The sequence below is a fragment of the Rattus norvegicus genome, chromosome 3 (assembly GCF_036323735.1).
Source record: "Rattus norvegicus strain BN/NHsdMcwi chromosome 3, GRCr8, whole genome shotgun sequence".
Classification (NCBI taxonomy): Eukaryota; Metazoa; Chordata; class Mammalia; order Rodentia; family Muridae; genus Rattus; species Rattus norvegicus.
Window position 1 is genome coordinate 188,421,479 of NC_086021.1, and position 138,528 is coordinate 188,560,006.

At 51.3% G+C, this 138,528-nt stretch overlaps 5 protein-coding genes across 42 annotated transcripts; 3 read left to right on the plus strand and 2 right to left on the minus strand.

Annotated features, from left to right (window-relative positions):
• The first annotated feature begins 3,913 nt into the window (after nucleotides 1-3,913).
• On the plus strand, nucleotides 3,914-8,696 carry Birc7 (baculoviral IAP repeat-containing 7). The gene is made up of 7 exons (NM_001305210.1): nucleotides 3,914-4,404; nucleotides 5,728-5,827; nucleotides 6,207-6,285; nucleotides 6,369-6,414; nucleotides 7,617-7,688; nucleotides 7,841-8,039; nucleotides 8,504-8,696. The coding sequence occupies exons 1-6, from the start codon at nucleotides 4,038-4,040 to the stop codon at nucleotides 8,032-8,034; spliced, it is 858 nt and encodes a 285-aa protein (NP_001292139.1). The 5' UTR covers nucleotides 3,914-4,037; the 3' UTR covers nucleotides 8,035-8,039; nucleotides 8,504-8,696.
• A 687-nt stretch (nucleotides 8,697-9,383) lies between these two features.
• Nkain4 (Sodium/potassium transporting ATPase interacting 4) lies at nucleotides 9,384-30,083 on the minus strand. 8 transcript variants are annotated; one of them, XM_008762498.4, is made up of 8 exons: nucleotides 29,878-30,027; nucleotides 24,733-24,969; nucleotides 19,923-20,060; nucleotides 19,584-19,664; nucleotides 18,495-18,692; nucleotides 11,757-11,817; nucleotides 10,536-10,620; nucleotides 9,387-9,649 (listed from the first exon to the last, which is right to left on the minus strand). In XM_008762498.4, the coding sequence occupies exons 2-8, from the start codon at nucleotides 24,742-24,744 to the stop codon at nucleotides 9,640-9,642; spliced, it is 585 nt and encodes a 194-aa protein (XP_008760720.1). In that variant the 5' UTR covers nucleotides 24,745-24,969; nucleotides 29,878-30,027; the 3' UTR covers nucleotides 9,387-9,639. The 8 variants fall into 8 exon arrangements, with proteins under 8 accessions (NP_001386230.1, NP_001100020.1, XP_008760720.1 ...); XM_063283441.1 differs by lacking the exon at nucleotides 29,878-30,027 and adding an exon at nucleotides 28,770-29,022; XM_063283440.1 differs by lacking the exon at nucleotides 29,878-30,027 and adding an exon at nucleotides 28,770-28,996 and having other exon boundaries at nucleotides 24,733-25,166.
• A 10,563-nt stretch (nucleotides 30,084-40,646) lies between these two features.
• Nucleotides 40,647-56,037, plus strand: Arfgap1 (ADP-ribosylation factor GTPase activating protein 1). Of its 18 annotated transcripts, XR_010064557.1 has the most exons (16): nucleotides 40,647-40,794; nucleotides 41,072-41,282; nucleotides 44,170-44,233; nucleotides 44,668-44,777; nucleotides 45,058-45,229; nucleotides 45,650-45,750; nucleotides 46,471-46,557; nucleotides 47,026-47,122; nucleotides 49,272-49,328; nucleotides 50,289-50,321; nucleotides 51,358-51,387; nucleotides 52,213-52,269; nucleotides 52,730-52,789; nucleotides 53,458-53,534; nucleotides 53,717-53,803; nucleotides 54,097-54,309. XR_010064557.1 is itself a non-coding variant. In XM_006235732.4 (15 exons), exons 3-15 carry the CDS (start codon nucleotides 44,174-44,176, stop codon nucleotides 54,431-54,433), a joined length of 1,278 nt encoding a protein of 425 aa, XP_006235794.1. In that variant the 5' UTR covers nucleotides 40,647-40,794; nucleotides 41,072-41,282; nucleotides 44,170-44,173; the 3' UTR covers nucleotides 54,434-56,037. The 18 variants fall into 18 exon arrangements, 12 of the variants coding, with proteins under 12 accessions (XP_006235794.1, XP_063139154.1, XP_063139155.1 ...); XR_010064559.1 differs by lacking the exon at nucleotides 52,730-52,789; XR_010064560.1 differs by lacking the exon at nucleotides 52,730-52,789 and having other exon boundaries at nucleotides 53,464-53,534.
• A 147-nt stretch (nucleotides 56,038-56,184) lies between these two features.
• Col20a1 (collagen type XX alpha 1 chain) lies at nucleotides 56,185-90,848 on the plus strand. Of its 12 annotated transcripts, none has more exons than XM_039106764.2 (37): nucleotides 56,185-59,694; nucleotides 62,117-62,227; nucleotides 64,770-64,913; nucleotides 65,154-65,309; nucleotides 65,539-65,664; nucleotides 66,470-66,628; nucleotides 67,099-67,218; nucleotides 67,544-67,708; nucleotides 68,441-68,596; nucleotides 68,814-68,983; nucleotides 69,390-69,519; nucleotides 70,508-70,653; nucleotides 70,739-70,862; nucleotides 71,283-71,419; nucleotides 72,250-72,379; nucleotides 72,593-72,735; nucleotides 72,891-73,023; nucleotides 73,424-73,572; nucleotides 73,729-73,858; nucleotides 74,855-74,893; nucleotides 76,075-76,213; nucleotides 79,341-79,483; nucleotides 79,771-79,880; nucleotides 80,146-80,304; nucleotides 80,375-80,452; nucleotides 81,116-81,202; nucleotides 82,499-82,552; nucleotides 86,272-86,367; nucleotides 86,439-86,492; nucleotides 86,591-86,644; nucleotides 87,060-87,113; nucleotides 88,015-88,086; nucleotides 88,716-88,751; nucleotides 88,832-88,898; nucleotides 88,973-89,140; nucleotides 89,523-89,600; nucleotides 90,628-90,848. In XM_039106764.2, the coding sequence occupies exons 1-36, from the start codon at nucleotides 59,616-59,618 to the stop codon at nucleotides 89,594-89,596; spliced, it is 4,092 nt and encodes a 1,363-aa protein (XP_038962692.1). In that variant the 5' UTR covers nucleotides 56,185-59,615; the 3' UTR covers nucleotides 89,597-89,600; nucleotides 90,628-90,848. The 12 variants fall into 12 exon arrangements, 9 of the variants coding, with proteins under 9 accessions (XP_038962692.1, XP_008760825.2, XP_038962690.1 ...); XM_008762603.4 differs by having other exon boundaries at nucleotides 68,444-68,596; XM_039106762.2 differs by having other exon boundaries at nucleotides 56,185-62,227.
• Chrna4 (cholinergic receptor nicotinic alpha 4 subunit) lies at nucleotides 85,324-114,080 on the minus strand. 3 transcript variants are annotated; one of them, XM_039104383.2, is made up of 8 exons: nucleotides 112,867-114,080; nucleotides 111,299-111,450; nucleotides 107,869-107,913; nucleotides 107,683-107,792; nucleotides 101,835-103,212; nucleotides 98,412-98,526; nucleotides 86,245-92,618; nucleotides 85,324-86,029 (listed from the first exon to the last, which is right to left on the minus strand). In XM_039104383.2, exons 1-7 carry the CDS (start codon nucleotides 113,426-113,428, stop codon nucleotides 92,572-92,574), a joined length of 2,409 nt encoding a protein of 802 aa, XP_038960311.1. In that variant the 5' UTR covers nucleotides 113,429-114,080; the 3' UTR covers nucleotides 85,324-86,029; nucleotides 86,245-92,571. The 3 variants fall into 3 exon arrangements, with proteins under 3 accessions (XP_038960311.1, XP_038960312.1, NP_077330.2); XM_039104384.2 differs by lacking the exons at nucleotides 85,324-86,029; nucleotides 112,867-114,080 and adding an exon at nucleotides 112,226-112,568 and having other exon boundaries at nucleotides 92,335-92,618; NM_024354.2 differs by lacking the exons at nucleotides 85,324-86,029; nucleotides 86,245-92,618 and having other exon boundaries at nucleotides 95,988-98,526; nucleotides 112,867-113,048.
• Between the last annotated feature and the right edge of the window lie 24,448 nt (nucleotides 114,081-138,528).

The following is a 138,528-nucleotide window of genomic DNA, read 5'->3' on the forward strand; positions in this document are numbered from 1 at the left end:
TAGCTAGTCTCTGGGTTTCCATACTCCCTGGTGTTCTCGTGGTTCCCAGACACTGGCCACATGTCCCTCCTGCCTTGACAGCACCCCCGAGTCCCTCTGCTATCTTCCTGGCATTTGGCCACTTGTTCTCCTTGTATCCTCAGAACCAGATGACACCGGTGACCCATCCATCTCACAACATTTCGGAAGGGTTTGGTCCACTTTTGTGTGACTAATTCCAGGACCTGGTCTTTGACCCTGTGCTGTCATTCCCCTGGTGTCCATCAGGGTGTGCTCTGGATCAGGTGTTGGACCTTGGGCTCACTCACCTCCCAACTCCTGGAGACTGACGTTCATTCATCCCATGGGCAGTGGCTGTTCTGCCCCACAGCATAACCACTGACCTTGTGTAGCTATGGGGTATTTGAAACTGAAGGACTGTATTTTTTCATTTTATTTCATCTTATCAAGATTCAACTGGCCACATTTAGCTAGGGTCCAGAGTGTGGGACACTCAAAGTCCAAGTCCCTGAGAAAAGTTGGAGACCTGTGTGTGTAGTAGGCTCAGAGATAGATGATCCTGAAAGTTCCATCGAGCCAGGTATACCACTCACACCACCCCCATACCCTAGCAACTCTGACTGAATTGAATTGGAGGAAGTAGTGTCAAGCTTGTTCCTTGCAGGCTACAGTTCCCACTTCCTTCCCTGCAGCCCATCCTGAGGCCCTGGAGCTCCTTGATCCAGCCCTTTCTGAAGCCGAACCTAACTTTACCCTGGATTCCTCATTGGTAGAGTCTGGGCCCAGAAGCACACAGTCTGAAGGGTCAACCTGTAAGACATTTGGGTTCCTCTGGTCTTTGGGAACAGAAAACTGTTGCCATCTCAGCTAGCCCATGATGCCTAGGTACTCTTCCTTGACTGTACACCTCAGGGTCTCTGGGCTCTGAGGAAATCCCTTGGAGTACCCAGGGGAGTGGCCTTCAGGAGAAAGTTCAATATCGACACATTTACTCTTTGCCAACATGATACTTGGCACAGACACTCAAGCTTCAACCTGCTTAGGGTCTGCTCTATAGAGCTCAGGGTAGGACACACCATCTCTAGAACCATATAGAAAGGGAATTTCGTTGGTCTATAGAGAGGGGTGGTCCACTGGACTTTCTCTGTCTTCCTGCCTTCCCTTTCATCCCTTCCTCCAACACAACCAGGAACCCTTAGGCCTCCCCTAGTCTTCAACCACACGAAAGACAGTCCAAGTAGCCCCCACACTTCCACACTGGGCCTTGCCTGACCCAGAGTGACATCATGGCTGTGCTATGAGCACCGTCGACCATAACTGGTCACCACCTAGGTACTGTGTTAGCAAGGGACCCAGCTTGTAGTGTGAGCTCTTGGCAGGGACAGAGGCATCAGGCAAGACGCTGTAGAGACGGCTGCTGTGTCTATGAAGTCCCAGCATGGATGCAGCTGGAACAGCCACCCAGGTGCTTCATTCTCAGTTCTTTTGGCACACGCTATGTTGACGCTCTCACGGGCCTTGTGCACTGCCAAGAGCCCTGAGGACCCCATTCTGTCTGTTTTCACAGGTATAGGATGTTTCCCTCTTCCAGGAGGGCTTTCAAACCTCCAAACAAGAGAAAGGGACTGACTCAGCTGCTTCAGACAAGGACAACAGGAATGCTCATAGGTGGAAGAGACTGTCCCTTGTCGCAGACTCCAAGGCCAAGGCAGCAGGCCCAGAGTCCAGTGCTCAGACACCTAGGGACCCAGGCCTGGGTTTGCATGGAAAAGGAATTTGGTGCAGCTGTCCCTGTTGCCCTCTATTAGCCCCTGTGGCCTCAATCCAAGGGAACCAAGTCCATCAAGGGGCCTGGAAAGGCAGGGCTCCAGGTTCAAGTGCTCAGCTGTGATTCTTCCCTTTTGCTGGCAAGCAAAGAGAAAGAAAAAGGTTGTGATGTCCTGTGGGATACCGCAGGAGGTCTACTGCTACAGGATATAGTTAGCATGTGGGCCTAGAAGGGAATGAGACAGGGTCCTAAGTGCCTGTAGTGCCCTGTGGCATTACATGGGCTGAGCTGGCGATGGTGGATACCCCAGGGACTCCAGCCCTGTGGAGCTTGACCTGGTATGGAACAGGAGTAGGACAGGCCACCATCTCCTGGGCTGACCTCTCATACCTCAGCTCTCAGTGAACCTGCTAACTTTGCCTCAGTTTCCACATCTCTGAAATGGTGGCAAGCCCGTGCCTATCCCAAAGGACAAGGGGTTCTGTGAAGCATGATCATCTCAGGGCATTCTAAAGCCAGTAGTAACATTGGAAAAGCTGCCTGTGGGCACTGTGTGTACTGGACCTCTGCTGAGGTAAGTGTCAAGGGTAAGATGCATAGACAGGCTGGGACCCAGATTTCCTCTCCAAGCCAGGTGCCTTCTTAGGCCCCAGGAAGCAGAATCCTAGAATGGTCTCCCTACAGCTGAGAAGGTAGGAGTCCTGCCCTATCTGCTCTGCTCTCTCTATTCCTTACAAACTATTATTTCTTAATTTTATTTTTTTGAGACAGGGGCTCTCTCTAGCACAGGCTAGCACAGAACCTACTATCTAGCCCAGGTTGGATTTGAACTAACAAAAAATCTTCCTGATTTATCCCCCATGAGTGCTGGGACTGCACGCACGAACCACCATCCTACCTCACAATGTCTCACAAGACCCAACCTCTAACTAAAGGACTATTGACAGTTGGAAGCTTCTGGAAGAGGGGGGGGTCAGTTTTCTTTAAGGTTGTGGCCCCTGGTAGGTTGACCATGCTCCCGTGGATGTCCCCACACCCATATGTGTACGGACACCACAAATTGGACTCAATTAATTATACATTTAAAAAGAAAAAAGAAAAAGGGCATGAAGTTGGAGTGGAATTCTTTTTTTTTTTTGAGACAGGATATCCCCTTTGTATTCTGGAACTAGCTCTGGAAAAGCTGGACTCAAACTCAGAGCTCTGCCTGCCTCTGCCTTGGAGTGCTGGGAAGCACCGTGCCCAGTTTTGCCTGAAATTTTCAAGGAATTAATAAAGATATTATTAAAAACTCACAATACTAAAAGCTTCACAATCCATGCAGAGCTACTTAAGGGTAAAGGTTTGTGCGAAAACCTGGTTACAGTGCAAGCCAGGGCAGAGCTGGCCCCTGGGTCTTCTCTGCCTCTTCCAGGGGTCCCAACCTGTAGCTATGGCGTCTCTGGGGTAATGACCCTCCTCTCTGTTCCCTGTTTTTCTGCATCAATGGAATCCCTCACCTGGGGCTGGTTAGTGAAGAGAAGATCTGGTTCTGGGGCAGAGCTCATTTAGGGATGCGATTTTCCATGTCACAATGCAAGTGGAAATGTCTGGCCCAGAACAAACACAATCCAAACCTTGAGCTCCTCCAGACAAAGGCCAGGGCATACCCCACCTTTGATTTGACTGTAGACTGTCTAGACAGAAAAAGAGCAACCTGTGACCAGATAGGTGGACTAACTCTGACTCAGGGCTGAGCCAAGCAGGAATCTCCTAAGTGCTAGGGACAAGATAAGCCAGTGATGAGGTCATCCCTGAACATCAGCACAGGCTTGGTATGGAAGGAATGGTGGGGTTGCATTCTGTTCTGGACAACCTAGCTTCCTACCTTGCAGGTCCTCGTCTGGGTCTCTCTCTACTCACTCTGGACCCTGAGTGGCTAGAGTCCCTCTCCTCCACTTTGTCCGTGTTCACGACCTGCTTCCTGAGGCTTAGGGGATTCCATTGGAGAGGTCCCAAGCTTGGTCCCTCCCCCTATTGAGAGATGCTTTTTGCCTGGTAGAGTACTGCCTTTGTTATGTGCCTGCCAGGAGGCCCCATGACATGCTGCAGACAGCACGTGGCTGCCACTCTGGCCTCTTTCAGAAACTGGCACATCCCTGAACACCACTGCATCTGAACATCTAGCAGCATATGCTTACAGTTAGAAGCAGGAGCCTCCACAGCTTCTAGAAAGGACTAGAGGCAGGAGCTGGAGAGGTAAGTCACCAGGCACATTCCAGGGCTGGTGATGTTCTCGCCTGCAGGCTTGCTCCGAGCTGCTGTCCTACCCATGGGGCCTGAGAGTAAGGACAGGGACTCCTTCTGTGGCCCAGAACTAAGCCACAGGGAAGAGAGCAATGGCCCCACACAGGAACAGCATAGACCCCACTGTCCTTGTAACCGTGTCCTGGGCCAGGACTGCCTAGATGGGCAGATCTTAGGCCAGTTGCGCCCCCTGTCAGAAGAGGAAGAATCCTCTGGGGCTACCTTCGTCGGGGAGCCTGCCTTCCCAGAGATGGACTCAGAGGATCTCCGCTTAGCCTCCTTCTACGACTGGCCATCTACTGCAGGGATTCAGCCTGAGCCATTGGCTGCTGCCGGCTTCTTCCACACAGGTAAATGTTGGGGTCTTTTTTGCTGTGGTCTGGATGCTACTTAGCGCTCTTCCAGGCAAATGGTTTTGTCCATTCCTGCCCTGAGGGAGGACTAATGAAAGGTACTTCTGTCACCCTTGCCCGGCCAGGGCTTGGGGTCTACCCCACTCAAGGCTGCTATGAAATCCTGGGCTTATGCTGGCCTTGTTCTGAGGGCCCTTACGCATGCGGAGTCTACTGACCTGGTGGTTTTGCCTGGCTTACATGGTTCTGAGGATTTCCCACACTCCTCGGGGATCCCCACAGTCATCAGTGCCTTTCAGGCTTGGTTATAGAGCTGATTAATCCCTTTCATCCCTTGACCCAAAGCCACAGAGCCAGAATCTATTCTACGGGGCAGGGGTCAGCTTGTACCATCCAGTGCTCATCTTGTAGGTAATCCTCCAGGCTTCCCAAGTACCAGGCTAGTGCAGGGACCAACTCCAGATAAATCCTTTGAGTACCTCTTCTAGTTATAAATTTAGAGCATTCCTTGAGCTTGGTCTGCCCTTCACTCACAGTAGGATTTCAGGCTGTCTTCCTGGCTGAGGGGAAGTGAGTCAGTGAGACCCGCTGAGGGGCTTTGTAGGTATGAGCATAACCAGAGAAATTGTTCACCTGTGGCAGCAGCAGGGGAGGAAACAGCTGTTTTCCTTGCACTGGCCAGTCAAGAGTCCATACTGATTTAGGAGAATCAGACACTGGTTAGGAAAGGTCAATGTCTGGAATGGTGGGAGCCCCCTTTAAAACGGAGCATCCTTGGGGCCAAAAGATGTCAGGGGGATTTTGTGGACCATGGATGCCTTCTGTGGGACATTGCCTGTAAGCAATCCTATTTGGAACTTCTGCTCAAGGTCACGAAGGGCACATTTTCCTATGACTGGGGGAGGGGCACAGAGCAGAGATGATTGAGGCCTGAGCCACTAAAACCAAAATCTGTCTGCAAACTGGTAGGGAAGGGGTCACCTCCTTATCCTGTAACTAGGAGTCCTCCTCGGAGGCCCTGGCACTCCCAGGCTGCAGATGCTCCAAGCCTTTGGCTCAACCCTACCCACACGCTCTGAGAACAACACAAATGCTAGCTCGACCTTTCCGGAATATTCTCAGGCCATCCCGACACATGCCCCAGGGCCATTGTCTTTATTCACCTTTGAGACAAGAGAGGTGTCCATGTGCCTTGTTCCCTTCTTGTTAACCTACTGGCAGATTCCAGTCCCGCATGCCCAAGCTCTGATGGTCATGGAGGGACACCCTGGAACTGTCAGCTAGGTGGGGCTACCAGCTGTGTGTCTCTGCCATACCCAGGCCAGCAGGACAAGGTGAGATGTTTCTTCTGCTACGGGGGTCTACAGAGCTGGGAACGTGGAGACGACCCCTGGACAGAGCATGCACGATGGTTCCCCAGGTAAGGGCCCTGTGGGCTGCTGTGGGTCTGGCTAATGAGAAGGGCCCCCAAAGAACTCTGTACAGCCTCCCCATCTCCCATGGTCCTGAGATATCTCTTCACACCTCACTCTTCACAGAGCCCTCTCTAGGTGGGCTGCTAGGGTAGGTACTTCCCTGTCGCTATCCTTTTCTAGGTGCTCACCTAGGTATTCAGAGCCCATCTCCAGGATAGCCTTGCTAGCAGGTGCCATGGGGGATACAGCCCTGACTACCTGTCACAGGAAGTAGTGGGTTCCATGGGAACAGAAGGCATGACCTAATCCCAAAGGCTTTCAGGGCTCGAATGTGACAGTGGGGCTCTGAGAGACCAGTCCTGCCTTCTGAGCTCTCTTCTCCAGGTGCCAGTTCCTGCTACGGTCAAAAGGAAGGGACTTTGTGGAAAGAATCCAGGCCTACACCCCCTTGCTTGGATCCTGGGTAAGTCCATCTGTCCTCAGGGCTCAGGCGGGTTGGCAGTCTCTCTGCTTTGTTTACTTAAGGCATTGGTGGCTCCCTAACAGGAACAACGGGAAGAACAGGAAGATACGGTCTCTGCCACTCCCTCAGGTGAGAGCCTGATGCACAGCCCTTGCAGTTTAGCCGGTGTTTGCAGCCTGCACGTGTGTAAGACGGGCGAGTGTCTCCACCTGCCAGTCAGCAGGGAGGGTGGGGACTGTGTCCTCGTGCTGTGTCCAAGGCACTGCATCCCCTTGATCCTAGTGAGAAGCCTGCTAAATACACTAGGGCAAACCTGGGGGCATGGCTGTATGCTAGGCTGGTTCTCATGGGCACGAGCCATAGCTTCTTAAAGCCAAGTGGGCTGCAACAAGAAGCCAGTTGAACAGAGATACAGAGGACATGGCTTTCCAAGTCCCTCCCTTCCGACCTATGGATCAGGGGTTTGAGGTTCTTCAGAAGCCCTTCTGAGGGGGACTTCTGACTTCGGGGACCACAAGGTACGCTTGCCAAACTTGTGGTTACTGGCTTTTCTCCCCAGTCTCATTGCTGTGAGATGTGATACAACAGTAACCATTTCAAAATCACGTGAGTCTGTACTTGGCGCCTGGCAGTGTTTTGCCTACTGTCCTTTCCAGTGGTGGTAGCACCTCTAGACAGAAGCTCTGATAATGCAGCATCCTCAGCGTAAGAGAGTTGGACCTGGCGCCTTCTGGGAACACAGATCCATGTGAATATAGACAGAGCATGCCACAGACCACTAGCCTTTCTCCACAACCCTGGGTTCTCTGTCCCCTGTCTGTCTCTGTCTGTCTCTATCTGTCTCTGTCTCTCTCTGTCTGTCTCTGTCTCTCCCCTCCCCCAGAGGCAACTGGGAATGCTTAGCATGGACCCAAAGCTCAGGTGTGCCCAGTATGTCCCCTTCACAAATGGTGGCTGCCTTGCTCCAAGAGGAGGGCCAGATGGCAAAAGCCAGAGGTACATCCACCCCCTCTAAGCATTGTCTGTCTTCCCCTGTCTCAGTCCTCTGGGCATCCATCACCATCTGTTTCCTGTTCCTCCCAAAGTGCCAAGTATATACAATATTTGACCACCTAATCTAAGGGGCCAGGTGGTGGAGTACCCTAGTGGAAGTTGTCCTTGGTGTCCTCAAGGAGGCTTCTGGCCTTGAGCTCATGAGTAGCTGAGTGCCCCACAAATCCTTCTGGTCTCTAGGTCAGAACTAAAAACTTGGTGGCTGCTAGACTTTCTTTGGGCCAGGCCTCCCTTCCCCCACAGAAGCGAGGCCTTTAATCCTTTCCTACTGTCTACAGCTCCCACCCATGGAAGCCCTGAGTTACTCAGATCCAGAAGAGAGACTCAGTCTGAAGATGCCAGTGAGCCAGGTATAGCCGGGATCCACATAAGTCAAATGGGCCACCCTCTTTCATGGGGGGGGGGTGCAGGGGATAGGTGGGTGGGTGTGGCAAGCTCACTCCCTCCCTGAGGAGTCAGTCTCCTAGTCCCTGAGGATGCTGGCGAATCCTTGAGTCCCCAGGAGCTGAGGATGTGCAGGAACAGCTGCGACAGCTGCAGGAAGAGAGGAGATGCAAGGTGTGCCTGGACCGAGCCGTCTCTGTAGTCTTCGTGCCCTGCGGCCACTTCGTCTGTACTGAGTGTGCCCCCAACCTGAGGCTGTGCCCGATCTGCAGGGTGCCTATCTGTAACTGTGTACGCACGTTCCTGTCCTAAACCAGGTGAGGCCCAGGGTATCCCCAGCATCCTTCCTGCAGCCTACATGTAACCCGAGTGTCTTGCTTCTAGCAACTCTAGAGATGGCTAGGCTACAATTCCTACCCCCTCCACTCAACTCCACCTACTAAGTGGAGTCGGAGGGAAAGAGGGCTGGGGGACACCTCTTGTTTAGCTGATCATTAAGGGCTTGGAAAGGCCGACTTCAGAGGCACGTGGGCTAGATTTGGGCTTTGGGAGGGACACATGAACCTCAATTGCTACATAAATGTGTCACACCCCTGTCCTTGCTGAGGGATGGGAGCCATGGCCCTTCTTGGGTGCTCAGAGGTCAGTATGTTCCCCAAGATGTGCCTGAGAAGTTTCTAAACAGAGTGGTAGGTCAAGGGAGTCCCCGAAGCCAATGGCCCCTGGCTCAGACAAGTCTGATGAGAACAGAACTCATATGTGCTTCCTCTTCTCCCTCCAGGCGCTGTACTGCGGAGTGGGCACCCTGCCTGCCCCAACCTGTCCCAGACCACGCAGTGCGTCTGCCGAGGACACTCAGTGTCCACCACAAGTGGTGCAGCCTGGAGGAAGAGTTCCTGGTTTGTGTGAGAGAGTGGTTCTGCTGTAGCTTTTTGGATCTCCTTGAAGATAATAAAGCAGGAGGCCTCACCTCAGTGCTCAGTTAGGCTCTATGACATCCATGTCCCTTAGTTCACACTAGACGGGTCTCCGCTGTTTCTCACGGGCAGAGCAGCACCTGTCGGACGTCCAGCCACCTCTAGTCACTTTTCAAACTCCTTCCCACTTTTCCATCCCGGCGACCTTACGCTGGATTTTACACCTCTGGGATAGACTGGCCTCCTCGGGGGACTCTCAAGGACCCCACTTCTAGTTACTCAGAAGCCTTGTGTATTTCCTCATATGCAGGTGTTCTCAGGGTGCTCGCCCAGGGTCTGTCTTTCTGAATGATGCTATCTGTGTTCTCCAAAGAGGAATCCACGTGCTAGCCCCAGGCTCCACGTTTCACCCATGGGACTCTCCTAGCTTGGGAGTGGCAGGGCTCCTGGACCAGCTCCAGGGATTCCACTGGTCTCGGTGGGGCCAGGGCCTCTGCCTGAATAAGACCTTCAGCTCGGGTACTTCAGGATTTATTTAAGGCCTTAGTCACTCTTGGATCTTGGTAGCTCATAACAGGGACCTGCTACTGGGGCTGAACCTTCTTACTGTCCTCTGATAAGCCCTTCCCCTGGAAGCAGTATATAGTCTGCAAGTCTTATGACCCCAGAACAGAGCACCCAGAGGACTCCTGGGGAAACTGCCCAGGTTTGCTACCGGCTGTCCAAGAAGACCAGGGATGCGAATTGTCTGTTTCTGCAGTCTCTTGTGCCTTTTCTTTTTCTTATTTTTTTTCTTAGAAAAAAAAAAGGGAAATTACAAACTCACAGTAGCCACCCTGGCCTGCAGTGTCCCCCGCCCCTTACTCGTATCCAAGGTGAACTTGAAAAAAATGCTAGGCAGGCAGGGAAGCAGAGCTGCAACTCCAGGCCCGGGTGGGGTCTCCTCATTGTTTCCGCGGCTGAGGCTGGGTTGCAGGAGCGGGGTCGACCATTCCCTCACTTATGCAGGCCTGTGGAGAAGGCAGAGGTCAGGGGAACCTGAGAGAGACAGGACCGTGCCCTTTCTCTTGGAGAACTTCAAAAGCAAAACACACAAAACCAAGAAAGGGATAGTTGCTCAGAGCATAGCAAAAACATGCCAGGGACTAGGCTTCTCCATGCACAGGGCAGGTACTGGTTTTATACTCTGATGGCCAGGGCCAGGGATTGGAAGTGGAGTAAGGGTTTCACCCTGGTCAGATTCCCCATTGAAAGGAAATCTCACAGAGGCTGCTGCCTCTACCATGGAGACCTATTGAGCCCAGGCTTGGCTTAGCAGCATGTTTGTCAAGACTTTGAAGACTATGCGTCTGGCAGCCTGCAGGGGCTCCTCCCCTTCTCTGCTCTGTATTTCCTGTTATTCATCCTGGGAGCTGAAGTCCTGCTACTTCTGATACCCATTATCCATGATAGCCGAGGACACTCTGAGGTCGGGTGTTAGGACTCTCTGGGATCAGGTCACCAAGGGAACCCCTAGATGCCCCTTCTGACTGCAATTCCGGGACCACCAGGAAGCCTGGGCATAGCCCATGGGATCTATAAGGCCCTGGTGCCACTTTGGAGGAGGAAATATAATCAGCCAAATATAGGAAACAGACACCCACACCCTCTACACTTCCTGAAACAGTGAAACCCCTGGGGTATCTCCCCCGTTCCTGAGTCTCTGGGACCTGGTTATTACAGAATCTACCCCCGCCGAGCTTTGAGCCACTCAACCCCCGACACCTAACCAGAGCATGATCTTAAGGGTAGATCTAGATGGGTAGATGGATTGACAGACAGATGCCTGGCAAAGTCCCCAAAAGAAGAGCCTTGTGCTGTGAGCACTCTAACGCAGGCTGAGTGGGCCATACTTACAAATATGCCTGCTTGGACAAGAGGCCGGACGGCTTCTCATTGACATGGTACAGGGGGAATGGGTCAAATCCACCAATGAAATCAACTGAAAGAAATCAAGCCCAAATAAAATAAAACCCAAATGATGGAAAAGATGGCAGAATGGAAAACTTTCCCCCGTGGCAGATTCCTAACTAGAGGGATGTCGCCAGAGCCTGTGAAGGGTGCGTGTGTAAACCCTCATCAGTCCCCGTTGTATCTCGAATCTTGCTGGGATCTCTCTGGGGGCACCGTGCACAGTTTTCTGGCTCTGCGATCACAATGGACTTTTCTAGAAGAGTGTCATGTGCGGGGAGGTCAACAAGAGCCCTCCAGCATGGATGGAGCTGCACCCCACCCCACCAGACTCTCCAAATCACTAATTCCCCAGATACTAATCCTGTAGCCTTCAGTAGCATCAAGCACCTGCCCCGTGAAGCCACCCACACACTTGCTGGGCAAAACGATATTTCTGAAGCTCAGAGGCGGGTGCAGTTCTGAACTCAAAGAGCAGGTGGAGCTCCTGATTCATCGTCAGCAGCCAGCTGCGTGCGGTCGGTAATCAGGCAGCACCCGGGGCCTTGATCCCCAGACTCAAGAGACCATCCCTCACCAGACTCTAGAATCAAGCCCAAGCCTCTTAAATATGGAGACAGCTGACTCCATGGTCTAACTCTCTGGGGCAGATGGCTTTGAGTTTCAATTCTGACTCTGGGGAAGGTTCTATCCACAAGACGCCTGACTGCCCACCCACACACTGTCAATCCTTCCTCTGTGGGGACGTCCCATGAGACTATGTTAAGATTGGGAGTCCCCAAAGGGATGCCTTGATTCATTACCGTGTTATAGTGCAAATCAAAGTTAAGTTGAAAGGGGTCTGGGTCCCACCTAATACTAAGTGTCAATCAATATGGATGCCAGGCAGGCAGAATGGACCTTGCTACCGAAGACTCAGACCTTCCCTGGGACCACCATTGTAGGGATCATGGAGATAAGTGTCCTTAGACCTGAGGGCTGCTGGGCCCCTCTTCATAGACAGCCCTTCCCCCAATCCTCAGATCTTTGTACTATCACGACTATGGTCAGGCCTGTGGCAGGAAATGAAGACCCAATAGGCAGGGGGCACCACTAAGGGGCACCTTCAAGCCCTACGCAAGATAACATAGCACTCAAGGTTGTCTCTCCTGTTAGCTATACACTTACAGCTGTCGTCTTCTTCTGTAAGCACGCTGACCACGTAGCAGCCATAGACGAAACCCAGGAGCTGAAAGACACCGAGAGGCCAGACATGTCAAGCCTATTTTACGAGGACTGTGCGGAGGACTCCATGTGTACCTGACAAAATCCCTGCGTCTTGCAAGCCTCTGTTTCCTCCCCTACAGAATGGAATGGTGGACACTGACCTGCACTGCTTCCCAAGCTCCCACATTCCAGATATCTCACTTCTCCCTTGGTACACTCCTCAGTGGGCACCACACGGGTGAGGAGGGCGGTCACAGCAGTCTGAAGGGTAGTAGCCATTTCCCATTTCAGGGCTTGGAAGATGAAACATGGGAAACCAGAGTTGAACTTTCCCATGGAACATGGACACCTGAGAAGTAGTTCGGAGGGGGCAAGGTCATGCCCTGTGCCCTCTGAGCCTATATGTTCAGGTCTGTATTCGTCATGTCACCCCGAAATGTCCTGTGAGCCCCTTCCACACAGTTCCAGCAGAATTCCAGGGCACAGGCACTCCTTCCACATTTAGCCTCTGTCCCTGGCATGCAAGGCTGGCTATGTGGACAGGTTGGTGTTTTGATTAAGATGTCTAGTGGGGAACCTAGCAGAACTCCCTGCAAGACTGCCTCCCTGCCCTGGTGCTGGCCACTCACTCTGTGTATAATTTCAGGACCCAAGACATGAATCTCAGGAGAGTGCACTTCCCCTGTGTGTCACAACATAACATTTATACCATATATATCCCAGCCCCTAACAACAGCTTGGTCTGGGGGAAAGCCTGTGTCCTGCTGGGACCCTGGATGATTGGTGCACCTGAATATTTCAAAAGCTAAGCAGATGCTATAACAGCTTCTCTGGATGCCAGAGTGGATGGATGTCTCAGGACACCACAGCTGGGAGTGGCCTGACCAGTGAAAGTACTGCGAGTTACAGTAGAGGTGACAGTTCAGTGTCCAGTTTGTGTGATTGGAAGGAAGCAGGACTTTCTGGATATGCAGCAGGTCCCTTTGCAAAAGCGACAAGCAGCCTCAAGGGATTCACTTACCCTCTAGGCCATGGTTTCACACTGGCCTGACCCAGCAGCCTCCCAAGAGGCCACACACCATACCCTCCTGTCAAAGGAGACAGACAGCACTTTATCAGACTAAAGCTGGAAATGCATGAGCTCAATGCCCGTGAGACCTTACCCAGCTCAGGTGCAGGCAGTGGTCCCTCTAGAGGACTCCAGCACCCTAGGAATGAGTCCAGAACCGAGCCTGGAAGTCATCCTCCTCACTGAGAAGAAAGCCTGAGATGTCTCTCATATGGCCTTTTGTCTGAGGTGAAGGGTCACACCCCAGGGTTGCCCCCACCCCCTGAAGAGCTGACCACGGTGCTGAAACATGGACATGTTCTCCTCGGGAAGAGGCCATCCAAGCTGGCATCTATCTCAAGATACCCCTCTGGTTCATGACATCCTACTTGCACATTCTTGCCTTGTCTTCCCACTATGTCTGTCCACCCTGTTCACCCAGATCTTCCCTGAACATCTTTCTACTCTCCCTCTTCCGGAAGCTTCCCCTCTCCTTGGCCCTTCCTTGCCGGTGGTCTTTTAAGAGCTAAGTCTGATACTTTCTCTCCTACCATCCAGAGTGGACAACAGAGATGTCACTTCTCTACAGGAAAAACAAGTACAAAAGCAGACCAGACGTGTGAACTGGCATTCCCACTTGAGAAGGTACGGCTGCAGGCTGTCTCCCCACTGGCATGCAGAATTTTGCTCCTCCAGCACCAGTTCCACCAAAATCATTCTGCACCCTGCAAAGATGACTTTCATTTGCCCTTCTAGTTTGCCTTCTAGTTTCCAGTCACTGTATTTTCAGAGTCTTCAATTTTAGAACTCTTGACAGAGACCCTTGACTAATCAGCTCTTTTTTCTATGAGGGCCATGTTTGTACTCCTTCATGTTTAGGGTTCAACTGGGATCCTCTCTTGCCTCTCTGCATGAGTTATATTAGAGTGAAACATAACTTCAGCTTCCCTCTGTGAAGGCAGAGCTTAAGCAAGATGCCTAGGGGAGTAGTGGAGGTGTAGTGTGGACCGCAAAGCTACCTGCACTGTCTGCCGCATGCTTTCTTATATCTTGGATGCCCTCAGATATAGAATTCAATTTCTTCCATGAGCTGCTGATTGTCCTGTGAACTTGACCTTTACCAAGCACTGTGTACACTGGGAAGGTTGGAAGCCTCAAGATGTGACCAGGCTTCTCCACGGTCGAACCTGGTTGTGCCCAAGGTATGGACAATCCTATGGGCTGTGCCACTGTGGCTGCTGCTCCAGAGTTTCCTAAACCTCTCTTTCCCACCCCTTTGAGTCCATCCATCAAGATGGCATTGACTTTAAGAAATGATAAGTGAGAAGGGAGAGGTCAAATGGTTCTCTAGAGCCACAAAGGTGCCACCGCCTGGGCCTAGGAGCTGTCTCTCTCCCCACTGTTCTTCACTAATTTGAGCAGTGCTAGAGAGGTCTATGGAATCAATTTCACGTTCACCAGCTATAGCCGTTCTTTAGTTTCGTGTAATACCAGTGAATCCATGGTTGGATGGGACACAGTTAGGAGATGGTATCCTCACCGGGATCACGATGAGGTTTTGGGAAAAGCCACCTATTGGTTTCTGTGATCATCACAGACTTGGAGACAGTGAAAGAAGTGAGCAGGATTGGCATGGATGGGACCCACTGGACTACTTCTCAGAAGGGCATGTACTCCTAGTTCATGATGAACTACCAAGAACAAGGTGCATCTCTAAGCCACGATGTTCCTCCTCTCTGCAGGCAGGACCCAGCTTTGGAAAGGGTCTGAGGAAGTTCTCTCGGGTCATGGCTTGCCACATCCAGTCCTCGGGGGCCAGAGCCCAAAGTGAGAAGTGTTTAGTGGTGTGTTAAACCATGGCTACACATACCTCAAAGCCCAACTCTGGTGCCTTGGAATTTGGTCATTTTTTTAAAATAGGGTCCACAAACTGTCAGCATGTGGTTAGATAAGGTGAAGTGACCCTAAACCAAAGTCTGGTGCTCTTACCAGAGAGAGGGTGCTGAGACGGCCATGTAGGGAAAAGGCTGTGTGACAGGTGGAGATGCTGATGCTTCCTTAGGCCAGAGAATGCTGTGGTCCATGATTAGAGAACACATGGACTGCCCTCCTCAGTGTCCCAGAGAGAACCAGCCCCACTAATTCCTTAGTTTTGGACTCTGATCTTGGAGCTGTGACGGAGCAAGTTTCTGTTCTAAGCCCTTTTGGCCAATTTATTTTACATTAATGTATGTGCATGTTAGTGTGCGTGTGTGTGTGTGTGTGTGTGTGTGTGTGTGTGTGTGCACGTGCGTGCGCGCGTGCATCTTTATGGGTACCTGTGTGTGAGGGTGCATGTATACTTGAAAGCAAATGAACAACCTTTGATGTCATTCCTTAGGCATCATCCACCTTCATTTTTTTTAAAGACATCTCTCACTGACCTGATATTCACCACAGGCAAGACTGGCTTGGCCAGTGAGCCTCACAAACCACTTGTTTTCACCTTGCAAACACTGATATTACAAGTACACACTACCATTACTCTTTTAAAATACAATTTATTATATGTAATGAACCAGGTGTGGTGGTGATTTAACCCCAGCACTTGGGAGAGGAAGGTAGAGGCAGACAGATCCCTACAAGTTTGAGGCTAGCCTGATCTACAGAGTTCTGGGATAGCCAGGGCTATGCTATAATTATTTCTTTTATGTGTGTACGTATGATGGACAGACATGTGTGCTCAGCAATGTGAGTGAATGTGGAGGCCAAAAGAGAACTTCAAGTGACCTGCCCTAGAACCCTCCACCTTATTGCCTTGAGACATGGTGATGGTACCAGGTCAACACGCACTCTTGCCCACTGAGCCATCTGTCCAGGTGCCCAGCATCTTTCACATGGGTTCCGGGGGACTAAACTCAGGTTCATGCTTGCAAAGCAAGCATCTTACTAACTGATCTGTCATCACAGCTCAGTTCTATTTTATTTTCCAGAGATGGTTTGGCTCTGTACCCAGCCTGACTTTGAGTAGATGATCCTCCTTTGAGTAGCTGGTCCTTCTTGTACTAGGTGGTCCTCCCTTGAGTAGGTGATCCTCCTTTGAGTCCTCCTCTCTTTGTTTCTCACATGCTGGGATGGTAAGCTGTGTCGCTATGCCAGCTTCCTCCTATCTGGTTGGTTGTTATTATAGACTTTTATAGAAATAAAGCCAGAATTCAGCCTCTCTGATAGTCCGAATGTGTGGGGCCCTACTCTGATCCATGCTACGGTAGCAGGCCATCTTGCCTGGTGGAACCAAGCATAGGGATCCAGGCTCACTGGGCTTCAATGCATTTATAGCAGCTCCTGTAGCCTCTTACCCTGCAGGCTGAGGTACTCTGGAGTGGCTGGATGGGGCCCTGACTGGCCTTTGGAAAGGCTCCTGATGACATCATTCTCCATGAACATCCAGGCAGAGTTCATGCGTCATTATCTGCTTGGTCTTCTCAGGACTCCAGTCCCTGCACCAACCCAAAACCAAACTCAGAGCTAAAGCACCCAGGTCTAGACTGACCGGGATGTGACACTCTGCTGCACCAGGCGCTGTCCTGGAATGACAGAGCTTAGGATACAGTAAGAGGTCCAATGACTGACAGGGAGGGAGCCCAGACTTGGCACTGTACCCAGAGTGTTCCCTGAGGCTGAGTGTTCTACACCTGGACCGCCTGAGCAGTGTGTGAGAGGCCTTGAGAGCAAGAGAGGGCTGCGGACTACAGTGGGAGTTTGTATGCCCCTGCTGCCCACTCTGGATATGAAGGGCTCTTCAGAAAGGCTCATGTGTCTTTGGCTTGGTCTTTAACAGCTGGTGCTGTTGATAGGTAGTCTGAGGACACATAGTCTCCTTGCCATCTGCCACTCCTGAAAGGGGGTTTGTCTCAGTACTTCCTTTAGATAGCTAGCTGAGGAAGATTGCAGCCTGGGTTCAGTCCTTGCATTCCCTATGAGGTCTCAGAACAAACACACGGGCCACGTATCTCTCATCTCCACAGATGCCACAACTTCCCGTGCTTGGTAGACCACATCAAGTCTTGCAAGGAGGCTGAAGCTTGGGCCACCTGTGTTGCCATGGCAGCAAGACAGTGCAGCAGGAACCCAGCCTCAGCACCAGTCTCTCAAATGCCTCCTTGGGCCTCTCCCCATACTGCTTTTTCTGCACTTTTTCTGCACTGTTCAGCTCCCTAAATGCAATCTAAATGGGCTAAGGCTCTGGGGAAAGGCCTTTGGGGTTCAGAACCTCAGGTTCCCTGATACCCCAAAGCCCTGCGCCCCTGAATTCAACCTCCTACTCTGCTCCATCACAGCTGTAGAGTGCCATCAGGCTACCTTGATCTTTTCTCTGTGATCAGGTTCCTGAACAGACATGGAAAATAGTGGAGTCTCAGCTTCTTGGAACTCAAGGAAACGTGTGTCTCCCTCAAGGCTCAATGTAGAAAACCTGAGTCCAGGGGGATGTCCCCATCGACAGGATAAAGGCACCTGTCACTTGCTGGTGACAGAATTTTCTATATGTCTACTAGGGTGGTGAGAAAGTTACCTAGAAGCCTTCAGCTCCACATCTGATATAGGAGCTACTTGGTTACAGAACCGTTCTGCTGCTCACAGAGCAGGACTCCTGGAGAGCAGTGGTATCTCACGGTGCTGGGAAATTTGCCAGATCCCCACATGGTTCCCCGTCTCACGGCATCTGTTCTGTGGCAGATTTCTCAGAGCTGTGGGCTCACGGCCAACCCAGTCAGCCCACTGTGTGCCAGGGCGTGTGTCCCCTCCCCTGCCTTCTCTCCTGGGAGATGAGAGCTTGTGAACTATTCCCAAGGGCCCTGAGACTCATGGAAAAGCATCGAAGTGTTATCCTAATGACCATACCTGTTGGGATTAAATAGTGGCATCAGTAGGGCCCATCTGCAGCCTTATTGGCTGGTCTGGGGTTTCTAGCTCCCTTTCACAGTCCTGTTGAGGTCAGCCTCCACCCTTGCCTGTTCTATTCCTCTGCTAGGGAGATAGAGGAGCACCCATTTTCACCTTTGCCGTTGCTGTTTCTGGTTGCTACACTGCAGCAGCGTCAGAGACTGAAGTTTGATTCTGCCTCCGAGCCTGTCTCACACGAACAGTGATGCTGTGTGGTGGTTTGAATAGGAATGGCCCCCACAGGCTCACATGTTTTGAATGCTTAGTCAACGGGAAGAGGTACTGTTTCAAAGGTCTGGGAGGTGGGACATTGTCAGAGGAAGTGTGTCACCGGGGTTAGGTTCTAAAAGCCCATGGCAAGCGCAGTCTCTTTCTCTCTGTCTTTGGATCAGGGTGTAGCTCTCAGCTACTTCTCCAGCTCCCTGCCTTCCTGTCTGCGGCCACACTCCCCACCATGAGGATAATGGACCAAACCTCTGAAGCTGTCAGCAAATCCCCAATCCAATGCTTTCTTTCATAAGAGTCGCATTGGTCATGGTGCCCCTTCACAGCAACAGAAACAGTGACTACGGAGGTTAAAAGTCCACCCCGACTCCTGCACTTCTTGCAAGATATGGGGGCAGTGCCACCTAACGAGGGGGAAAGCTAGTTCCTCTGTGTGAAGGAAAGGTCCTGACTCTGCCCCAGGTAAAACAAAACCCAGCCTGGGTGCCTGACCCCACACTCACCGCTAGCAGGATCTGCAGGCCACTGTGCAGGGCTTCCACATAGCTGTGCACCATGCCACAGCCAGGACCCACCACCACGGACTGTCCGTGCAGTGCACCCAGGCCAGCTGTGGCCGCCTTCTCGTGAAGACAGTCTGGCCCATACTCTTCCCACCAGGAACGATGCCGGGAGAGACTGAAGGTCAAAAGTTCACTGTCCTGGGAACAAAGAGGAAAAGTTAGTATCAGGAGGCAGCCTGTCTCTACCAACCACAGGCTGAAGTGGGGATGATGATGTGTCCTGTCTCTCTCCACCCTTTCCTTTTGGGTTCCCGCTGTGAGAGGCAGGAACAAGTGTCCCCAAAACTATTCCTAAAGGGGGAAAGCCTGATTTTGTTGGCACTCAACCCTCATACCCCTTCCTCCAGGAAGGCCTTCTGCCTGAGGAAGACCTCAGGACTCATTATTACAGTATCCAGTTTCCTCAAAACCTTTATGTCCCTGGCCAAAGCTGCCACAGTGGGTTTTGGGCCTCATGTAAGCTACTTCCTAACTGTAACTGGCATAAGCCCAGTCAGGGCTAGCTCAGTCCACCACACCACCACATGTCTCTTTAGCGTAGGAGAACACAGCTGTACCAGCCCAGGGCTTCCTTGGGTGGCACTTAGCAGTTGGCCAGGGCAGAAGACTAAGTGTGGCCACAAGAGGAAAGTCTCTGCTTGTTCCCGAATCCCACCATCCCTGAGAAGGCGCTACCTACACACCTCTGCCAGTTGTCTGCTCAGTCCCAACTCCTCCCTGGTACTGCCTGGTTCCAAGGCCCTTTTCCAGAATTCCTGCCCTCTTCCAGAACTCCCACCCTCTGTGCTACCCAGCCCGAGGTCCTGGCACACTGACACCCACAGTGTCTTACCAGCAGCCCTTACCACCCGAGAAACAGTCCTCCCAAACTACTGAGGCATTGATCACAGCCAAAATTGTCCTGGTGCTGTGGCCAGCACTGTGTATCAAGTGCCCATTAGCATTAGGAGCATGCAGTGAACTGGACCAAGTGTCAAATGGTGATCTGGCCAAGACCCAGTAGATGAGCCCCTTCCCACATTTACTCACCTTTGAGAGGCCCCCCACTTCCAGGTAGAAGCAGATAATGAAGATATTCCAGGTAACCCAGACAGCTGCCCATACCACATACTAGGGAGACCAAGAAGAACAGGGTAGAAGTTGAACCCAGCAGCTTCACAGAGTGGATATCTGATTTTCTCCAACCCCTTGGAAGAAAGCCCTTGAACTTGTGGCAATGTCGGGGCTCCCTGAGTCTGACCTTCCCAACGCTAAGCTTGGAAATGCTTCCTTAAGCCCACCCTGGACAGATAGCCACCCTGGACAGATATCCTGCCTAAGCTGCTACCAATACTACTTGCATAGAGGCTGCCAAACACAGCGACTCACCACCACAATGTAGCGTGGCCGGTATTGAATGGTGCCGAAGAGCCCCAAGATGACCACGACGATGTGGGCGAAGTTGGCCAGGATGGGTGCCCACTGGTAACCCAGGAAGTCAAACACTTGCCGTTCCAGAACTGTGACCTAAGAACAGGTGGCCTATGAGGGACAGTGGACACTAATGGACCACCTCAGGTTTTCCCTCCCTCCTAAGCATCCTTCACACCTATTTTATACCAGGTGGGCCACAAACTCCTTCTCGGCCATGACCCTGAGCAGTATCACGTGCCTATGATGTGGCCTTTCCAGCAAAAATCAAGTTTGACCAGCCCAAATGTCACCACTGGAGGAACCAGGCTCCTTCCTTGTCCCCAGACCCAAAGCACAGAGGTTTATTGTTTTGTTTTTGCTTTTGTTATTTGTTGTTGTTGTGTGGGGGGTTTTTGTTGGTTTTGTTTTTTTGTTTTTGATTTTTGTTTGTTTGAGACAAGGTCTCTCTACGCAGTCCTGGCTATCCAGGGACTTGTTAGGTCTCAAACCCTGACTAACAGTTTAAGTGCCTATTTAACATACCAAAGTGAACCCCAGATTCTCCCAGAATTCCTTGGTCCCTACCTGGCATTCTCTACCCCCCAACCTGAACTCCCCAACCCAGGAGCTGGGCTGCCTTCCCCCAGCTACTTTGGTTACCTGGCCCTTTTGTCTGCTCTTTACCCTCCTGGCCTCTTGGGCTGGCTCTCCCCTCTCCCTTCCCTACTCTCCTCACATGGATCAGGGTCACGTCCACTCTGAATGTTCCCAGATGTCCCTGCCTCTGGCTGTGCTCTCCTTTTTATTTACAATAAACCTTCTCTTCCACCGTGCCTAGGACCAGTCATGTACTTTCCTTTTCATTTTGTGTTTTTTCATTTAGAACTCATTATGTAGACCAGAACAGCCTCACACTCACGGATATCTATCTACCTGCCTCTGCCTCCCATGTGCTATGATTAAAGTCATGCACCATCACGACTGCCTCATACCCAAGGCTGTTCTACCTGGGGGTTGGTGGTGACATAAACAAGAAGTACAGATCCTAAAGTACTGCCCAACCGTTTTGGTAGCAGATGAGATCCGAGCCTACACGGGGTGCTAAGCACGAAGCCCAGAGAATCCATGTCTCCTGGTAACTAATCTCTCTATGGTTGTCCTGGAGACCGTTGTGGATAAGACGGCTCTTATCCTGATGGGCTGGCTACACTTCTATTCTGGGGACACTCACGAGATGCTGTAGCTCTGAAGATAATACCCTCTACCCAAGTAGACAGAGAGATCAATGGGAAAGAATGGATTATATACAAGGAACATGTTTTATAGTTGAGGAAAACAAACTTATGCCCAGTAGAATCGAGACTCTAAGGCATCCATCCACCTAACCGTTTGCACATCCATTATCCATCCATTCACCTACCATCCATTCATCTACCCATTCCTTTATCTACCTACACATTCCTTCCTGTTTCCATTCATGTTTCCATCCTTCATTCACCACTCACCCACCCATCCTTCACTGGGCTCCATTCCTTGAGCAGGCTTAGGTGAAGGAAGAGAAAGCATGGCTAATTACACTGTGTTCTAACATCTTCTCTGGAACCACTGCGCTTGGGATGACACAAGTTTGTCCAGGAAGGACTAAAAAGGATGGACTACCTCTGGAAGAGAAGCAATGTTAAAGAGGCAACACATTGGCTGAGCCTGTGACGTTCACTGGACTTCTGTGTAGCAGCAATCAGATCTGTGTAGCTGGAAAAGCTAAGACATTCCCCGACTGATACTGGCTTCTGTGCCTGGTGGTGGCGGCTTATGCCTTTAATCTGAGCACCAGATGCAGGCAGGTCTCTGAGTTCGAGGTCTTATAGCTAGTTTTCTGTCAACTTGACACAAGCCAGAGTCTATTGAGAAGAAAGAATTTCAACCGCAGAAACGTCCCCAACAAATTGACCTGAGGGAAAGCCTGTGGTGCATTTTCTCAATTGATGATTGATGTGGAAGGGCCTAGCTCATTGTAGGTGGTCACCTTGGGCGGGTAGCCCTGGGAGCTGTAAGAAAGTCCAATTAGCAAGCTGTAGGGAGCAGGTCAGTAAGTAGCACCCCTCCATGGCCTCTGCCTCTGCGTTGACCTCCTTCCCTGTTTGTCCTCTGACCTCCCTCAGTGATGGAGTATGACCTGGGAATTTTAAACTGAAACAAACTCTTTTCTCCCCAAGTTGTTTATGGTCATAGTGTTTTATTACAGCAATAGGAACCCTAAGGCAGGTCTGCTTACAATGTTGAAGCCCCTTCCAAGGCTGGAAAAGTTGAGATCAAGAGAAAGCCAAGGCTTCCATGGGGGCACAGACTCCCTTCATCTCCACATGACCTTTTATGCCTTGTGTCAAGTTTGAGTTGAGTAATCTGGTTACTAGGTTGGATAGCCATAGACACTAACATCAGTCCAGTTTCTCCCTGCTGCTTGGGGTCTGTGTGATGGGACTGACCCCTAAAGTGTGCTGACAGCACCCTTTATCTGCAATATATCTGCAATTGGGCATGCTTTGGCGTCGCCATGACAACTGTGGATGGACCAGAAGTGTGGGTTATGTCCAAAGAAGTCTCAAAAGAGGACTGTCAATAAGCATGTTCTGCAGGAGTCTAGGTTTCTCTGGGTGACTTGGTCTGCCAAGTGGAGAGGTAAGGGCAGACCTCCTATGAACACCAAGAATGGTCCAGCAGAATCAGTTTAAGAACGGCCCCACAAAAACCACAAAGTGTTCACACTTACTGCCCTCTGGCTAATCACAGAGTTCTCAGACCCATCCACTCCTCCTGTACAGAGAACTCACCCCCTCTGCCCCATCTCCCATCAGGGTGCTCACACCAGTTGTCCCCAACTCCTGTCAGAGTTCCCTCTGCGCCCCTTATTCCTGTCACAGAACATTCACGCTCGAGTGTCCCTCTTCTGTCCAAGTGTTAACGTATCCTGTCTTCTCTCGGGTCACAAAGCACTCACGCCTGCTGGCTCCTAATGGGTCTGTGGCATGTCTCATGATCCCAACTGTTGGTGGAGGAAGCCAAGTTCTCACCTCTAAAGAGCCCTTCTATTGCTAGCCCTTGGAGATGCTAACCTCCTGGAGGCGGGTAAACCCCTTAAAGATGCACGTGGAGACTGGAGCAGTCCCCAGTGGAAAAAAAATTCCCAACTGGCAGTTCTCAAGGATCAGTTCTCAGTTCTGTCCTTTCCCAGGATCGACAGAGAGCTGACTGGCCAAACTTTTGGCTCCTGTTAGTCCTGACAGACTATTTACGCTGATGGGTCATCAGTAACCCTGCATGGGCAGACACCATTGGTCTAGCCGATGGCTCTCACCTCTTTATTCACATGCCTTTCGCATGGTAGCCATGCACATAGGGGGTCACTGGGGAGCTCTGCAAGATCTTTGCTTATTTTTACAAGGAATCATTTGTCTGCCTTGCAGCTACATCATCTCTAAGGAATTGGGAGTTGGTGTGTCAGCCAGGATACTTTTCTCATTGGAATATGCCAAGAATCCTCCCAGGGTTGGTTAAGAGTCTGCTCTGCCTGCGGGCATTGAGCATGGGCTGGGGTTGGGGTGACACAAACATAGCTGGTCCCAGGGTCTCCCTGAGCCTCTTGCTTGAGATGAGCACTATCTTCCCTGACTAGTCCTTTCTGGACCATGAATATGAGGTAGGGATTTTCCACTCCTACAGGGGTGCCAGACCATGCTTGGCCTATACAGTATATAGAGCAGTTGCTTATAGGTACTGGCCCCACATAGGCATGTCAGATGTTGTAGCTACCAACACTGTGCACAGCAGAAGCTGCAGCAAGTCTTAGAGGCCAAAGACAAGAAGGACAGCTCAGGAGCAGCCACCTCAACAGAGCCCTGTGGTAATGCATCAGGTAGAGTCTTAACGTTGAAACAGTGCTGGGACTACACAGGGAGATACACATCATACCAGAGTGTGGAAGAAACCCAACTGTGTGACTTTCAACAGTCTCAGGAAAACAGCGTAGATGGAGACAGTCGGCGACCCAGGTGTTAGCGGTGAATCTGAAAGTTCCCTACAGGCTCATGTTTAAATGTTTGTTCTCCCGTTGGTACACTGGTTTAGGAGGCAGTGTCCTTAAGATTCTCAGGAAGTCAGACCTGACTGGTACAAGCGAGTCACAAAGGGCAGGCCTTTGAAGGTTGTGCTCAACTTCAGTTCCCAGGTTCCTGGTTAGAGCCACATGAACAGCCATTGTGACATGCTCCCAGTACAAAAAGGGAGCCATTGCTGTGCCAGCTATGAGCTGAACTCAAAGCCATGAACCAGAATAAAACCTTTCTTCCCCGAGATTGTTCATGTCAAGCATTTTGTCACAGCGATGAGGAAAGAAAGTATGAGGTCTGGATCCCCCAACCCCCGCATCAAGCTATCTACACCCTTCCTGAAACCTTCACCAAGACAAGGGGATGGAGCAGCAGGCAGAAGTCCTCCGCCCCCCCCCCCCCAAAAAAAAACCCTTTTACAAACATAAACTAATACCACTTGAGTAGAAGGACTAAAGACTTTAGGAGGTCACACTGCCTAAGACACTTTCCCAAGAGACTTTGTGCCACCAGAGCCAGTGTACATCCCATGGTCACCAGAGAAGCATCAGAGAAGGATGACTAACCCAGAAGCCTTTGTGTGGGAGAATCAGCTACAGGTGCGTCCCAACAAGAAGACAGTCTTGCTGACTTCCCTAGAGGGCGCTGGAGCTCAAGGGTCAACCAATGCCAATACTCACCCAGCACAGCATTTGAAGTGAGGATTATAACCATGGTGACGGCATCCCTGGCCAGGCCTTGACTACCCCACTACAGTTGTTGCACAGCCACAGGGGTCTTGAGTGTGGGTTATTGTGCTCTCTGTACCCCCTTCTAGGGATGGTCTGGGCCTCTTCTGTTCACAGCTTGAGTCTAGGAGAATCTCTGTGGCTGCTCACAGGGTCCCTGGCCTCTTTTCCTCCCACAGAAGGTATGCTCTGTTGGACAAGTAAATGGTCAGGTCCAGGGCTGTACACAGCAGATAGGAGGGATAAGGCCTCATCTCCTCAGACTGTCTGGACTTCCAACACATGGCAGAAACAGTCCCTCAGCATCCATTCCAATGGCTCTCCGGATTCTGAGTCCAGACTATTTGTTGAGAGACGCTGTGACCCCAGAAGTAACCAGAGAATGCCTGAAATGCCAGCAAGTGGAGCCATACATGAGCCGCATGTCTGCATGAAATACAGCGCCCAGCGTACACATGTCCGCATGCGGGTGTGTGAGTACACCTGCACGTGCCTGTGTGAGCACATGTGTATTATGCAGCAGAAGTCAGGGAGAAGCCTAATGACAGACCCAGTCAGTGCGACTGAAAGTCCATAGTGCTTCCTGTCTTGCTGTTCCCAGACTTGCTGTCCTGTGGGGGTGATTTTAATAACTTCTCTGGGGAGGGAGATTCTTTCTGTGATCTGCCAAATTCCTTCAGAACCTGCCCCTCCCTCAGCTCAGACACACCCTGGTGGCTCTAGGCCTGGAATGTGGGGGTCACAGAGACTCAGTGAGCTTGACTCAGGCGCTCAGCAACCCTGGGACTGTCAGTCATGGCCTGTTCCCTGAGCAGGGAATGAGGAGGGGTATTCAAGAAGGGAGTTACCCCGCATGCCATTCTCCTGTCCCCAGGAGGAGAATATGCACTGGAGACCCTTCCTGAGGAGTAGCACAAACCTCCAAGGTAGGGTGTCAGCCTTGCCTTGCTTCTGCCAAGAGCCCTTGCAAGATGGAATCTCAATGGTCAGACTGAGTTTAAGGCCTCAGAGCCCATGGTTGAAGTATATCTGTACCCCATATCACTGCAACCTGTATGCCCAGCACCCTTTTATTAGCGCTGACCTGGTATCTCAGACACACTTAACCCTTTACCAGCTTTCTCCCTCTGTTATACAAAACTTGCACTTACTCTCCCAGCTGTCACAAGCTGCCCTGGCCCAATGGGCCCAGTGTTCTGCTGGAAAGGCCTTGACCCTGGCTGCCTGATTCTCCAGTCCTTCAACCAGAGTTTGCCTGGCAGGCAAGGTCCCTTCTCTCCTGTTGATCTGAGAATCTACTCATATCCTCCTCTCTCTCCGTGGCCATCTACATCACAGCCAACTCCTTTCTATTGCATGCCCAGCATTTGCTGACCCTCCCTACAATGTTCCTGACATGGAGTACAAGCCAAGCACAGCAGCCAAGCATAGCACATTGAGGCCACAATAAACTTGCAGAATGACTGGTGCCCACCAGCACAACCTTCTAAAGAGGACTGACATACTACCCCTCCCATATGCTGTCTGTCTTCTGCCTACCTAGTACCTTGCACCACAAGGGAGTCTACATAGCTGCCATGACCCTATGAAATCAACAGCTCCAATAATCTTACAGGGACCTCTGGTGTCTGACTTTCTGGCACCTTGGAAATGCCTGCCCCTCCCCAGCTTCTCTGTCAGAGTTTCCCAGAACTGTTGGGTTCTGGATCCGTGTCCCAAGGCATGTCCAGATTCTAAACTTCAGTTGAGGCTTTTGTCAAAATGATGGAGATGCCACCCTGGGGCATTCATAGGGGTAAGAAAGGGCCTTGAGAATTACAGGTCCTCCCTTTTCATGCCCTTTCTGCCCTCAGCTTCCCAGAAGGCAACAGAAAGCAGCGTACATTTGTGACAGAGCTCAGAAGACAGTCTCAGAGTGTCAGTAGGGGCCAGGAAACATAAGGAACGCAATGTTTCCAACTCTTCCAAGCTGAGGTGTGTGTGTGTGTGTGTGTGTGTGTGTGTGAGAGAGAGAGAGAGAGAGAGAGAGAGAGAGAGAGAGAGAGAGAGAGATGCTGGAATCATGGAATCAAACCCAGGACCTTGCACTTGCTAGCCAATCACTGGTCCACTAGCTGTACCCCTAGCTCACTGCTGAATTCCTAGTGTTACTGGACACATAGCTGTTGGGAAGGCACTCAGGACCCTCCCCCCCCCTCCATCATCAGATTTGTCAGGACAAGCCCTGGATGGGTATTTCCTCTGCTCTCATTTCATCAGAAGAGCATTCTATGGAACATCCACAAACAGTGAGAATCTCCCTTAAGGAGGCTCTAGATGACTGTCTACACCAACTCTATAAAATGGAGGACAGCGGAGGCCTGCTTGAATGTTCGAGACAGAGACTGTTGATGGAACCACGGCCACAGGCTGCTCTTGACCTATAGAGGGAGGCTCTAAGAGCCCCAGCCTTTGAGCACCAAGCCCCTCACTCAAGTTATCCATCTACCTTCACCCCTCCTGCCTCCACCACCATCTCAGAGCCCTGTGCGCCCTCTCAGCTTCTGGAACAGAGACATCCCTCCTTTAGGCAGCGCTCGGGGTCTCCACCCCTGCACGCTCCTGCCCCGGGCCCAGGCAGATAGTGATGGCCTTTCCCCTTCCCCACGATGGACTTGTCCTGAGAAGTCACACAGTGGGCTGTGTGACTTGCTTGTTCCTTTCTACTGTTAGAGGCACTAATTACAGGCACACAATCTGAAAATGCGTGATCTAGAATGGATCTCAAGCATTGGAGCCAGCTGTCTCCATCTCAGAAAGCCTCTCTAGTTAGTTCCTGGAGGAGCCCTGCACATAAAATTACAAATGGGAGGGGGGCAGCACCGGGGGACAGAAACCAGGCCAGCCTCTTTATGAATGATTGAATCTGACTGGTCTTCATCCCACTGGGGGAGAAAAAGAAAGGGGAGATGAAGATACCCACTTTGGTCCACTAAGAAACCCAAGGCACCATCCTGTGAGGCCCCAACTGGATGCTGGGTCAGATGCACATATCTGCTGCAGGACCTCAGTCTGAAGAGTTGCCAGCCCCTTGGCTGCCTCAGCAATGGCAAACCTTGAAAGAGAGGAGAGTACTGACGCATCCTCTCACTTCTGAGCTAACATGCCCAGAAGCTCTACAGTCATGTGTGAGTCTCCCATCGCATGGAGATTTAGAGCTAGTAGCCCTGAAGAATCTAGTTGCAGACCCTTTCATGGGCCCCGAATCTTCTGTCTTGTCATCACAGCAAAGTGAGGGCTGGGAATGGTCTCAGCATAGTGCTGGCTCATAGCCCACAAAATTCCTGCTGTTCTTCAAGGGAGAGTTGTTTGGGTCCTTTGTCCAGTAACTTGGTAACAAGAAAACTCTCACGCTTGTCAAAAAAAAAGGGAAGGCCTCAGGACCCCCATGCTACTCCCAGCTTCCTCTGCTCCCCACTGGAAAGCAGAGACCAGAGCAGTGGGTGGTATTGGGCCTGTTCTGCCCAGAGGCTGAGGAGGGTGGCCCGCCCCCAACTGCCAGCCAGTGCAAGACAAAAGACCCTTGACAGTTTCCTGGGGCAGTTCAGCTGTGGCCCTACTGGACAAAGCAAGGGTACAGGGCTCAGTACAGCTCAACAAAGTCCTTGGGGCTTGTCTTGGCTAAGACTGTGTTTGAGAAGCCCTGTCCAGGGGAAAGCCCTACAACCCAAGCACTGAAATGACCCCTCTCCTCTTACTTGCAGACAGAGGTCAAACAGAAGTAACAGGCCCTCATCTTACCCTCGCTCACCCCAAGGCCACATCTCTGAACTAGAGGTGGCAGAAGTACCTGCTTCTCTCAGCTACAGGTCAGAGAACACTCACGTCAAACCCAGGGCAAGGAAACCAAAGTCTTCCCCCCTCACAAAGCAACTTTGTTTCTTGACTCCCACATGGGGCAGGCTCTAAGCCTGAGCCAGTGAATTGAACTTATTATCCCTGTCCTTTACCTGGTCATCCTGCAGAACTTTTCTCCATCTTCCCCTTGAGGGATCCCTTCACAGAAAGACAGCTCTCAACACTGCTCCAAGACTGGAGGCAGACCTCTTAAGTCTGACTTGCGCGGTAGAAACCAGCAGACCAGTAAAGACTTGGATCGTGGACCTCCCTGGAATCCTATATTATGCCTGGCTGTCCCTGGAGGTACAAGACACTGCCTGTGTTGCTGGGAGGACAAAACACCAAATGCCTTAAAGTGTCTTAAAAACAACTTCTTCCTCAGGGGCCTTCCAACTTCAACCAGGGAGGAGGCACCTAGTTCAGCTGGGCCCAGGCCCGCACCCAACCCAGAAACAACAAAGCTACATTTCCTTTTTAAGACCAGATACTCAGGACTCATTAGCATTTAGCAAAGGAGTTTCCCCAGCGACCTTTGTTTTAGCCCCGTCTTCCATCAGCCTCAGATTCCAGGCTCCAAGCTCAGGGAGAGCTGCAAAGTTGTTCAGCTTCATCCAAGTTCTCTGACAAGGCTTTCCAACTAGTGGAGCTGGGCTCAACCATAAGCATCTGGGCCTCAGAGCCCCTTCCCTTTACAGGCCCAGGGAGGTTGGGAGACTCCAAGGTAGTCTGTGCCTGCGCACAAGCTGGGCGCATCAAATGATCACACTCTGCAGCACATCCGACTCTAAAGTCCACACTCAAGACACTGAACTTTGCTGCTGGCTCGCCAGCCCCTTGTGCCGCAGTAGTAAGACACCCGCGCTTGCATTTCCCGGCCGCAGGCGCCTTTGTGGCATGTAGGCATCAAAAGCAATATCGTCCCCAATCAGGCACTCTGGACCTGAGCACAGCTCCTGGGGCAGCCCTCCCGAAGGCTTTTGTTCCTAGCGGTCGGGGCCCCCTGACACTACCCAGCACCTGTCCCCGCCAGCAGGGGGGACAGCAGCTACTCCCCAAGAAAACACAGCAGGGCACAGCCAGGATCCCGCACCGTGACAGCTCCCCTCGCACGCCTGGCAGCCAGAAAATCGGCCGCAGCAGCTAAGTCCAAGCCGTCATCCCATGAGCCACCCGAGGCTGGTGCAGGTCCGGAGAGCCACGCAGGACACCCGGACTCACCAGCTGCAGAGCGCAGAGCGCAAGAAGTGTGCAGCGGCCGGAGCAAGAGCCCATGGTATTCACTTCGCCCGCTGGAGCCTTTGCTGCCAGAGGGGGCCGGAGTCCTCCGCGTGAGAAATCTTCTGTCCACCCTCCCCACCCCCCACCCCCATTCCTCTGCCTGCCCCTGAAAACGCCGCCTCCTTCCAGCTTGCAGATCCCGCCCCAACGGGATCTTGTCTCGGGTAAGCTTAGTAGACCCCAGCCCTGTCCGCCCCTCCTTTTAGGTCCCGCCTCTGCCCACCCGCTCTATGGACCCCGCCCACCCACCCCCTCTCTCCAGCTCTGGGTAACAGCTGCGCTGTGTCTGTCTCCACGCTCAGATACCCCTGGTCCTTGCAGCCCTTAGGGGCTTCAAGCGGTCCGGAGAGGAGGCGCGAGACCCCTTCTTAAAGCGGCGATGACAGGGCTTTCCGGCAGCATAGAGCAGCTCAGGGCTGAACAGTGGCCACAAGACAGACTTGATCTGTCAACGAGTCTGTCCCAGAATGCTCATAAAAGAATAATCAGCAACTGTGTCTACCCCAGATAGCTTTTGGCCTGGCTTCTGTCTCTGCTCCGAATCCTCTGATGGGACTTACACCTCTGCACTGTTGACATCAAACTCCGTTCTTGTGGAGGTTCAGAGATACCCTGTGAATGAAGTGTTTTCAGTGTGAAAGTCTCCAAGACTCCTCATCTTCTAGAAGCCCCGACCTGGTACAGAACTCTATGTCTGTATTGAGAGGGGGCACTCAGGAGCAGGAGAAATGATGGGCTCACCAGTACCTCACCTCTCTGGAAGGTGTAGGTCCAGGTCTGCTCAGGGACAGCATTAGGCACCCTAATGGGGTGTCCTGTCCACAACAGTGAACAAAAAAACCCTGCTTCACAGAGGCTTGAAAATGGGATTGAGTTAGGTTGTAGAGGAACAACAACCAGGCAGGAATGGGACATCATGGTCAGAGGGAAGCATTGGGCTGTAGTGCAGGTCCTGGTGATAAAAAGCCTGTCCCTGGGGCAGGAATCCTGTGCTAGCAACAGAAGGAGGTTCCAATATGGCAGCAGGATAGTTCACTGTGGGAAGAAGGGGAGGTAGATAGGAGAAGCAGTTCTCACCAGGTAGTTTGGCCACAGGCTTCTGGGGAAACTGAGTCTAGATAGCTTTGCCCTTGACGAGCAGCTCAGCGATAGAGAACCGAAGCCAGCGTGACCCAGCTTCAGGGGGACGCTCCGAGTATCTATGGATAGCTTTCCTCTGTGTGATAACTGTTGTGCACTGAGAACACCTTCACCACTGGCTTCCCGTGGAGAAGTAATCTGTGACTTCCTGTGACTACTTGACCCTTGAATCACTCGTACTATGATGAATTTTATGGATTACCAAATTTCCCTTATCCCATTTCGGTGGACACTCACGAACAGCACTGGCAGGGTCCAATCGTGCCAGCCCGTTGAATAGAAAAGCAGCCTTGGGGAAGAAGCCAGCCAAGATCCTTAATCCGAGCTTGTGTAAGTGCGGGTCTCGGAACCCAGTAAATAAAGCTCAGAGAGGAGAAGTGTGTGTAGGGTCCGGCTGATGAGAAGGGAGAAATCAAGTAGACAAGAAGGTGGGGCTCCCAACCACTCCCTGCCCACTCAGAGCAGCCTTGGTGGGAACTGGGCCCCAGGAAAGGGCTTCTAACCACCCATCAAGGATAGAGACTAAACGGATGCTACCTGAACAGGGCAGCGGTATTGCCGCATGTGGTGTTTAGAAGTCCTAACCATCAGAGCAAGCTGTTTGACGGTGGCAGAACTTCTTGGGCAGGTATTCATGGAAGGTCACTCCGTAAAAAGACCAATGGTGTACGTTATATGGAAGAGAGTTCTTGACATGTGGGGCTCGATAATCTCCTCAGGTGGGGCTCTCCTGGGCAGATTGGGATAAACGTTAGTGGTACCTTAACTTCGACAGAGAAACGGCACTTTTCTGTAGTCATGGCAGCTACACGCACGGTGCGTACAGACGCACGGCACCGGCCACCACACGACCCTGTGCTCACCCCTGAGTACGTTCTCACCACGGCCACGTGTGTGGGCCACAGCCTCCACGGCATGATTTGCATACAGGCGTACATTTTGCAGCCTACTGTCTGTCTCCAGCTGCCATGGTAGCCATATTATAGCCAACACCAGAGTGCAGTACTGAATCTAACATACTACCTGAGCGCCCTTGGTCCAAGCCTGCACCCTCCATACCTTCACCCAGCCGGGTTCCCAGCCTGTGTTCTTCCCAGTTTTCTTGGTAGACGGCAGGCATTTTGTTTCTGGTGCCTGCAAGTCCTTGAGTCTTGACGATAGCCTGTCTTAGAGCTCACTCTCTGAGACAAGAGGAGTATTTCTAGTCATAGGAGAGCAGACATGCGCAGTGGACTCTTCCTGACACACGCTACGGGTCGGGGGTGGCTAGGACCCCAGGGCTTCCCTCGGCTGTTAGTCTACCTATGGGAACCTGCCTTTCTGCATCCAGAGTCACACCAAGTTTCTGGGTCACCCCAACTTCCTGTCCTGGAGCTCAGCTGGTCTTAGTACATGGAAGGGCAAGTAGAGCATGGACATGACATATCCGCTCATCGCCTCCACTTCACAGTGTGGCTCTGTGCTCAGCCCAGGCACAAGCTCAGTCTCATCTCCCTCCAGTTCCCCGCCTGCTCCCTGTGCCAAGCTCCATCCTTACAGACCAGCGTCTATTGTTGCCTTCATGGGGACTGCCTTTCTTAGGAATAGTAGCTCAAGGAGCAGTGCCACCTATTCTAAAACCGTTAATGCATTTGCAGTTGCACCCCAGAGAGTTACATCAAGTTAGATGTGATTATGACCTGGTTAAATGTATAATGTGTTTATAATTGTTCGTGGAATAGTCGTATAACATTAGGGGCACTTATAAACTGGTTATTGTTTCATTTGGAAATTAAGCGTGGTCTAAGGAGATAGGATTGTGTGTCAAGTTGACAAGGAGTGAGTGGACTTTTGATGGCTGTTCTTGGTGTCAACTTGACTACATCTGGAATTAACTAAAACCCAAGCAGCCAGGCTCACATGCTAAAGATTTTTTTCCCTTAATTAAACCATTTGAAGTGGGAAGACCCATTTTTTTAACCAGGATCTTTCGAGGTGAGGGGATCCATGATTTATGTGGGTCATACCTTCTGCTGGCAGTCTATGTAAAAGACCCTGAAGAAGAAATTCCTCTCTCTCTCTCTCTCTCTCTCTCTCTCTCTCTCTCTCCCCCCCCCACCTTGGTTGTCCTCATTCTCACTGATTACTGTGCCCAGAGATCGGTTTTCAGTCCAGATGTTGGCACTGTCATTATTACTAAAGCATCGCCTGACTCGATGTTGTGTAAGAAGTGTTTTCCATCATTCTGGTTGGTTAATAAAGAATCCACTAGCCGATAGCTGGGGAGGAGAGTTGAAGCAGGACTTTTGACCCCAGTGAGAGGGTCCCAGGTGGAGAAAGGAGGGAGAGGGGAGAGTCGTGATGAGAGGGTGGGCATGAGGACATGGATGGAGAAGGAACAGATAGGGTGAGATTAATATGGCAGCTAACAGGCACATGGCTGGGTAGTAGGCTGTGGGTCACATGGCTGGGTAGTAGGTAATATGGCACATGGCTGGGTAGTAGGCTGTGGGTCACATGGCTGGGTAGTAGGTAATATGGCACATGGTTGGGTAGTAGGCAGTGGGACATGTGGCTGGGTAGTAGGTAGCATAATGGAATGGATGAATATCCAGCTATAGTTCTTGAAGCATATTAATAGATAAAATATTATAGTTATAATAAATGTCTCCATGTCATTATTTGGGTACATAAGAGGGGGTAGAAAAACCCTGTACTTTTACACAAGCCCATTTCTTTACTGGCATTTAGAGTCTACATCTTTGGGATTCTGGTTTGTCCTGAAGAGCAGCTGAGGCATCCAGCCTCCTGTACCGAACAACTACAGGATTCTTGAACTTTCCATCAGTATGCAGCCATTGGACTAGCCTACCAATCCTGTAAGTCACTCCAATTAACACAAACATACACACACACACACACACACACACACACACACACACACGTCAGTTCTGATCCCCCAGACAGTGGTTCTCAACCTGCAGGTTGAGACATTCTGCATATCAGATATTTACATTATAATTCATAGCCAGCAGCAAAATTATAGATTTTTTTTTAAGATTTATTTATGTATGTGAGTACACTGTAGCTGTTTTCAGACACACCAGAAGAGGGGTCTTAACCACTGAGCCATCTCTCCAGCCCAAATTATAGTTGTAAGTAGCAACAAACTAATTTTATGGTCGGGGCTCACCGTGATATGGGGAACTGTATTAAAGGGTTGCGGCATTAGGAAGATTGAGAACCACCACTCCAGAGTTTAGGGAATCCTGACTAATACAGCTGGAGTAAGATGGGCTGGTCTTGCCGGTAGACTGTCTTCTTATCAGGTGTTCTTACTCCTCTGAGCTGGTAGCCTGATTCTCATTTCAGACTTGGAAGCTGTGTGATGGCGATCACACAGCTAAGAGGAGAAGGAGAAGAGAAGTCGGCTATAGCTAAGCCTGATAGGCTGAGTGCACATTTGCTTTCACAGAATCCCGCACGTTGCTGAGTGGCCAGCAACAGGCCTGGGCCTCCCTGGGTCCCACGGCAGAGAGAGACTCTCAAGCCCAAGTATTGAGACCACCACCAGTTCAGTGTAGAATGGAGCCCATACCAGCCAGTGATGGTGATCTCACGATTACGGACACTAGACCAGAGCAGGGTGAGCGAAGTGAGGCCAGTCGCTTCTGATAAGTTCACTAGGGTGTCAGACACCGTGATCAGCTACAGAAGAGACATTAAGCCTGGCACCCAGTTCCCCAGGAGTTGAAACACTCTCTCCTGGAATGAAGGGAGAGGCACATGCAACTTTTCAGACCCAGGAAGCTAAGAATATTTACAGGTTCACAAGGCACTCCCCAGAGTTATATGAGCAATACCGATGGTTGGCTTGAGGAGACTCTCCCATGGATCTATCTGCAGGCCGTGCAGTGAGCTCTCTGGATGCAGCACTCAGGAGTCATCACGCTGAAGTGGGCTTTTCGGTGATGTAGCTGCATTTGAATCACCCTTGTCCTGTAAGCAACCCCTTATTTATGCTTCTGTAAGCAATCCTGATAAACTCACTTTTTTATTAAGCTAGACTCGGATGGAATAGTTTCTTTGGCCTATAGTTGATGCTTTATCAGGGGTTAATAGATGCTTGCCTACGTATCCTTAGGAAAATTCCATCTCTCTGGTCTCAAGGAGACCAGAAGGCCCTGTAGCAGAAGGGCCCATGCCTGGAATCTAACAGTATGAGGGAGGAGACTCTTTCCTGTGGCTATATACCCAGGTTTCTCAGACCCTCTCCATGGGAGCCCAAGGCCATGGATCAGACCAGGATGTCTTGGGACCTCATCTTTAGCATCAGGAACTCCTGGGTCAGAGTCCAGCCAAGCAGAGGCAGGCGGGGCTGATGTTTTTCTCACAAGCTTTCAAGCATTAGTTTCATTAAACAAACTGGAAAAACTCAAAGAGATCAAAAGCCAGCTGCAAGCCCCATTGGCTCTCTCTGCCCTCTCCTGGGGATAGCAGCTGCTCTCTTTCAGTGTATCCTATGTATACTCCCTGGGCCTCTCCCTCAACTTTCTGTTTCTCCCTGTTACCCTCTCTCTCATGATGGAGTCCCATAACATGATTCTTAAATGTCAACAAGAAACCAATGTTTGAGACGAACCACTTGAGCTAGAGTAGTTTATAAAGAACAGAAACTTACTCTTCGCAGCTCAGAAACCTGGAACTCCAAGATTTAGCTTCACTGGATTTGGTGTCTGGTGTAGCCACCATGCTTCCAAGCTGGCTCTTTGTTGAAACCTTTCTGAGGCAGGTAGAAAGAGAGAGAAGGAGGGGGAAGGGGGAGGGGAGGGGAGGGGGAGAGGGAGAAGAAGAGGGAGAGGGAGGAACCTTTCAACCTGGAGCCCTTTTATAGCAATGCTATTCCACTTCTCAGGTCAAAGCCTTCTTATTCATCCATCTCTCTACAACCACACCTGAAAAGCTCTTGCCTTGAAGTTTTAGGCCTGGCATGAATTCTAGAAAGGACCCCGTCGTTAAATCACAGCAGAGTACCCAGGGAGATGTAGAAATGATCCCTTCAGCAAACTCAGCTTCACAGTCACAGAGCAGGCATTTCTCACTGTGGGGCATACTTTACTTTTGCTGGACAGTATACAGGGCACTCTTCCCAGGTCCTCTGTTTTACCTCTCTGTAAGAACCCTATAGAGAATAAAAAAGACCAACAAAGTCCCACTATTCTGTTGTCAGCGTTTCCCTCAGGAGGGCTGTTAGCTTCGCTGGAGCTGAGGGCACAAAGAGTTAAAAACGCCCTTACAATGCAGAGAAAGTGTGCCTGATATCCAAGGAGCACAGAGGCAGCTAGCTCTCTACTGCAGGCTGTGAACTGTCTGCTCTCCAATGTCCGGCTTTCAGCAGATTTAATACATTCTCCTTGTTGTGTCTGCCATTTAACATTGGGTTTCTGCCTCTAGCAACTGGAATCAAGAAAGACTCCCACCTAAGACAGGAATGGGAGGAGCTAAGGCACAGGGAGTATTGGGGTTCTAACCATCACAGGGGAGATCTGAGCCACAGAGCCTGCAATCTGAGGAGCTGGCCAGTCCTGGCACGTTCTTAGCGACTGTGACCAAATGTGACTCAACATGGCTGCAAGATCCTTGGGGGATCCAAGACTCCTCTCCAAGGACAGTTGCTCTTCTGAAGCCTGTGTGGCTTCTTGACCTTGCAGTGTCGCCCGCTCTGACATTCCTCTAGTCCCCCCACACACCCCATCCCAATTCCTCCAGTCCCTCCTGAACACTGCAAGACTGCAGCAGGGAGCTGACAGACTGGACTCTTCCAGGCCCTTCTCAACATCAAGGCCCCTCCCACCACCCAAAGGGGCAGAGGCCGCACTGAAGCCGCCTTCCTTATCTGGGTGGACCTGAGCCAGCTTACATTCTTCTCTCCTGATTCAGGAAGGATCTGGAGGTAGGAGGCAGAAGAAACAAAACAGGAAAGCAAAACCTTTGGTGAGGTGGACAAAGGCTAATGCCTGCTACCTAGCCTCGGCTTCATTAAAAGAACAAAAAGCAAAATCTTCACTGGGAGGTACACAGCTCTGCTCAGCACACAGCAAAGAGAAAGGGAGGCGTGACAAGAGGTGACGCTGCACCAGGCACTGGGAACAGTCTGGATTTCTAGGGGATATAGGGAGTTCCTAGGAGAAAGGAGAGGGTGATGCAGTTGGTACGGTGTCAGCTGGAGGTCAGCCTCAACTGACTCAACCCTGCTCACCAGTGGAGGAGTGGATGCTTGTGCTGTTGGCTAAGGTCTGGTGTGTGCGCTCCTCTCCCACCAGAGGCCTGCTCTCTGGAGAGAGGTGCTATATGCCATGGGTACCCAGAAGGCCCATGGTGAGTACACTATAGAGGACAGAGGGTGAGCACTGGGTTTCCAACTGGTCACAAGGACTAATGGTGACCCACAAAGGCCTTGTGTTTTCTGTCTTGTCTATTTCAGGGTGTTGGCTGTATGGTCGCTGGCAACTGGGGCTAGTAAATAACAGCTTTCGTAGTGAGGACTCAGGATCACCCACTGTTTTGTTTTTGTGAACTCTGAATTATTCAGTAGGCCTCACACCAGAGGGCTTAGCACTGCCCTCTGACTGGAAGGGCCCCAGCTCAGGCCAAGCAGGCTGCTTAACTAAGGCCTCTTGTCACCAGGAACTTCTTTATCACCTTTTACTCCAATTGTTACACAAGGCAAAAGTGTTCCTTCCAGGTCTGAAATCCAGGTTACTTGTACCTGGCCAGCCTTCCTTGCATCAGCTCTTTGCATCCCAACCCTGGGTGGCCTGCCAGAACTATCTAGCCCTTTCAAGGCAGTATTTTCCTCCACAGACTTTCAGGAGATTGGAATAAAAGACGGTTTCCGATGAAACCCCAAGTGGGGTGGCCTGCCCCCTGGAGGCCAGTCCAGGAAGCACGCTTACTGAACCCTGGTGAGAAACCCAGGTCAGGGAGCTGAGGAGAATGTTTTCAGGGTGAGCTTAAAAGGTTTTCGCATTTGAGCGGTGGGGCTTCCTGGAGCAGTGTGTTGGTCAGGGTTACTACTGCTGTGGTCACTAGAGTGACCAAAAACAACTTGGGGAGAAGGAGTTTATTTAGCTTATGCTTCCGCATCACTGTTTATCATAGAAGAAAATCAGGACAAGAACTGAAACAGGGTAGCTCCTGGAGGCAGGAACTGATGCAGAAGCCATGGAGGAGGGATGCTTACTAGCCTGCTCCTAGCAGTTTGCTCAGCCTGGTTCTCAATCTGTGGATTAAGACTCCTTTTGTGGTTGCCTATCAGATATTTACATTAGGATTCATAACAGCAGCGAAATTAGTTATGAAGTAGCAAAAAATAAATTTATGGTTAGGGGTCACCACAACATGAGGAACTGTATTAAAGTGTCACAGCATTAGGAAGGTGGAGAGCCGGGTTGGGGATTTAGCTCAGTGGTAGAGCGCTTGCCTAGCAAACGCAAGGCCCTGGGTTCGGTCCCCAGCTCCGAAAAAAAGAAAAAGAAAAAAAAAAAAAAGGAAGGTGGAGAGCCGCTGTTCTAGAGGCACTTTCACAATTGAGGTTCCCTTCTTTTAGGTGACTATAGCTTATGTCAAGTTGATACAAAATGCGCAAACGCACACAGAAAAAGATGTCTTGATTAAGGTGAGAACCACAACCAGGTCAGGTCCACTTGCTCTTACCTGCCAAGCAGCATTTCAACCAGCCTGACCTACCTGAAAGCCATGGGTGGGAGAAGCCCAGATCTGCATGTGCACTTCTGTCTGCCACAGAACCCTGACATGTTAGTCTCATGCCCTCCTAGGTTGTGTCTTTGGTAGCTATGCAGTGTATACATGTGCCGGTTTTAGGGAGTGGTCCTGAAGAGACACTTGCCCTCAGCACAAGCCATAACTAATATCTCTATGCAGATGACGTGTGGTGAACCAGAGATCTATGAGATCCTAGACATACAGCACCTGCACACCACACAAGTCATGCTGACTTACACACCAAGTACACACACACAAGCATACATATACATAGGTATGAACAAGTACATACCTTCACAAGCTTACATGTACTATATGTACTTCCAACACACCTAGCTTGTGTAGCTGTTTCCTCCCTGCTACCCTCCCTGGGAGCCACGGGACCCTCTGGATCATGCTGGGCCACATCGAGGGCCTGAGCTCAAGGCCTTGACTACTTTTCTGTTATTTATGCTGTGGAGTCATCTGAGCATGACATGATCATCACCACTGAGAAGCACAGCCACCATGGTTGCCTTAGCCAGAGCAACAAAATAAGTAAAGCAGCCCAGTGATGGCTAGGTCTGTGGTAATGGTGGTGAGGCCATTAACATATCCTCACAATAAAAGTGGAATCACAAGACCCTTACCTGAGGTTCCAGTCACCATTTTCCTATGCCCTGGGCTGCACATAATTGTGTGTGTGTGTGTAAGTACATAGAGTACATAGGAGGTGGAAGGTTAAGCTTTCATGTCTGGCTTAGATTTTGCTCTTTTGTTTGTTGAGGCAGGGTTTCTCTGTACAGCCCAGGTTGTCCTGGAACTCACTCTGTAGACCAGCCTGGCCTGGAAGTCAGAAATCTGTTTGCCTTCCCAGTGCTGAGATTAAGGCATTTACCCTGAGCTTCCAGTATTTGGTCACTACATTAGCCTGCAGAGGGCAGATAGGAGTTCTGGAACATCCAGTGCCTTTCTTACTAAAACAGAAATACCATGCTATGAAGCTAGGTGTGGTGTCTATAATTCCAGAACCCAGGAGGCTGAAGCGAGTTCCAGGCTAAATTAGGCTACAGTGTGAACGTCTACCTTACACATCAAAACAGGCTGTGTATAAGTGATTTAAGTCTACATTTTTTTTGTTTGTTTGTTTCTCTATTCATACAAAGCTCTAAACCTGTGGCAGAAACAGTGGATGGAGAAAGGGGCCCATTGTCCCTGAGGTGACGCTGTTCCTAACTATGAATTTGACAAAATGCTTCACAGTATGTTTTAATGCTGTGGTAGTTTTGATTTGACCTCAATAAAACGTTGACTTTTGGCCAATTTGAAAGTCAAACGAGCCGGGCGGAGATGGCGCACGTCTTTCGACCCATTCAAGAGGCAGAAGCAGGAGGATCCAGAGTTCGAGGCCAGCCTGAAGCACGACAGCCAGGATTACATAGAGAAACTGGATCTCGAGAAAAAAAGGTCAATGAGGAAGGAATTAGTGGTACAGAGAGGTCCAAAGTGAATATAAAACTAAAAACCGCCGGCAACGAACTCCATGGATTTGCCCAGAACTGCTGGCCCAAGTCTATTTTAAACCACGGGTCGGAGTTGAGAGAAGCTACAAAAAGTCCCTTACTCCGGTCTGGGCTTGGTCGGGACCATGGATTCCCTAGAATCCCGGCTGGCGCCAACGCAGCCCGGATGCAGTATCAGATCCGCGGGTGCCGGGATCCATCTGCACTGCCCTGCTGCATCGCCCACGCAGAGGTAACCCTGCAAAACTGGCGCGTAGCCAAAGGCCCAGACAAACCGGAAAAGAAGCCGCGCCTCGGGCTCGCTCACAGAGGCGGAAGTACGGCCTCGGAGGCCTCCCATGAGCCCTTGCAAAGAGCGACGTAGCCGGAAGCTGCTGGCGGCTGGTGGGGGGATCTGAGTGCCTAGTCCAGCTTGGCACCTGGGCCGGACCCGACCCCCTCGGGGCAGCAGGTGAGCTCGCTGTCAGGACACCGGGCACCCGCGGACCCTCAGTTCCAGGACCTTCCGGTTCTCAGATTACCCGGTTCCTCCCCCTGTAATCCTCGATTCTGCGGCCTTAGGCCCCAGGTCCCCCAATACCGCGACTGTCCGACGCCCCCGGTCTTCAGCCCTGACTGACTCCCCGGTTCCTCCCGCGTCCCCTGCCTCCCATTCCCCAGCTTCCTGGCCCTGGGTTCTCCAGTCCTTCGACCCGTGACGTTCCTGTTCCTTGGACCCCAAACTCCAGGATCCCAGTGTGCGGCGGTCCAGACCCCCCCGCCCCGCCCCCGGCCTGTGAGCCTTGCCGCCCTTCAGCATAGCGGTTGCGCGGATCTACGTGGCCTTTCAGCGCTCAGGTCCCGAGCACTCTCAGACGCAGACTGGTTTTGCAGAGCCCATTTGGCCGGGAAAGGGCCCCTGCCCTTCACTTCGAAAGAAGATTCTGTCCAGAGGTGCCGGTAAGCCAGGCTTTTTCACCTCAGCTTGTTTGATCTTTCGCTTCTTGGCCTTTGAAGTGAGTCTTCTGAAGGAGGAAAAACAAAACAATCCAACAACAGACCCCACAGGACCAAGCTTCTAAACTTTTCTTCACTTATACCTGCAAACAGAAGAATATGCTGTGTTTGCCCTCTTAAGGCACCCACAAGTCAGGCGTAATATACTCTGTTTCAGACTTCATTTTTCCGCTGTGTTATATTTACACCGTTGGGGCCCTCACTATGGTCCTGGACAAGGTGATGATCTGTTCTTCAGAGTGAGGAAGCGTAACTTAGACATGGGTTCTTTGTGTTCTCTGTCATCCATACTGTAGCCTTAGGGCCAAGCCGTGTCCCTAGATGTCCCCTTTGACTCATATTGTTCATCATGTCCTAGTTTTAAGAACCAAATTTTTATAGCGTGACATGTAGCTTAGTATAGTAATTTACTAGGTATGTCTGCTTGGAGGAAGAGTATTTTGCCGTTTTTTATTTCAGCTATCAAGAATTCTTAAGGGTGGGTGAGATGGATTGCTAGGTAAGGGTGCTTGCCACAAAGCCTGACTACCTGAGTTTGATCCTGGAACTCACTTGGTAGAAGGAGATACCTAGGTCCCACCTTCTAGGTATGTACTTGTATGCTCACCCAAGAAAGATTTTTTTTTTTTTAAAAAGACTTCTTGAGGCCTTTTTTGAGCCATATTTAGGCTGGTGAAATTGAGGAGATACTTATTTTCATATTATTAAGCAACATTTAAGATAACTGATTTCTCTCCAGTACCCAAAGTTTGCCACACAGGACGAGTTTCTTAAATCCAAACCAAGTCAGGCATGGTGGCACCACCTTTAATCCCAGCACTTGGGAGGCAGAGGCAGACAGACCTCTGTGAGTTCAGAGCCAGCCTGATCTGCATAGTGAGTTCCAGGACAGCCAAAGCTATGTGGAGAGATGGCTGTCTCAAGCCAGATGACCTCCTTTGCACATTTAGTCCTGTAGCTGAGACTGTCCCTCTGCTTGATTTCACTCAGAGTAGACTTAGATGCCGCCTTCTCACCTTTGTTGCCTCCATTTTGTAGTTCTGAGGGTGGCCACCATGGTGCTTTGGACACTGGGATTGGGAAAAAAAAACATGCAGTGGTGACAGTGTTCAGCTAGAGAAGAACGCAGAGAGCTTTGAACTCAGCTCTATCCTTGTCTCCCCAAATGCTCTGAGCTGTCTGGGGGTGTGTATGAGTAGATGGGGTGCTAACGTCTGCCTGAATGAGTCATGCCAGTACAGGAGTCCTACATGCAGAAATCTGCATTTGTGTGCTCACAGTTGTAGGGTGCCATTAACACATGGTTACTGCAGTAAAAGGGAGGTGGAATGAACTAGGATTTACTTTCAAACAGCTACAGAAAACAAATATTTCCTAGCATCAGACGGAAGGAGGAGTCACACTAAAACAGAGAGAGTTTAAGATGTAGAAGGATTGGTGGGTTGAGATTCAAGATCCTTTACTGAATGCCATATTTCTGCAGACTTAAGTGTAAAATGAAATACAGGATATAGGACAGGTGTTTTGTTTTGACTTTTATGTGAACCTCATATTAATGATCCGCCTACCTCATGAACAAAGAATGGTCACTTTCAGTCTAACAGCAAGTTAAGTCGGGAGGCGGTAACACTGAAAACCTGCTTCTGTCATACAGAGTACAAATCTGTTGTTTGTGTGTTGCCCTGTGAATTAGAGGAAGCAGCATGGATCTACTGGGATGGATGAGTTCAGGTGGGGTAGAGGCCCAGGTCCTGTGCCCAGTCCCCTCACACCCATTGCCAGTGTGTGCAATACCACTGGCATTCGTTTATGTCCAGCCTTGTGGTTGGCACACTCCATTACTTTGGGTTTATTTTCCCACTCCTGAATTAAATGGACCACCAGTTAAAAGTCAAACATTGCTGAAACTGGCAGATATGAAGAAATGAACAGGGTCTAGGGAGACAGTTCTGTAGGTGAATGCAGGAAGATCTGAGTTCAAATCTTTAGTGCCTACATAAAAGCCAGGCATGGCTACACAGGTCTGTAACCTCACCTTTGGAAGATAGAGATAGGAAGATTCTTGTTCCCAGCCTCAGTATCCCAAGGGAACAGGCTGGAAATCTATAGAAGACGACCTTCGTCCTCCTCTGGCCTCCACACGTGTGTACACGGGCACACATGTGGGTGGATGGTACACATGCAAAGAAGGAAGGAGGTTTTCAATTTAGCTGAGCCTTACTGCCGTCCTCGCCAACAGCCCTGGGCAGGTTGTCTGCGTTTATTATTATGTCCCGTGTCCACATTATCTCACTTTTATCTGTTTGATGTCCTCGTAGAAGACCAGTTTACGGACTGTCTTAACACCATTGCCAGGGATATCTCCTTGCCCCTTGCTCAGGCAGCCCGAGGGCTTCCCACGTCCTACCCCAACTTGGAGAGCTGGGAGGGAGGTAGTAAGTGCAGAGTGCCCTCTTCATCAGGGCACTGCTCTTTTGGGGAGAACGGATTGAGCCGCCAGTCTTCATGGGTTTTAAAGGCTGTTCCTTGTGAGTCTTAGTCCAGATGACAGCTTTTTTTATCATTTATTCTGCCTGGTAGCACATAGTGGCTGAACTTGTACTCCATGGCATTCCTGAGAACATAACATGGTTGTGCCCTATGGTGTCCCTCCTTACCCAGAAGAGCCTCCTTGGTAAATGGCTCCTGTACTGTGCATGGCTACCCCGTCAGGCCAGAGCAGCTATGTGGCAGATCTTAGGAAGTCAACATTACATAATGTTATTGCATGCTAGTTCATTTTCCTTCTTGCATAGTAGCCCACTGTAGAGGTTTGTTTTCCTCCTTGCAGCACCATGGCCAGCCCAAGAACCAGAAAAGTTCTTAAGGAAGTCCGGGCACAGGACGAGAATAATGTGAGTATGAACCTTTGGGCTGGTGAGTGTCTTGGTGTCACATGCAGCTGTGGCTGTGTGTCCCTCCTTGGAGAGACTGGTGATGGCATAGGGGAAGTAGTTGCTGGTGCTCACTAGTGTGGCTCCCCCTGTCACACCGCTCAGGTTGTGCTGAGGATGCTGGGGCTCCTTTCTGATTTATTTCTCATCAGAAGTTCCTTATCTTCATGCCAGTTCCTGGCAGCTATTGCCACCTCCAGTATTGTCCAAATCCACGTCCTTTGACCAACCTGAGCAGCCTTATTAAGCTTATGGGTGCCAGCCCATTTGTTAGTCTGTACACATGTGACCTGCTCCTCTTCTGCATCCTTTTGGGGCATCTATTGGGTCTTTGGGGTGCTAACCCTGTCGTGAGCTGCCTGGTGAGTTGCGTGTGCTCCCCACCCCCTTTGCAGGTTTGCTTTGAGTGTGGTGCGTTCAATCCTCAGTGGGTCAGCGTGACCTATGGCATCTGGATCTGCCTGGAATGCTCTGGGAGACACCGTGGGCTTGGGGTGCATCTCAGGTCAGTGTCCTGCCACTTGGCCCCTACACATCCTGCATCTATCCTACTTGCCACGTTGTGGGGCCTGCTGCCCAGACTGCGGTCTGACAGGGTGTTAGGGGGATGTTCTCCACCGTTAGGTGGTCCTCACTCCACTAACACTGGCCGTGATTGCCAGCTGCCGTCCATCTTGCCCCCATGAAGCTTCTGGCTTTTGTCTCGATACAGGATGTGGTCTTGGGTTGGGAGGCTAGTTGGGTCCCCTCGTGCTTGGTAATCAGACCAGACATCTGGTTTCTAGCTTCGTGCGCTCTGTGACAATGGACAAGTGGAAGGACATTGAACTGGAGAAGATGAAAGCTGGTGGGAATGCTAAGTTCCGAGAGTTCCTGGAGGCACAGGACGACTATGAGCCTAGCTGGTCACTGCAGGACAAGTATAGCAGCAGAGCTGCAGCGCTCTTCAGGGATAAGGTAGGACCGGCCTGGCTGGCTTTAGCACACCTTGCTGGTGGCCAGATATAACTTCAGTGGCTTTGGGAGGCAGGTTTCTCTTCCCACTTTCAATATCTATGGAGGCCACACACTGTCCAAGACAGGCCAAGACAAATGGCCCCTACTGACCTTGCAGCAGGCAGGCTTTTCCCGCCCAGAGGGAATGCAAATGGCCTACAATCCAAGGAGAGGAACAGTGACCATGGGGCCTTAGCATGGCTCAGCTGCAGACCCTCTGAGGATCTGCCTGTCTTTAGATTGGGGGTCAGATAAATGAGTCCTTGTGCTCACTGACACTTACTCTCATCATCATGGCAGCCCTGGTTCATGGCTTGGTGGTGTTGGCTTAGAGGATTGAGCTAATAGTGTATCTCCTCACGTCCTGTCTCGTCTTGTTAGGTGGCTACTTTGGCAGAAGGTAAAGAATGGTCTCTGGAGTCATCGCCTGCCCAGAACTGGACCCCACCTCAGCCCAAGACGCTGCAGTTCACTGCCCACCGGTAGCTCCTCTGGCCTGCTGGTCAGACCTCAACTTCACCCTCACGTTAGTGGTAGTTTAGGAACCCCATAGAAACCTCATTTCCTCCACTTGTGGGAACAGCTCCAGTCGTGAGCTGTTCCCAGAAGTCAGAGAGAAAGGGAGCTTTTTACATTTTTGAAACAGTGTAAACTGGTAGTGAAAATTTACCCCAGTGAGAAGCAGGTACCGCTTTGCCCTGTTCTGCAGAAGGGCTTCTTCCTCTCTTGCAGGTCCCACAACCCTGCAGACAGCCTGTGGGGTGTGGGTTGTGCTTTTGCCTCATGTGATCATTCTTCTGTGGGCTGTTGGTCACACCATGGTATAGGCCCCGAGATGGCACAGGTTTCCCCTGTGCAGACTGTCCCCTTTGGAGGGTGGCATACGTGGGTGAGGCACAGGAGATGACAGCGCATCTTCCACCTCCAGGTCCTGTGGACATAACCAGGTCATAGCACCACTGATGACATAGCACCAGTATATTTCCCAGTTCTGAATCCTGACTGCCGTTGCTGGCAGGACCAGAATTCACTGTTGGCTGTTAGATTGATACAGAGAGGCCTGGATGTTAGCTGTGCCTCAGCTTCTTATGGGTCAAGGCTGGTGCCTATTTGACCCAAATATGATATGAAAGGTCCTTTTCACAGACTGTGGTTTCGTTTGGTGTGTTGAACCCTTACTGACCTTTAACCTTCTACTTTAGACCCGCTGGCCAGCCACAGAATGTAACTACCTCTGGGGACAAGGCCTTTGAGGATTGGCTGAATGATGACCTGGGTTCCTATCAGGGGTAAGGCCTCTCAAGCCAGGGATAGCAGAAGCAGTTGGGAGCATCTTTGACAGGCCACCTTGCGGGGCTTTTCTCCATTGGGTTGGGGTTTTCCTTTAGGGTAATACGCTGGGCCCACTCCTTTGTATGTATTCACGGCATGTGTAATCTGGGGTCCACTTGTGGCAAGCCCCAAGATTGCCTAGGCTCGAGTGGAGGTTTTGAAGGTAGAAAAAAATTTAGTATTAAAGATGATGTATTTTCTTCTGGAATCTACCTGTCCTGTAAGTGATGCATGATGTTTTCAGTAACCCCACTTACGAGGGGTAACAGGTCTTCTGTGGAACCTCAGGTCCTGTGGTAGAAAGTATCTGTATGCTCCTGTGCCCGTTGTCCAGAATGCAACTCCTAACCAAGGTCTTACTGTTGAAGAGTGGCAAGGTTCGCGCTGTGGCTCTGTCTCTGGCTGATGTCTATGTTTATCTTCAGTGCTCAGGAGAATCGCTATGTGGGGTTTGGGAACACAGTGCCACCTCAGAAGAGAGAAGATGACTTCCTCAACAGCGCCATGTCATCTCTGTACTCGGTAAGAAGGCCTAGGACCTGCAGAATGCCTGCTGCCACAGACATAGCCAAGGGGGTTGTGCAATGCCTAGATGTGGGCAGTGTGGGTAGTCTGGGGGCACATGCCTTTTGATCTGATTAAAGGCCTCTTCTTGTGTACCTTCTTTTAAAAAAATGGCCTTTTATTCATATCCCAAAGGTATTCAGCCACTTGCTTACTCTGGCCATGAAAACACACATCAGATTTACCAAGGTAGATTTCCTCAAAGAAGAACTAAAGGTTTTCTATGGAGCCTGTCTTCCTCTTATCTCCAGGTTTATCCTGAGTCCAGCAGAAGGCTGACCCAGCCTCCTGGCCTGTGTTGGGTAGACTGACTCAGAAAGCGAGGCCCTGAGCAGAGGCTGCCCAAGGTTTTTGGCTTTCTCCTTGGGTGTGGTGCGTCTGCTTGGGGTTTGGGGGATCTGCTTTCACGGCAACCTGGAGCTCCAGCTCTGAAGTTCAGGGTATGACGTCCTAGGCTTGCTTTTCCAGGGAAACTAATGTTCAAGTGCCTTTTGTTCGTTGCAGTGTTGTCTTTTGTCATAATCATAAGTGCAAACACCGTGGAGGACTGGCAGAGGCTGCTGTTAAGTGTGCTGAATGCTGAAAGGGAAAAGAGAAAAAGATTGTGGGGTGCACCATTAGTCCCAGCACTCAGGAGGCAGGGCAGGGGCAGCTCTGAAGTTCAAACCTAACCTGGTCTGCAGAGCCAGTCCTGGGATAGCTGGAGCTGCACAGAGAAACTCTATCTCTAGAAACAAAAACAAACCTAATAAAAACGAGGAAAGGCTTTTTATACTGACGATACCAGATCTTCAAAATAAGTACAACTGGGTGGGGTGCATAAGAGGAATAGGTGCTGTGAAACAGGAGGAATGCAAGCGTCTGCTGTGCTGCTGCCCATGTGTATTGCAGTGTAGACTGACAAGCACGGACGCAGGACTGACACCACCCTTGTATCATGAATGTTTTATTCCTTAGTGAGTGAATTTTTTTACCTTTTTCTTTCTTTCTTTCCTTTTTTTTTTTTTTTTTTTTTTTGGAGACAGTCTTGTTTGTAGCTCTGTGAATGCATGTGTAGACCAGGCTGGTCTCAGATTTGCAGTGTGATTCTCTTGCTTCATCTTCCTACGTATTGGGATTACAAGCATGAGCCGTCATGCCTGGGTCAAAACTGTTTTAAAACTGAGACTGAATATTGTAGTGCATACCTGCAGCCCTGGCTCTGGCCCTGGCTCTGGGGAAGCTGAAGCAAGTCGGAAGATTGCAGTGAGCCTGAAGGCAGCCTGGGTTACCTAGTGAGAACCTGTCTGAAAAACCAAAGATTTGCTTAAACCTGTCTTCTTTGTCCTGGAGGAATGTCCCTGTGGTGCATGGCAGCCACAGTCGCTCTCCTGTGGGTCCCACGTGGGTTATCTTTAGGGCAGAAAAGCAGAACTTTATTATAAAGCTTGTTGCAGTTATACAGGTTTTTTGGTTTTTTGTTTTTGTTTATTTTGACAACTCATTTTATAGACCAGACTGTCCTCATTAAACTCAGAGATCAGTCTGCCTCCCAAGTGCTGGGATTAAAGGCCTGCTCCACACCTGGCCCTGTAGAGTTTTATTTAAAGCCCTGCCTCATCAGTTGGTATCTGTATTCCCTGTCTTCTGCTGATAACCTTTTTTAAGGAAGACCCCTGAATATAGATGTCTCCTGAAGTGTAGTGGTTCCTCTGAACTATCTTGAGGGCTGGGGAGGAGGCCAGCTTTGGTTTAAATGGGATGTATGTACGTGGGAAGAAATTGGTGAGGAGACAGCTGAACCTAGAGGAAACCCTGTAACCTCTACCCACCATGGTCTGCTCCTCTGGGAGCAGGAAGGAGGAAGCAAAGATGTGGGCATTAGCTAACTCCCTTTAGGCCTGGTAGCCATCCTGTGCTGTGGTTGGTGTTTGAGTTCCTCCTCTTGGGAAGGACTGTGCTGTGTGCTGCAGCTGGCAAGGGACTGTGGATACTGTAGCACTTGGTTGCTTTTTGCGGGTGACAAGCACAGTGGCGGTAACTGGAGGTGCCCTCCTGTGCTAAAGTATGGAGACTGTGGCCTTCACAGGGTCTAGAAAAGCCTCATCATTTCCTGTTGTTTCCTCAGGGCTGGAGCAGTTTTACCACTGGGGCGAGCAAGTTTGCGTCTGCAGCAAAGGAGGGTGTAAGTAACCGTGGGATGCATGCTGTCCACTATGGGCCTGAGGCTCTGGGAGAAGGGTCCTGGGGTCCTCCAGGCAGACAAACATGGGCCTTGTCCACTATAGGATGGCCCAGGAACCCTTACTATAGCAGAAGGCATTTCTTTTTGTGTCAGGGACAAACTGCTTGCAGAGGTTGACTTGAGTTCATGAGGGTGAATGGCTGAGTACCCAGGCCTGGGTTTCTGCCTTTGGGTCTTCAGAGTAGTTTCGACATAGTCGAGCTCCTCTCACTCACCTTTACTTAAAATGAGAGAACTTGAGGATTCTAGTTGGGATAGGCCATGCTGTATGGGGAGCATGTCTGGCTCTGGCTCTGGCACTGGCACTGGCACTGGCACTGGCACTGGCACTGAATGCCCTGGCAAGCACTGATAGAAGAAGCCAGGTGTGTAGACTTGGGGTCTGGGGGTGGGCTGTGTGGCCATGGTACAAAGAGGAACGGGTAGAGGTAAGTTGGTCCACTGGTCCAGAGGACTCAGACCAACAGTGCCTGTAGCCATCCAGACAAGCTGGAAGCCTTGTATCTACCCCTCCCATTTGCTGTGCAGCAGTTACTGGCTGTTTTTCCCCATCTCTAGAAAGGGGAGATCTAGATATCTTCCCACTTGGGCATCTGTAGACAGGCCTACCTTTTCATAAGCTAGATACTATGATTCCCACATGTTGGACCAGTAGGGGCAAGAGTGGCTGCTGGGCTCAAACATGTCCTATCCCTACCAGTTTGTGGGCTTGTTACAATATCTGTTAAGCCAGACCTACCCCCAGCAACCTGGTCCCTTAGACCTGCTGTCAGGTTGGTGCTGACTTCCTGGGTGCTTGCCAGGAGTTCTGGAACTAATGCCACCTGGGCCCCATGTAGATAAAGCCTATGTCAGGGTCAAGACATTTGACTTCAAAGTGTTGCTTTGTTTTCCTTGTAGGCTACAAAATTTGGATCTCAAGCAAGTCAAAAGGTAAAGAGGAGAAGCTTTTACTCTCTTAGTCTTGCCAGGTGGTGGTGGTGTACACTTTTGATCCCAGCACCCGGGAGGCAGAAGCAGGCAGATCTCTGAGTTCAAGGCTAGATTTGTCTACAGAGCTAGTTCCAGGACAGCCAGGGTTACACAGAGAAACCCTGCCTCAAAAAAACAAAAACAAAAAAAAAGCTAAAAGAAAGAAGGGAAAAACAGAAAGCAAACCCCGGCAACCTGAGTCTTACATGCAGCGTCTGGAAGCGCCCTTGACTGCGCCCTCGGGGTCTAAGGTCGGAGTCCTGAAAAAGGTCCTTTTCTGTTATGTTCACTTCAGGGCTTCCTCAGCCCTTCTACCATAACTGCTGATAGACATGAAGCCACAGTACCATAGCTGCCTCATGGGAGGGATTGTTTAGCCATGGCGGCCTCGGGCTCTTCACCTGGACAGGCGTCACCACATCTCCACTTGGCGGCGTGGCTTGTGTGGCCGGCGCTTTCAGTCTCGGGCTTGGCAGTTTATTTTCCTCCAAGCTGAGTATAATAGTTGCCATGCTTAGAGCTCTGGTCTCCATGGTGAGGTGGGCAGGATTTTAGGCCCTTGTGGCCTGCAGCACTCTGTTCATGTACATTTCTGCCTCTCCGGGCCTCTTCCAGCCCCACACCCCCAATGACCCACCTTGGAGCCATCTTCCTGGATTTGCCTCAAAGCTTCTAGGTTTGGGTCAGGCTCTTCAGGCATATATCATGGAGTCTGGACCGTGATGAGTTTGGAGCAGGGAAATAGTGATGCCAGGACTCAGAGCAAACTGGCGTGGGTCTGCTGCAGGTAATGAACGTAGTCCAGGCCAGGTGTGGTAACACCTGTAATCCCAGTGACCAAGTGACTGAGGATTGTTCAAGGAGACCCTTTTTATTTAAAAAAGAAAAAGAAAAGGCTAAAGGTGAAGGGTGTGTTCTCTGCCGATTCTGGGCATTGCTAATGCGACTCCCACACCTGCTCTTTCTCTGTAACTGCCTTCGTGCCTACTGGGTCAAGTTTTGGGGTTACAAGCAGCAGTCAGAGCCGGTAAAACTCTGTTTGTTCTGGTGCATGCTGCCCTGTGTCTGTTGAGCATGTGCGTTGCTCCTGGCTGTATCCCCTTTCTGCCTGGGTCACCTGTGTGCTGCACTCTCACCTTCTTGGCCTGTTGGTGCTGGAAGCTCATCTTCCCCAGATCCACAGCCAGGTGTTTGCTGGGCCAGGTCGTCTGGGCCCAGTGAGCTCTGGAGAGAAAGACTACTTAATTCAGTTTTCATATCATGGCTTACGTATCCCAAACCAAATAGCAGCTAGAATTACACCCTGCTGGAAAAGAGCCTTCCTGTGTTAATGAATTCTCTCTCTTCAAACCTTTTATTTGGCCTTGCCTTGAGGTGACGGTCCAGGCGAGTCGCATTCCTAGGTTTGCTCAGAGCTTCTCCGCCCTTAGCATAATGGAACCAGGAGAGCTGTACCCCTTCTGCTATTTCTCTTCCCCAACCTTTTCTCCATCCCTCCACCCAGCCTCCTGTACACGCTTTTCTCCCATGTAAGATTCGGTGCCTACTTCAGGAGTTGGTGAAGAGCTGCCTGCAGTTAGATCTGTGTCCATCCTCCTGACCTGTGGACAAGCCAGAGCTGTGTCAGCCAGAGCTGCTGTCAGCCAGAGCTGTGTCAGCATCATGAGGAGCCCCTTCCATATCTTGACTCCTCCATTCTGGTGTCCCTTCCGTGACACTGCTTCCCACATGGATCCACATCCCACTGCCTCCCTTCCTGTTGGCAAAGCTTGTGCTGTCCTGTGCTTACTGTGCCTACTGACCAGCACTAATGTTGCTGTGTGCAGAGCTCACACAGCATCTCTTCCCACAGGCTTCGGAGTTGGGCCACAGCCTGAATGAGAATGTTCTCAAGCCTGCACAGGAGAAGGTATGGGTGGCACCAAAATCAAGGTGCTTGTGTGTTCCACTGAGACTCTTTACTGACCTGGGAAATGGGTATGTTGGGGATCTGCAAAATCTTGCCTCTAATCTTCTCCAGTCCAGGTGGCCTTGGGCTTCTTTTTCTTAGTCTTCCTAGTCAATTCCAAGGACATCCCAAGGGTACTTCTCTTCCTTCTGTTTTACTTCAGTGACCAGACCACAGGCAGTGGTGCTGATTATCTACAAAGGGTATCAGTCTTGTGAGGAGTCAGTAGTCCCAACCTTCCTTGCAGCAGGAGTCTGGGCAGCATTGGCCTCTACAGAGGGCACAGAGTCTTTTGGTTTAATGTGGTTTTATGGAGGTGAAGCCAGATGGACTCTTGGTAGAACTTGGGGAGTTTAATGTGACAGGTCCTTGTGCACGCTGGACTTTTAATCTTCCTAACGATGCCCTTTAAATCGCACAGGTGAAAGAGGGAAGGATTTTTGATGATGTGTCCAGTGGGGTCTCTCAGTTGGCATCCAAGGTAGGGCTACCCTGCTGATTGCACAGCCAAAGCCAGTCTCCATATTCCAGGCACGGAGGCCCACAGGGTCTTGGGCCAGTTGAGGCAGTGGCCTCTGCCCTCTGGTTTCTGAGGGCTTGAGGAATATGGAAACAGCTTGGTTGTTGGGGATTTACCAGCCACTAACCTGTGTTTCTTCTTGGTTTTGCTGCCGTTGGCCTGTCCCTTGGTAAGTGCCATTGTCAGCTATTGCTGGTCCTGTGACCTCAGGGCCTAGTGTGATGGGGGCGGGTTCATCAGACTTCACAACACGATGGCAATAGAAGATGTCTCCTGAAGTCTTCCATTGCATTGTAGTAAAGACAAGGCCTACAGTGGCTCACAGCTCTGAACAGGTCCCAAGTGTTGTGGCATTGGGAAGGCCATGCCTTTCACTATGTATGTGGCATTGTCCCAGCCATTACAGAAACTACTTCTGCAGAGATGGCAGAGAGATGCTCACAGCAAACTAAGCAGCCAAGAGCTAACTGTAACTTCACCACTGCTGCTGTGTTACTGTGCATAAGTGTGTGTGTATCTATATGTGACACTCCTCCAAGTTTTGTCTTAGCAGGGCAGCATCCATTTTTGTTGTTTTAGAGCCAGAGGTGCGATGTAGTATGTGGACTTGGTTTCCTGTCTCCTTCCAGGTCCAGGGAGTTGGCAGTAAGGGATGGCGTGATGTCACGACCTTTTTTTCTGGGAAAGCTGAAGACACTTCAGACAGGTAGTCCATGTCCTCACCCCAGGCCCTGGGTCCCTTGGGCTCCCTGAGGTGGCCTGGCCCCTCATCCTATGCCCAGTGCTGCACACGGTTCTTTACTAGAGGCACAGTGACTGCCCTCTCACCCCACCCCAGGACCCCTATCATGGACAAAAGCTTGTATCTTTTTTCCCAACACCCTACAGTTTGAGTGATGAATGGGAATGAGGTAGCAAGAGACAATCCCTTCCGAAAGTTCTGTGTCCTCAACACCAGGTTGGAGCCTTATCAAGGCAAGTCAGCTCTCAAAGGAAAAGGTCCCTCACCTGTAGGGTGCTCTGACTCTACGGGGTGGCTAGGAAGCACTTGGAAAGGCATGGGCCTCTTCCTAGCCAGGAAGAAAGCATAGAGCTGTTGCAGGCCTTGGCCACACCTTGGTCAAATGTAGGCTGGGCTTGTAAAGCAATGAATGGGTCTTGTTCTAGAGAGCCGTTGGGACCTGAGCAGATTGGGCAGCGTGGGGATACAGGAAGCACAAAGTATCTTTCTGTGACAACTCGTGAGATTTTGTCCCTCTCTGTAATAGACCCTTAGAGGGCCACAGCTACCAGAACAGCAGTGGAGACAACTCTCAGAACAGCACCATAGACCAGAGCTTCTGGGAGACCTTCGGGAGTGCTGAGCCCCCCAAGGCCAAGTCCCCAAGCAGTGACAGCTGGACCTGCGCAGATGCCTCAACGGGAAGGAGGAGCTCGGACAGCTGGGACATTTGGGGCTCAGGTTCTGCATCCAACAACAAGAACAGCAATAGCGATGGCTGGGAGAGCTGGGAGGGAGCCAGTGGGGAGGGAAGGGCAAAGGCTACCAAGAAGGCAGCTCCATCTACAGCCGCCGACGAGGGCTGGGACAACCAGAACTGGTAGGAGCCTTGCTGCACCCTAACCCAGCCCTGCTGGGAGACCGCTGTGTTTGCACTTTACCCTTGTTCCTCCTTCATTTGACCTCAGTGTGAAGACAGTGGCTCAGGCAGGACTTGAGTTGGTGCTGCCTGCCTGGTGTGGGGTGGCTTTCTCTTAGACCTCAGGGGACATGTCATCCACCTGCCTCTTGGGTCCTCTGAGCAGCCTTCCTGGATTCTGGGTTCTTGGGACCCAGGCACTGTCTCTGCAGCCCTAGCATAGCCTGGGACTGCAGCCCTGTGCAATGTCAGCTAAGCCAGACATCTGCTTTCGTTGAAATGTCTTTTTAAACTTGAAAGGTCTGCTAGTTCTTTCTTCTTGAAGAAAGTGCCTGGAGCCTTAAAGCTGGAAATGAAACGACAAAAGCAATACTGGAGCTCACACTGCCACCGACACCCTCACCTAAGTCCACAACCTGTGGCTTGTGCTGTGAAACTCACTTTGTGACCCTCTGCCTTTCCTGCATCAGCCTGTCCAGCCCTCAGTTAAATGGGACAAACTCTCCACAATGGCCACACAAAGCAGACTGGGCTCTGGTCTTTCTCGGACACCCAATTTGAACTTGGCCAGCCCTGGACAGCTCAGTAATGAGGAAAGGAGAGTAAGGGGTCTGGGACCGTTTTCAGTGTATCCGCCACCCCCACACGGTCCAAGGGAGCCTGAGCATGGAGGGTGGACTGAGGGGCCACCTGCCACTGCCAGGGTCAGGCATTTTAATGGGCACCTGTTAGCATTTGCCATGTATTGTGTCTGTGACAGCCCAGGCCTTCTCCCAGCCTGCTCAGGCTGCTCAGAGCACACTCAGTCATGTCCCCCTCAGCATGCAGCTGTCCTTCAGATGACCCCACTTCCCACCCTGTGGACTTTGTAGAACACTGCAGTTGAGACCCATGTGCTATCAGTGGTTGGTGTGACCGCATTCCCTCCCAGGATTCCATGACTGCTGTGTGCTGTGGCTGGAGAGACCAGCTGGGGTCTCTGTCTCCTTAAACCCACTCCTGTCTGACCCTCAGTTTGACCAGCAGTGCATGACCTGAAGTTCTGTGGTTTGTGTGTCTGTCATGTTTGCTCCTACTTTCTGGTGTTGAGCTGTCTGGGCCCTAAGGTTCCAGTGCTTGCCCCACCATGGGGGTTCACGGTTCTTTGCAGAACTGATAGACCTTAGGTTTGGGGAGCCCTCCTGGGTTGCTTTGTCCTCAAGTGGACATGAAAACTACTTGGTAGTTAGGTAACAGGACATCTCGGAGCTAGGGAAGCAAGGGAGATAGCCGGGTCTTGTGCCTGATAGAGCAGCCACAGGTAGATGAGGTCAGAGACTTGGGGTGAGGCCATGGGGTTGTTGAGCACACAAAAAGTCAAAAGTCAGGAAGTCTGAACATGGAGGAAGAACCCTCACCGAAAGTGGCACATCCCCAGAATGAAGGAGTCCTTGATTTGGTGGACATAGGGTGATATGAGGGGAATGGAATTGGTTGGGTCTGGTGTGGGAAGCTGCCTGCCTCACATCATTTGGGAGTAGCAAATCACCCAAGCTACATAAAGTTAATTCTGGTACTGTGTTGAGTGAATACAGGGAGTGCTTTGTTTTGAGACTGTTTTAGCCCTGGACACCACTGCTCCAGTCCCTCAAAGGACGGGGTGATTAGAGCCCAGGGCCCGGTACTATATAGAACCTTTGGCTGCTTCTTGGAGCCTGCATATAGGGAACTTGTCAGACTATATTCTATAAACACAAACCCTGGAGGGCCCTTCCCTTGGGTATATGTAAACAAACACGGCAGGTACTGCTTAGGCTTCATTCAGGGAGGCCTGGTTAGACTTAAGTCAGACAGCCTGGGCCTGCTGAGCAGTCCTGGCTGCCAATGCTTGGTCAGGTTATTAGGGAGGTGGGAAAGGAGAAGGTAATACTATCTTGGACTGGCTCTTATCTTGTGGCTTGGGTGGACAACCTTTCCTGGACCATGTTGGTGGCCTGGGTGGCGGGGTTGTCCCTAGAGATTCCGCATCCTTGGGACAAGTGGTGGCTTTGGCCCAGAGATGTCCAGTGGGAAAGTATGGCCTGCAGAAGGGTTTGTCTATGGGTGGCACTAAAGGGTCAAGGAGTTCTTCTGACACTTAATGCTGCCTGGAAGTGCCCTGGGAGCCCTTGGTCCTGTTTCCCCTGTACCTAGCAATGGCAGGGTTTACTGGGAGCAGGCCCATGTCAGCACTACTCTCACCTGGGGTAACCTGCACCGCCTACCTTCCTGAGCCACTCCAGCCTGCATGGATTAGGCAAGCTCTGTCTCCCACCAAGTGTCATGGGTGGTGGAGTTAATGCTTGTTTGGCTGAAATCAATCTGTGACTTTGGCCAGCTGTTGGGAGCATAGGTTTTAGCATCAAGGGATGCTGGGCCACCAAGGATATCAGTCTCTCCATTCATGCTTCGCTCCAGACTTCCTGCCCCAAACAGCCAGACCAGGGGGAACTTTGGGTCAGTCTTGTACCTTTGAAACCATTAAGGCAATAGTCAGATTCTGTGTAATCACACCTGCTCACTTGTATTGTTACTCCCGTGTTAGCATCCCCTACTGTCAGACTGGTCCAGGAGGAAGGTAAGCAGGTTCCAGGGCACTCCGACCTGGTTTAGTTTGCAGGGGTTATGGTATGGATCTCAGAGCATGGGGATGGGTGTACACATGCCATTGCTAGGTACAGGAGAAGCAGGACTGCCAGGCTGGTAAAAGGGCTAACGGGATTTCTAGGCAGCATGAGGTAGAAAATACAGGGGAATCTACCCAAGGATCATAGTGCAGAGAGGAATGCTGAGCTGTGTGTGAATGCACGTAGCTATTTCAAGGTTCCTGTGAGCTACAGCTCACAATCTTTATCTGACTATGGGAGGGTCTGTAGACACTTAGGACCCTAGGTCCCATATCGTGGGTTGAAGCCCATGTGTAGTTGAAAATCAGACTGAGGCTGCACTGGACCCATGGGAACTCTGGAGTGGCTAGGTCATGAGTCATTCCTGAAGGCAAGAGAAAAGGGCCTTTTATCCCTGGCCCAGCCTACTGGGCCACCTCACCAAGTTACAGGGTGAAACCATGGGGGTTTCAAGATGGATCAAGAGAGCTTCATTGAGAGTAGAGCTTTCCCAACCTGTACTGGCTGGAATGGCCTCAGAAGGTGTGAGTAGTGTGGGCATGGGCCTGCTCCTAGTTCAAGGGCAAACAGGAAGAAAGGGAATAGATGTCACAGACCCCATCCTCAACCCCTAGTGACTGGTTGTCTAATGGTCCTTCCCCCAAATAGTCTGGTCAGAGGCTCCCTATGCCCAGTACCCAGAACTGCACACACTGGCCTTTATTCTCAAGAAGCCTCTGGGACCTCCTCTGCGGGACAAACCTACAGTCTCCCACTACCCCTGGTAGGATTCCCAGTACAGTGTGAAATGGGTCCTTTGTGCTGGGACCACCATCTCATTCTTGCAAACAAGTTCCAAGCAGCAGCTGATTGGAGGGGGAAAGCCTTAAGGGCGGGCCTAGTGGTGACATCAGGATAGGGAGCCTTTTCTAAGCTCCAGCCTTGTCACAGTGAGACCAAGAGGCATTGAAGAGTGAGGAACACTATCCTTGGAGCAGGAGGTCAGTGACTCAATTATGGTCCTTGGGCCGGGTGCATGATGGGGCTTACCAGGGAATCAACGGGAAGATTGGGAAATGTGCTAAGGCCCCACAACATGGTACCAATTGCAGCCTGGAGACCTGAGCATCTTCTCTGGGTTCTGTGAGGGTTATGTTCGTCAGCTGTGACCACCCTGACCATGAAGTAGGGAGGGGTCTGGCTTCAGAATGAGTCCAGAAGCCCGGGCCATTTCTGTGCACTTGGTAGGCAGATAGGCAGTGGTCCATAGCACTGATCCTTAAATTCCCTGGACAGATGCATATATACACTCAATTTTCCTAATGCTGTGGCCCTTTAAAAAGCTCCTCATGGGGGCTGGGGATTTAGCTCAGTGGTAGAGCGCTTACCTAGGAAGCGCAAGGCCCTGGGTTCGGTCCCCAGCTCCGAAAAAAAAAAAAAAAAAAAAAAAGAACCAAAAAAAAAAAAAAGAAAAAAGCTCCTCATGTCATGGTGACCCTCAATCATGAAGTTATTTTTGTTACTATAACTATCACATCTATACTTTTGATCACAACTATAATTTTGATACTATTATGAGTCATAATGTAAATATCTGTTTTCCAATAATCGTTGATAATTCCTGTGAAAGGGTCATTAGATGCCCCCCAACACACACATACACACACACACACAAAGGGGTCACAACTCACAGGTTAACTGCTATTCTTGGGTGTATTACCCTGCAGCCTTCCTACTGGTCTGGGCTCTGCTCACAGAGCTGGCTTCCCTGCAGAGGGTAACCTTGAGTATATAGGAAATGCAGGTGCTTTGTTCAGTGGGGTGGGGATCTGGGATCCTCAGGATTCTTCTCAGGCTCACAAATTTCAGGCTGGGTCATGCTTGTGTCCCCTTCTCCAAAATGCCACCCCTAGGTGGTGGACTCCCTACCCCATTGACCTCTCAAGTGTTATCTCCCAACTTCTGAGAGGTCTCAAGGGTTCCCCAGTACTTTTCATACCTACTGCGCCTGCTTCTGCTCTAACCAGAAATTGGTCTCACGTGCTTGAGGGCAAGTCACTCAATGTGATGACCTTGATGGTAGGAATCTATCTAAACCAATCCTAGACACCATGTGGGGCTGCTGGGTCCTCAAGGTCTTGTTACTCTGGTGATTCCTGCTGTGACTATGGGTTGTGGCTGTGAACACTGGAAGGGGCATGGGCAGATGTGTTGGACTGGACCCTTTCAGGGAGAATTGGCTCCCTGCAGAAGGAACATGGAGTTCACAAGGAGGTTGTGCAGCTAAGGGTCCATTGTTCAGCGGGACGCCTCAGCATGGCTTCAGTGCTGGTCTTCGATCCTCAGTCTTCATCGACATCTCCATAATGACAAGCCACAGGCCTCTGGGCATCACACATGTCTGTAGGGACATCCTGCTGGTCCATAGGAGTGGACGGAGAACTAGCTTTCTGGTCAGGGCAAGGGCAGATGGTTCCTTAAGTGCTGAAGGGCCTTGACCTCTCCTCCCACAGGCTGCTCAGTATGAGCCTCCAAGGCTCCTACCTCCGCTTCTGCCTCTGGATGTTCTTGGGCACCACCTTGGCACTGGGGCAGGGACAAGGTAAGGAGGCAACGCCCCCACTGCCTGCAGAGGAACTCTGCTGCAAGCCTTTGACTTGCCAGAAGAGGCATTGCCCTGTAGAGTAAATGCCAACTTAGCCGAGCTGTTGCAGCAACAGGCAAGCTGGTAAAACAGAGGAGAGAATCCCCACTCTCAGCTTTTGCCTTGACCTTTGATCTTGTGGTCTTTCAGCCTTGCTTAGGGAGGCTTTTCTGTCTGAGTTATTTCAAGATTACTGGCATACTCCACATCTGATCCAGAATCTATGTTTGCTTGGTTATTCTGTCAACTTTTCAGTGTGGTTTCAGACACTGCATGCATGGCTTAGTGGAGATCAACACTCCTGCTTCCTGCCTCCCAGGAAGAAAAAGCCTTCCTACACTGTCTTAGACGGGTGGTGCATCTCTCTTCTCCGTACATGTATTAGGACAAGCGTTTCCATCTAATCCCTTCCTATTTGGCCATTCCAGGCTCCCCCTGGGAAAGTCTCCCCTAGTATTTTCTATGACCCCCAAGGGATATGCACAGGACTTGCAGAGTCTGTGTTGCAGACTCCTTCTTGTGGAGCTGCTGGCTCAGGTGGGTCCCTGGAACGAATGTTTCTGTGTCCCCAGAGCCTTCACACTCATGGGTACATCTAGCTTCCAGGAGCAACATGTATGTTCCTCATGACACCTGACTGATTTGAATCTGTTTCTGGAATTACACCAAGGTCTAGCCTCATCCAAGTTAAAAACTTCTCCTACCACTGCTATCCACAGCACTGCCTGTGGTTCCAACTCAGGGTTGCCTGAAGCCTAACAGACCTCACTTCCCAGCAATTCCCCTTATCCAGGGAGGTGACTACCCCATGGCCAAGTCCCTCAGCTCCCTTTGTTCAGACGGAGGAACCCCAAGGTGGGGCCTGTAGGTTGAGGTTTCAATTAGGAGGAAGGCTTTGCTGTATGAACAACTTAGAGTGATTCTGTAAGGCCCACAAATACTGTTTCCCAAGCTCAGGTCTCAGCATGACAGGCTACCCATGCATGACTGGGGTGGGCTGGGGCCTCAGAGACCAGCTGGGAGGTGCAGCTGAGGTTAGGGAGGGGATCGTTACTGTACTGTTTCTGAGACGGAAGTTCTAAAATCCCCTAACACACTGAGGGAAGAAAACAGAAGGCTCTTTATGGGCAAGAGTGGGGATCCATGCTCACAGCTGGCCTGTCAGAACCCCCACCTCATCCTGACACATTCCTGCCTTTCAATAGGTCATGGTCAGAGCAGTCAAGCCCATCCAGAAAGAGTTCATTCTGAATGGGTTATTGTGTCTACCCCAGGCACCCCCTAGTCTTTGCCTATCTCTTTGTGCCCCAGCACATGGTGAGGAGACTAGAAGAGGTCTCTGTCCCCATTTTCCAAAAATATCTGTCTGCAGCACAGAGTCCGGAAGCTTCCTGGGAGGTCAGCACAGGCCCTACGGTCCTCCTCCTCCCCATTGACCATGGCTTCCCCCTCCTTCATGACAGGATTACCCTGTCTTTGCTTCTTTTCCTTTTGCTGTGGCAAAATGCTAACAAAAGCAACTTATGGGGTAAAGGTTTATTTTAGTTCATCATGGCAGGGAAGCCAAGGTGCAGCCAGTCACACTGCATCTACCATCAGAAAGCAAAAAAGGAGTGAATGCTAGTGCTCAACCCATTACCTCAGTTTCTTATAGCTCCTGCCAAGGGAATAGCCCCATCTGCAATTAAAACGTGTGTCTCCACATTGTTAATGTCAATTAACGAAATCAAGCTGCTTCCCTCTCTCTAATCCCCCCACAGGAATCCTTGGAGTCTGATATCCCAGGTGACTTTAATTCTCTAAAGCTGACGGTACTAGACATCACACTGCCATTCCTAGTTTGGGAGCTGAAGCTTGGTACACATCCCACACATGTCTACATGTAGGCACACCATGTGCACATAAGCAGACAGCCATCACCATAGTTCCAGCTGAGGTCCTACATCCAATCTGCTCACAAGGGATACATCCACCTAGCATATGCATGCGTGCGTGCGTGCATGTGCCTGCACACACACACACAGCTGCTTCTATATCCCTCGAGAGTGGGAGACCCAAGGCAGCTGCCAAGGCCCTGGGCTTTATCTCTGCATCTCCAGTCATCATAAGGCGTACACACACACACCGCCTTCCCCTGGGTGCTGGTGTGATCCTCCTTTGCAGTGGTGGAATTAGACCCCCTCCTCCTGAATCTACCAGTGTGGCCTTGTCATCAAAGATCACAAGGATGTGGGAGCTTCATGAGGCCACAAACTCTATAAAGACACCTAGGTGGGGCCGTATCCCTCCATGCCTCTTAGGGAAAACCTCCTTCTGGAGGTGGTCAGTTGGTCACTGGTAAGTCTGCTTCACACCCCAACTTCCAATCCTGTTGTTACAGTAAGTAGCCGTCTGAGGCTGGCAGTACTGCCCGAGGATCGACTGCAGATGAAGTGGAGGGAAGCAGAGGGAAGTGGCCTTGGCTATTTGGTGCAAGTGACACCTATGGCAGGTATGGAGAGCTCATGTCTCCCTACTAGGTTTTCTCTCCTCTTCCTTCTGTTAGGGCTGTTAGAAATGGGCCTGGGGTCTCAAGAGAATGAGCACACAGTGCAGAGTTTGTTATTCTGGATTTTGGCTAGGCACAAGGTTTTACTTCTGCAGAATGGAGTGTGGCTAAGCTTAAGTAAGTAACTGGGCACACCCAGCCAGAGATCCTAGTGTGGTTTTGTTCCTAATTAAAGAAGTCTTGTACTTCACTCTGAGTGATCAGAGCTAGGTCTCACATCCTTACATATTGGCTGACTTCAAACAGCATAGTTGATGAGCCAAGTGCAGGTTCTGAGGGCAGGTTGTAACCTGGTGCACAAACTTAGATCTCAGAAAAATGCTGAAGGTATACACAGGGACTCCCCATGCCCACCCTCGTAAGCCTTTAAAAAAGAAAGCAAATTTCTTTAAAGACGGAATCTCCTTTGTCTCATTAACACTTTGATATAAAAGACAGTGCACTCCATTTCCATTTCTTTTAGGCCCAAGGTTTTCCACTTGAATAAAGTTGTGGGAGTGAGTTCACACCGTCAGTAGAATTCACTGAGCCCGCTCTAGCCAGCTGCTCCCCTCAACGTCTCTGGCAGAGCTATTTCTATCATTTCTGTGCTCCTTTCCTCAATCACATGGAGCAGATGCAGCCAGAGGGGCCCCTGTATTCTCCTGTACCCAGCACCAATACACCCAGAAGGTGCCAAGAATGGCCTGGATCCTCCAGGCAGTAAATGTGAGATGGGAGAGTGCCTGAACCTCAGTTAGCCCTCCAGTTAAACAGGGAAAGGGCCATGATGACAAACTGGGTGTGGCAACGTTACACCTATATTCTAATACTCCAGAGACTGAGGCAAGAGGATCCCCTGTTCAAGGCCAACCTGAGTTACATAGATGCTGTATTTTTTCTGTTACGTAGAGGAAGATGAATAGCTTTAGCTCCATAAGTTAAAAAGCAAGCAAACAATGGTAGTAGGGTTGAGGATGTATCTCAGTAGTAGCATTCGTCCAGCATGTGTGAGGCCTGGAGTGAGTGAACCCCAGTATTGAAAAAGAAAAAAAACCTTAAACCTAAGAATTTAAGCACCCATATTAAGTTATATAAAACAGAAAAGCAAATTCAGATAAACTAGAAGAAAAGGGTAGAAAAAAAGGATAAATTATAAGAATAAAAAGAACAAAGCAAAGGGAATGTATAAAGCTAAAAGTTATAAAATACTAATATAGTAGAAAAGCTTCTAGAGGGATACTGACCAGAGCATTCTTTTTAGTCAGCGTGACAATCTGTCTCAGTAAAACATAGTCTTTTCTTACTTCTTCCTTTTAATTGAGTCTCACTGCATAGCTCAAGCTTGACCTGAACTCAGGAATTCTCCTGCCTCAGCCCGCTGCATGCTTGAGTTTCAGGCCTGTGCCACCACACCTGGCTTGAGTCTATCTTCTGCTACTATAACAGAAGCACCCTGGTCTGTGGCTCCCTGCCTAGACATTGCCTACTCTTGGACTGGGTGCAGGTCTGGGGACTGCCCACTGTGCAAAAACAGTGCTCTGTTCCTCCCAGGTGTGAATCATTTTTTATTCCCTATTGTTCGAGACACACAGGCTCTGTGAGCACATCCATAAGTCTAGGTATCTCTCCCAGATCCACTACAAGGTCACTTCTTCTGACACCACCCCACCCGCCCCCAAATAGAACAGGGATCCTTTGGAATCACCTGGTTTCGTTCTGTTCGATTCTGAGACAGGGTTTCACTATATATCCCTGGCCAGCCTGGAGGTTGCTTTGTTGACAAGACTAGCCTTGAACTCACAGAAACCTGCCTGTCTCTGCCTCTAGAGTAATAGAATTAAAGGATTGTATTGCCAGGCCTGGCTGTGATTTTTTTTTTTTAATGCTGGAATCTGTCCCTATCTTAGATGACAGTGTTCCAAAGAAGGAAAGGTGGGCGTTCTCCTACAAGACAGGTTCTCTGGCAGAGACCTCTTTTGGCTGCCAGAGATTCCCTTTCCCGTATCTTGCGCTCCCATCTGACATTCGTCCTGTTCTCTTCCCTGACCTCAACAGGGATTGGTTTGGATGATTTCTTATACTGTTACATAATCCATGTGTAATTCACATATCCATATGCACACACATATGCACTTCATGTACATGTATGCCTATATAGCATACATGCATGAAGGACATATAACTCACATATACACTCGTGCATTTTGTGTATGTGCACGCAAAGCATACATGCACTGCACATATACCTATCCGCATGCACACACATACATGAATACTACCTGAGTATACATATGCTCCGTGTATACGTATGTATGCAGACTTGCACAACACACACAAACATCCACTCACATCCACATATGCATACTCCACATAGTACATATGCAGTGGTACATGCACAAACATGTACAGCACACACACGTTAACATGGATACACACCAACCCACATGTATGCACTCACATGTACAGTAAATTTGGCAGCCTCAACAACTCTACCCCCACCCAGGGGACTTGGAGCAGGAGCTGGTACTGACCACCAAGACCCCCAAAGCCACTGTGGGTGGCCTGAGCCCTTCCAAGAGCTACACCTTACAGATCTTCGAGCTCACTGACTCTGGGCCTGTCCTGCTAGCACGAAGGGAGTTTGTAAGTAAGTCCTCCTGCAGCCAGATGGGTGGATTTGGTTGGAAGGCTTCTGGCTTGTGCCCTGAAGCATTTTGCCTGTGAAGTGCTTGGGTCTTTTTTCCTGTTCCCGGCATTGCTGCTCATCTCCCATGAGGCAGACAGCAAGTCTGTCGATTTGCCTTCCAGGAAGTGCACAAACCCCTAAGCTCTAAGCCCCTGCTCCTACACTGGGCTGGTGTCCTGACAGTCTCTCCTCTGTCTGCAGTTGAGGATCTAAAGAGCCAATCTTTGGGCAGAGGAAGCCGGAGGCTGGCAGGAGCCACCCTGGAGCCTCCCTCCTTCCCTCTGAGGGACCCAGACTCTGAGAAAACATCTGAGCCCAGCATTGCCTTCACCTCAAGCAGGGACCTTCCCATTCTCGGTGGGTCAGAGTGGGGTGAGAGTAAATCCTGGGGTAGGGGAAGTCCCGTGAAGCTTCCTGTGTCTCTTGTCATATAGCCAGAAGTTCTTGTTTGTATCTGACCACATGTTCTAGCTTTAATTTAGGATTACCTGATGTGTTCCTGGACTCACTAATCTCATGTACAGAGCCCTAGCTTTGGTCTGGGATGTACACAGTAGCAAGCAGTGACTCCTCCCCCTGCCTCCAGGAGTGGCCAGTAAGGATCAGAGGAAACTCAAGCAGGGCCTTGGAGTACAAGACTCTGCCCAGCCAACCCCAGACCTGGAGAGGCAGAGCCACACCGCAGTCTCTGTGGGAAAGCGAGGGAAGCTAGGTAAGCTCTGTCCTGTGGAGCCAGGTGGATTGAGGCTATGTCCTCATCTGTCTCCCATCACATCAGGATACTCCCTGCTCCAGCAGCACAGAGCCGTGGGAAGGCTGCTCTCCTCAGACTTGGGTATTACCCCCTCACATCCAGGCCCTGTACCCTGTTCTATTGTTATGGATAAGGTCTTCTGGTACACTGTTAGCCCTCCTCTGAGAGTCTTCCAGGCAGGCCTGGGCCTCCCCTTTAGAGTGAGGATAAGAAGCCACAGAGGAATCAGCTGGCTGTGTTCAGAAATTCCTTGAGGCCTGTCAGGTGCCGTCTTTGTCAAAGTATCAGGAGCCCCAGGTAGGAGCAGTTTATCTACAAAGAACTCTAGGGAGATGGAATGTCCCGAGGCCACAGAAGTTTCTGATTGCTACCCTCCCTGTCTGATCTTCCTGTCAATTTGCCCAGGTTGGGCTGTCTATGGTGCTGACAATCCCAGCCACACCAAGTAACACTACCTATGGGCATCTGGGCCTGGAAATGTGGGTACTGAAGCCTGCTCAACCCAGGGGCTAAATTGTCAGGTCCAGACAGTGCTGCCAGGGGCTTTAGATGGCAGAAGTGAACCCTAGAACTGAGGCTGTAATCAGCCTTCTGTGAAGGGATTTAGAGGAACTGAAACTCCAAACTCAGATACATGAGGGTTCTTCTAAGCCTGGTAAGGCACAAAGTCCCCCCCCACCAAGATCCCACAGAAAGGTATTTTGAGGGCTGCAGTCAGTTCTCCAATACTTGAGGTGTTCTCACTCCTTACTACCTGCCTCAGATGACCCCCAGTTCCAGTGCACACCCCCAACACCTGCTGACATAATCTTCCTGGTGGATGGGTCCTGGAGCATCGGCCACAACAACTTTCAGCAGGTGAAAGACTTCCTGGCTAGCATCATCACACACTTTGCAATAGGACCAGATAAAGTCCAAGTAGGTGGGTACCATCTCCTTTGCCCTGCCCTTGTGTGTGGGGGGTGGGGAGGATTGGACTTCTTGAGTTCTTGCCAGCAGAAGGGTGCTGCTCTCAGGAAAGGATAGTGACTGCCTCAGCCTCTCAAGATTAAGAAACCTGGCTGAAACCTGCTTGGCTGGGTCAGGTCCATAACTCACTTTGTGAGTCAGGGCTGTTGTTATGGTCTGCAGGAATGGCTAGCTTCCGATTAGTCCCTCTGATGATATCTCTGTGCAAGCCTTGGGCCCTGAAAATGTGTCATTTCCTGGGAGTGGGACTCCCAGAGGCCGTACTCAGAGCAGGGGATTCTGTGGATCTGGTTTTCAAAGCTGAGCCTTGGCATTGAGGATACAGTAGCACAGCACTTGCCTAGCATGCTTGCCCCCAGCGATGCAAAAAAGAAAGACCCCTTCCCCTAAAACCTCAACCTAGCAACCAAAGTCCACCCCTAGGTCTGACTCAGTACAGTGGAGACCCCCAGACCGAGTGGGACCTGAACTCCTTCCACACCAAGGAGCAAGTGCTAGCAGCAGTACACCACCTCCACTACAAAGGAGGAAACACGTTCACAGGTATGTCCTGGGCCTTGAGGTTTAGCTGTTCTAAAGCCTCTTGCCAACCCTTTTCTACCCTGTCCGTCCATGAACATTTGTGTGATGGGTGGGTGCTGAGCCCACTGCACACTTTACAGGTCAAAATCAACCACCACCACCCACCCCAACCTTTGGCAAACACGTGGAACTTTGGGCACCTTGTTGAGAGCAAGGGTCTGCATTGTTCAGAGGCGGCTTCTTTCTCGGTCCTACTTAGCAAGTGCCAGGATCAGCTGTGGTTGAGAGGGCGTCTGAGGTGGAGGTCCTAGTGGCCGTCCATCACTTTGTCCCTCATATTTCCAAGGCCTTGCCCTAACCCATGTGCTGGGGCAGAACCTGAAGCCAGCAGCAGGTGTCCGTCCAGAGGCAGCCAAAGTGTTGATTCTGGTGACAGACGGCAAGTCTCAGGATGATGTGCGCACAGCTGCCAGAGTCCTTAAGGACCAGGACATTGATGTCTTCACTGTGGGTGAGCCCACACAGTGCCTGGGCCCCGGGTTGGGATGGCTGTGGCTGGGGTGGGCTCTGGGTCACAGACACATCTTTACTCTGGCTTTACCATCTCTGCTAAAAAGCTTGGGTCCATTATAACTGCTGCCCTGCAACTTCCACACCCATAGGGCCCAGAGGTTGAGTGCTGCTCCATAGAGGTTCATGGCTACCCCTTGTAACAGCATCTGCAAAATCTATCCCTGCCTCCTCCCCTGCTGTGACACTCCCCAACTTCCTGCCCCCCTCCGACTCACAATGCAAGTGACCCTCATACTGGTCCCCTGCCTGGCACCTGCTGTCATACCTGACAGCTCTTCCCCTGCCCCATTTGCTCCTCAAGCAAGGACTGTTCCGAGTGGTCTCTGGGACGTCGACCACATTGGTTGCACTGTTTGATGGGAAGGAAACTCTAAGTGTAGGGAGTGTTCTAGGATCTCCTCTCTCCCAGGAGCCCCCTCTCTTATGGGTGGGTATCTGACACCAGCATCCACATAGCCTGGCCCACTTCTCAGAGCTCCCAGGGCTAAGCACACTGGCCTCCCCTGCCCCATTCCTATGCTCCACCGAGACCCCGTGGAATCTAGGACATATGTCTTCAGTGTGTGCCCTCCCCCACGCTGGGAACTCTGTTAGGTCCCTCCCCTGTGGTCTTGTCTGTAAATAGAATGAGAGTTCTCAGAGTGGCTTGTTGGTGCACACTTCCCCAAAGCAGGTGTGAAGAATGTCGACGAGGCCGAGCTGAAGCTCCTGGCATCCCAGCCGCTGGACATCACTGTCCACAACGTGCTGGACTTCCCTCAGCTGACCACCTTAGCCCCTCTGCTCAGCCGTCTTATTTGCCAAAAAATTCAGGGCAGAGGCCCAGGTAGGGATACAGCACCACAGTGACGGTGGAACAGGAAGATTGAGGCTATACTGGGGCAGTTTCATGGCCCAGAAGGGAGTGTAGCCTAAACCAGAGGGATTCCTCCTTGGATATGTTAAGGGTTGGGGTAGGGGGAGTTTCCTGTCCCTCCTGTATATGGCCACCAGGGGGAGTATGCGGACGTGCTTGCTTGGTTCCTGATTACCTTTCCTCACAGTCAAACCAGCGGCGGGTACTCGGATCCTGGACCCTCTCCCCACGCCCACCAGACTGACCCTGACCCACGTCACCTCATCCAGTATCCACCTGTCTTGGACTCCGGCCTTATACCCACCCCTCAAGTATCTAATTGTATGGCAGCCTTCTAGGGGTGGTGCCCCCAAGGAGGTAAGAGGAGGGGATCCCCTGATTCAGCTTCTGCTAAGACCATCCTTGGGAGTTGGGGCAGCTGGCAGGACTCAACCAGCATGGTTCAGGTGGGTTCCGCTGAGCTGTGCAGAAGGAGGGCCTATAGATGAGTAAGTCTGCATGAGAGAAGAGATCCAGGGTGGTGCTGGGAATGGGTAGCTACACATGGATGTACCCATCAGACTGGGTCAGAGTGTGGAGTGCCGGGCCATGACTGCAGACACCAGACTGGTTTTGATGACATGTTGCTAGATAAGTGGATGGTTTTACAGTCTCACCTGCCTCCATGGTGCCTGGTGTTGCTCCACGTGGGGACCTAACCTCCCAGGATGGTAGTACCATGTCTCCCAAGTCTACACCCTGTTGATGGGGTTTTCCTGCTCAGGTGGTGGTGGAGGGGCCTGTCTCATCCATGGAGCTTGGAAACCTGACCTCCAACACAGAATACTCGGTCTCTGTGCTTCCTGTCTACGAGAGTGGGGTTGGCAAGAGTCTGCAAGGACGGGCAACCACAGGTAAAAAGGTGACCTTCGTGTAGTCCTGCCCTTTGGGGATATAGTACCAGCATATGTGACTACAGACAGCTCTGGGTCTGAAGGATTCCCACGAGCCACAAGAGGCTTGGGATCAAGCCTCTCTGACCCATGTCCTCTTTTGAACACAGTGGCATCACACCAGGGCTCAATACTGCTGATGCTATGATGTCCTAAGGCACCCTTCCTGTCTGGTGACAGGACATGGTCGAGGCCACTGGCTCTCAGCCTGCTGCTGGACCTACAATGATTTCTGGTTAATAGCCCCACTGAGATAGGGCTCATGCACCCACACTCACCCACTTACAGAGGAGATCTGTTAGCGTATTCAAGGCTTTGCCGGTTGTGGTAGCACACACCTTTAATCCCAGCATTAGAGGGGCAGGTGAATCTCCGTGAGTTCAGGGCCAGCTTTGTCTACACAGCCAGTTCCAGGACAACCAGGGTTAGAAAGAGGGAACCATTTCTCAAAAGATAGAAACCTGAACAAACAAACAAGTAGGAAGAACAATATATAAAGAGAAGTTTACACCAAGATCATATTCATTCCCCAAAGGAAACTGCACATTTCACTGACAGCTTCACCCAGCCCTTACAACCTCGGCTCTGCTCTTTGCCTCTGATCTGCCTCTTCTGGTCATTCATAGAGACACCTCCGTGAAGTATGTGAGGGTTTGTGTGTGTGAACCTGGATACTACATCCCTTACCACGTCTGTAGCAAATTGCCTTAGGCCAGCGGGGTGACCTGGCTCCCCCAGAATTGTTAGCCGAAAATACAGCCCGCTGACATTTGAGACACATGTGACCTAGAATCCTGTACTCTGATTGGTGGTCGCTTACCTGGCTGTCTTTACAACCCTACCTACTCAAAGCCTCGTCACTGGAAAAGGGGCTCTGTTGCTCACGTATATGAGTTCTGCATGTGCCACAATCCCCCTGAGATTCTCCCGATGATCACCCCCTCCTCAGCACCCCTGCCTCCACCTGGGCCACTGACCCTAGCTGCGGTGACACCCAGAACTCTCCACCTTACCTGGCAGCCCTCTGCTGGGGCCACTCAATACTTGGTACAGTACTTGCTGGCTGCCTCCACTGGGGAGGAACAAAAGAGAGAGGTGAGAGGCAGGGAGGGAGAGGCGGGGTGGGGCAGATGGCGAGGCTCAGTGTAGAGAGACTACTGTGTCACCGTGTCCCTGCCAGGTACATGTAGGACGGCCTGAGGTAGTGCTGGACGATCTGGAGCCTGGCCAGGACTATGAGGTTTCAGTGCAGAGCCTTCGTGGACCAGAGGCCAGTGAGGCCCGGAACATCCATGCCAGGACCCGTGAGTATTGGTTCAGACGGTCCAGTGTTCTCAACCGTACTAATGCTGTGACCCTTTAATACAGTTCTCATATTGTGGTGACCCCCCCCAACCACGAAATTATTCTCATCACTAATCCATAACTGTGATTTTGCTACTGTTAGGAATTGTAATGAGTATCTATGATTTGGGATGATTTTAGGTGACCCCTATGAAAGGATCATTTGATTCCCAAAGGGTTTGGGACCCACATGTTGAGAATCTCTGACACAGCAGTTACCCTGTTCTGTTCTGTTCTGTTCTGTTCTCTAGCTTGCTCTAGGGTAGGAGATCACAGATAACTCTAGATGACCCATATGCCCTCAGGCTCAGTGCTTCCTACCCTTTCCTCAGTCGCAAGGGTAGGGGTGGCAGCTCCTGAGGCCTTGTTGTGTCTTGCAGCTGTCCCGGGGCCCCCAAGACACCTGAGTTTCTCAGATGTGCGCTACAACTCAACCTGTGTGTCCTGGGAAGCCCAGAGGCCTGTGCGCCTGGTCAAGGTCAGCTACGTCTCTAGCGATGGCAGCCACTCTGGGCAGGTAAGAGTGGGAGCCCAAAGTTTCAAGGGCTTCCTGGAGGATCCAGAATCCTAGGTAGATCAGCATCCACACAGGCATGGGGAGCCTAGCATCCTTAGGTTCTCACCCACATATTCTTCTTCCTGCTTGCTTATGCCTTAGTCCTTATCTGTTTAAGCTCCTTATCCATAGCCTTTGGGATGGTGCGAGGCAGTGTCAGTGGCATCCTAGCTCTCCAAGGGCTCTGTCTGGCAGGAATTGGGGGAAGACCTGAAGCAAAGACACAGACACATACTGTGCACGAGCACACATACATGTGCATGTGCTCATATACATGTGCATGAGCACACATACATGTGCACGTGCACACATGCATGCACACACACATGTACACGTGCACACATGCATGCATGTGCACACACATGTACATGGGCACACATACATGTACTTGTGCACACATGCATGCACATGTGCACACACATGTACATGGGCACACATACATGTACTTGTGCACACATGCATGCTCATGTGCACACACACATGTACATGGGCACACACATGTATATGGGTACACATACATACACATGTGCACACATACATGTGCATGAGCACACACACATGCATAGTGATTTCATACTGAGGCTTTGGTCACACCTGATTTATAGGCAGAATGTTTTGTGGGATTAAAAGGTGAGACAGGAGTCTCTACTCCTGGACCAGGCTGGGGATCCATGGCTGATTGCAATTTTCCCATTTTGGGAGTCACAGGCTAGCCCTGGCTATAGGTCCAGAGCTTGGGTTCCCACTCTGAGCTCAGGTTCCTGATAGGTCTGCCTACATCCCTCCCACAGATTCAGGTTCCTGGGAACGTTACCTCAGCTACTCTGGGCCCACTTTCTTCCTCTACCGTGTACACCATCCGAGTCACCTGTTTTTACCTCAGGGGTGGTTCCTCCGTGCTGACTGGCCATGTGACCACACGTGAGTCTATGAAGTCAAGGCTGGGGTACAGCCGGACTGTGTCCTTATGTCCTGCTAAAGGGCCTATGTTGGGTGTCTGTTCTGGCTGTACTAGGTCAGGTGGGGACAAGTGTCTGACAAGGGTCAGGGACATTCCTGCATGTAGCTGACCCTTGTCTAAAAGCAACAGCTAAGGTCAATATCTATACTCCATTTATACACCTTGTCTTCCAGAGAAAGCGCCTAGCCCTAGCCAGTTGTCGGTGACGGAGCTCCCGGGAGATACAGTAAAGCTGTCATGGTTGGCCACTGCCTTGTCTGGTGTACTTGTTTATCAGATCAAGTGGATGCCCTTGGGAGAGGGGAAGGCCCATGAGGTAAGGACTCGGGGTCAGGTGACCTTTCAGAGAAATTACTATGGCCCTAGATCCCAAGGGCAAGTGAGGCTTAGGCTCTGTGCCCATCCCAGTCTTGTATCCTGAGTCTATTTGTCTGTTAATAGCCTGTGACCCCTGTACTCTCCTTTCTCCAGATCTCTGTCCCAGGGACCCTTGGCACAGCCATCTTGCCTGGTCTGATGAAGCATGTGGAATATGAGATCACCATCCTTGCCTACTATAGGGACGGCACTCGCAGCGACCCCGTGTCCCTCCGCTACACCCCCTGTAGGTGGTCTATCACCTACATTCAGACAGTCTTGGGACAGGAGCAGGACAGAGGGGACTCAGGCCTTCCTTGGTCCACATATACTCTCAGGACATCATATTCTCAGACTCAAGTCAAGCAGGCTACCTGAGTCCCTGAGACTCTGGGCTGGACCATTGTATCTGAGCCCACAAGGGGAACAGATCTTGGGGTGGCTAAGTCCAAATTCCCCAGCTGGGTGACACAGCTTCTATGCAAGACCTCCTAGGAGTATTGGGGAACTCAGCAGGGGCATTGTGTAGAGTCAGGCAGGTCAGGGGCCTAAGACATGGTGCAAGGCCACCTGGCTAGCTGGCCTTCTGGCTGTGGGTACCTCCAGTCTGGAAAGCATTGAATTCCATATTGCCTGTGCCTGGATAGCTGCAGCAAACAGGAGCCCCCCATCCAGCCTGGCCTTGTCCTCGGAGACCCCCAACAGCCTGCAGGTCAGCTGGGCACCACCAAGTGGCCATGTCCTCCATTACCGGCTCAACTACACACTGGCCTCAGGCTCTGGACCAGAGAAATCGGTGAGCCACCCAGGGATTTAGGTGCTGGTTTTTATCTATCTACCGAGGGTAGCAGCTTCTTTGTGGAGGGAAAGATAGGCAGAGGGAATACAGCTTCGAAAGGAGAAGGAGGTCTAAGAGGAGAGGCTCAGAGGCCTCCTCCTCCTCCTCCCACAGATCTCTGTACCAGGCACCAGGAGCCATGTTGTACTTCGTGATCTGATGTCTGCCGCCAAGTACAGGGTCCTGGTCTCAGCTGTCTATGGAGCAGGGGAGAGCATGGCAGTGTCTGCCACATACCGCACAGGTTAGTGGACACCAATGCCGTAGCTCTTTCTAAATACCAAGCCCAAGCCAGACTCGGTCCAGCTAGATGCTAGACCTAGTCAGAGTTCAAAACTGGTCAGACCCCAGAGTAGGCTAGATACTAGATTCAGTGAGACCTCATAGCCAGTGAGGCCCCAGAAACAGTGGCACCCCAGAGCTGGTGAGACCTCAGAAGCCACTGAGACCTCATAGCCAGTGAGGCACCAGAGCCAGTGAGGTCCCAGGCACAACATAGAAGGTAGAGGCTGTGGACAGCGGGGTACCCAAAGCAAATAGAAAAAGCTGGATTAGAGTAACTGTGGGATGCCTAGAAAATATGGAGAGTTCTGCCAAGAAGAGACCTGCCCTTGATGCCACAGGACATGAGCAGGTAGGTCTCTGGTGGCCTGGTGTCCTCCAACCCACAAGGCCAAGCTCAGCTGGGAGACACAGCTGCTCAGAGCATAGGACCTTCAGAGGCTGTGAAGCCCACTACCTCAGCCGTAGTGCCCCCTTCGGGGTCATCCACTTATAATCCAAACGCTTATCACAGTTAGTCCCTCACTGCTCAGTGGATGCCACCATGCCTGGAGCCCTGACTGTGACGTCATCTGCCTTGTACTGGCCACAGGATCAGCCTGTACCGCCACCTCAAGGCCTATGCTGTTTCCAGTCATCTCCCTGACCCTACCATCTGGTGCCTGGGAGTCATTTGGAGCCCATAATGTCTTTAGGCAGAGTCCCCAGTGGAACCTTGGGTTTTGGCCTGAGGTGTGCAGGGTAAGCAGTGGCATCCGCTTGCTCAGTGTGACCCAGGATGACAGTGAGGAATGGAGACAACAGGGTTGGTGTAACGAAGGGGGGCAGGTAGAGCAGACGCCTACTTGAGCCTAGGTCCACCTGTGCTCACCAGAGGCCCGACATTGCCCATGAAGTGGTCCTTCTGGTAGTCGGGCTAGCTTTGCTGTGACTCACCGGACCTTCCATATCCTCTCAGCAGCCTGCCCAGCCCTGCACCCGGACAGTTCCCTCTCAGGTAGGTCTGAGACCAGCTGTGCTCTGTTGTTTGCTTGCTCTGAATTTCTTGACTCTTCCGAGGTTGGGGCAGGGTCATAGGGCATCCAGGATCCAGGATCAACTACAGGGTGCCGGTCAAGGCCCGCACCTTCTCAGATGACCCACAAGGCTGACGGGGAAGCTTTATTCCTGCTTCACCGTGGGGGAACGGAGGGTTCCAAAGTTAGCAAAGTTAGCATCCGCACATGCAGGGCAGAGGCAGAGCTGTCTAGGCACATTCAGGCCCTGGTGCCAGGCACCCGGGGTAAGGAATGCAAAGCCTGAAGTCCTCATGAGTGCTATGCAAGAGGGTGGAGAGTGCTTAGCATGAGGCACAACAGGGAATTCTGCCCAGCAGTGGAGTGCCTCAAGAATACAGGGTAGGTAGATAGGCTTTGCAGTATGAAAGCTATACGTCACCTGCGTCCAGTGAGAGAGCCTGCCTGGGGCTGCCATTGCCCTGAAGCTGGCAGGGATGGGTAGACGTGGCTACTTCCTTGAAATAGGCCTCAGAAGGGCTGAGCCCCTACACCTGATGGTACACAGTTAAGCACCAGATACATATGTGATTTCACTCTCTCACTTGTGCCAATTAATGCTGTATAAGGAGCTGGCACTTAGAGGAACCCACCATGACACTGATCACCCCCATGGCTCATAAGCCAGCCTCAGCCTATAGCTGGGGTCCTCAGGCTACAGAGAGCAAAGGGGGTTGCCTGAGGCTTCTGTGCTGGTCAGAGGGGGAACTCAGCAAGGTCTGTCTTAAAGAGAACAGACTTGGAGCTGGGTTGGGGCAGAGTGTGGCAGGTGTGTGGCAGGGTCTCCACTGTGCCCGTATCTGCCTTTCCAAGTTGGAATATTTGGGTGAGCAATTTCCCTGGTGTCAGAACTGGGATTGAGGAAGGGGAACGGTTTGGCCTGGGGTAGATGTCAGCTTGGCTAGAAAGGGGCTAGATCTTCTTTGGAGAGCAAGGCAGTGCTGGTCCCATGGCCACCTTCAGGACCCTGCTCCAGCCTCTTACTGTCCTGGTGCCCCCAACTCAGGTCGTCTTCTCAGGCCCTTTCTTCTAATAGCCTGCCACCCCTCTCCAAGTGGAATCTTTGGCCCCACTTCCTCCCTCTCCCCTGATTGTTCCTAGTCACCATTCTCTGTTCCACCAGGGTATGACCTGATGATGGCCTTTGGCCTTGTGGCAAAGGAGTATGCCTCTATTCGAGGGGTGGCTATGGAGCCCTCAGCCTTCGGTGTGGCCCCAACCTTCACTCTCTTCAAGGATGCTCAACTGATGCGGCGGGTCAGGTGTGAGGGGGCTGAGGGAGATGGGGGAACGAGAGGGGGCTGTGCAAACTTGGGTGGGAAGAGCTGGTATGGGGCCTGTCACAGAGTGGCCGTGACCTTGCCCCAGAACTGATACCATGTCAGTAGGCCACAGACTGGCGCCAGCTCCGTGTGCTCCAGAAAGTCTCATTTGACAGATTAATAAAGTCTTGCGTGTGGAATTAGGTTCTGTGCCCAGCATGACTTGAAGCCACTCATGGCTCTTTTTCCTATGTGGCCCAGAGATCATTCACATTCACAAAATTCTGCATAGAAGCCACGGTACTGTTCTCTCTCAGAGTTGTGTATAGTCCCTGTGTCCTGACTGGCAAAGCTATCACCATCCTAGGTTTGTAAGACGTGGGTGCTTTCCAAGGAGCCATGGGAAGACCCACAGAGCCCACAGTATCTAGTAGGCACCCGTATCTGCTTGTCCCACGTTTTCAGTCTGAACTTTGGTGTACACGGTATGACTGAGAACAGGGTCACTTCCCAAACCTGAAAGTACTGAGGCCTGGGCATGTAACAAAAATATAAATAAACCTCACAGAGGCAAAAGCGTTGACCTTCACGCCACTATCATGTGCTCCCATGAGCAGGAAAGGAGACCACAAGTAGACTGGGCATGGCTCGAAGCAATTTGGGGCCCAGGTGCAGGCAGCAAGCTGGGGAATCTCATTCCTGCTTATGCCCCTCCATGAGAACAGCTAGAAATTTCAGGCTGGTGCATGCAGAAGCTTCCTGGTCAAGCAAGAGAGAGGCTTGGGGGAGCCCTTCCTGTGTGCTCATTTCTCTACAGATGCATAACTCAGTGATTAGATACAGGTGAGCATAGCTACCCTTCCAACATTTATTTCATTGTATTACTGTGAAAGCAAAGTCTTCTCCTCCCGTCTTATGAATGGCATGGCTGGCGACTATCTGTGGCCATCCTCAATGAACCCACACTTCAGTTCTTTATGCCCTTCGTTCTCCGAACTTAACATTTCAGTGGCTTTTCCCATTCAGTATCCCCTACTGTTCCTATCCCGAGGTGCATGCATCCCTCCCCATCCTCAGAGCCTAGCTTCATTTCTCACTCAGAATTTAATGGTCACGCTGGATGACTCCATTTCTTGCCTCCAGTGAATGGAGTACAGTGACCACAAAGTCCGATTTCATTTCCTTTGTACCCAGGCATGGACTTGCAGCATCATCTGGTGGTTCTTATTTTTGTTTTGTTGAGGATCCTCCATTCTGTTTCCCATAGTGCCTGTACTAATTTACCCTCCCAACCCTGTGCAAGGCTCTCTCTCCACCAATGCTCAACAGGCTTTGTTTTCCTGACTGACAGTGATATCGAGAACTTTTCCATCTATATGACCTACTTGCACACTTTCCTGTGAGAAGTGTCCTTTGAGGCAGGCATGGCCATTGGCACATGTACATTGTGCTTGACCTTGCCTCACAGTCCTCATGCATCCCTGGTCCTCATGTCAGGCTTGGCATACATGTCTGCCCCTCATCTTAATGACTATCTCTTGGATCCCTTCACTGGCCTCTTCTTTCCTTCCTTGTCTTTGCTACAGATGTCCCTCCTTCCCACTCTGCCCCACTTTTGTGCTGTTGTGAGAGTTTCCAACTTGGGTAGACCTAAATGACATCCATCCCTCCCTTATAATCCCCACAGGAATCAATGAATTAATTGGGCTCACTCACAGAGCACGGGTGAGAGGCTACTTACAGGAGCCTAAAGCAACTCCACCAGAAGCCTTTACCCAGTGCAAATGGTGACTACCACATAGCCACATAAATGGATTTCCCCTTCAGTTAATTTCTCCCAAACTATAGACCCTAGAGATCCAAGGCAACATGCAGTTAGGGCAGAAGTGCATGCAAATGACTGTAGAGGGAGTGGCCAGAATCTCAGGCAAGATTCCAGTGATCCCACCCCCTCCTCTGGGGGATACCAACAATGAGTAGGTCCGGTTACATGGCCTCTGGTTAGAAGGCATAGCTGATCTGATGAAGACAGCAGCTGTTTTGTTTGGAGGACCATGTTTTACAACATGCATCTTCATTGATGGTGGGGAAGTTCTGTCACAGAGCAGGCTGTTCTATCCTTCAAGTCCAAAATCTAGTCTGGTGGTTCAACTGGTCAGGGGACTGGACTCATGAGGCAAAGCCACCTACCTCCCCTGGAGTACAGGCAGTTGAGGTGGTCTTGTTTCTGCCTCTCTTGTCTCCCCCACTGTATCTGTCTCTACACTTACCACAAAACTTGACCAAAGCTGCCTACACTCTCCTTGTTCCTTGTGCCTTCCTTGTTCCTCTCCTAAATGAGTGACTTTTCCTGTAGCCCTCTGTCTATCCATTTGCCTTTCTGGGCTTCAAAAGAGGGCAGGACAGATGACTAATTTCCTCAGAGTGCCCACTTAACACAAGTGGCCCCCATCGTGACAGCTGCTGCAAAAGGAGACTCTGGCTGCTGAGAGCGCAGGAATCCTTTCTGTGGTGAAACAGAGAGCTGCCCTAGGAAGGATCACATGATCATCATGGTCACTGTACGCGGAGATCTGTAGAGTTATTGTGTGCATGGTGGCACCTCAAATCCTAGAACTCAGGAATCTGAGAAATGATCACTCTGACTCTAATGCCAGCCCAGGCTCTGTAGTGAGTTCTTGCCCCCAAGGAAAACAAAAAGAAATAAAGGCTCACGGCTGAGCTGGTGTTTTTATAGCTCTTGACTTTTATCCTGAGAGCAGATGAAAGGCAAATAGTGAGGTGCAGACTGATAACAATAATTTTACTAGTGACTCGAGACTCCATTTTTTTTTTTTTTTTTGCTGTTATTCTGCCCTTAGCCTGGATTGGCATGGGCGAAGACTCCCCCACAGCACATGTACTCAAAGGGAGCAACCCTTGCACAGGGACCTCCATTATAGTCTTGGCCTGGCTTCAGGGAGCAGAGGGTCTGTTGGCCCAGGGGCATTGGCACTTCTTGTTAAACATTGACAGTTTTGGGCGGGTGGGGGTGATTTGTTACACTTCCATGTTCTTTATGGAGGAATTGAGACAAGAAGACCTGTGCTCAGTCCCCTGAAGTCTGTTCCAACCCTTGTCTCTCCAGTGACGTCCACCCAGCAACCCTGCCACCAGAACACACCATTGTCTTCCTTGTGCGTCTACTTCCTGAAACACCCCGGGAAGCCTTTGCACTGTGGCAGATGATGGCTGAAGACTTCCAGCCTATCCTCGGGGTTCTTCTGGATGGTGACTGTGGACCCCATATCGCCCTTGGCAGTTGGGAGGGTTGGGGCTGCTGCCTACTTTCTTAACCTCATGGAACATGAGTCCAAGGATGACAAAGCCCCAGACCAAGTTGTGGGTCTCCCCAGGCAGCTGGGCAGGGACACCCACCATCAGTGAGAACAGATACCCTGGCTATCGCCATGGCTTTGCACTGTGGAGGGGCCCTGCTTGGCCTTGGGTAGGGCCTTTGATCTGTCACTGCTGCCTTCTTCCAACCATTCTCATCTGCTCCGTATCCTCCCTGGCAGCTGGCAGAAAGTCTCTGACTTACTTCAACCATGATTCCAGAGCAGCCTTGCAGGAGATCACCTTTGACCTGCAGGATGCAAAGAAGATTTTCTTTGGAAGCTTCCACAAGGTCCTGGGAACTGCCTGAGCCCCGACCCTCTGGCCTATACCTCCCTGCATGTGGTTGTCTCCTCTACCCTGTTCTGATTGTCCATCCTTAATTTGGGTCAGAGAGCAAACTCTTCTTTTTGGGAGGCTCCTGCAGCAGCTTTCTCTGGGAAGCTAAGGCCCCAATAGGTTCCACAGTGGGGTCAGACTCACAGGAGTCTTTGCATTGGTCCTCTTAATCTGTTTTGATGTGATCTGGGATGGGAGACTTACTATGGTTTCTGCAGGTACATATAGCTGTAGGCCACTCTAAGATCAGACTTTACGTGGACTGTCGGAAGGTGGCTGAGCGGCCCATTGGGGATGCTGGCAGCCCACCCACAGCTGGTTTCATCACACTAGGGAGGCTAGCCAAGGCCAGAGGGCCACGGAGCAGCTCAGCCACAGTGAGTCTGGGCCTTGTCTCATTGGATGGGTGGGCTCTGCCTATAGGTCCTGACCTTCCCTACTTCTCAGTTCCAGCTCCAGATGTTGCAGATCATGTGCAGCGATACGTGGGCGGACAAGGACAGGTGCTGCGAGCTTCCTGCATTGGTAGGTGGTGGCAAAAAGGCCCTAGACACTGTCCCTTGGCCCCGTGGGAATGCCACTAAGGCTCTGTAACACAGAGTCCGGGGTAGATGGCCTGTCCTGATCCACTATGCTGAGAGAGACGAAAGCAGGCTTTCTGAATGAGGTATCCAGGGGTCTGATAGGAAAGTCCCACAGGCTTTGGGGGAAGGCCAAGCAACGTCATCTGTTGTTATTATAGCTACCATGTACTGGAACATCCAATTTCCATCAGTGACACCTATGTGTCAGGTAGAAGTCCCTGGTCAGCCCTAGAGAGCAGCTTCTCTATAGGCCCAGGTGGAGGCTCATTCAGGGAGGCTGTGGGACCCTGCTAGGCCTGCTGGGGACTTGGGAGCTTTCCTCACTAGTCCACTGGGATCCCATACTGAGCGGACATGCTAGGAGCCTGGAAGAAGAGTGAGAAAAAGGAGATACCATCATGCCATGGGGTTCATGTGAGTGTCTAGGAAGGGCACCTGAGCCTGCTGCATACACAGGTCCTGGCAGCCCTCACTCCGACCTACCCTACCTCTGGTGATGACCCCAGAGGTCTCCTGGAGTCAGGTGTCCTTTGGCCATGCCGAGTCTTAAATCAGATGAGATCCAGTTAGTGGTTCACTAAGCAAATGATCTCTTTTCTTCCAGAGGGATGGAGAGACATGCCCGGCCTTCCCTTTAGCCTGTACCTACTCATCTGAGACCCCTGGGCCACCAGGGCCCCAAGGCCCTCCAGTGAGTCCGACATCTCCTTCTCTAGGGGTCACCAGCGACTTATGCTGCCATTGGTGGAGGTGGAGTGGTCTATCTATGCCCCTCACCTCAGCCTTCAGGAAACCAGACCCACCAGCAGCCCCCCACAGATGTGCTACACAGAGGACAGGCTTCCTTAGGTTTCCTCCATGAGTATCAGACCTGCCATCCCAGTGTAGCCAGTCCCTCTGCATAGTGGCTGAGATTTTTCTCTCTTAGATGTACCCTCCATCTGCGGGCAGATGTTGGCCTTTCTCTGACAGAATGAGTCCAGGTCCAGCTGGTCTCCAGGACAGCACTGGTGGTGGCTGGTGGGCTATCATGTGGCAAACTACAAGCCACAGCCTGGCAGACAGCTGTGGAAAATGACTGGAAAGGAGTTGGCCAGTACTATGAGCCCTCTACCTTGGGCAGGCCATGGCCTCCTTAGAGGATGTTCACACCTCTTCTGGTCCCCTCTCTCTGCAAGCCCAAGACTCCTGGGCCAGTTTTGTAGAATGGCAATGCTTCCAGAGTCAGTGGTCACAGGACAGGTGTCGAGAGCACTTACTCTGCACTTGGTGGTCCACAGGCATCATTGTATATAGGCCCAGGGTGTGATTTCAAATCTGCTTCACTCCATTGGATGCTCAGCAGTGATGAGGAGGGCAGTAAAGACATCTTCAACCTTTGAGGGTCCTGTTTCTCCCAGCAACACAAATAGGCATCCTTGGCTGGAGGAGCTGATGATCAGAGGGAGCTTGAGTGTGACTGTCTTAGTCAGGGTTCTCTTCAGTCACAGAACTTATGGGTAGTCTCTATATAGTAAGAGAACTGGTTGATGACTTACAGTCTGTAGTCTGACTCCCCAACAATGATCAGCAGTGGCTGTGAATGGAAGTTCAAGGATCTAGCAGTGGCTCCATCCCATGAAGCAGGCAGGTAGGCAGGCAGGCAAAAAGAGACTCTTCCTTCTTCCAATGTCCTTATGTAAGTCTCTAGCAGAAGGTGTGTCCCAGATGCTAGGTCTGGGACATGCTTCGTCCCAGGTGACCTTGAACTCAGATCTCTTTGCCTTAAGCTCCTAGGATTCATAGCCACTTTGCTTCAAGATCTCCATACCAAGATCCAGGTCAGAAACTTGTATCTCCCAGCCTCAAGATCAGGATCGAAAGTGAGCCTTCCATTTCTGGATTATAGTTCGTTCCAGATTTAGTCAGGTTGACAACCAGAAATAGACACTACAGTGACTGAGGATTATGATGGAGCTGATACTCAGTCCTGTCTATATTTTTACAGGGCCTCCCTGGAAGGAATGGCACTCCAGGACAGCAGGGACACCCAGGACCCAAGGTAGGTCTGGTGGAGTACAGGAACCATGTGCCTGATCTGGCCTGCAGTGGAAGGACCTCGTACATTCAGAGCACAGGGAAGGGCTCCCCACTGTAGAAAAGCAGGGATCTGTCATCCCAGGGCAATCAGGGATCCTTTTGTGGTCCCCTGTCACTGCTGGACACCTGGCCCTGAACCTGGTGTTCACTGAATATTTGCTCTTCACCCACTCACATGGGCAGGACCACCCACATGGCACAGGTGGGGAAACTGAGGCTTGGGAGGGCCAGTGGGTGTGTCCATACTCTGGGTATGTCAGAGTACGGATGCTTTTTTTTTTTTTTTTGGAGATGTAAAATTAATATCTGTACCAACTGGGGTGGCTCCAACAGGCCCCACCCCCAAAAATGATTCATTAAAGTTAATCTTGATGAATAGATTGAGTTTATAAGGGATTAGTCAGAGACAAATATAGGCAGCGTTTTGCCCCTCCGTTTGAATCTGGGGAGCACTGCCTAGTCTTAAAGCAACAGAGATAACCACGGGTTTAGGATGCGTGCCGCGCAGACAAAATCGGGCCGACGCCGGGAGTGTTAACGTTTGTGTTTGCTCCACTCTAACCTTCATCAGGGACTGTGCCGTTCTTAGCAAACACCATCTGACTCGGAAAGGACAGCGCTTTCGCTGTAGTCTGACAGATAAAACAGCTGAACGGCTGGCAGTCTGCTGCCGGATGATTTCTTTCCGGCTGAGGGTGGGAGACGATCTCATTACCTAGAGCAGGGTCTGGCTCTAGGAGGTCCGTGAGTGTGTTGGGATGAGGGTCTTAGTCTGAGGAGTGTGAGGCTGAAGGCAGGGTACTTTGGTAGCAGTACCATCCCGGCAGTGGCCCACAAGGTGCCATCCTTGCCTGGTTCTAGATGGGTAGGCCACAAGCCCACACGTACAGAGTACGAGATGTGCAAGGGGTGGCGGCTTCTGGGTTATGTTCCTCCTGGGCTTGACCCTCACCTCCCTCTTGGCCCTCCAGAGGGTCTGCACAACTGCACCCCCTCACCCTGTCCCGCCCTAACCCTGGCGCAGTGTCTCTTGGGAAGGACTTTGGGCAGAGCTGGCTGAGGTCTTTGTACTGTGGACATGTGTATAGTAGGCAGCCTTCCATGGGTGACGTGCTCAGCCCCCTCTAAAAACACTGCTGTGCTTGCCCCTGCCTTGGCACATTCTGCAGGAGTTCCAGTGTCCTCAGGGCTGGAGTCCTGTGTCCTTTTATGCACAGTGCCAGCTGTGCCCCTCGGAAGCTCAACAATGTGCACCTGCTCTCCTACTCTCCCAGGGTGAGCCAGCTGAGCTCTCCCAGGGTGAGCCAGCTAAGCTCCAGACCACTCCTGGATAACTGGCTGATATAAGGCAGTCTGGTGGGGGAAAATGGGCATAACTATGGATTGTTTTTTTCCTTTGGTTGGTTTGTTTAGGAGAGGGTCTCACTGTGGCCTATACTAGCCCAGAATTCGCTACACTAGCCTGGAAGTCTACCAGAAGCTTCCAGATTTTCTTGTCAGAAGTGTGTCCTCCGGCTCCCTACTATGAGTTTAGTTTGGGGTCATCTGGGCTGCTGAAGTGACTTGTGACTTCCTTGCTATTAGTTTCATGCCCTCTAACCTTATTTGTGACTGGCTTCAATATAGATTTTAAAGGTAATATTTTTTTTTTGACTAGTCTACATCATTGCTCCGTTTCTTCTGGGTTTCAAGTTTCGTAGTCTATTTTAAAAGCCTCCCAAGGTGGGAAAGACAGCAGCAGGTGACGTTGTTTGCCACCAGACCTGACCACATGAATGTGTCTCAGGACCCACACAACCAAAGGACAGTCCTGACACTCTCTAGTCATCCTCTGACCTCCACGTGTGCCCATAAACACTAAACAAACACGTTAAAAACAAAAAGGCTTCTCCTAGCCTGAGAATATAAAGTGGGCGTCCTCTGGCTTCTCTGGGACTTCTGGGCCTTTCAGGCCTGTACACGTTGGTTCATCTCCAGCTCGCTGGTGTGAGGTGGGAAAAGCCATCTCCAATCCTTGAAAACCCAAACTCTAGTCCATCTCCTGTGGATTCAGCCCTCCTAGTCAGTACCACCTTCACCTAGCTGTAACTCCAAACGCACTTTACCCTCCCCATGGGCTTGTCTACTGGGCTCTGAGCCCAGCCTAGCCAAACAGTGCCTGTCCACTGGGCAGTTCCAAGCATCATGAATGACAGTAGACCTACATCTTCAACACGGGCAGACTCAACCCACAGCAGGTTGTGTGTATGTACGAGGGTGCACATCAGAGGACTACTCTATTCTCTTGTCAACCTTTGTGTGAGTTCCAGGGATTGAACTAGTCCCCAGGCTAGTGCAGTAAATGCAGCTCCCCACTGAGCAATCTCGCCAGCCCAGCCCAGTCTGGTTCCCCTTGTGTGTTCACTTTGGACTGTAGGACTCACTTGTCCATTTAGACTGGGAAACACAGTTGGTGTTTTTATTGGGATCAAGTTCAGGTGATAGCCGTACTCAGAAAGAGGTGGTACCCAGCTTTCTTATTTCTCTTACTTGTGATTATTTTTTTTTTGGTTCTTTTTTTTTTTGGAGCTGGGGACCGAACCCAGGGCCTTGCGCTTCCTAGGCAAGCGCTCTACCACTGAGCTAAATCCCCAACCCCACTTGTGATTATTTTATTTCTGCATTTTGCAGGTTTACATCAGATCATGTGCACAGTTGCTTTCCCTTCTCCTGCCCAACATTTATAACTCTGGCATTTATTTATTTATTTATTTATTTATTTATTTATTTATTTATTTATTTTTTGCCTAGTGGTGTTGGTGAATAGTTAGAGCTCTGTCGAACGGTGCCGTGTGATGTTACAGATGCCTTATCTTTCTTCCCTTTGGCTTCAGAGTAATTCATCAGATGCACAGCTGATTCAGGCACTTAACCAGATACTCATCTTCATGTGATAACAAGATTCCTTTAATCTTAATTTACTTGAAATTTGAAAAACAAACCAAACGGACATTAAATGAATGTATTATTTGTTCAGTGATTATGGACATGACCAGGCAGTTTTCTTCCTGAAGCAACTTGCTGTTAAATTTGCTGGTTCCCCCACATGCTAAGTACTCTTGCGTCATTAGGAAGCCAGCCTGGCGATGGTCCTCATCACTGTCTCGTACGTGGTGGTGTTCTGCATGCTAGTATTTTATTTATAGCTGTGCATTAATAAGACTGAGCAGTTTGTTATATCGTTGTTTGGAGCACTGATTTGCTAAATCAAAAAAAAAAAGTGTGGAAGTTTCCCCCCCTAATCTCAGTTTAAACATCTGGTGCCATCCATCCTTAGAGCTTGTGAGAACTGAGGTCGGTGTTTGGGGTTTCAGAGCTTAAGGGGCTACCGCTTTCTTCCCCGTGCATCAGCCCACAGATTCCTCCTGGTGATTTCTTTGCACATTTCCTCTCCGAGGCCCTTTGGAATCAGAGCAGAAAAGGGGAACTGGGATTGGGTGGAGGAATTAGCCTCAAATCCTGGATCCATTTTGGCTCATTCATGGCTCTGGATATGTGGCCAGGGGCTGATTATTCCCTGCAGATAAGGTCCCATTGGGATCCATCAGGGTAGGCATAAGGTGTCAGACAGAGTGCCGAGGGCAGGGGGTGACTATGAAGGGACAGAGGGTGTACCTTCTCAATCCCTCCTTGTGTCTTCAGGGAGAGCCTGGCCCACCTGGACAAACAGGACCCGAAGGCCCTGGAGGTCAGCAGGGGTCACCAGGGACCCAGGGCCGTGCAGTCCAGGGACCCATGGTAGGTACCGCTCTATACAGGTGTTCTCTCTTGTCCTTCTTCCCCACCTCTCAGTCCATCTTCCCCTCCAGGGGCCACCAGGAGCCAAAGGAGAGAAGGGGGATCACGGCCTCCCGGGCTTGCAGGTAATGTGCAGGGCTGTGGCAGGGTGAGGACATAGGCAGGACCCTCCTTTGCCTATGACATTGGCTCTGCCTGGCGGGCTATCTCTGTTCCCTCACAGGGCCTCTCTGGCCAGCAAGGCATCCCTGGGAAAACTGGCCTACAAGGACCAAAGGTATTGGCTCCAGGCCCAGTGGGTGATGAGTGGGAGAGAGAGGGCCCAGGTAGAGTCTTGGAGACAGAAGCTACAAGGATTGAGGAAGTAGAGAGGCTTCCTTCTCCACCCGAGGCTTCATCTATCTTACTCCCTAAAGCCTGGCTTAGGACAAAAGCTCTCTCAGCCCACACTGAGGGTAAATGCTGTCACCCCGAGGTGGGGTGAAGGGAGGCAGCTACTCTAATCAGAGCTGGGGAAAGCTCCACATCTCACCTTACCAGGGTAGGTCACCTTCTTGGGGTGGATCCTAATGGCATCAAGTTGGTAGAAGAGAATGCCAATGAGGAGAGTCTGTTGGGATGTTGGGGTGGTCACTGTAGAAAGTATGGGCTGATATAAGCTCCCATCTCAATTTCCCTCCTCTGCTCATCAGGGAATGAGAGGACTGGAGGGACCTGCTGGGCTGCCTGGACCACCTGGCCCCAGGGTAGGCTCTGACCAGAATCCCCAAGGCTTCCTGGAACTGGGCAGATCGTTTGGGAGAAAGGCACTGAACATCACCTGCCAGACCACTGTGGAGGAGGGAATTGTTCCTCCTGCAGCCTTCCACAGGGCTCTGCTGGGCATCCGAATGTCTGTACACTGAAGCCTCCCTACCCTACCCCAGAAAAGGCCCTTGCTCCTGGAACAGGTTCCTACGGAAAGGAGGACCAATCACACCGGCACCCTTACTCTACAGATGCCAGGGCTCTTGACTGGCCTCTAGGGTACTCCGGCTGTCAGACTCTAAGCAGCTGGGACATCAAAGGCAGCCTGTGACCTGCAGGAAGCCCAGGGTTTGCTCACCTTGAGAAGACTTTTTTCCCTCAATCCCAGAGGGTCTTCACTGTGAGCTCTGTACCCAGTGAACCTTTGAGAGGGTGCTCCAGGCCAGTAGCTGAGAATCACCAGGATATGCTGCAAGGACATGGTCTGGGTCTGGGGGAATTCCACTGTTTCTGCCAGAGCACCCAGAGCCTAGCAGGGAGCATTTCAGTGCTGGGTGAGGGGCGGATAGTCTACCCTGGATGCAGAGCGAGGGGCGGATAGTCTACCCTGGATGCAGAGCGAGGGGTATCATGCCTGTACTGAGTATTGAACATGGATAAGAATTTGTCCTGGGTGCTGGGAGAGGGTCTGGGAGGGTCTTCCCTGGGTGCTGGATGAAGATTAATGGTCTTCTATAGACACTGGTTTGGGAACAGGACTTGGAACTTGCTAGGGAGGAGGGCAAGGCCTGCAAGCAGCTAGAATTAACCTTGCTGAGCAATGAGACTATAGATATCAAACCAGGGCAGGGGAATAGACTCCTTGGGGCTCAAACTCTGATATCTGCATTTTTTTTGCAGGGATTCCAGGGCTTGGCAGGGGCCAGCGGTACCAGTGGAGAGCAAGGGCCCCCAGGAGCTGTGGGTCCCACAGTAAGTACCCCCTCACACACACCTCCAGCAAGGCAGCCAAGCAACAGGGAATGTACAGGCTCAGGATCAGGGCTTCCCTGATTGAAGAGCTGCCTGTTCAGAGCTTCCTGTGGCTTCCATGGGGCACAGAATTGGAAGGAGGCTGCAGCTGACTTATGGGAATCCAGCTCCCTGGAAGGTCACCGTTACCTTCAGTAAAGAGGAATAGGGTGTCAGCAGTTCAGACCCCTGGAGTGGACTCCGTAGCATGGGCACAGCGGAGGGAGAAGCAGGATGATGTGACTTTCTTGGCTCAGCCTGTCTCTGGGCCAAGGGAGGGTCTGTTCTCTAGACAGTGTTTCAGCTGGTTGGGAGCTCTGCCCATGCTTCCCAGTACAAAATGCCAGCCGGGGATAGGGTCTTTGCAGGTGGAGCATTCCCAGCTCCACATGGGACTTTCCCTGCTGTGGATGTCCAGCTTCACTTGTTCATTCTGGGCTGGCGCTGAGGGCAAACACTTCTGGAGCTTGGCAGTTGGGTTGGGGCTTTGGCACCACAACCCCTGTGGAGTCGAGCCTGACATAGGTTGCCATGCCTGCGACTCCTTGCCTCTATCCTGACAGCTCTTTCCCTTTAACCTCCTGCTACAGGGTCTACCAGGGTCCAAAGGTGAACGAGGAGAGAAGGTGGGTGAGTCCCATAATCTGGGGATCGGGACTCCCTTGTGGCAACTGCCACGAGTCCCCAAATCATGTCCTCCTTCTAGGGAGAGCCACAGTCCCTTGCCACCATCTTCCAGCTGGTGAGCCAGGCCTGCGAGTCAGCCATACGGAGTGAGTGAAAACCTCCCCTCCGGACCCCACCCCTATTGGTGAGGCTGGGCCCCAACTGATGTCTCCTTCCCCAGCACACGTGATGAAGCTGAATTCCTTCCTTCATGAGAATGCCCGTCCCCCGATGCCCTTCATGGCAGAGACAGCCAAGCTAAGCAGACCCAGAGCTATAGATCCTGGATTACACAACAAGGCTCTACTTCCTGGAGACTGGGGACATATCCTCCACCATGAGGATGAAGGTATCAGGCTTCCTGCTCTTGGAAGGGATTCTAGAGGTAGACAGTGGCTGGTTCCCTGCACACACATGGGTGTTCGTGTGTGCATGTGCGTGCGTGTGCGTGTGTGCATTTGTGTGTATGTGTTTCCTCCTCATCAGCCTCTTTTACCCCAAAGATGTCTTAATGGGCACCTCATTTAGACGTTGCAGAGTCTACTCTGGCTGCTGAACCCACACTAATGGGGCTCAGTTCCTGATGGTCCTGGTACCATAGGCGCTTAGCCTTCAGCCAAGGGTCGAGCCTCACACTCATCCCAAGAGAACCCAGCCTCCCTCTGACAGACAGATCAGAGAAGCTGAAGCTGCTACGTCCCCAGTCCTTGTTTGTCCCCCTTTCTTCTCAGGTGAGCCTGTGGCTATCAGCCACACAAGCAAACCTGTACTGCAGGAGGTGCAGACCCCAGAGCCCCTGGAGTGAACAGGTGAATCTCTGTCATTGTGCCAGCCATGGGGCAAGAAGGAAGGATAGCTGGAGGGGAGATCTGCATGGGCCGAACAGCAAGAGAGTGGGAGAGGGCGCTGTCTCCATCTGAGAAGAGTGGGGTAGAGCTGGTGCTTGTGAAGCTGGTTGTCCTGCAGACCCTGGTTGGGCCTGCGAGTATGAGGAGACACAGGGTGGAGGAGAGGTTTGAGCTGCAGGAGTGTGGGTGCTCACGGATCCTGGGAGGGGGTGCTTACAGAGACTGGACCTCAGGGGTGCATTCCGGTGAGCACCCGGCCAGGTGAGAGCACCCGAGGCCTGAGACAGAGCACTATGGAGGTTCTGAGTTGGTGGACAGAGTGCAGCACCAGATGACCTCTTCCCTATCTCAGGATGTGCTGAGCAAGCTTCCTGTGTACAAACCTGCCTGAGGAGGTGTTTCTAGGTGCAAGTGTGGGGTAGGGTACCACGAACACAGGTGGGGTGTGAGCACAGATAAACTCAGGTGAGCTCTGTGAACACAAGCACAGGTGAGCACAGGTGGCACAGGTGGGTTTAAGTGACACAAGTGGGCACAGGTGAGCACAGTTAAGCACAGGTGGGACAGATGGATTTATATGGCACAGGTGGCATAGGTGGCACAGGTGAGCACCGGTGGGTTCATATGACACAGACGGCGGCACAGGTGGGTGAAACAGTATTGCTCTCAAGTACATGATGGAGCTGGAGGCATACCGGGGCAGACTCAGCAGGCACAGAGGCTCAGGGGTGTGCGTGACAGAAAGTGAGTGGCAGGAGTAGAGAGCTACCTATGGACAAGCTAGAGTCCTGCATTGAGTGCAACCCTATAACTGCTCCTGAGACCAGAGAACAACTCAAGGTTCTGCTCTGTTTCCTGTCACAAGAGCTGGGGTGTGGAGACCTCAGCTTCTTTCACCACACAGGGGAAGCCTGAGCTCAGTGTGTGAGGAGGTTGGGCCGCCGTCTCCTAGACTGCAGTCCAGCAGTGCCTACTCTTCTCTCTCCAGGACCTTCCCTCTGCCACTTCAACTCGCCCCGTCCTTCCCCAGCACCATCATCCATAATTTTGTCTCAACACTGAGAGCAACTGTGCTCTGCAGGGGCAGAGAAGGAAACCCAAAGGAAGACCCTGAAGTGGCAGGAGTCGGAAGGGAGGAGGGTGGGGCTCCTCCTCAAGCCCCTTCTTTATAGCATTTCCAGGTTCAGATAAACTTGTGCTAGCTCATCAGCCTCTGTGAGGTGTCTGATCACTGCTGGGAGCCATCTCCTGCCACTCTCCCCACCTTCTCACTCCAAACCCTCCAGGATTCTTGGGCTTCCTCAAAGCCCAGGCTCCTTCCTCTGGACCTCACCAAGACGCGGCCTGTATGCTGTGCTGGTGTTCTCATCCTTCACCCAAGGCAGCAGACTACCTGATCATTCACTGCTAGTCCCTGCTAACCGCCATCCCACTAAGGCATAAACCTGGGCAGGACTTTCATTTCTAAGGAATCCTTGTCATTCTAAGTGTGAAATCCAGACCCCCTGCCAATTGTAGAGCACAGCAGAGTGTCTGCTATGGCTACCCTGTGCCTTTGCATGTGCTGTCACATCTGCTGAGCTCTCCCCAGGGTTCCTGATAGTCTCTCCCTCAGAACAGTGCCCTAGCTTCAACCCCACTGTCTCTTTTAGTCCCCTTTGCTTCTGTCCTGAATCACCGCATCCCTAGTCCAAGGAGTCCAGATCACCTCCACTCCTCCCAGCATCCATGCTCGCCTCCCAGCATCCATGCTCGCCTCCCAGCAGGGCGATGTTACTTTAAGACTGGCATCTTTGGTTCCTTGTCTTCAGTGTCTCAGAGCAAGGTTGTCTGTCCCCTGACAGCACCTCAGCCCTGTTTCTGTCACCATCCTCAGAGAGATCGTGTGAGTCCTCCTGTCTCACCTTCCTTGTCTGTGTCAGACAAGGATCTGGAACGGCATGAACTCATGGCACCTGCATTCCCAATCCTGGCCCAGCTAAGAGTCAGGAATCTGTTTCCCCTTTCCACAAATATTAAGTAATTGACCCATTGCTCCCATCTGTGTGGCCAAGCATGAAAAGCCCAGACACAAAGAAGGAACCCACATCACTGGGGGAAGGGTGAAAGTTAAGGGACAAGAGATGCTTGACACTGACTAAAGGAACAGTCTACCACAACTCAATGTGTGTAGATATATGTGTGTGCATATGTGGGCACACAGGTACATGTGTGTATTAATGGATGTATACAACATGTCTGTCTCTGTACATGTGTGTCTCTATAAACATGTCTGTAGACACATGTCTCTGTATATACTGCTGCACACATACAAGTGTGTATGATAACATGCATGCATGTCTGTGTGTACACATGTCAGTGCATATATGCATGTGCTTGCAAAGCTGTGCAGCATTGTCCCTGTGCATGTGATTACATGCATGCATGTCTGTATGTACATGTGACACTGCATATATGCATGTGTTTACACAGTTGTGCAGCATTGATCCTCAGGAAGCTGCTATAAGACAATAGTAGTTTCCTCCTGGACCTGTGCACACACACATAAATGCATTCTAAAACACACATACACATGTACATAGATGTACATTCACAGTCCAATCATGAACAGCATTGTTATGCAGGCTTAGGGCATGCAAAGAGAAGGAAACATCCAAGGCAAACGCACTGAGACAAATGAACAGTCTGTATCAGATGAGGAAGAATTTGTGTTTTCTTTGGTCTATTAATTTTTAAAACTTACAATGCGCCACAGACGCAGGGAAGGATATTAATAACACGAAGCCCAAAATAACAGGAATAAATGAAGGGAGGCCAGCTTGTGCGGAGAAGAAACTGGGAAACAAAGTCAGCAGGAGACGTGAGCCTGAGAACACTGTCGAAGCCATCAGCAAGCTGCAGATCAGAGGAGAGCAGTGCCTGTGAGCCCGAGTCAGGAGGGATGTAGGGAACGTGTTGACAGCAGCCTCGTGATGAGGCCTAGAGGAGAGAGGCAGTAATAAGTGGAGCCGGTATCCTGAGGTAACAAGGCTTTGAAGATTGGAACATCAGAGGAAGATCTCAGATCTCAGACTGACATAGCCACGAGAGTCAATAGTTAGGTTGTGAAATATGTCCTTAGTGTCACATGTGGTAAAGACAGTGGGAACACTCATTAAGAAACCCTTGCTGGGAGAACCTACAGGCCAAACCACCAGACAAACGAACTCTGAGGCAGCAGTCAGGGGGCAGAGGGAAACACATCTCATATCCAGGACGATATTCTAAGGACCACAACACCTGTGGGTACTCATGGACTGGAACTCAAAGGACTGGGGATGGTGAGAGCAGACTCACTGCAACCCCCTCTGCCTCAGGCAGTCACACAGCAGCGGTCTCAGCTAAGACCATTCTAGATTATTCTAATGAACGAGTGCCGAAGGCAGCAGGGTGTTCTCAGGAGGCGGAGGCACAGTGATGTTTCCAATCAATAGGGAAAGTTTTGTTTTACAACTGTTTGCCATAAGCAAGGAGCAGTTTCTAGAATAAGAACCAAAAGAGCAAGTGTCCAGAGTGGTTGATTAGATCAGGCTTTTCTCCGTGGAGGGTTTAGAACATATTAAACAATAAATCTCTTGGTGCGGCAGAAATTGCTGCAAATATGCTTCACTGACGGAAAGACATACTCTCTAAATTCCTCTGAAACACAGACACAGTGTTCTGGTTGGTTCTTCACTAGTCAGGAAAATATACTGCTAACCTAGTCGTGAATTTAGTCACAATTGCTTTCTGGCCTTGCACATGGTCTGTCATGACTGGTCTGTACATTTGAAAAGAATAAGCATGCTTTCTGCTGTTTGAGAGAAGGTTCTAGAAATGCTAGCCAGGCCAGCAGACAATGGTGTTCAAGTCTTCTCTAGTATTGTATATTTTTCTACGAGAAACACGTTATTTTTAAATTACTACAATCATTATTAGTGTGTGTGTGTATGTGTGTGGTGATGATGGTGTGTGTGTGTGTGTGTGTGTGTGTGGTGATGGTATGTGTGTATGTATATGTGTGTGTTTATGTGCGTGTGATGATGGTGTGTGTGTATGGTGATGGTGGGTGTGTATGTGGTGATAGTGTGTGTGTATGGTAATGGTGTGTATATGTGTGTGTATGTATGTGCTGATGGTATGTGTGTGTGATAATGGTGTGTGTGGTGATAGTGTGTTTGGTGTGTGTGTATATGTGTGGTGTGTGTATATGTGTGTAGTGTGTGTATATGTGTGTAGTGTGTGTATATGTGTGTGTTGTGTGTGTAATGGTGATGGTGTGTGTGTGTGTGGTGATGATGGTTGTATATGTGTGTGTTGTGTAATGGTGATGGTGTGTGTGTGTGTGGTGATGATGGTTGTATATGTGTGTGTGTGTGTGTGTGTGTGTGTGTGTGGTGTGTGGTGTGTGTGCTTGTGTGTGGTTTGTGGGGGCAGGAAGTTGATGTCTGTTTCTTCCCACCTGACATTTTTGAGCTATGGTTACTCACTGAAGTTGGAGCTTGTGAGTTTGGCTAGACTGACCAACCAGCAAACCCCGGGGACCTGCTTTACTGAGAGAAATTGCGGAAAATGTTTAAGGAGTTATAGTCAGTCACCACCATTCTCAGCTTTTATATGGGTCCTGGAGATGTGAACACGGCTCTTTATGGTTACACAGCAAACACTTACTTTACCCACTGAGCTGCCTCCCAGCCCTGGTGGTGGTGGTGGTGGTGGTTTGTTCAACACAAAGTCTCACATTGCTCAATCTGGCCTCAAACTCAAAATGTAGTTGAGGGAGGCCTTGATCCCTTCATTCTTATGTCTCGCCCTCCTGGTGTTAGGATGAAAATCTGGTATGCACACCATACCCCCTCCACAGCAGCAGTGCTCATACAGTGACAAACTGGGACAACACACGTGTCCAATCGCGAAGAAAATGGGTGAATAAATGGTGTAGTAGCCACACAGCAAGCATGTGAGAACTGCTATTTCATCACCACCCTGTGCCCTTCGTCAGGGTAAACAGATGAATCCCAAGCAAGCTGAGGAAAGCCAGGCACAGCAGCACAGCCCACAGTATGGAACCCACACAAGCCAGATGCAGAAACGGATACACAGTGGAGAGTGGGGGCTTCTGGGTACTGGTGACATAGGCAATTACAATGAGAAAGAAAGTGTATGTAGGCGTGCTGACGGTCTCTGTGTTATAGCTGTATGCCACCTGTGAGGCCAGCAAATAGCAAGAAATGTCAGACAGGATTAAAGTAATGGAAACTTCTACCTGCAAACAGCCATTGTAAACAGCACATCCGAGTGGAAAGTGCTTTGAACCATCTAAATCCCAGTACAAACCCCAGGGCCTGATAATTCTATCCTTCCCCTTGGTAATGTGTCCTGAGTGGTGTGCGTCCAGCTGTGGGTCAGCAGCAAATCAGTTTGGGGAGCCGCAACTGGCATTTTTCTACAGATTGAAATAGAAGAGACTAGAATAAAGCAGCAGGAGTCAGGAATGTTCTACATAGCTTTTGAAAAAAAAACTCTTTTACACAGGATGGACACATACCAGGGATCCTCAGGTTTTCCCCTAAAAGGTCAGGACAATTCCAGGACCAGCTAGTGGCTCTGTGCCAGTGTGTCCTAGTTTGTTTGGGTGGCAGGAAACCCAGAGTATAAAGCAGTGGACTCACAGATGTTTTTTAGTGGAAAGGCACCTGAGCCCAAGAGCTATGGCAACAGTGAGGTCACGGTCAACCTGTAGGATGAATCAATCATCTGTGTGGGCTGGACCCCCAGGACCCAGATCTTAGCTTACCAGGGAAACAAGGGTCTTTCTATGCGGTTGATGGCACCACAGGATGGGTATCAGCTGCAGTTACCAAGAAGATGTCATGCTAGGCAACTTCCCAGGAGAAGGGGACACCAGCTCCATCAGTAGGTGGAAGGGATGTGAGGGAATGAGGTGGCCCCACCCTCACGGGGGATTTTGTGAGGAGCTCAGAGTGCACAGAGGAAACAGCCTGTGGTAGTCTAGACACTTCCTCAGGCTCTGGGCTACACAAGGGCCTCTAGTTGTCTTGTGGCTGGCTCTGGTGTAAGTTTTATAAGGAATATTGCAGGAGGCCCATCAGCTATGAACGTGGGTAGGCTCCAAGCAACCTGAGCACTAGAAACTGGCCAGCTGTAGAAACAGCAGTCTTGAGTCTGATAGGCCCCCAACATGTCAAGACATCATAGCATACAGAAAGCAAAGAAACATTATTAACACAAAGAGAAATGGCAACACACGCCCACAGAGATGAACACAGGTATTCCACAGCTCCTGGAAATGAAGACAGGGCCACGTGCTGATGGGGAGACACCACCACTCGGTTTATTCAGACAGAAACAACAACTAAGAACCAACAAGCACACAACAGCAATGAGTCTACTGCACACAACACTGCAGATGAGCCTTGGCCACACAAGCGAAAGAAGCCAAACATCGCAGAGTCCGATATGGGATCCCAGACATGATGACGAGCTGAACTGCAATTCAAGACTCACATTTGAGTTGCTGCTGTCCATGGGACGGGGTAGAATGGGAGGACTGGGGGCTTTGGGAGATAATGTCTACATATCAGAGAGACCGGGGCTACCTAGTCTCTGTCCTTAAAACGCTCACAGGTTCAAAGGCCTTGGGTCAAGCATTCGCCCTAATTGTACTTCATTTTGACCGTATGTCAACACTGGAAGTGGGCAGACAAAAGGCCGGCTGAGTGGGAATGGGGAGAACACGGTGCTTTATTTTCCTTTTCTGGCTTCTGGGTGTGTGCCTGTCAGGAGCACCCCAGCCATTCCGTTTTCCTGGCCCTGAAGAGAATAGCACGGCAGTTCTGTTCCGTGTCACTGTGGCCTTTCCCTGGTCTCTACTGTTGTCTGCGTTTCTTGTGGTTGGAGACACATGCAACTGTCAGGTGTTATCTGCCGCCTTCATCACTGGGGCTTGTGTTCCCCTTGACTCCCAGGTTCTGGCATGAATTTCCCCAGCGGGGTTATCTTGCAGCATCCCCAGAGTTCCAGTATAGGGGGTGGTGACCTAGCCAGTCAGTGGAGGGCAGGTTGAAACATGGCGGATGGGATCCTTGATGCCTTTAGGACTCTAGGGAAGACCTGGAACATCCAGGATTCAGGGCCCAGGCCTCTGCATCCCCTTCCTGTACACAGGAATGTTCTGGGGCTTCCAGCATGGGGTTCCTTTCCCACCAGCACCCTGGATGCCCAGCAGCTCTGTGTTTAAAGGTGGATTTCCCTGCAGATAGTCAGGTAGGGACAGTGCTGGTCCTCTGGCTTACCTCCTTCCTGACATCCTCATGCAGCTGGGATGGGCAAGTCATACCATGAGGGCAACAGCTATACCTACTGGAGGCTTGGTGTGCTCATATGTTCTTTCATTTCTGCAGTCCCCAGGACTATCCAAACTGGGACCTCAGCTTTAGGGCTTAGAACAACTTGGCTGAGGGTGTAGGGCTCAGCTCTGGGAAACCCATCTGGCTGGTGGGGCAGAGGGGCAACTGGGACCATGACATGGGGCGATTTCTTGGGTGTCTCCCATGTCCTGCCCTTCACCCAGTAGAATCTCATAGAGCTGGGTACTGATCTTTCTCCCACCACTGGGGATTCTCCAGGTTGCCTGGTGCCATCTTGGGAAGGGGAAGAGGAGCCCCTCAGGTCTTCCCTACAACCTAAGTGCAAGGCAGACTGGGTGAGGCACCCCTGACCCTTGGTCGATGCCCCTCAAACAATGAGTCGAGGGCCTGTTTTCTTAGAGTCTCTTGGCAGCTCACCCTATTCCACAACATCGAAGGGGCTTCCCATCACTCCTGCTGGTCTAGAGAGACGTATTGAGGAGGAACTGTGGCCATACCACAGGACTGTGATGAGAAGTCTTACCTTCAGCCTTCTAATCCCAGAGAGGCAGAAGCATACAGGGATATCAAGGAAGATCCATGAGGGGATGTCCAGGCCCTGGACATGATTTGGCTCCATCACAACCCTGAGACTCCTAATGCTCTTGCCCTCCTGGGGTCTCTGGACCCTAGGAAATGCTCACCACAGAGCCCTGTGACCCTGAGGTGGAAGCAGAATTCCTGTGGTGCTTCAGTCTACCTGTGAGGACCTGAACTCGTTCTCCTGTGAGTGGGACCCATCCATATAGCTCACTGTTCTGTTTCTCACCAATTTGTCCCAACCTAAACACCAATTTGTCCCAACCTAAACAAAATAAAAACCTGCCCGGGCTCACACCTGACACCTCTGAGTTAGAGAGTAGCCCAACCTGGAGGGATGAGGGACCACTTCTTGGGGGAGGGAGAGGGTGTGGCCAGCAGAGTCACAGTGGGAGATTCCTGGTCTTATTGATCCCACAGCATGAGAGGCTCTGGTTCCTGAAGGTGGATGAATTTTTCATGGCCTCAAAGGACAACTGAGATCAACTCGGGATCATTCTCTGTGACACAGATGGGTGTGTGCTGTCTGTAAGTCAGGGAGTGACTGCCACTTGCTCTGGAGAAACTTTAATGGGGACTCGGCCTGCAACTGTATCAGCCCTCATTTCTCTCCAACCAGGCCCATAGTCTGACTAGAACCAGGGCCAACTTCCAGCTCCCAAGAAGCATCATCTCTCTCCTAGGTGTCTCATGGTCAGCCGGTTTGGAAGATGTGGGTGACTGACGAGTCGTATGGCCCTACAGAGACGTGGGAGCTGGGCACCACCACGTCCCTAGATCATACCAGCCAGCCAGGGAGGCAGGAAGAGTCCCACAGTGCCCAGAAGGCAGACAATGATGAACATCCAGAGGAAGATTCGGTCAATGACCATGGCCACGTATTTCCAGTCCTCCTTCACCTGCAAACACAGACATGGGTCACTCTAGCTCTCACATCCCATGGGCAACCAGAGAACCTTCTAGAACCTGGCACTATGAGCCACAGTTTCTGCATTTCCCATCAGACACACATCTACACACAAATTCGGTAAGACAGAGCATGCTCAGATAATCAGCTGGGTCAGAGCAGCTGCTGCAGGGTAGGACAGAGGGAGGTAACCTATGGGGTGGACCCATATGAGCTGCATGTGTGGGGCCTTTGAATTCAGACTCATTTGAATGCTTTCTGGTAGTCCACACTGCCACAGAACACTTGGGGTTCGTGCTGTACACTAGCTGGTCTTACCTGCTTGGCAGGTTGCCTAAACTCAAAATAGAGCTCCTCAGGCCTACTTTGGACAGACACAGGCCCATGACTTCAAGATGAAGTTTGTCTTATGTTTTCTAAAGCTGGTAGCACCACAGAGGCCAAGTCTACCTTCTCACAGTGCAGGTGTCAGAAGTGGGTCCAGGGGTTGGAGAGATGGCTCAGTGGTTATGAGCACTGGCTGCTCTTCAAGACATCACGGGTTCAATTCCCAACTCCCACCTGGTGGCTCACAACCATGCGTAACTCCAGTTTCAGGGATTTGATACAGTCTTCTGGCTTCTGCTGGTAGCAGGCATGCATGTGGTGCACAGTCATACGTGTAATCAAAACATCCATACACATAGCATAACATTAAATTGAGGAAAAGTGGGTCTCAGAGGGATGTCACCCATGTGTCCTAGGGCAGAAGGTAAGAGCCAGGACATGTGGGTAATGGGCTGATCACTAAGGCCATCCCAAAAGCAAGGGCTAAGTGCACAACTGTCCCCTGGTCTGGTTCTGACTATGCACATCCACTTTTTATATGGGCAGCATAGTCAGTCTGAGCAGGCAATGGTGTGGAGGCAGTGATGCCAGGAGATGTCCCATGGAGAGAGGAGGGTCAGAGACAGAGGGTGAGCAGTGGCAACACACACACATAAAGAAAGATCTTGGCCACCATCTTGGCCACCCAGTCAATCCTCATTGGACTGTGCTATATAGCATGTGGTGACAGTAAGTCCAAATGTCTATTGGCTCAGACTACAGGGTCTTCTGGATCCCACAGTGTGGACTCTAGCTTCTGCCAGGGGCTGATGCAAGGTAGCCACTTCCTCAAGCAGTTCTCAGAAGCAAAGACTCGGGAGACTAATGCCTGGGTCTGACTAGGCCTGAGAATTAGCACTGTGTTGAAGGCAGTTTCTGCATGCAGATCTAGCCTTGTACTCCAGGCAGGGTGGCTGTCACACACTGTCTTGCTCCTTCCTCCTCACTGTCCTGTGAGAGCATCATTTATCTAAAAGGGCTCTTAATAACCTCAAAGCTTGAGCAGAGCTGTACCAGGGACAGGGCGTGTGGGGGTCCTGAACCAGTTTTTGTGAACGGCAGGGAGTAAGATGTGGTAAGCAGAGCTCAACCCAGACGAGGAACACTTGGACTGGCTGTCCCAGTTGCAAGGGCTTCTACCCTGAGTTTTCAAAGGAATCATAAGTATCCTGTTGGTTTAAGCCAAAAGTAAGTAGCCACTTTCACTTAGATGAATAGATCTCTGTTAAATAAAGTGCACCTCAAGGGCTCCTCAGAGCAAATGGCTGGTGTTCCTCTTCCCCTCCCTGTACCTGGGACTAAGACTTGGAAGATGAAACACCACAGCAATGGACCAAAGCCCTGCTGTCCTGTCCCTATTAAGTCAGAGAGCTTCCCAGGGCCAGAACCAGGTCAGGCAGCTGCAGCAGGCCAACAGAGATGGAGGAGGTCACAAGCCCAGCCAGGGGACTGTGCTGGACATGCACTGGTTTCAGGAAGGATTTCAGCTAAAATTGTCATATCCATCCTCCCTCAGTGGCCTCACTCCAGTGCCTGGAGCTTTCCCTCCACCCCAGAGCTGCATCAAGACAGCCCCAGAACCAAACTTTCTCTGCAGACAGGTCTCTGGGGTCCAGAATGTTCCAGAGGCCTCCAGAATGGCTTCACAAGTTCCAGGGACTCAATGAGGGGGTGAGTGGCCGTGGGAGCCAGGACCCACTGCTGGGATGTGAGACATCAGCCTCGTTTCTTTCCAGGGCTTATCAGCTCCAGGGAAAAAGCTGCTAATGTCTGGGAGTGGACAACAGGCAAACCCCAGGTTAGGAAGATGAGCAGAAGCTAACCAAACAGAGGTCTCAGGAGGGGCCATGACCAATGCCAGGCCTCGGCAAGGTCAACGTAAAGAACAGATGCCACAGACATTTCAGGTGGCATAGCAGAGACAAAGGCAGACCAGGGCAGGACTTCTCCTAAGGCCTTCTTTCCCCGACCTCTCTCAGAGGCTCCGATTCTATACCCTGTCACAGGCAGACCCAGATTCGGCAAGCAATCTGCCTGGCCCCAGGAGTCCTGTATCTCAGATCATCTGATCCTAGACCCCAGTCCTGGAGACTTATTGTGACAACCAGACAAATGGGAAAGGGAAGACGGTCAGACAGAGCTGGAACTGCTGCCCAGTCCAATTGTTCACCAGAGCTGCCATCGGGGAAAAGTGCAGGAGCACTTGTTTTCGGTTAGGAAATACAGAAGAACGGGGACATTCTTGTTCAGGCATCTGTTAGAATTAGAGCCTGAACCATGAGGAACGAGTGCAGGTAGATTGGCTAAGCACCTGTGTTCGGCCTCCAGGTTCTAGAGAGTCCCGCAGTGGGGCAGCATTATGTCCTCACCCCACCGCCCTCCACAAACCTTGAAAAGGAACAATGGGGGGTGGGCAAAGATTCTGCTAGCTCCATTCTCTTCCCTATGCCCTCTCAACCTTGCTAGGACTCAAAGGACCACCCTTTACCAGGTGGGAATCCAGGGGAAAGCTGTTCTTGGGGTTACAGGTCGGCAGCAGCAGCAGCAGCCCCACTGCATTTTCAGGAAGACCTGTGTGGGACATGGGCTGTCACCCAGGCCTGGATAGCCAGTAACAGTCTGAACACTTCAAAGGAAGACCTTGTAGGTGTTAGAACCACAGTGCTAAAAACAGTCTCTCGACCTGCCACTTGAGAAACCTGGATAAAAGGACAGTATCTCAGTTTACAGTCCACCAGCTATACCGTGTCGTGTTAACCCCAGTGTGGCCTTGGGGACCTATATAGCCTGCTAGTCAGAGACTACACTTTGTACCCTCAAGGTGCGCAGCTTGTCTGGGCCCTTGGTCTCTGGATCATGTGTGGGAAACACAAGACATCCCATCCTATCTGGGCCAGGGACACTTCCCATGCACAGCCTTTGGCAAGGACTTACCGAGAAGTCAGTGTCTTCTGCCTTGAGGTGGTCTGCAATGTACTGGACGCCTTCTACTGCCCGTGTCAGGGCTGGTGACAGGGGCAGGTGTTGGGGAGGTGCTTTGGTGCCTCCCGCCTTGAGCACAGTGACTGGGGACACAGGAGATGGTTCCTTGCATGTGCATTTGCATGGAGAGGCCTGGTCTGACACGGGAAGCTGGGATGGACGGGCCTTCAGGGAGGTCGGGGAGCTGGTGGGCTTGCTGTCAGCCAGGGAGGCAGCTCCATCTTGGGAAACACAGTACTGGATACTCCGAGACCGGCAGCGGATGCCATCTTCTGCTGCTTCTTGGGAGCTGGGCACATGCTGGACACTCAGGGACCTGGCTTTGATGAGCATTGGAGCCCCACTGCTGCTCTTGGGTGGAGGACAGGAGCCAGGCGATGGACAGGGACTGGCCTTCTCAACCTCTGATGTCTTCAAGTCAGGGACCTCAAGGGGGGGTGACCTGCACGTAGGCTGGGTCTCGACTGCTGTGTCCGTGGGGTTGCAGAAAGTTGGGGCAGGTGACAGACCTTGGTTGCAGATGTCACTCAAGATGCCGGGCTCGCCCACAGGCTCTGGCCAGAAGCGGGGGGCGTTGGCCATCTTGTGCATGGACTCAATAAGTCTCCGGCAGTTGTCTTTGACCACAGAGGGGCGCTTCATGAAGAGGAGGCGAGGCACGATGTCCAGGAAGACTCTACGCACCCAGGCGGGCATCGTGTGTGTGCGTGGCGAGCGGTGGTGCACATTGAGCACGAAGACCGTGATGACGATGGAGAGGGTGACGAAGATCATGGTGAAGAGGAGGTACTCGCCGATGAGCGGGATGACCAGCGAGGTGGACGGGATGATCTCGGTGATGAGCAGCAGGAAGACGGTGAGAGAAAGCAGCACCGAGATGCACAGTGTGACCTTCTCGCCACACTCTGAAGGCAGATAGAAGACCAGCACGGTGAGACAGGAGATGAGCAGGCACGGGATGATGAGGTTGATGGTGTAGAATAGCGGCAGCCGTCGGATAATGAAGGCATAGGTGATGTCAGGATAGATCTCGGCACAGCACTCGTACTTCCTGGTGTTGTAGGTGCCCACAGCATCCACGATGACCCACTCCCCACTTTCCCAGAAGTCCAGTTGGTCCACACGGCTATGCATGCTCACTAAGTCAATCTTGGCCTTGTCGTAGGTCCAGGATCCAAACTTCATGGTACAGTTCTGCTGGTCAAAGGGGAAGAAGGTGACGTCGATGCTGCAGGAGCTCTTATAGATGGCTGGGGGTGTCCACTGCACCCTTCCGTCATAGAACAGGTGGGCCTTGGTCAGGTGGGTGACTGCAAAGTCTCCATCCGCACTGGCAGGAAACAAGAGAAAGCAATGAGTTCTGCCCCTCCATGGACCACACCCATAAACATTGCAGAGAAAACCTCCCAGCCTGTACCGACAGCTCTGACAGCCACCCACACGGTGCAGGACTGTGTGTAGTGGTGCGTGTGGTCTGGGCCGTCACTCACCTGGGTGCTTCAGTTTCTCACCCTTGATTCAAGGTGGCAGGTGGTTTGGAGAAGGCAGGGATGAATGGTGCGCATGCCCAGTGAGCAGAGTTAGTGTTACAGTCCTTGTTCTTTGCTGTTACGAAGGTGCAGGGTGGGACCAAACCACTGGCTTCTCCTGAGCACCCATTGCCTCCATGAATTTGCATTTGTACCTCCATTCCAAGGGGCCTGAGTCACCTCTGCTTATTGTGGCACTGTGGAAATTTCCCTTTGCCTTCCCCTGGTTTCCACCTGAGTGTCTCATGGACCGAGGGGAGGGGCTGGTGCCTGTCCTTTTCAGTTTAGGAGCTGACAACTAGACCCTGGAGCGTGCTATGGATATCCTGGAGGTCCCTGCAGGACCATAGCAAGCTCACTGGGCATGGAGAGTATGTGTCTACAGTGACAGGACAAGAGGACCCAGAGGCCTGATCCAGGAGAATAGGTACCTGCTGGGCCCAGGAGCAGAGGGGTGAGATACGCAACATTTCGTCCCCATCACCCATGAAAAGGACCTCACATCAAACAGCTGCTCATCGGGTCCTGGTTAATGGATCATCTTGCTGGAGGCCAGTTGGCCTCTCTGCCCATCTTATCCATACAGAAGACCCAGGCATGCACATAACAATGCATCGTGCCCACGGTCACTCCCAGGACAAACACCGTGGACCAAGCGCAAACTCAGGGTGGATCAACCCTGACCTCCTGCCACTGGAGACTAAGGTATCTTCCTCTCCACTGGCTCCAAGTACTGGAGGCCACCTCACTACAGGTCATGGCAGAGTCTGGATGTGGACTCCAGCTGTCTAATTCAGCCTCCAGTGTCTGATTATTGGCTTCTTGCCTCTCTCTGCCTTGGGGGATGTTTGTCAGGTTAAGCAGTGGAACCCGGGGCTGCTGTCCTTCAGGCCCCTCCTCTCGAGCAGAGTTCCAGCCTTGGCCTCTGAGCTTCACGAGCAGTGATGCTGTGCCTCAGTTTACCCATTATCGGAACTTGACACCGGGAAGCTGCTCTCAAGAAGCCTTCCTCACCCTGCTCACCTCCACAGCCCTCCCCAGAACTGGTCTTTCAGAGCCCAGCCTCAATTCTATTTGCCCTGTGGAACCTGGGCTGCGATGCCACTCTTTAGGCCTTGGCTTCTTCACAGGCCGGGCCCTAGATTAGCATTCACAGACCGTGAGAGTGCAATGCGCTAACGCGCTTGGGCAAACCCTGCCAGCTTCAGCTCAGAAACACTGACGGGAAACCTCAATTTATAGCTACCGAGCTCTCTGAAGCCTAATTAAATCCCTCAGTAATGGCACCCGCACACATCCCTTTGGTCTCAACACTCATAAGACAGTGTAGCTCAGAGACACAGACTCCAGAACCTTCTGTTCACCCAGCAGTCCAGACCCCTTCTGTCCATTACTTCTCCCACCTCCATTCACCGGTCCGGGTCATTGGCTAGTATCCTTCAAGGTTCTAAGGCAGAAGGATCCGTGAATTTCATCAGCCAACTGGCCCTGCTATCCTGATGAGCTTTATCAGGTCTAGACCAGGGCCCATGGTGGCCTCCTGGGAATTTTAGTGGCTCTTCCTTTGCTAGCCAAAATCCTGAAGTACCATGCCCAAGTCCAGAAGACTTGAGCTTCTCATGATCTCATTGGGTGTCAACCCTGGACCCTCCAGCATGTTAACCCACCCTGGGCCAGTGTCACCGGTAGTCATGCTGCATGTGGAAGGGACTGGAAACGCCGCTCTCTACATGCACCCTGATAAGGTTCCTGGCTGCACAGTGCACAGAGCTCAGCCTGGCTTCTACAGAAGCCGAGGTTCCCTCCGGGTACATGGGGGTGGATCTTGTGGCGCATTTCGGGCCGTGCAGATTCAGGCTTGGTTTTGTTTCCCTCTCTCGGTCCCATCTCTCCAAAAAATCAAAGCCTAAACACTCCAGGCACAAATTTAAATTCTCCCACAGCCAGAGAGTGGATCCTCCGCCTTGTAAACATTCTGGAGGGCAGGCAGGGGAGGCTGCAACCAGTTGGCAGACAGGAGGCCCTCGGGGCTCACTTGAATCGGTGGCTCCCATCTGCAGTCTGGGTGGCTGGGTCTAGGTTTCCTACCCTGGAGACACAATGGGGTTCAGCAGTCAGAGCTCAGGTTACCGTGGTTCCATCTGCCTTCACCAGTACTATTCGCCATTCTCTGTTCTCCCCGCCCTGCCTAGCCTGTCTGGGTTCCCCTTGTGAGTTTTCCAGAGCATCTAAACCTGAGTGTACGGCTCCCTCTGTTCCCTCTGGAGTTGCTGTTGGGCTTGTGTTTGCAGACAGGTCCCAAGTGCACTGGAGTTCTCTGAGGGTTGCAGTGCAGCCCAGCTCCTTCAAATTCTGGCCCTGCTTCCATATGGCACTGCCACGAAACCCCAGTTGTGGAGAAGGTGACAGTAAAGTCCACAGGGCTCAGCACTCTGTGTCCTACTTCTGGCTGCTCCTTCTTCTCGTGCGGCCAAGGGTAAGGTTCTCAGAATGCCCAAAGGATATTGCTGTCTCAGGGACCACTGGCAGCCCAGCCATGAACTAGGACAGCAGGTTTCCTCAAGTAGGCTGTCAACATTTCATGGCCGAAGCTGCTGATGCAGGGTGAGGATGATGGATCCTCAGTTTCCGCACCTTAGAGTCCCCAGGAAATAAGAGGAAGCACAAGTATTTGGGTCCTAGAGCCATCCAGTGTGTGTTAGTGGATTCAATGAGCTAGCCAGTAGCTGAGAGAGAATGGGTCCCAGATCCTGCCTACCCCTAAGAGGCCCCATCCCATGAGGAGGCATTCCAGAGGCAACTGTTTGCCCTGTACCAGGTGGAGAGCTTCTGGGCTTCCAGGAGAGGGAGCCCCACATCAACAAAAGAGTGGGGACTCCCGTATCCAGCACTGGGACCAGCCATCTGGCAAGCAGCTGCTGGAAATGGCCTTCCTCCCTGTTAGTACCAGAGTCCTATCAACCCTCGCCAGCTCCAAGTCCTGTTCAGATAGACCTCAAGTGCTCATCCCAGCCCCATAAAAGGGTCTCTGTGTGTGGGGGGGGTTGCCCCTTTCACAGTATCCTAGCAGGTAGAAGAGATAAAAAGGTGACCTTAGAGGGGTGGAAACTACTGGGTGCCTGTCTGTAGGAGCTTGAGTACTGGGCTATCTCCACCTAGTCCTCTGCTTAACAAATACCACCCAGGAAATGCATGTCCTTCCTTGTCATGGGTCCAACAGGCTGCCCAGAGTAGATTCAGTACTTGATCCCAGGGTTTGAGGGAGGATCAAGCAGAGTGTGGACCCCAGAAAGACCCAGTAGCTAGAAGCCTTCCAGGGTTCAAGGTTCAGCTGGATTGCTGCAGAAGACAGAGAGCCATTCTGAAGGAAGAGCAGGAATTGTAGACCTTGCCATTCTCTGACACATATGCTCCTCCTTAAGCCCACCCATAACACACTCTGGAAAACCACCTTCAGTGCCTTCTACAAGCCGCGGATGTGGCTAGTACTCCGCTCAATTAAAGAGGAAGAGAATCCCAGTCATTCTTAATCAAATAGGAGCATTTGTAGGTCAGACGGGCACCCCAGGGGCTGGAGGGGGCTGCTGGCAGATGGCTGGGACTAGGGGGTAGAAGAGCTTCTGTTTGCTTTGTCTGTAAGCACTGCAGAAGCTGCTGCCCACCCAGACCCTGAGGGAATAGAGCATCACCTCGGGGAGACTCAGCTCAGGAAGCCAGCTGCTCCCAGTCCTGGTCTTCTTGTGAGGTTCCCCGGGAGAGAAGTGTGAAGATGCTCGCCCCCTGTCTTGTCACCACTAACTGGATTTGTCTCCATGTGGACTTTAGCTTCCAGGAGCTGAGACAGGGTGTGAGCTGATCTTGAGAACCAGGTTTGCCCACTGGCTCAATGCCCAGTGTTGGATACACAGCACGAAGGCAGGACGAAGAAGAGCGGAGGCGAGGCTCTATAGAGCAGCCTCGTCTCTTGCTCTTTACCTACTCCCAAAGTCCCCTGCGTCATTAGTCAACCAAACTGTGACTTGTGCATGGTGGGGGTTAAGGACACCGGCTTGAGATGGGATACTGGTAGTCGCTGCCAGAAGAGGATGTCGAATCCATTCTCTGCTCTTAGGAGACCAGCAGAACTAGAAGTTCTCCAGAACCCAGAGCAGGTATTCCCAGGTGCTGGTGGCCATTGGGCTTCCTCTCCATTTGGTCTTCTTTGACCCTAGCAGCTTCCTCGATGTGTGGGTCCTGAGCTCACCCCCCCACCCCGGGCCCACATGGCTTACTTGTTGTAGAGGACGATGTCAGGCCTCCAGATGAGTTCAGAGGGGATGCGGATGGAGGTGACATTCTCGTAGTCACCAGGGTCCCAGCGCAGCTTGTAGTCGTGCCACTCCTGGGTGGGAGTGGAGAGACGTGTGTGAGATGGATGTAGGGCAGAGGGCAGAGGTGGGCACGCCCTCCCCACTCACCTGCTTCACCCACACGTTGGTTGTCATCATCTGGTTCTTCTCGTCCTAGGGCACAAGTAAGAAAGGAGCTTGAGGTCCTCAGTAACAGATATGTTCCAGCCTAGGTCTACTTATCCATAGCTAGCCATAGGCATGGATGAGCAGTGCTAAACATCAGGAGAGAAGGAGTGCCTCAGCCCTTCAGGTAATGCCACAGCCGGGATGGCAGCCTATGGGGAGCCAAGGATAGGAGACAAGATCCCTGGAACCTTTCCAGAAAGACATGGGGGATACAGTTCAGCCCCAAATGGACCCCAGGCTCCATGTAGACTGAGTCTTCTTCCCAGAAATCTGACAGCCTTTCCCACCCACATTTCTCCCTCCTTCTCCCTCTGTGGATGAAACCCATGTGCTGGCCGGGGAGGTCTTGACAAGAGCCAGGGTGGACATTGTGGGACAATTCTGGTAGTTTCACCTCAAGGTTGCTATGTAACAACCAGGAGATCTAGGCCATAGTTTCCTCTGTGAGGTCTCTCACAGCCACTGCCCCAATTTACCTACCCTCCCTAGGCCTTTATTTCCCCTCTGTGCCATAGGAATGGGCCCCTCTGTTGCATTCCTGGTAGGGAACAGCAGGTTGAGTCCCAAGTTCTGAGCAGTCAGCTCCTAAAACAGACAGGACCCTTGTGGAGAGCAAGCCCTGGTGCAGGCACAGGCTTCTGTGAGGACAGAGAGGCAGCCAGGGCTGTATCTTCCAGACACTCAGTACCCAGGAGGGGCCTGCAAACTCAAGCCCAGAGTCTAGGGAACAGCACTGAGCCTTGCCAGAGAGCGTGAAGGTCTGATGTGCACACCTCATACTGGGCAGCTTACTTCCCAATCTAGACCAGCGTTTTCCTTCATCAGCCTAAGCATGACAAACAGGCTTCTCAGAGGACCTAACCAAGGAGATCCCAAGTCATCCAGCAAGGAAGTGTCTTGCCAAGAATAACTCGTGCCCCACAAAAGTCATTATAAACTGGTATGTGGTGGGGGAGACTGCACCCCCTGAATGCCCAGCCTCAGGCCTAGGTCCTTTCTAGTACAATCACCTAGGAAGGTCACCCAGTGGCCTGACCAAGTCCCCTCCCTGGATGAGAAGACAGAATGCAGAGCAGTGTATAGGCTGCTGCTTCCTGTGCTGCCGGCATGAGCTGGCTCATCCCTGCATGAGCTAGTCTGCAGCAACCTCATCCCTGTGTGACCTTGACCCCATACCCAAGGAAGCTGGGAATGGAAGGCGGTCTGCCTCAGCCCATAAGGCCTCCGGGGTCATCAGAATAAATTTGACTGTGGCATGGTTGGGTCTTCCTTTCCTAGTGTATCCCTTCCAGCTGCATGAGGCCGTCACACTTCAGGGGCCTTTGATGCTGCAGACGTAGAGCAGAGCCGTGAAGCACATTTTGCAAGGGCTCAGCATTGGGTTAGGAAACCACTGGGGATTCAGTAGCCTTCTCCACAGCTGACTCTGGGGTTAGGAATTCAAGCAAAGCACTTACTGGATGCAGACCTCAAAGAAGGCATCTGTAGTAGATATGTTAGCTCACAAAGGGACACAGACAGGCTGGACAACTACAACGGGGCACCTGGATCCCAGCCCTCAGCGGAAGGAAGCAAAACAGGCCAGACACAGGTAGACCTTCCTACACAAATGTGGCCATGAACCTCCAACATGTACAGTGCCAACCTGGAACCAGCACTTCCCTTTTAGCAGAGTCAAGCTGCCTGGCAAGGTGTGGGGTGAAACACTAGGACATCCTCAAACCAGGCCTGGGAGCTATGTATATGCATGTGTATACATGTTCCGGTGCGGTCTTAGCTAGATCGGGGCGATGATCAGGCCTGAGTGCCAGGTCTCTCACAGAAATCTTGGTGCTAGGTGTACTTTGGGCCTCAATGTCTCCTGAGAGGCAGAGAGAGAGAGGGAGAGAGAGAGAGAGAGAGAGAGAGAGAGAGAGAGAGAGAGTCAGAGACAGAGACAGAGACAGACAAAGAGACAGACAAAGAGAGAGAGAGAGACAGAGAGAGACAGAGAGAGACAGAGAGAGACAGAGAGACAGAGTGAGCACATAAGACTGAGCTCGACAGCCTTAGGCAGATCTGGAGGTTACCTCCCCAGAACCTTGAGCTACCGCCAACAATTGCCTCTGCCAGACTTGACTTTGTACTTTGCAAACCTCAGCAAGGTTGAGGGGCTTGTACATCCTGCTCTGTCCTTGATGTCCCCCAGCCAGGGACACTGTAGAAACCATTCCAGGGGGCCGAATGCTGGGCCCTCCTGAGAACAAAATCTTAGTGGCTGGCTCTGAGTAGAACCAACTGGGAAGGTCTCTGTGTCCAATCCCATCAACCTGAGGCTCTGGGATGTTGCTGCCTCTGTCAAAGATGGCATAGCAGCTCTCAGCTCACATTAGGAAAGCACACGTAACGGCTGAGAATCATCCAACACATTCAGTGCCAGCCTCAGGCCAACACTTCCCGTTGTAGCAGGGTGTGGGGTGGGTTTTTAGGGCACTGAAGGCCCTGTAGGGATAGGTCTCTCTCCTCCAATTCAGGCTCTGTTCCTGTACCCAGCATAACCCAGTATGGAGACCCCAAGCTTACCAAATCAGATAGCCTTTGACTGCCCTCACTGGGAAGGTCATACCTCCCCAGCAGGACTCTACCAGCCAGGAGAGACCCCATGCTGAGGCCCAGAATGAACAGGGCAGAGCCTTGGGTGGTACTGACATACAGGTGTGAACCAACCAGTAGCTGGAGTCCTCCAAGGCTGGTCTCCAAGGCAGCTGAGCCTGGTCAGGAAAGGCTGGGTCCTAACAAAACAACTCAGCCTCTCCTGAGATCAGTTGCCTGTAGTTTATTTCCTTGGGCTAGGACCTTGTCTCCTGTGCTTCCTCCAGGATTCCTTGGAGGAAGATGCCTAGCTCACACATGTCTTCCTGGACCCTCACTAGGAAAATGAATACATACAGATAACTAAACAGGACCTGTCTACAATTCACCCAAGCCACACTTTCTACACTGGTTGTATTTGGTGGCCTCTGGAATCAGCCTGAGATCTATGCGCCCGCAGCATACCACAGTGGCCACTCGAAGGATGCCACAGCCAGAGTTTCTACAGCCTCGCTGCTGAGGAGGGAAGTGGCCCTCTTAGACCCAAAGAAGCCTTTTTCTGATCTTTACTCCAAAAGGTGCCCTGCTTACTTAGGAAACATAGCCCACTAGTTATCCGATGAACAGGTCCAGAGCCACAGTGCTCCTCTCCCTTTCCCAGTTCTGAGCACCTGCTGAGTCTCAGGATGGCATTTTGCTGGCAACCTTGGTTGAACCCAGCCACGTGGAGTCTTGGTGTAGTAACTCCTGCAGGGTGACCCTGTTGTCCTACGTAGCACTAGGCCATCCCCATACCTACCACGTCAATGAGCTGAGCAATGGACAAGCCAAAGCGGACGAGGACCACATCTGAGATATTGGCTACTGGCCGAGACCACTTGTTGTAGCCGGAGAAGAGTCTCTTCAGGAGCCGCTCCTCCGCATGGGCCCGGGTCTCTATGTGGCTGCTAGCTGTGGGGGAGGCGGAAGGTTTAAGCTCAGATGACCACAGAGGCTGCCCCTCCAGCTCCACACCAGGCCCCATGCCATCAGAGCCCTTTCTTCTGATTCCTGGTAGACGTCGCCTTGGGGTCCTGGGCATGCTGCCTTGTTCACCTGCACCCCTACCCTTCCCCTCAAGGAAGCCTTTCCAAGGTCCCAAGAATGGGTCAGGCCCTCCCGCACTCCACCAGGAAAACAAGACAAGTGACACAGTGAACACTGAATTAATTGTGTAGAGCTCCCCCGCAGACAATCACTTCGGATGGAAGTGCCCTATCTCCAGTGACCGGAGACAAAGGACATGAAGTGACAGCAGGGAGGGGGTGGTGGTGGCAGAAGGTGTATGGGGCAGCTAGGATAGAGGAAGGGGGGTGACAGACGGACGCACTAATGAAAGAGGGCCAGGCACCACTTCTCCTGGCTGCAGGAGCTTGAGCCACTGTCCACAGGAGTGGTCCTGCTGCCTGGGCTTCTAGTGTACACCCTGACAATGACTGCAGACCCTCAGGGCCACCAGCACCCTGTGTTCATAGATGGATACAAGATGCCGTGGATAAGCACCACACTGCTTCATGAAGAGGGTGGTCCCTCATCCCACCAGCCAGCAGCCCATCTGTGTCCTCTCCACCTGCCCCCCCCCACGTGGCTAGGGGGCCTCCCTACCTCCATTTGCTGGGCTGCTGCATCAAAAGAGGGGGTTGGGAAGAAAAAGGGGAGCCTTTGCTGTCTACTGGATCTTGCTCACCTGAGAGACACAGGAACTCCTCAGGAGGGGACTCCTAGAGGTCCCCCCCAGCCTCCTCCTCCCTCAACCTCATCCATCCTGGTATCTTGAACCAACCAGTTAGGGAAGCCACTTTGCTCAGTGAGAAGGCCAGGATTAAACAACTGCAGGAAGCCCCAGCACGGGTTAGGGTTAGATGTGTCTGCTGAGAGGAAGAGAGGTGGAGGAAGCCTGGGAGCAGAAAGGATAGGGTGGGAGCTCCAGGGGCCGGGGCAGATCCCTAAAAACAGGGGCAGACATGGGGGCGGTCTGAAGGCGAGATTTGGCAGGATGGAACCTCCCTCCTAGGTGGACTCCACCTCTATCCTAGTTGTAGATTCTGGTTCCAGCTCCGAAATGCAGGCAGACCACCCTCCCCCACCCCCTACCCCCGCCTCCACTCAAACCCCCTCTCCCAGCACTTGGAGGCTGATTCCCTCTTCTCTGGCTCAGCTAGCACCGCAGGACATCAGAGCTGTAGTGGGTGGAGGAGTCTCTGTGGCTATCCCGTTGCGCGCACCCGCGGCTTGGCACCGCAGCCCGGGGCCTCCTCTCCCGGAGCCCCGGAGTCCCAGCTGCCAGGACCCGGGAGAAAAGGGCCCGTTTCGCGTTTCGAAACTTACCAGGCAAGAGGCCGGTCCCTAGGAGCAGCAGCAGCGGCAGTAGCAGCAGCGGCGGCGGCGCCCCGGGGCCCCCGATCTCCATGGCGCACCGAGCGGGCTCTAGACGAGGGCGGCTCCCGGCTGTGCCGCGCCTCCGCTCCGAGACCCGCGCGCACCCAACTTCATGCCCCGTGCCGCGGCCGCTCGTCCCTAAGCCCGGCTCCGCAGCTCGTCCCGCGGGGCGCGGCGGTGGGGCGGGAGCTCGAGGTTGTGGGCTCCGCGGCGCGGCCCCGCCCGGACCTGCTGCCTCCAGCCGCCGGCGAGAGGGGAGGAGGGGGAGGGACTGAAGGGAGGAGGGAGAATGTGGGAGGAGGGGGCGGACCGGGCCCCGAGGGTATGTGGAGGCCGTGCTCGGGCCCCTTGTGGGGGTAAAGTTTCCGTGTCCTCCTGAGGCTCGCGACTTGCGGGGAGGGGCTGTGTACTCCGCAGTCATTCCATCAATCTCGGCGTCTTTTGGAAATGAGCCCCCAACCCTGGTCTCCAGCCCTAACCCTGCCGGCAGCGTGAAGACTGCGGTGCACATTCAGGGACTGTGCCCGCGAGGAGGGCGTCCTGTTCGGCACTGGCTAACTCCGTCACTTCACCCCTCCTTGGCGTGACAGTTTGCAGTTTGGAAATAACAAGTCTCCTTCCTTAGCCCAACACTGAAGAAAGAACCTATTCCCCATTAGTCTCCTACACTCCTCCGGCACCGCAAGCCCAAGAATCATCCTGCGACGCCCAGGCCCCGCGCCACCCTTCTAGTGAGAAGAACCTGGTGTTCAGACCTTCGCAGGGCCAGCTCGGGACCAAGGTCCGTCTTTGTCCTTTTTAAGCGTGCAGATTCTCTACCCCTGCCTTCTCGGTGGACTGTGCCGGCATGAAAGCAGTTCCCCACCCCAGCTCTGCAGGCAGCGAGCTACTGGCCAGTGTTGTGGTTCCTAGCGTGACAAGCGGGGAGGGAAGGGGGCGTCTGAGCAGCAATGCAGGGAAGAGAGGCGATGTTTTGTGTTCCCAAGAAGGAAGAAACCCTGCCCAGCCTCAAAAGCTAGATGTACTCCAACCTCGACTCTGCAGCCGACTTCGGGCCCCCAGATGGGGACAATCCTGAAGTTGAAGGCAAGAGAGTGCTGTCTCTGTCCCTATAGCACATACCCCTCTGTCCCCAGGCATGGTGGCTCTGAGGCTGACTGTCCCTCTGGCCTTCTGTGCCGACCCCCACCCCAACAGTACAGGGTGGTTTTCATGGTCTGGTTTCCGTAGTCATGCCTACCCCCTTTCCCATCTCCCCACCTTGCCCCACCTCCTCTATCTGCCCCTCCAACAGTAGTGTACCTAGTTCTCTTGCCCTCTGGCCTACAGTGAATACATATGTCACACACCTGCTCTGGAACCTTCAGAGTCCTCCAGGTCACAGGAGCCATCTGCCTACACTCTGTGAGCAGAACCTACAGTACAGACTTCCAAAATATTCTCCTCCTGGGCAGAGCACCTCCACAGTGGTCATTGTTCTCCTGTCCCTTCCTAGATGCTGGCCCAAACACGAGGATGTGTTGCTATGCCAGACTCCCACAGTACTCTCTCTAAGTCCAATCCTTACCTCACCTATGCCTTCCCTAAAGTGGGTGCGGAAAGATTTAAGCAACTTGCTCACGATCACACATTCAGTAGTGGGATCCTGAAACAGGCTATCGAGCTTCAGAGTAGGCACCCTGACCTCGTGTGAAGAACGTTCTCTGGGTACCTCCTCCCTTTCCGCCTGGAGACTTTCCAGGAGCCAAGGGAAAGCCTGGGTTTCTCAGTAGAATTCCACTCTTTCCACACTCACCACCAGGGCTAATCCCCCCCACACACACAGCCTGAGCACACGCACACATTTCATGTGTTTATTAGCCCTTCACTCCTCTAGCTGAGTATTCTTAAGCACACTTGGACGAACAAATCAGCTTGTGGCTGGGCACTGCCTATGGGACAGAAAGCAAGCCTGTGTAAGGCTTAGCATGGTAGACCCCCAGGGGTCTGGGGAGAGCAGCACGTGGGTCTCACGTGGGTCCCAACTGCAGCTGGACCTGGGTCTACAGCCATTGATGTGACACCTCTGCTCCTTATTAGCACAGAACAAGGGTTGCCTGGTGTGACAGTATGCACAGCCAACCCCATCCTCTGTCAGTACCAGAAGCCAAAGATGGATGCAGGGTGGGGTGTGCCTGTGATTCCGCTACTCGGAGGCTGAGGCAGGAGGATTGCCACAAGTTCAAAGTAAGGCTGGGCTATGTAGTGAGTTTGGGGTCGGCCTGGACTACAGTGTTAGATCCTCTTAAATGTATTGAAGTAGCCAACCATGATCTAGGTCCTTAGGAGTTTCTTCCAGCTACCCTAGAACTCAGGTTAGGTGGTCTCATTCAGACATGGCTTTGGAGAAAGGTAGGCAGACTAAGGCTTCACACCGTCCCTGAGTGATATTTCCTTCCTAGGGTCAGTGATGAGGGTCCCGACCCCTGCTCCATGGCAAATCAAAACCTCCTTTTGGGTAAAGCTGCTTTGCTTTCTCTATCCTGAGTCTAACTCACAGTTTCATCTTTTGACTGTCTTGAGGGTCAGAGGGTGGGAAGGGGGCGGTGAGCTGGGTGAGCCCTCAGAGGCTTCCAGAAGAAGGTCCACAGGAGCAGTATAGATGCTGTGGTGTCCACTTGTACCTGGGGATTTGTTTTGTGTACAGGCTTTGGCACCCACTACCGAGTCTGTTGGTACAGCCTCAGGTCTGCGATTCCCTTTTCCAGACAACTCAGATGTAGGAGCCTCAGACCAAATCTGAATTAGCCCCTGGCTTATGACTGAGTCAGGAGGAACTGAGAGTTTCTTGGGGGGGGGGGCAAATCAGTTCTGTTGCCTGTTGGTCTTCAAGCTTCTAGAGGGAAGCTTTGTGCCCCGCCTTCCACATTGAGCAGTCCCGGGACAGTGGCTCACACCAGCAGGCAGTCTCTCCTGGGGCAAGAGGCCAGGTGGGGGGTCAGCTCCACCCTCAGGGCATTGCTGACACAGCCCTGTGCACCACGTGCACTAGCTCGCACACATCTGCCTGGCTGGTTGACTTTCCCTGCGGATTTGCTAATGCAGTAGATTAATCAGTCTCACTCATTAATTTGTAGGGCCCCTTCTGCCCCACCTGCTGGCTAGAATCCACTGCTGGGGACCCTGGGAATCCTGGTGCCGGGTGAGGCTCTTACTGAGGGCACCAGGCAAGAAAAGCCCAGCTCACATGTCTATAGACTACTCTGGGAAGAAGGTGAGGGTGACCCTGAGGCCAGAGTCTTGTGTCCCTGAGGGTGGGGGTGGAGCAAGCCCCTGCCCGTGCCTCTCTTCCTGGCTCTATTACTTCTCTTCCAGGATCCTGCTGCCCAACTGGACAGGTAAAGATACAGGCCTACAAGGGGACCTTCCTCCCTCTCTCTGCCCTCTCTACCCTACACCCTGTCCCAAGGACATTTCCATGGTAACCATCTGCTGGTATAAACAGGGATTCATATCCCTGTGTCCGAGACATGAGGCATTCATCCCACAAGGATGTGAGTCCAGTGGGGAGGCTCTGGGCCTCACACACAGGCAGGGATGTTAGTGTGGCTGGGCATGTGTGTGGAATGCAGATGGAGGGAAGGATGTATAACTGAGGGAAAGAAGAGGGGAGGCAGGGACAGACAGAGGGAGGGAGAGGGGAAGAATAAAGGAAGGGAGGAAAAAATATTTGCTTCTAGGGCTCAGCCCTGTCACTCTCATCCTTGGACCAGGCTCAACCAGGCTGAGGATTCCCCTGAAATGACCAGGGCTCATGGGCAGGTGGCTACAGAGAGCAGCAGGAGCACAGGGAGGGGACTCTAGGCCAGGCAGGAGTAGAGATACTCAGAGGGCTCAGAGCACTCCCTCACCATCATCTCCACTGCATGGGTGACCATGAGAACCTGGGGCCTGGCCACACTTCCTGCCCCACTCATCCTGACCCTTGGCTGCCTAACCCAGGACCCTACCAGTCACCCCAAGTACTGGTAAATGCACCGAAACAGAGTGGGCAACAGGCTGGGCCTGGTGCTATGGTGGCAACTCCAGGTCTGTGGGGGTTGGGGGGTCCTTGGCACCCTGAAGTCTGGTTCTGGATTAAGGGAGCATGCCAACCAGGTTCAGCAGCTGCCAGCATGCTAGCCAGAATCATCTATGGCTGTGGCTAGTGTCTGAAAGCCCACGTTCCTTGTTTTAGTAGTCTGATGATCTTCTTCCTCACCTGACTTCCTGTGGGTGCTCCCGTTTGCCAATAGTCCATCGATTTGCAAAGCAGGGGCAGTCAATGCTCTGCCTTCCTCCTTGCACCACCGGCACACAGTGCTTAATTCTTTATAAACACTCTGAGGAGGGCTCCAACTCCAGGGAGCACTTGGTGATGAATGGGAGAGATCACCCTGCTGGCTCCAAGTTTTACTGCTGGCATCATGGCTGGCAGCCAGAGTTGATTTAAAACTGCTCAGCCCCTCCCTTGCAGTGACCTTAGGCAAGCCATTCACTTTCCTGAGTCTTAGTTTCCTCAGCTGTTGAATGAGGTAGCAGTGGTCCCTTGCAATGAGGACCAGGTGCCTGGATGGTCCCTTTAACTTCCTTGGTGGTTAAGAGCTCTCACGGGAAAATCCCAGTGCCAATTCAGGTGCCTTCAGAGTCTAGGCTTGGGGCAGACTAGGTAAGACACAGCCCAAAGGGGTGACCCTGTTTCCTGGTTTGTGCCTTAGCACTTATGTACCCATTGGCCTCAATCCCCTTCGGAGACCACAACCACACTCAGGCCCCAGCCCTGGCAGCCAGAGCCTAAATCTCTCAATACCTGCTGATTCCCCAGCCCTGCAACGCAGCTTGTGTCCTGCAGCTGATGCCCAGGCAGGTGGTGGGTCTCAGGCTCTTTGTGAAGAATTTTGTCCTGACAGGCTGACAAAGAAAAGCCCTTTGTCCCCACCAGCTGGCTGCCTGCAAATGATTCCAGCCAGAGTCCCCCAGAAACTGCCTCTGTGAAGGATCAATGCAGCTCCCACCCTGAGGGACATGACCAGGAGGACAGGAGGGACAAGAGACTGTGGACATAGCTTTCCCTGTAGAGGACGGTGGGGGAGGGGCGCCCTCCTGAATCACACTGCATTTGGCAGCCACAGGGCCAGCCGGGGATTAAGTGACCCTCTGGGGAGAATGCAAGGTCCTTCTGGAAAATTCTCCTTCACCTCCAACTCACCTTGTTTCGAATTCCTCCAAGCCTGGCTAGGTGAATCCCTGTGGTCCCTCATGGAGCTGATATCCCAAGACCCCTGAGGTCACTGTGAACACCATGTCTGAAGTTGGCCCAATATTCCCCTCACTACTCATGTGGGCCAACTCTGGTGACTTCCGTGGTAGACCTGAGTCCCATCTGGATTTCAACATGTGACCTTGTACGTGTGCATCTCCATGTCATGGGATGTTCCTTCTATGATCTCTTGTGAGGGACACTATGAACATTTCAATGCTGCAGGCCCATGGACTTTGTGGGTGTCTGGCTCTCTCTGAGCCCCTCAGCACAGATGTGGGTAGAAGTCACTACCAGTAGCCAAGGACTCTCAGGCATATATTACCCAGACCTATATTGCTCTGGCCTATGAAGTCCCCTAGCCAGCAAGTTCCCTCAGATAAAAGACCTCCTAGGAGTGGAGTCGGAATTGGACTCTCAGAAACTGCCAGTGTTTGGTGTAGTGAGAGACTGGGCATCTGCGGATGGAACAGACTCTGCTTCTCCAGGGTAGTGCTCAGCCCTTCCCAGGAATGCTTTCACCACTGCGTACAGACAGTCAGGACCCCAGTATCTGGGGTATATGAGAATTACAGGAGCCCGAAGCAGGAAATCTAGCCCTGACAGTGTCCCTCTGGTCACAGATCTTGGACAGATTCTCCTACTCTTTCAGATCAGCCTCCCATGGCTAAAGCTTTGAGAACAGAGAGAAGATGTTGAGGAACAAAGGAGAGATGCTGAGGGTATAGAAAGCTCTTTCTTAGAGGACAGGAGTCACAGCAAAGTCTCCAGGTCCCTTCTGTACTCTCACCCTCTTGAGATCATTGCGACTTGTCACAGGTTCTCCAGAGACCAACACAGCTCCTAGAAACCATATACCAGGCTGACCTGAACCAGTCAGTCCAGTTTCTTCGAGACCCACATCCCACAAACAAACTGGAAAAGTATGAGTGTCCATGAGGGGAACATAATGTCTACCCAGTTATAGAGATTAGGCAAGGGACCCCAATGCCCACCTGGCTTCTTCAAGGGTTATAAGTATTGGGTCTCTGTGACAAGAGCCCATTGTGACCCCAGAGTGGCAGAAGAGTAAAGCCCAGATAGCCCTGGCCTCTCTACCAAAACCACAGGACTGTTGAAGCCTAGAGGCAGACAGAGACACAGAAAGTACAAATAAACTCCTATGTGTATGTGTGGAGTATGTATGTACATGTGAAGTATGTGCACATGGTGTGTATGTACATAAGGATGTGTTTACATAGGATGCATGTGCATGAGCATGCTTGTGCATGGAGTTTATGTGTGCATGAATCTATGTGTGGTGGGGTATATATGAACAGGGCATGTATTTATACAGGATGTATGTGTGTTGTTTATGTATGTTCATAGTGTGTATGCTCAGAGTTTACATGTGCCATGGGTATATGTGTACATGAGGTATGCGTGCATGAGGTGTACATAAATGAGTGTGTTTGCATGGGGTAAGCAGGTACAGAGTGTGAATGCACAACATGTGCATGTATAGATGTGTGTACATGCATGTATGCAGGTATGCGCATACACAGAATTGTGTGATGTGTGTACACTGAGTATGTATATGTTTGCAGAGGGTGTGCGTGTGAGTGTTCATGGGGTATATGCATGCATGATGTATGAATGTTCATATGGTATATGTTTATGGAGTTTACAGGTACATGTGTGTGCGTAGGGTGTGTTTGCATGGGACATGTGTGTATCGGGTATATTGTGTTTGTGTATGGTGTGTATGCATAGAATGTATATGCATGGGATGTATATGCATGGGGTAAGCGTGTACAGGGTATGATTGTGAATGTATGTGTGCATGCATGTGCATACATGTATGTATATGAGGTATGTACACAGAGGGTATGTGTTCATGTTTATGCACAGGCTAATTGTGCATGGTGTGTATATATATGGTGCATGTTTGCACAGTGTGTATATATGTGCATAGGGTATATACATGTACAGAGTGCATGATATAGCTCTCCAGCTGTGTTTCCTAACTGTGACTAAGTTACCCTTGCTTGCCCTGTGACTGACCTTTTGGCCCAGGCCCTGCCCGGCTCCCTTTCACTTTCATTTCCTTGAAGGGGTCCTATAGGAAACTCTGCTTCCACAATTTACTCTCCCTGGATCTGAGTAGGGCACTCATACTACTGCTTTCTATCCTGAGGCCTTGAAGGCTCAGATCTCTAGGCCCAGAAGATCATTACAAGGAAGACATTTCTCTTGTTAGGCAACTAAGAAAGGGGAGCATTCGACTAATTTTCCCACCTCTTTGCCTTGGGTGTTCTTGGGCATCTCAGTATTGGGCACTGGCAACCAAGACTCTTAAGGCTGCTGTGGGTATCCACAGCCTGCAGCTGAGGCATCTCCTGTCCCATCAGTAAATTGGGAGACTGATAGTGGAGCTCAGCTACATGGGAGGCTCCCAACCACCAGGCTTCAGGTTGGCTCTGCCCCACTCAGTGCCTCTCTCCAGCACCCAGTGCAGGACTCTGCATCTTCCACCCGTCCCTGTTCCCTGCCGTCTTTACCCATTCACATACCTTCCCCCTCACCGTCCCCACCGTCCCCAAGTCCTGTCCTGACTACAGCACAGTGGAGACTATGCTGGGTATGAGTGACCCCTGTATCCCTGTGGCATTTAAGGATGCCCTGAGGTGCTAGGGGCTCCTTTTCTGTTAAGCTTCAGTGTTCCACTGCTGAGAAGGCTTCTAAGACCCTGTGGAGGCAACTGACTCATCCTAATTAGGATGTCCTGGGAGGCAGATACACCTCTCAGGGTGCTACATGCCCATTCTCCTCCAGGGCAGGAGGGACAACGATGGGCATGGCCTTGTGAGCACCTGGTGACAGCATCCAGGACTTTTTGTATGGTGAGGGAGGCTAACTGTAGGACTCTAACGCAGGTGGATAAGGGAGTGGGCCCATCCTAGCAGTAACTCTAGGTATCCAGGTTGAAAGGAAGCTGAGGAACGAGAAGAGGGCTCTAAGTCATCCAAATGCTCCCAGACTAGGTCCCAGATCCACAGACACTGGATCTTACCAACTAGAACCCAGCTGAATGCCTGTTGCTAAGCATAGTATTGAACCTTCCTACGTAGTGCAGTTGGCTGGAAGCAGGGAGGGGGACATTGAAATGCTGTTCTGCCAGCAGGTGTTGGGCAAGACTCTACCTGCCTTGAATTTCTGAATGATCACAACAGAGCTGTAGGAAAGGGGTCATTTGTGCCTGGGAACACTTTTTTCCCTTCCATTTCTGGTGTGTTCTGACATTTCTCTTACCAGATGGATTGTCACAAACATCTGGAGTGACATTATTCTTGTTACTTCTGTGATATCAAAGCCAAGGTCATTGGAGAAGGAAGAGAGACCCAGCTCTGACACCTCCCCATCCTATATCACAGCCTCTGGACATTTGGGACACTAACATCCTGGCAGCATCTCGAATCTCACGATGTTACACTCCTCCATTCCTTCCACACCCATAGAAGCCGTGTCCTCCTGACAGCGTCTGCCCAGGGGAATTCTGCACACGCCTTTATTGTCAAATACACATCTGCAAATAGCTCCTCACATTGCCAATCCAGAGATCCAGAACCGCTTGTGCAGTTTCTCTTTTTTTTTTTCAGTTACTACTGTACTTTATTGTGTTCAACCAAATCACCATGTTACAAAAATAGCAAGCTGCCATAATAAAAAATAAGGCTCCTCTATCCAGCACCAGATAGCATCATTTTACTTTCAAGCCTAGAAATTACACACTTGTATATAAACCAACCGAAGATGAGGATTGAGAGTTCATCTTGGTGGATTTTTCCTTTGGTGAATATGAAGTGTCCTTCCTTATCTTTTTTGATGATTTTTAATTGAAAATTGATTTTATTTGATATTAGAATGGCTACTCCAGCTTGCTTCTTCTGACCATTTGCTTGGAAAGTTGTTTTCCAGCCTTTCACTCTGAGGTAGTGTCTGTCTTTGTCTCTGAGGTGTGTTTCCTGTAGGCAGCAGAATGCAGGGTCCTCATTGCGTATCCAGTTTGTTAATCTATGTCTTTTTATTGGGGAGTTGAGGCCATTGATGTTGAGAGATATTAAGGAACAGTAATTATTGCTTCCTGTTATATTCATATTTGGATATGAGGTTATGTTTGTGTGCTTGTCTTCTCTTTGTTTTGTTGCCAAGACGATTAGTTTCTTGCTTCTTCTAGGGTATAGCTTGCCTCCTTATGTTGGGCTTTACCCTTTATTATCCTTTGTAGTGCTGGATTTGTAGAAAGATATTGTGTAAATTTGGCTTTGTCATGGAATATCTTGGTTTCTCCATCTATGTTAATTGAGAGTTTTGCAGGATACAGTAACCTGGGCTGGCATTTGTGTTCTCTTAGGGTCTGTATGACATCTGTCCAGGATCTTCTGGCCTTCATAGTTTCTGGCGAAAAGTCTGGTGTGATTCTGATAGGTCTGCCTTTATATGTTACTTGACCTTTTTCCCTTACTGCTTTTAATATTCTTTCTTTATTTTGTGCGTTTGGTGTTTTGACTATTATGTGACGGGAGGTGTTTCTTTTCTGGTCCAATCTATTTGGAGTTCTGTAGGCTTCTTGTATGCCTATGGGTATCTCTTTTTTTAGGTTAGGGAAGTTTTCTTCTATGATTTTGTTGAAGATATTTACTGGTCCTTTGAGCTGGGAGTCTTCACTCTCTTCTATACCTATTATCCTTAGGTTTGATCTTCTCATTGAGTCCTGGATTTCCTGTATGTTTTGGACCAGTAGCTTTTTCTGCTTTACATTATCTTTGACAGTTGAGTCAATGATTTCTATGGAATCTTCTGCTCCCGAGATTCTCTCTTCCATCTCTTGTATTCTGTTGGTGAAGCTTGTATCTACATCTCCTTGTCTTTTCTTTTGATTTTCTATGTCCAGGGTTGTTTCCATGTGTTCTTTCTTGATTGTTTCTATTTCCATTTTTAATTCCTTCAACTGTTTGATTGTGTTTTCCTGGAATTCTTTCAGGGATTTTTGTGTCTCCTCTCTATGGGTTTCTACTTGTTTATTTATGTTTTCCTGGAATTCTTTCAGGCATTTTTGCGATTCCTCTCTGTTGGCTTCTACTTGTTCTCTAAGGGAGTTCTCCACGTCTTTCTTGAAGTCCTCCAGCATCATGATCAAATATGATTTTGAAACTAGATCTTGCTTTTCTGGTGTGTTTGGATATTCCATGTTTATTTTGGTGGGAGAATTGGGCTCCGATGATGCCATGTAGTCTTGGTTTCTGTTGCTTGGGTTCCTGTGCTTGCCTCTCGCCATCAGATTATCTCTAGTGTTACTTTGTTCTGCTATTTCTGACAGTGGCTAGACTGTCCTATAAGCCTGTGTGTCAGGAGTGCTGTAGACCTGTTTTCCTGTTTTCTTTCAGCCAGTTATGGGGACAGAGTGTTCTGCTTTCGGGCCTGTAGTTTTTCCTCTCTACAGGTCTTCAGCTGTTCCTGTGGGCCTGTGTCTTGAGTTCACCAGGCAGGTTTCTTGCAGGGAAAAAGTTGGTCCGACCTGTGGTTCCAAGGCTCAAGTTTGCTCGTGGGGTACTGCCTAAGTCCTCTCCACGGCGGCAGCAACCGGGAAGATCTGCGCCGCTCTTTCCGGGAGCCTCCGTGCACCAGGGTTCCAGATGGCGTTTGGTGTTTTCCTCTGGCGTCTGGACCTGCGCAGAGTGCAGTCTCTTCTGGCCTCCCAGGCGCGCCCGCCTCTCTGAAGGTTCAGCTCTCCCTCCCACGGGATTTGGGTGCAGAGAACTGTTTATCCAGTCTGTTTCCTTCAGGTTCCGGCGGTGTCTCAGGCGCAGAGGTCCTGCCGCTCCTGGGCCCTCCCCTACGGGAACCCAGAGGCCTTATACAGTTGCCTGGGCCAGGGATGTGGGCAGGGGTGGGCAGTGTTGGTGGTCTCCTCCGCTCTGCAGCCTTAGGAGTGCCCACCTGACCAGGCGGTTGGGTCTCTCTCCCTCGGTGTCTGGGAGCAGAGAGCTGCTGCGGGCCCCGCTTGTGCAGTTTCAAGCATGATCCCAGAGCCAGCTCAGTGCCTGTTGGAGTCGGTGCTGACCTAGGCAAGGCTCCGAGGTTCATCAATATTCATGGTCCAGGGTGCGTTCACAGTCTTTCTATTTACCTCCAATTAAGCCAGTGGGCTTTCTCGGCACCTCTGGTCACTGACTTTGAGCTCCTCTCTGGAGGTGATTCTCTTCTAGCAGATAGGGTGAGCAGTCCTGGCTTCCCTTCCTGTTGCCAGGCTGTTCTGGTACCAGTTTCAGCTCACTGTCTCTGTGAAGTTCATAATACATTCCTGCCCTGTCCTCAGAGAGCCCTGGACCTTGTCCCAGTCCTGGTGAGGATAATTACCCCGGTGTCCATTTGCCAAATTTAAATACGCTTTCTCGGCATCGGAAACATAAATTTGGCTGTGGTGTGTTGATGGACTGCCATGCGTTCCTTCCCTCTGCCTGGGCCCCAGCTGAGATAGTCAACGTCACCGCTGAAGGCCAGGAGGCTCCGTTTCATTGTGCTATTAACACTAGCCCAGCTATGGGCATCAGGCATCAGTGTACGGGAGGAACCTGCCCACTGGGGAAGGTCGCTGCCTAAAGGGCACCAAGATGTCCCCATGGGCTAGGGCTGGCAAGAAACACAGCTCTTCCTGTGCTCTTGTATGACGTTAAGGTCTGATTGCCTGCCAGCTTTGCAGTCCTGAAACTAGGCTCCATCTTGAGCAAGAGAGACAAGGAAAGCAAAAGGTTGGGTAAGTTAGGACTTCGAAGAAAGTGGGAGACTGTGCCCAACCAGGGAAGTCCCTAGGGCAGCTGCTGAGATCTCAGATAATCACGAATGCCGGCCATCCCATGGCTCTGCACTCTTGTTCTTTGTTGAGGATCTTCTCATCCCAAAGCAGATCTGTGGGTCAAGAACCAGACCATCCAGTGCAGGGCTACTGTCCACCCTTTGTCCATTTAGCCTAACAACTATCTTGGTATCTGACAGCCCCAGCAGGAATAAGAGTACAATAGTCCTACCCCCATCCCAGAGCTCAGAACAGGATGACCTTTGACCTTTAGAGTGAGGAGACAGGTGGGTCCATGATATAACTGTCCTTGATCAAAAGGACAGCAGTGCTCCGGCCTGTCATCCTGCCCTACCTCCCTTGAATGTCCAAGCTCCTCCCTGTTCACCTCTCCCATGTTCCAGTGGAGCCCTTGGCACAGCTGGCCGCTTCACAGGGGGAGCCATTGCTGCATCATCCTTGCTTACCCTGACTCATGCCCACGATCAGACTTCTGAAGGTACAGAAGGACGGGATGGGGGTGGGGTGAACAGACGCTTCGGCCAGCATGAGGCTGTTAGGTATTGGGAGCAATCCCACTCCCTCTGGCCTGATGGAGGAGCCAGCTGTGGCTGAGAAGGCTTAAAAGGAGGAACATGAAATTGACTTTTTTATAGTGAAAATCCTGCCCTAAGAAATCAATCCGGTGTTCCAGAAGGAGGCCCTGGAGCTGGGTGTGAGCTGCCGTCCCCAGGTGCCTGACCCCAATCTTCTCAGTGAAGTGGCTCTGACAGGCTTTGCAGTCTGAGGCCCAGCTTCATACTGGGTTTCGGCGCTGGTCTGCAGCTGGACTATGCCAAGCAGATGGGGCTCTGAGACAGTAGCCCCATCCCCATGTGCCTCCTGGTACAGCCCAAGGAGCAGAAACCATACCCTGGGCTCCCCACTGTTCTGCTGTAGCACTCACTGTGTGCTAGTAAAGTCCAGGACAAATCTGGGCTCTTGTGTTGTCCCTCTTGTGTAGGAGGGTCACCTTGAGACCAGTTAAAGCATGTCCCTTGCTACTGCCAAAATGTATAGCTACAGCTGGCTCCCCACATACAATGGCTTCTTTCTTTGGAAACCCTCAGGAGGCAACGGTCTCGACTTGACATGTGGGCAGCTGATGGGCAGCAGCCAGGACCCAGCTCCAACATTCCCCAGGTTTTGGTGCTTGAGCAGGTCTCTCTACTTCTTCAAGCCTGTTTCCTCCTCTGTAAGCAGGACAACCAACGCCTAGTTCTCTGCTGTGGAACCAAAAGCCCAAGACAGCAGGGCCTTGGCACAGCACACTTGCTTATTAGAACTGTCCTCATAGCCAAGCCCTAGAGCAGCACTTTCTAGGAAGCCAGGGCTGATAACAGAGAACAGGGTTTGGCCTGCCGGATGGGCTGAAGGATACTGGAGGGCTAGGCCAAAGAAACAGTAGCTTTCTCCAAGGACTGGAGTTGGGGCTCCCTCCCTGCCTCTGGGCCAGTCCTTTTGGCTCTAGGAGGACATCATTGCCAGGTTGTTAGGTAGTCATTGTATGCTGACCACATCAGAGAGGAACCAAGGGAGTTTAAGGCTGAAGCGTTTCTTCACATCAGGGCACTGTTCAGATATTACAGTGGATCAATCCTCAGAACCCCCATTGCCCCATGATGGAAAGTCTGTATCATGGGGGAGAGTGTGGGGCAGGAAGGGAGATGGGTCTGTGAACCCAAGAAGGTGATCTCAGCTGTGCAAGCTGCAGCAGCTGCTTGTTCTCCAACACCTGTTCTCATCCTCACTGAACGTCTGTTCTAACTAAACCACCTCCATGAAGCCCTTGGAGAGGTAGAGACTCCTTACGATGCTAATTAAGGTTCCTGCCCCTTATCTCCCACTTAATTAACAGCAACACCCACTCAGCCCCAACGGGCTCTCTCTGTCTCCTACAGATGTTCCTGGGGGCTCCTTCATCTCCCACAGCTCCGGATGTAGGGGTGCGGGGCTCTGCTTGCCAGCCAGGCTGTTACTGTGGCAAAGATGCTTCTCTCAGAACGATTTTAATAGGATTTCTATGCCTGAGGCTATGCTTGCTGGATAGAAGGTAGGCAAGTGGGAGGAATCACAGGGTTTATGGAGACCCTTCTCCTACCTCCCAAGATATCCAGGGTCTCACACAGGTAACCTTTCGGCAAGGCAGGGAACCACGTCAGGCCACAGCTGCCAGAACCTCTAAGATAGAGCGCATCTGGTACTCACTTCGGGTCCCATCCCCTTCTGGTCCCTGCCTGGGGTTTCTTCTCCACCAACCAGCTAGCTCCAGGACAGGCAGGAAGTCACTGTGGGATGTGGCCCCAGGTGGAGGTGGTAACTTTGTTCTGTTCACAGGATTTGTCTTCAAAAGAAAGCTTGCATGGTAGTTCTATTTATAAAATAGAAAAGTCAAGGCTGCCCTGACACCAGCTGGGAAGTTTGAAACAGACCAAGCAGCCTCACACCCTCACCCTCACCCTCACCCTCCACCAGCCCTACATCCCCAGCCCTGTACCCTGCCTCTGCGTTAGCTCTGCACCCCCAACTCTGCACCCTACCCTAGACTAGCCCAATGCCTGCCTAACCCCACATGTCCATCCTGTATTAACCCACCTGCATGGACTCTGTTGCCGGACACTCGATTTTCCTCTTGCATCCATTCATTTAAATCTACTTCAATTTCATGGGTTAGAGGTAAGTACATTTTTACTTGGAAAAGGTACCAAACAACTGGATAGAGGGAGGCATCGATGACTCTCAGTACGGTCAGCATCTCTGCTCTGGAGGAAGCCTAGAAAAGGTCAGTACACTACATGCTTCTTTAGTAACGAGGTGCACGTGCCTGTGGGGTGTGTGTGTGTGTGTGTGTGTGTGTGTGTGTGTGTGTGTGTGTGAGAGAGAGAGAGAGAGAGAGAAAGAGAGAGACAGAGACAGAGACAGAGAGACAGAGACAGAGAGAGACGGAGTAGACAGAGGCAGAGACAGTGAGGCAGAGAGGGTCCCAGAGAAACAGACAAAGGTGAGGAACTACAAAAGAGACAGGCTATAAAGGTTTGGGGGCCTGGGGCCTTCTCCAGAATTCATCATTCACATGGAGATGCCTTTGACTTTGTTGAGAGCTCCCAAGCCTGGATGGATTTTCAAAGCCTAGAACCTCTTGCCAGGATAGGCAGGTGTGGGATAAAGATAACCAGCTCTTGGCCCTGGCTGCAGCTCCCACGATACCCAAGAAGGAAGCAGCCAGAAAGAGACATGGGTGCCATAACCACTGATCCGGTGGTGCAGATGACAAGGCTTTAGGGAAATACTGCTGTCGATGATACTGATGGTGGTGTTAACGGTGCAGCTGCTGGTGAGGATGGTGAGGATGGTGAGGATGGTCACGGTGGTGATGTCCGTGACATCGGCAGCGGTAGTCGGGGCATCTAGGTTCTAATCTGATTCTTCTGTGACCTGGCTGGAGCTGCCTCAGTTGCTCCGTTCATATCAGAATTCTACAAAGTGGGGAAGTGTCTCAGTTCCGAGGCCTCCAACACCACAACATCATATGAGCTCACAGGCCCCAGCAGATCCTACATGAGCTTGTTCCAGAAGGAATCGGCGCTTGGTCTTGGGCTCACACCTTCTTATTTGCACTGATAGGATCGCTAATAGGTGCTGCTGATTGGTCAACGTGTTCTATGCTTCACTTAACTGATCGATTAATTATTAATGCTAATAACAATGATGACTACTTGCTTGCTCCTTTCCAGGTCAGACTTCGGAGTTTCAGATAGTTTGAATCCGAGGAATACAACCCTGGACAGTCTCACCGTCAGAACTTGGACCCTTCCTATAAAAAAGAGCCAGCCAGGACCTTGAACTGGTAGCCCAGCTCAGACTCTAGCCAGTCTCAGGACTGCTATAAGGGACACATTTAATACTATATTTTATTTCCAACTGTTCATTCGTAGCATGAAGAAAGACAGTGGAATTTATAACCTGCAAGCTTACTCCTTGCTAATTCTAAGAACTTTTTTATAGGTTGCCTGAGATGTTCTGCATGAAGAAATAATTTTACTTCTTCCCTTATCATCTGCATGGCTTTTGTTTCTTTTTTTAAACCTTATTACACTATATGGGACTTATGGTGTTGGGAAAAAAGAAATGGGGGTACTGTCCCTGTCTGTTCCTAACTAGATCCAGGAGATGCTCACCCCATCAAGTTACACATGAGGTCTTTATCGTATGCAGATGCCTCTTACCAGATCAAAACACTCCCTTTCATTCCTAGCCTGCTGACAGTTTTTACCATGCCTGAATATTGAATTTTCCAAATCCCTTTTTGTTTTATGTACATTGGCCTATGGTTTCTCCATTTGTTAAGCCGATGAATCGTAGTGCCTGATTTCCATATCATTTACTTACTGTTTTATTTATGAGTTGGGTTATGTGTGTGTGTGTGTGTGTGTGCGTGTGTGTGTGTGTGTGTGTGTGTGTGTGCAGATGCCTGTGGAAGCCACAGAAGAGTGTCAGTTCCTATTGAGCTGAAGTTACAGGCGGTTATAAGCTGCCTAACATGGATGCTGAAAATCACTCTGATCCTCTGGAAGAGCAGCAACTTCTCCTAGCCACTGAGCCATCTCTACAGCCCCGATTTTCAGATTGTGAACCAGCCACATGTCGTGAATCCCCAGCCAGTCATGATATATTGCCCTTTTTATATACAGCCAGAGTCTGTATGCTAACAACCTTCTTAGGATGTTTGTATCTGTGCCATCATGATTCTGTTGGCTGGAAGGTCCAACACACAGAACCTGCTTCCAGGGAAGACCCTTGACTTACAACATGGTGGAGCAGAAGAAAGAGAAGAAACCACATACAGAAGGGGCTGTGAGTGTGGAGTTAGCATAGTCTTATCACCTCCACTAGAGTCATCACTCACAGGTCAGGCAAGCTTTGGCATGATCTGGGTGTAAGAGCAAGCCACATTCCAACAACGGAGCCCACACTTGTCATCCCACAGGAAAACCTGTTTCAAGGCCATGTGTTTCCAGTCCGGTGTCCTGAGGCTAAGCCGTGGCTCACAGGAGGGAGCCGATGAGAGGACTCCCTGTGTCCAGTGTTCATGTCCCTCCCAGCTCTGTGGCCGCTTCTCCCATGTCTCCGGCTGGGTTTTCTCTTCCCATGGCTTTTGCTTACCTCGGTAGGCAGAAGGTGTGCCCATCATCTGACAGAAGCAGGGTTTTGCAACTCTTCTTTTGACCGTGTGTTTTGCCGCTAATTTTCAAATGTTAGTTCCAGCTTTGCTCTGGCCTGTTTGTGGCCCACACTCTCTCCTCCGTGTATAGAGATTTAATATCCAGTCAGTAGTGCTGCAGGTGGGACCTTTGGGAGGTGTCAAGTCCCGGAGACTCAAACCTCCTGAGGTGATATCAGGAGCTTTAGCCTGCCCCGCCCCCCGTTTAGTGGAGACATGTTCAAAGTATTGCTATCATCAATTATCCTGTTATCAGTTGTTTTGATCTTGGGCTCCAGGGTCTCTGATTTATGTGCAATAAATGTGTTGCTTACAAATGACCTGACCCACCCAGGGTAGGAGGGAGGCCTGGTTTAGCTGGCTTCCCCAATTTCTGCCTCCTGGGAAATCAGCGCTGTGAGTGCATGTGAAATGGGGAACCCTCCCCCCATTACCCTTCCCCCTCCTGGGGCTACTCACACTACAACCTCTTCCCAAGTCCCCAACCCACCTCCCTTGAGAAAAACTGGACTTGGGGTTGGGGAGGGGAGTCAGCCAGAGGAGGACCCTTTTCTGTGACATTAGATGGGGAAGGACAGCTGGGGTTCCCTCACCCTTTCCACCTCCCTCTAAACTGACAACCCCCATTCCCTTGGCACCCCTGGTGAATCCTTGGTGATGATTTTGGCAACTTCGGGAATAAATGGAAATTCTCATTAAAAAACAAAACAAAACAAAACAAAACAAAACAAATGATCTGACCCAATGACATTCCATGATAGTGTCCTGAATGAACTGAGACCCTGTATCCCCAAGAACTAAAATATGGGACGTCCAGATTCCAAATCTGAGTCTACCTTACTGGCTCTGTGATGTATCTAAGCTTAACTGTGTCATTTTTTGTGTGTGGGAGGACTAAGTAAATAAGTGCTCGACACATCACCTAACATTTAAAGGTATTGAGCAAATGCTAGCTGCCTCATCTGTAACTTGTGCTCGTGCTGGGGTACTAGACAGCAAGTATGAAGTCATGGGCCTAGCAAGGGGTCCCCAGGGAGTCACACGCACCAGGCTGGCCTATTCTGTCACCTTGGAGGAACAGGTGCCAAGGCAGAGAGATTTCTGATCGCTGGGAAGGACTCGGAGCCGGACTCTAGAATTCAGCTTATCTATGCAGGGGAATCCGATAAGGATGCCCACCTGCATGTCAAAACACAAGGGCCTCATTGCTGCTGTCACTAGGGCCCTAGGGAAGGTGCTTCGTGTCTACCTGGCTGCACCAGGGAGGAACATTCAGCCCATGAAGACAGAAAGAAGCTGGTGTGATGGGTAAGCAGCGTCTGCCAAAACCCCAAGTAAGTGATTCTGCCTGCGGATGGCATTGGACAGGGTCACAGATCATCCAGGGTTGGAACTAGCACCAGAGCAAGCCCAAGCCTCACGTGAACCATGATGAGGAAATGACGGGTACATTATTCAAAGCTTCTGTAGAAAGGGAGAACCTGGAAGGCTGGAAGGCAGTGAACAGAAGGGTGGGGGTGACCCTCCCACTCCAGCTTTGAGGCCTCAGCTGAGCTGTGCTGCACCCAGCCATGCCTATGTCCAGCAAAGTCCACCGTGCCCCTTACGTGATCTGGGATCCTCTTCCTAGCAACAGGAGCATCCACCAAAACTTTAGCTTTGTGTCAGAGACTTGATTGTGTTCTTTCCTGGGGCCAAAGAGGAGGAGGGGATGCCCCTCAGTCTGAGCTGTGTGGACCCTCTCAGTGACTTAGGGTCACAAATCAGACCTCTGGGATGCTGTCCCACTGGAGAGACAGGTCTGGTCTGGTTGCTGTAGCTGTGTCCTACAGGGAGAGATGCGTGGGAGAATCACACATAAGCCTTGACAAGGAAGACATAGGTTGAACATCTGTGAGGGGGGCTCTGTGCAACGTGGCCTCTACTGAAGAGAGGAGAGGCCAGCAGAAACGTCCACTTTACATGAATGACACCACATGTCCTTTGAAACAAGCCCAGTCACCAACAAGATTAGGCCTTTATAGATGCCCAAGCAGAGCGAGACTTGATCTGAGCTGTGGTCTTTCTGGGGAGCAGTGGGTACAATCGGACTTTGGCTTCTATTCCTGAAGCCTACCAGTTCATTTGTGCTCGAGAGTCAGCAGCAGAGGCAAAGTGGGAGGCCTTCAGGTCCCAGGGATGCGGGAATGCCTGGTGCAAGCTTTCAGGGATAGGGAGAGGCTGCCTATCTCCACGGAGGAGGCATGAACCAGGATTCCTTGAGGTCAAGATCCTAGATTCCAGCACCCAGGCAAGCCCACCACATGGCAGTTTCCTCTCTGTACAAGACACAGAACTATTCCAGTCCTCCTGATGAGACCTCAGCACCCCCTCTCTCTAGGACCACAGGGAGCCAAACCATCAGGATCCCAATGTGTCTCTGCTTGGATCCAGGTCTGCAATAGCCACTAGGTCTGACCATGCAGAAGACAGGAGTAGGGAGAGCTTATCCCAGAGCAAGAGAAGCAAGAGGCTACACCTTACATCATGCACCCCTCTTCAGGCTTTGCCCTCACACCCACCTGTTTCCCAAATCTAACTGTAACAGGGCAGCTGCTGAAGAGAAAGGAGAGTTGAGTGGGGTCAAGGTCGGGAAGGAGGAGGAGACATAACACGGCTCTTCTTCCGGAGTCTGCTAGAAGACCCCAGACAATTTCTGATGTTCTAGGTCCCTATATCTGGCCACCAAGTGACACCATTCCCCACTGAACTGTTTCTACGTGCGTTGAACTGTGCAGGACTTTGCATGGGGAAATACAATATGGTTCAGAGGAAAGAATACACATCCCTTCGGTACCTGGGCTCTGAAACCTTTGAGAGATGGAGACTCAGTCCCTCCATACAAGGTGGTACCGATGGAATCCTCCTACTTCTTTCTGGAGCCCGGAGAGCTCAGCCAGACCCAGGTTTCAGAGCAGGGACATGCACAGGTCACATATAAGTAGCCAGTAGTTCTGTCTCTGCCACTGAAGCCCCCTGCCCCCTGAAATGAATGGAAGTTTTGCATTCCCCTCCCACTGCCCCATCTGATGGCGGTTTTGCTAAGCACGCTGGTAGCTTTGTGTGAATACACACAGCGGCCTCTGTCTGAGGTTTTCAAGCATCCAGGAACTTCCTGCTTGTCCAGGATTTGTCCTCTACCCCACCTCCACCTTGTCCCGCTCTGCTCAGAAGACTCATTTATCTTTCAACACCTCCTCTCCAGACCCTCTGGGACCCATCCCCCACAACAAGTAGCCCACGTGTTTCCATAGTAACCTGCACGTGTTCCCAGACACGTTTCTCCAGACAGCGAAGCTTTTTGAAGGTAACAAACGCCATGACTTGAATTCTTCATGACAGTTCAAGGGCGGGGGCACTGTGACCTTGAACCAACAATGTGGGCGAGCAGCCACCTCTCACATACATGCTTGCCCTAACCGCCACCTTTGCCATCCCTTAAGCACACCCTAAAGCAAGATTAACATCATTTAACATGTAAATGGTCAGACAAATTATATATATACATATATAAGAGAGAGGGGGGAGAGAGAGAGAGAAGGAGAGGGAGAGAGAGAAGGAGAGAGAAGAGAGAGAGAGAGAAGAGAGAGAGAGAGAGAGAGAGAGAGAGAGAGAGAGCACTCATTCAGATAAAAGGAACAAGGGTGCAGGACACACAGTCAAGTCTGGTGTCTCAGTGAGAGCCCAACAGTAGGTAGCTTTAGCAGGGGCAAGTGGGGCTCCCTTAGCAGAACAGCCAGACAATCCCCTTTCAGGCACTGAGCATCCCAGGTTGGGCTGGAACACTTGATCCTCCTGCCTCACCCTCTTGGATGCAGAGATTATGAGTATTTCATTCCCTCCGCCACAAGCCTGTCCATGGAGCCAGAAACACTCACTGCCTCCCCACCGGCCGGAGCCTGGGGGGCTGGGGACAGATAGGTGGAGGGTCTACCTACTCTGGACCGCAGTACCAACTTTCCCAGAGCCGCTGACCTCGTAGCACAGCTAGTTTACTATCTGGTGGGTGTCCCCATCTTTATAGCAAGGCAACCAGGCTGTCTAATATCTACTTGGTCGATATCTAGGGCGTCCTGAGTTAGCACTGGGTGAGCAAGTGTTGACAAAGGGTCAGCTGTCAGACTCTGGCTATTACAGGCCCAGCTGAGGCCTGGCCCCGTGGCTTAAATCATGTCACGCATCCTGAAAGCAGCAAGAGGAAGAGGCTTCTTTGTGGGCATCTGGCTGTCCCTTCCTCCAGGGCAAGTGAGTAGCATGTGTCAGTTCTCGAATACCAGACTCCATGTTTCAATTTCTGGTAGTAAAAACCATTGTTTCTGATGCAAATTTCTCAGCTCAAATAAATCACTGGAGCTTACCCACTGGGGAATAAAACGAGGGCCATCTGTGTTTCTGTGTCCTCGAGACTGCCCAAGGACTCTACTCATGTCTCACTTCTGTATCCACCCATCACTCCCGTTCCCATCCTGCCAGATGACACTTAGCAAAGAGTCACAGAGACTGCTGATGTGTCACAGGCTCTGCTACACTGTCACCGTGAGCACTGAAGTCCAGGGTTCTGACATGGAGTGTGAGGCAAAAGGGGGCAAGGACAAAGGGCTTCTCATAAGCCTGCTATTCCCCGGACAGGGACAGCTACTAGGCACAGACACAAACCATGGCTACTTCAGCTTTCAAACATCTCACTCCCACCATGCACTGGGCCCTCATCCCTACCTACTACCTGTCCCTGGGGTCAGACCCGATGTACTGGCTGGTTTGTATGTCAACTTGATACAAGCTGGAGTTATCACAGAGAATGGAGCCTCCCTTGAGGAAATGCCTCCATGAGATCCAGCTGTAAGGCATTTTCTCAATGAGTGATCAAGGGGAGAGGGCCTAGCCCATCCCTGGGCTGGTAGTACTGGATTTTATAAGAAAGCAAGCTGAGCAAGCCAGGGGAAGCAATCTAGCAAGCAGCACCACTCCATGCCCCCTGTATCAGCTCCTGTTTCCTGACCTGCTTGAGTTCCAGTCCTGACTTCCTTTGGAAGTGTAAGCTGAATAAACCCTTTTCTCCCCAACTTGCTTCTTGTTCATGATGTCTTGTCTAGGAATAGAAACCCTGATTAAGACACCCAGGTATACTCCGCAACCTCACAATGGTCTGTTCACAGCTGATGCTCACACAAGAGACTGGATCAACTATAGCCTTCTGATGCAGGGGAAAGCACCTGCTTGGTCTAGCTACAGTCAAAAGGCCAGCCAGCAACTATGCCTGAGTTGGCTGTAAGGCCCTTTGTACATTTCTACAGCTTGTCCCCTAGTCCAAGCTCCTATATAGCAACAGGCCTATGGACTGGAGTCATGAAGAGAGAGCTTTGTGTAGAGGGAGTCAAAAGATGACCAGAGTGGCTACCTCATGGGAAGGATCCCCAGACATTCTGTGCCCAAGATGTTGCACTCATGGCAGCCTGCTAGACCTATAGACTCCTATAGGCAACACCTGCCTGTCTCCAGGGCAGCTTGCTTCACTTCCCAAATGGGTGGCCTTGCTTTGCCTCACCCAAAGCAAACTGAACTTACAAGGGGGGTAGTAACGGAGAACTGGTGGCCAGCTGAATGTAAGGATGTAATCCAAGCACCTGTCCTCACCCTCGCCTGACAATCCTGTCAGCTAGGAGAAGGGGGAACTTAGAAGCCTTCTTGTCTTGGTGACCCAGGAGATACCTTCTACCAATCTCCAGGTTGTGTTGACATTTCTAGTCATATTAAAGCCTGGGGAAAAAGGGCCCTAACTGAATTCAGTGGTGCTTGCCTCCTCTGTCCTGGAGGCTGCTTCTAGGATGTACAGCATTTCCCAAGGAATAACTGTGGCAAAGGCTTCTGGGCAAACAGTTTCTTCAAGGGAGCTAAGAGCCTCGAGACCCAGGATATCCTATGTAAAACCGGATACACTGTTCAATCTGGTCAATGTCTGCTTGCAAAGGTGACAGATTCATGTTGTGAAATGGATGCTAACACTGGCCTATCCTCTACAAAGGTGCCCCAGAGGCAGCGACCATAACCCAATGCAGCACAAGACTAACCATGCTTCAAGCTCACCAGAGTCCACAAGTAGGTGTGGCTGCAGTGCCACCTGCTGGACGTCTATGGAAGTGCTGGGTAGTGGACACAAATGGATGAAAATGTTGCCTTGGTTATCAGTTCTAATCTCACCATCCAACCTTGGCCACAGTTCTCTCCTCTCATCTTCACCCTGGATGTAATAACACCTGACCAGTCCCTTTGAATGGAAGATAATATGCAGGGGGGATCCAGAAGAGACGTCCCCAGGAAGACATCTGTGTCCTTTGGTCATGGGAGGTGCTGGCCAAGCTGCCAGTGGACTTGGAGATCCCTCAGCTTTCAAAGTCCCCTCTGAAGGCTCTTATGTCCCGTGCCAGTAGGACCCAGGCTGCCTCCTGCTGTCACTAGGCCTGGCCCTTCTATCCTTGACTTAGTGTCTTCCTTCCCTTAGGGAAGAAGCCAGCTGCTTCCTGGTGTGCGTCTTATAACCAAAGGCTCTTCTTCCCAGACTCCTCCCCACACCAGATCAACTGAGAGCCAGGTGGTTACAGAAGAGCCCATGCTAGCCTCTGCTCGACCAGACCCTGTCAGCTGTGGGCCCATCTGACTTGCTGAACTGCCCTCTCCACTGAGTGATCAAGGCAGAAAATATTTTACCAGATTTCTTTACTGCCTGAAGAATATAACATTTAACTTCACATCCTGAATTGCCACACGGCCCCTTTAGACTCAGCCTCGGAGAGTTTGGTCAGGAGTGCCCATCACAAACCTACGTGACTGTCTTGTGACACTCTTGGCCACTAGGGATCAATGCCCATCCTGCATGGGCAGGTTAATGTTAACAGTTCTGCTCCACTTGCTTTGTTTCCTAAGTCTCAATATATTTACTGCCTCGTTGCTTGCTTAATTTCAGAACTAGCACACGATGCTTGTGACTGTCTCAAGAGTTACACACATAATTAGAATGAGGAGGGCCTGTACACGTCTCTACCCACTATCAAGACAGTATTAGCATTACTAACGTTTCCCATGACTGGGTACGTCAACTCTTACCTTCTTCTTCTGTTGGGATCAAAGAGCTGAGTGCTTGGACTTCTGGAATACAGAAGAAACTCAGGGATTGAGGGTAAGAGCACCTTCTGTGCGGTCTCACATAGGACTCCATTATCTCTCCATGGACTGGTCAGGACCCATCATCCCTGCAGTGCACAGCTGTGGAGGCCAGTTCTCCGGGGCAGACAGGGTTCCCTGAGCCTCAGGGGATACAAGCTTCCAAAGCTCACAGTAGACTGTGGAAAGTATAGAAAGGTGGATGCCTGACTCTGGAGAAACGGGTGAACTTATACCTGAAGGTTTCCCCTCAGGAAGGGAGGGTACCACATGGGTAGAGAAACCCAATGGCCTCCACCAATACCATGCAGGATTTACCATTGGCATTGGCTCTGAAGAGCCTGGCATCTGTCACACCAACCCCCAGCTCCCCAAAAAGCTAGACCTGTGTGACAGGGGTCAGTGTAGAGAAATATGCATCACATCATGACACAAGGATGTCACCATGAATAAAGCAAGGCTGAGGTTGCTCTTCACCTGAACAGCTGACACAAAGTGCAGGAAGGAGCAGCTTTGAGTCATGGAGGGCAAGCAGAAAAGAACAGTTCGCCCAAGACACATAAATGTACAAGATACCCGATTCCTCCCAAGTTGCTTTCTGGTGCCCCCAACCTCTTGAGCAGAACTAGGGGCCTGAATAAACTGATATGGCTGGCGAGTGGAGGAGACAGGGCCAGAGCCTGATTTGTGAGTTTCTGGCTCCCCCACAGACATCTGCTCTGTAGTATTAGAAGAAAGGTCCAAGCAGGAGTCAGGCTGCGCACAGGCCCATACAGGGTTGAAGGAAAGCCTTGTAACAGACCCAACAGCAGAAGATACTGGAGCCAGGATAAATGCTGATCTGTTGCTGATGAGGGAATCATAAAGCCAAGATTCAAACCTCTATATTCCAAGAAATGTAGCATCGACTGGACAGCAAGTGTGAGAATCACAGCAATGCAAAAATATTCCTACCAAAGGAATCACGGTGGGTCAAATTCACAATGTATAACATCAAACTGGATTTCTGGGCATTCAGAGAAACAAAGTAAATGAACCAAA

Coding starts and splice junctions, on each gene's coding strand:
- Birc7 (NM_001305210.1), top strand. CDS start 4,038: ATGTTCTCGCCTGCAGGCTTGCTCCGAGCTGCTGTCCTACCCATGGGG. Junction 4,405..5,727: donor TGCCGGCTTCTTCCACACAG/GTAAATGTTGGG, acceptor TGCCATACCCAG/GCCAGCAGGACAAGGTGAGA. Junction 5,828..6,206: donor CATGCACGATGGTTCCCCAG/GTAAGGGCCCTG, acceptor TCTCTTCTCCAG/GTGCCAGTTCCTGCTACGGT.
- Nkain4 (NM_001399301.1), bottom strand. CDS start 29,931: ATGGGCTCTTGCTCCGGCCGCTGCACACTTCTTGCGCTCTGCGCTCTG. Junction 19,665..19,922: donor GGCCACGCTACATTGTGGTG/GTGAGTCGCTGT, acceptor TGGTCTCCCTAG/TATGTGGTATGGGCAGCTGT. Junction 18,693..19,583: donor AAGTGGGGGGCCTCTCAAAG/GTGAGTAAATGT, acceptor CTTTGTTCCCAG/GACAGTGAACTTTTGACCTT.
- Arfgap1 (XM_006235732.4), top strand. CDS start 44,174: ATGGCCAGCCCAAGAACCAGAAAAGTTCTTAAGGAAGTCCGGGCACAG. Junction 44,234..44,667: donor GGGCACAGGACGAGAATAAT/GTGAGTATGAAC, acceptor CCCCCTTTGCAG/GTTTGCTTTGAGTGTGGTGC. Junction 49,329..50,288: donor CGTCTGCAGCAAAGGAGGGT/GTAAGTAACCGT, acceptor TTTTCCTTGTAG/GCTACAAAATTTGGATCTCA.
- Col20a1 (XM_039106762.2), top strand. CDS start 62,026: ATGCCTCTTAGGGAAAACCTCCTTCTGGAGGTGGTCAGTTGGTCACTG. Junction 71,420..72,249: donor ATGGCAGCCACTCTGGGCAG/GTAAGAGTGGGA, acceptor TCCCTCCCACAG/ATTCAGGTTCCTGGGAACGT. Junction 82,553..86,271: donor AGGGACACCCAGGACCCAAG/GTAGGTCTGGTG, acceptor TTGTGTCTTCAG/GGAGAGCCTGGCCCACCTGG.
- Chrna4 (XM_039104383.2), bottom strand. CDS start 113,428: ATGTGCACCGCAGTCTTCACGCTGCCGGCAGGGTTAGGGCTGGAGACC. Junction 107,793..107,868: donor CCAACGTGTGGGTGAAGCAG/GTGAGTGGGGAG, acceptor ACTCCCACCCAG/GAGTGGCACGACTACAAGCT. Junction 92,619..98,411: donor CCTGCCTCCCTGGCTGGCTG/GTATGATCTAGG, acceptor TCTCTCCTCTAG/GCCTCATCACGAGGCTGCTG.